Below are 144179 nucleotides of genomic sequence, written 5' to 3'. Positions count from 1 at the left end.
GACAGATATCTAGTGTGGGTTTATAGATCAATTCACTGCTGTGGTCTACACAACTCTCAGTCCTGGGCAGATATCTCATCCGGGTTTATATGTCAATGCACTGCTGTGGTCTACACAGCTCCCTTTCCTGGACAGATGTCTAGTCTGGGTTTATAGATCAATGCAATGCTGTGGTGTGCACAGCTCCCTGTCCTGGACAGATATCTTGTCCGGGTTTAAACATCAATGCATTGCTGTGGTGTGCACAGCTCCCCGTCCTGGACAGCTATCTCGTCTGTGTTTATCGGTCAATGCACTGCTTTGGTCTGCACAGCTGCCCGTGCTGGACAGATATCTAGTCTGGATTTATAGATCAATGCACTGCTGTGGTCTACACAGTTCCCAGTGTGGGACAGATATCTAGTCCTGGTTTATAGATCAATGCACTGCTGTGGTGTGCACTGCTCTCGGTGCTGGACAGATATCTAGTCCGGGTTTTTAGAGCAATGCACTGCTGTGGTCTGCACAGCCTCCTGTTCTGGACAGATATCTAGTCTGAGTTTATAGATCAATGCACTGCTGTGGTCTGCACAGCTCCCCGTGCTGGACCGATATCTATTCCGGGGTTATATATTAATGCCCTGATCTGATCTGCGCAGTGTTCCACTCTGGACAGATTGCTGTGTTGTAATGAGCATTCCACTGTCCTGGTCTGTACATTGTTTCATGGTGAACAGATATCTCCTCTGGGTGTATGGTGTCTGGGCTGGTTCTGTGAAGTGGATTGAGAATGTGGTATATCTAACCATTTCAGCTGATCTGGCAATGCCTTTAGTTCCCATTCCTGTGATTGGACCCTCCGTCTCTCACCCCATTAATGTTACAGTGTGTCCAGGCACAGTACATCATGTTGGTGGGGTGGGGAGGGGGGAAAGGTGATGGACAGGTCAAGGGGCTCCCCGGAACCTTCTGTCCCCGACATTCTATAACTGCCATTCCCCGGAACGTTCTGTCCCTGACATTCTATAACTGACATTCCCTGGAACGTTCTGTCCCTGACATTGTTTGTGAATGGCCGGACGTCAGTGAATTGAACAAACGATAAGATTCCGAGGGAAGAGATCCCGTTCCAGGGAGAAGGAAACACTGTTCCGAAGGCCCCTCAGGCAGTTAAAGGAGTGAATACGTTTTCCCTGCGTTTACATTTCTTCACGACACAGGATCGACCACAATTAGGAACTGGGAAGGAGTGAGCTGTGCCTGCTCTCGAGTGATTGGGTGTGTGGGAATGTTCTAGAAACCATCTGTCCTTATGGATGTGTCTCTGTGTGTTTGGGGAGCAAGGTTTCTTGTGGTTTATGTCACATTTTTGTCAGTAATTCCGACCTTCCCATTTGTTCTTCCAGCTCCAATTATTTTAATAAATCCCTGAATACAGGGACACATTTGAAAATCTCACTGGGTCCCCGATCAAACGGGTCCTTTTGCCTCCAGGCTGATGGATAATGGGTTTGTTTTCCTTCCTCACAGTTAACGTAGTGACCATCTACGTCCTGCTTTATAAAGATTGTGGATTGTCTCCATGTGTCAGACGTTACCTGGGGGCTATGGCAGCGGCGGATCTCCTGGTCATTATCCTCGACCTGATACTGAGACACATTCCCATTGTTTATCCGGAACAGTTTTATTTCCTGGGGTCTGTCCCCGTGTGTAATATCCACGCCGTCCTGCTTTATGCAGCCACTGACTGCTCTGTCTGGTTCACCGTCACTTTCACCTTTGATCGGTTTGTGGCCATTTGTTGCCAGAAGCTGAAAAGTAAATATTGCAGTGAGAAAACGGCGGCTGTGGTTCTGGGAGCAGTGACTGTGCTGAGCTGTTTAAAGAACATTTCCTGGTATTTTATGTTCACGGCTCAGTATTGGATGGTGAACCTCCCCTGGTTTTGTTATGTAACACTCGCTGTTCGTGACTCCATTGTCTGGGTCACAATCGAGCTCCTCCACCACATTCTAACCCCGTGTGTCCCATTTCTCCTGATTCTGCTGTTCAATGTTCTCACCGTTAGACACATTTTATTGACCAGCAGAGCCCGCAGGAGACTCCGCGCTCACACCAATGGGGACGCTCAGTCTGACACTGAAATGAGAAACCGAAAAAAATCCATCATTTTACTGTTTGTGATCTCGGCCAATTTCATCCTGTTATGGTCAACGTTCATGCTGTATTCTATGTGGGCTTGGATGTGGTTTTTTGGGTATCAGTCTGTGTATCTCGATCCCTTTGTGCGGGAATTGGGCTTCATGCTGCAGCTCCTCAGTTGCTGCACAAACACCGCGATTTATGCCGTGACCCAGACTAAGTTCAGGCAGCAGCTGAAGAATGTGCTGAAATATCCCTTCACCCAAATCCATCCATCCATCAAATTCCCTCATTAATCAATCCATCCTGGATTTTCTCTTTTCAGTTCAGTTTTTCAGTGATGTAGTACCCTGTCACTATGGTAACAGACTGAGGGTAGAGCTGGTTTGTCCATCCTTATCCCATAGGGGGCTTACAGGGAAACATTCTCATCCCAGTGAGAAAAGGCACCATCCCACTGACTGTATCCATCACTTCCATTTGTAAACAATAAAAATGTTGATTAAAGCGTGCTGAGCAGCAGAGTGACTGATGTTGTTGTGTGTCTTTGTGTTGGAGAATCTGAGCTGGAGAGAGACACACTCAGCCCCAAGTCCTGGTTCACAGGGAAGGGGAGGGCACAGCGCCCTGAGCTTAGGACCTGGGTTTAACCCTCCCTGCCCACCTCACACTCTAACCTGCCTCCCCATTTCCTCTCCCCTACTCTTTCTCATCACTTCTCTCCCTCTCTCTCTCTTTCTGCACAGTCTCTTTCTCACCTCCTCTCCTTTTCATTCTCTTGTCCCCTCTCAGACACCCCTCAACCCCGATTAATCCACCTGCCTTCACTATTGTTTCTACCTCCCCTCCCCCTCCCTCTCACACCCCCAACACGAGATTCTCCACCTGCCTCCACTCTTCCCTCTCCCCCTCACCCTTACTCTCTCTCTCCTGCCGTCTCTGTCTCCCTCCTGCAATTCCGTCTCTACGCTATTTTCCCCTCTTCCCATTTCCCACATCTCTCTATCATCTCACCCCACCCCCCACACGCAGACTCACGACCAACCCCCAGTCTCTGGGTTAGAGGGAGAGGGAAGGGCCAGGGAGACAGTGTGTCAGAGATAGAGGGAGGGACAGAATGAAGAGAGATTCAGTCAGAGAGAAACGGAGGGAGGTGGGGAGAGAGAGAGACACCGAGGGAGGGGGATCGAGAGTGAGAGAACGGGGAGAGAGAGTGAAAGAGCATAGAGAGAGAGCAGGGGGCAAGAGAGAGATAGGGTGAAGTAGGGAGACAGAGAGACAGGGGAGAAGATAATGAGAGGCTGAGGCGAGAGAGAGAGAGCGACAGAGAGGTGCGAGGGAGGGAACGAGAGAGAAAGGGGGCAAGTCTTAGAGAGAGAGGGAAAAGGAGAGAGAAAGTCGATGAGAGAGATGGGGAGGCGAGAGAGAGAGAAGAGGAGAGAGGGGAGAGAGAGAGAGAATGAGGGCTGAGAGAATGAGAGAGAGAGGCAGGGGTGAGAGATTGAGGGAGGGCCAAAAATGCGGGAGGTCGAGAGAGATAGAGGCGGCAAGAGAGAGGGTCGAGAAAGAGGGGGTCTAGAGAGAGAGAGAGAGGAGGGGATCGAGAGAGAGGGGCAAGGAAGCAGGCGGGAGAGTGAGTGAGAGGGCGAGTGAGAGAGAGTTTGTGAGGGCGAGAGAGACTGGGCAAGAGAGAGTTAGAGTGGGTGAGAGAATGATGAGGTGAGTGAGAGAGAGAAAAAAGGGATGGGAAAGACATAGAGCTGAGAGAGAGGGAGTGAGAGAGGGGAGGGCAAGACAGAGAGAAGGAGGGGAAGGAGCGAGTGGGTGAGAGAAAGAAGAAGCGAGAGAGGGAGGCATTAAGAGATCAAGAAAGAGAGATGGGTAAGAGAGATTGAGGGGCAAGAGAGGGAGAGGGAGCAAGAGAGACCGAAGGAGCAAGAGAGAGAGAAACGGGGTTTGAGAGAGATGGAGGCAAAAGAGAGATAGAGGGTGTAAGACAGAGGGTGCGAGGGAGAGAGAAAGGGGTCAAGAGAGAGAGCACGAGGGCAAGAAAGAGAGTGAGGGCAAGAAAGAGAGTGAGGGCGAGAGAGAGAGAGAGGACAAGAGAGAGAGTGTTTTGTTGGGTGAGAGAAGGGCGAGAGAGACGAGAGAGAGAGGAAGGTCAAGAAGGAGAGAGCGCTCCGTGAGAGGGGGTTTGACAGAGAGGCGGGTGGGAGAGAGAAAGGGTGACAGCGATAGCGCAGGGGCAAGACAGGGCGAGACAGAAAGAGAGAGAGAGAGACAGAGTGAGAGAGAGGGAGACAAGAAACGGGAGAGAGAGAATAAGGGGACCGAAGAGAGTCAGCGATAGCAAGGTAAAGAGAGAGAGAGAGAGAGTTAGGGGAGAGATAAAGAGACAGGGCGAGTGAGAGAACGATGGAGCGATGGTGAGAGAGAGGAAAGAGAGAGGATGGGTGAGAAGGAGAGAAGTCTGCGAGAGGGATTTCGAGAGTGAGAGAGAAGGGACGAAGGGGGCAGCGGAAGAGAGAGGGTGAGAGTGAGGGACCGAACGAGTGGGGCAAGAGAGGAGCTGAGAGGGAGATAGTCAGAGAGAGACATGCGAGGAGAGAGAGAGAAGGACAAACAGAGAGCGAGCAGTAGAGAGAGAGAGAGGGTGAGACAGAGAATGAGAGAGAGAGATTGAGAGAGAGAGGCTGAGCGAGAGAAAGAGAGGAGCTGAGCAATACGGGGGGGGGCAAGAGAGGGAGGGGATGGTGGCAAGTGAAAGCGAGACAGGGGGCGATAACGAGAGAGAGAGAAGGGGAGAGAGAGAGAGAGAGATGAGGCGATAGTGACTTGAGAGAGAGAGAGATAGAGTGAGCAAGGTGGGGGGGGGAGATGGGTCTAGAGAGAGAGAGAGAAAGTGAGAGAGAAATAGAGAGAGAGAGTGACCGAGAGAGAAAGAGATAGAGAGAGACAGACAGAGGGACGAGATTGTGGGTAGAGAGCGACAGAGTGAGAGTTGGCGAGAGAGAGAGAATGTGCAGGGAGAATGAATGAACAGGGAGAGATAGAGTGAGGGGGAGAGAGAGGGGAGCAAGAGAGAGTGGGCAAGAGAGAAGGGGATGATAGAGAGAGTGGGCGAGAGAGAGGGGGCGAGAGAGAGGGGGGGGCGAGAGAGAGCGGGGGCAAGGAATGATGAAAGAGACGGGGAAAAAAGAGAGGGGGCAAAAGAGGGGATGGGAAAAGAGAGGGGCTCGAAAGAGGGGGGCGAAAGAGAGGGGGAGTGAAAGAGAGAGTGTGCGAAAGGAGGGGCAAAAAGGGTGTGGCGAAAGAGAGGGGGCGAAAGGAGGGGCAAAAGAGTGGTTCAAAAGAGGGGGGGCAAATGGGGGGCGAAAGTGGGGGGCGAGTGAGAGAGATAGTGAGGGCGAGAGAGAGAGGGAGTTGAGAGAGAGGGTGAGAGGGGGTGGAGAAAGAGAGGGGGTTGAGAGAGAGAGGGGAGCGAGGGGGGTCGAGAGAGAGAGGGCAAGAGCGAGTGGGGTGAGAGAGGTGTGTGAGAGAGAGGGTGGCGAGTGAGTGAGGGGGAGAGAGAGGGGAAGAGAGAGAGAGAAGAGCGAGAGGGGGAGAGAGGGGGTAGAGAGAGGGGAGAGGGAGTGTGAGAGATGGGGTTGAGGCAGGGGGCGATGTTGGATGGGGTTGGGGAGGGGGCGGTGTTGGGCGGATTTGGGGAGGACGTGGTGTTGGATTGGGTTGGGGAGGGTGTGGTGTTGGACGGGGTTATGGGAAGGGGGCAATGTTGGGTTGGGGAAGGGGACGGTGTTGGACGGGTTTGGGGAGGGGGAATGTTTGATGGGATTGGGGAAGGGGCGGTGTTGAACGGGTTGGGGGAGTGGGTGGTGTTGGACGGGGTTGGGGGATGGGGCGGTGTTGGACAGGGTTGTGGGATGGGGAGGTGTTGGACGGGGTTGCGGGAGGGGGCAGTGTTGGAAGGGGTAGTGGAGGTGGTGGTGGTGTTGGACGGGGTTAGGGAGTGGATTCGTGGCAGGGTGCAGTGGTGGATGGGAGCAGCGGGCATGATTTTGGGTGTGGGGTGTGGTGCTGAGTGCGGGAGGCGGGACTCATGTTGGACGGCGGTGAGGGTCAGGCTGTGGTATGTGTGGACGGCGGTGAAAGTCAGGCTGGGGCAGTGTGTGGATGGCGGTGAGGGTCAGGCTGGGGTGGTATGTGGACTGCAGTGAGGTTCAGGCTGGGGGTTGTGTGTGGACGGCAGTGAGGGTCAAGCTGGGGGTGCTGTGTGCATGGCGATGAGCATCAGATTGGAGGCGGCGTTGTGCGGTGGTGAGGGTCAGCATGGAGGCGGTGAGTGTGCATTGGTGAGAGAGTCAGGCTGAGAGCGGTGTGTGGACGACAGTGAGGGTTAGGGTTGGGGCGGTGTTGGACAGCAGTGAGGGTCAGGCGGGGTGCTGCGTGTGGTCGGCGGTGAGGGTCAGACTGGGGGCGGTGTGTGGACAGCGGTGAGCTTCAGGCTGGGGGCGCTGTTGGACTGTGGTGAGGGTAAGGCTGAGGGCGCTGTGTGTTCAGAGGGGACGGTCAGGCTGGAGTCGGCGTGTGAATGACAGTGGGGGTCAGGCTGGGGGCGGTCTGTGGATAGCAGTGAGGGTCAGGCAGGGGGCATTATTGGATGGCTGTGATGGTCACTTTTGTAGCAGTGTTGGATGGTAGTGGGTGTCAGGCAGGGCGCGGTTGGTGGACGGTGGTGGGGGGTCAGGCTGGGGGCAGTGTGTTTGATGTCGATGATGGTCAGGCTGGGGTTGTGTGTGGACAGTGGAGATGGTCAGGCTTGGATCATTGGTGGACAGCGGTGAGGGTCAGGCTGGGTGGTATTGGGCAGCAGTGAGGGTCAGGCTTGTGACAGTGTAAGAACGCAGTGGGCTTCAGGCTGGGGCATTTGGTGGATGGTGGTGGGGTTGAGGCTGGCGGCGGTTTGTGGAGAGCGGTGAGGGTCAGGCTGTGGGCAGTGTGTTTGATGTCGATGACGGTCAGGCTGAGGTGATGTGTGTGGATGGTGGAGATGGTCAGGGTGGCGTCATTGGTGGACGGCGGTGAGCGTCAGACTCGGGGCAGTGTGTTTTACATCAATGAGTGTCAGTCTGGGGACGGTGTGTCAGTGACGTTGAGGGTCAGGCTGGGGTCAGTGTGTGGGCAGTGATGTAAATCAGGCTGAGGGCAGTGTTTTGGCGATGGTGATGGTCAGGCTGGGGGTGGTGTGAGGGCAGTGATGTGGGTCAGGCTGGGGCGGTGTGTGAATGGTGGTAAGTGTCAGGCTGGTGACGGTGTGTTTGACGTCGGTGACGGCCAGGCTGGGCTCATTTTTAGATGGCGGTGAAGGTCAGGCTGGGGCGGCGTGTTCGACATTAATAAGGGTCAGTCTGGGGTGGTGTGTGGGTGATGGTGAGGATCAGGCCAACGGCGGTGTGTAGATGGCGGTGAGGGTCAGGCCAGGTGCGGTGCTGGACGGCGGTGAGAGTCAGTCTGGTGGCAGAGTGTGGACGGCGGAGGGGACAGGATGGGGGCGGTGCGCTGACGGCAGTGAGGGTTAGGTGGGGTGCTGTGTTTGACGGATTTGAGGATCAGGATGTGGGCAGCGTGTGGATGGTGGTGAGCGTCAGGCTGGGTGCGGTACATGAGCGGAGAGGATGGTCAGGCTGGGGGCGGTGTGTGGATGGCAGTGAGGTTCAGTCTGGGTGCGGTGTGTGGATGGCAGTGAGGGTAAGTTTGGGTGCGGTGTGTGGATGGCAGTGAGGGTCAATCTGGGTGTGATGTGTGGATGGCAGTGAGGGTCAGTCTGGGTAAGATGTGTGGATGGCAGTGAGGGTCAGACTGGGTGCGGTCCATGGCTGGCAGTGAGGGTCAGACTGGGTGCGGTGTGTGGATGGCAGTGAGGGTCAGATTGGGTGTGATGTGCGGATGGCAGTGAGGCTCAGGCTGGGTGCGGTTTGTGGATTGCAGTGAGGGTCAGTCTGGGTGCGGTGTCTGGATGGCAGTGAGGGTCAGTCTGGGTGCGATGTGTGGATGGCAGTGAGGGTCAGACTGGGTGCGGTCCATGGCTGGCAGTGAGGGTCAGACTGGGTGCGGTGTGTGGATGGCAGTGAGGGTCAGATTGGGTGTGATGTGCGGATGGCAGTGAGGCTCAGGCTGGGTGCGGTTTGTGGATTGCAGTGAGGGTCAGTCTGGGTGCGGTGTCTGGATGGCAGTGAGGGTCAGTCTGGGTGCGATGTGTGGATGGCAGTGAGGGACAGTCTGGGTGAGGTCCATGGATGGCAGTGAGGGTCAGTCTGGGTGCAGTGTGTGGACGGCAGTGAGGGTCATTCTGGGTGCGGTGCATGAATGGCAGTGACGGTCAGTCTGGGTAAGGTGTGTGGACAGCAGTGAGGGTCAGTCTGGGTGCGGTGCATGGATGGCAGTGAGGGTCAGTCTGGGTAAGGTGTGTGGACAGCAGTGAGGGTCAGTCTGGGTGCGTTGTGTGGACGGCAGTGTGGGTCAGTCTGGGTGCGATGTGTGAATGGCAGTGAGGGTCAGTCTGGGTGCGGTCCATGGATGGTAGTGAGGGTCAGTCTGGGTACGGTGTGTGGACGGCAGTGTGGGTCAATCTGGGTGCGGTGTGTGGAAGGTAGTGAGGGTCAGTCTGGGTGCGGTGTGTGGAAGGTAGTGAGGGTCAGTCTGGGTGCGGTGTGTGGTCGGCAGTGAGTGTCAAACTGGGTGTGGTGTGTGGACAGCAGTGAGGGTCAGTCTGGGTGGGGTGTGTGGGTGGCAGTGATGGTCAGTCTGGGGGCAGTATGAGGCTAGCAGTGAGGGTCAGTCTGGGTGCGGTGGATGGACGGCAGTGAGGGTCTGTCTGGGGGCGGTGTGTGGAGGGCAGTGATGGTCAGTTTGGGTGCGGTGTGTGGATGGCGGTGAGGGTCAGTCTCGGCGCGGTGTGTGGTCGGCAGTGAGGGTCCGGCGGGGGGCAGTGTGTGGACGGCAGTGAGTGTCAGTCTGGGTGCGGTGTGTGGACGGCAGTGAGGGTCAGTCTGGGTGCAGTGCATAGATGGCAGTGAGGGTCAGTCTGGGTACGGTGTGTGGACGGCAGTGAGGGTCAGTCTGGGTGCGATGTGTGGATGGCAGTGAGGGTCAGTCTGGGTGCGCTGTGTGGACGGCAGTGAGGGTCAGTCTGGGTGCAGTGCACAGATGGCAGTGAGGGTCAGTCTGGGTGCGATGTGTGGATGGCAGTGAGTGTCAGTCTCGGTGCGGTGCATGGATGGCTGTGAGGGTCAGTCTGGGTACGCTGTGTGGACGGCAATGTGGGTCACTCTGGGTGCGGTGTATGGACGGCAGTGTGGGTCAGTCTGGGTGCAGCGTGAGGACGGAAGTGAGGGTCAGTCTGGGTGCGGTGTGTGGATGGCAGTGAGGGTCAGTCTGGGTGCAGTGTGCGGACGGCAGTGAGGGTCAGTCTGGGTGCGATGCATGGATGGCAGTGAGGGTCAGTCTGTGTGCAGTGTGTGGACGGCAGTGAGGGTCAGTCTGGGTGCGGTGTGTGGATGGCAGTGAGGGTCAGTCTGGGTGGTGTGTGTGGGCGGCTGTGAGGATAAGTCTGGGTGCGGTGTGTGGACGGCAGTGAGGGTTAGGCTGGGGCTGTGTGTGGATGGCAGTGCGGATCAGTCTGGGGGCAGTGTGAGGCTCGCAGTGAATGTCAGTCTGGGTGTGGTGTGTGGATGGCAGTGATGGTCAGTCTGGGTGCGGTGTGTGGATGGCAGTGAGGGTCAGTCTCGGTGCGGTGTGTGGACGGCAGTGAGGGTCAGGCTGGGGGCAGTGTGTGGACGGCAGTGAGGGTCAGTCTGGGTGCGGTGTGTGGACAGCAGTGAGGGTCAGTCTGGGTGCGGTGTGTGGATGGCAGTGAGGGTCAGTCTGGGTGCGGTGTGCCGATGGCAGTGAGGTTCAGTCTGGGTGCGGTGTGCGGATGGCAGTGAGGGTCAGTCTCGGTGCGGTGTGTGGACGGCAGTTAGGGTCAGGTTGGGGGTGTTGTATGGACGGCAGTGAGGGTCAGTCTGGGTGGTGTGTGTGGGCGGCAGTCAGGATAAGTCTGGGTGCGATGTGTGGACGGCAGTGTGGGTCATTCTGGGTGCGGTATGAGGACGGCAGTGAGGGTCAGTCTGGGTGCGGTGCATAGATGGTAGTGAGGTTCAGTCTGGGTACGTTGTGTGGACGGCAGTGAGGGTCAGTCTGGGTGCGATGTGTGGATGGCAGTGAGGGTCACTTTGGGTGCGGTGTGTGGATGGCAGTGAGGGTCAGTCTGTGTGCGGTGTGTGGATAGCAGTGAGGGTCAGTCTGTGTGCGGTATGAGGACGGCAGTGAGGGTCAGTCTGGGTGCGGTGCATAGATGGTAGTGAGGTTCAGTCTGGGTACGGTGTGTGGACGGCAGTGAGGGTCAGTCTGGGTGCGATGTGTGGATGGCAGTGAGGGTCACTTTGGGTGCGGTGTGTGGATGGCAGTGAGGGTCAGTCTGTGTGCGGTGTGTGGATAGCAGTGAGGGTCAGTCTGTGTGCGGTAGATGGATCTCAGTGAGGGTCTGTCTGGGTGCGGTGTGTGGACGGCAGTGAGGGTCAGTTTGGGTGCAGTGTGTGGATGGCAGTGAGGGTCAGTCTCGGTGCGGTGAGTGGACGGCAGTCAGGGTCAGGCTGGGGGCAGTGTGTGGACGGCAGTGAGGATCAGTCTGGGTGCGGTGTGTGGACAACATTGAGGGTCAGTCTGGGTGCGGTGTGTGGATGGCAGTGAGGGTCAGTCTCGGTGCGGTGGGTGCACTCCAGTGAGGGTTAGTCTGGGGGCGGTGTGTGGATGGCAGTGAGTGTCAGGCTGGGTGCAGTGTGTGGACGGCAGTGAGAGTCAGTCTGGGTGCGGTGTGTGGACGGCCATGTGGGTCAGTCTGGGTGCGATGTGTGGATGGCAGTGAGAATCAGTCTGGGTGAGGTGCATGGATGGCAGTGAGGGTCAGTCTGGGTACGGTGTGTGGACGGCAGTGTGGGTCAGTCTGAGTGCGGTGTGTGGGCGGCAGTGTGGGTCAGTCTGGGAGCAGTGTGTGGATGCCATTGAGGGTCAGTCTGGGTGCAGTGTTTGGATGGCAGTGAGGGTCAGTCTGGGTACAGTGTATGGACAGCAGTGTGTGTCAGTCTGGGTGCGGTGTGTGGACGGCAGTGACGGTCAGTCTGGGTGCAGTGTGTGGATGGCGGTGAGGGTCAGTCTGTGTGCGGTGTGTCGATGGCAGTGAGGGTCAGTCTGGGTTCAGTGTGTAGATGGCAGTGTGGGTCAGTCTGGGTGCGGTGAATGGATGGCAGTGAGGTTCAGTCTGTGTGCGGTGTGTGGATGGCAGTGAGGGTCAGTCTGTGTACGGAGTGTGGATGGCAGTGAGGGTCAGTCTGGGTGCGATGTGTTGACGGCAGTGAGGATCAGTCTGTGTGCGGTGTGCGGACGGCAGTGAGGGTCAGTCTGGGGGCAGTGTGAGGCTAGCAGTGAGGGTCAGTCTGGGTGCGGTGTGTGGATGGCAGTGAGGGTCAGTCTGTGTGCGGTAGATGGATCTAAGTGAGGGTCTGTCCGGGTGCGGTGTGTGGACGGCAGTGAGGGTCAGTCTCGGTGCGGTGTGTGGACGGCAGTGAGGGTCAGGCTGGGAGCAGTGTGTGCACGGCAGTGAGGGTCAGTCTCGGTGTGGTGTGTGGACGGCAGTGAGGGTCAGTTTGGGTGCGGTGTGTGGATGGCAGTGATGGTCAGTGTGTGTGCGGTAGATGGATCTCAGTGAGGGTCTGTCTGGGTGCAGCGTGTGGATGGCAGTGAGGGTCAGTCTCGGTGCGGTGTGTGGACGGCAGTGAGGGTCAGGTTGGGGGTGTTGTATGTACGGCAGTGAGGGTCAGTCTGGGTGGTGTGTGTGGGCGGCAGTCAGGATAAGTCTGGGTGCGATGTGTGGACGGCAGTGTTGGTCATTCTGGGTGCGGTATGAGGACGGCAGTGAGGGTCAGTCTGGGTGCGGTGCATAGCTGGTAGTGAGGTTCAGTCTGGGTACGTTGTGTGGACGGCAGTGAGGGTCAGTCTGGGTGCGATGTGTGGATAGCAGTGAGGGTCAGTCTGTGTGCGGTATGAGGACGGCAGTGAGGGTCAGTCTGGGTGCGGTGCATAGATGGTAGTGAGGTTCAGTCTGGGTACGTTGTGTGGACGGCAGTGAGGGTCAGTCTGGGTGCGGTGTGTGGATGGCAGTGAGGGTCAGTCTGTGTGCGGTGTGTGGATAGCAGTGAGGGTCAGTCTGTGTGCGGTATGAGGACGGCAGTGAGGGTCAGTCTGGGTGCGGTGCATAGATGGTAGTGAGGTTCAGTCTGGGTACGGTGTGTGGACGGCAGTGAGGGTCAGTCTGGGTGCGATGTGTGGATGGCAGTTAGGGTCACTTTGGGTGCGGTGTGTGGATGGCAGTGAGGGTCAGTCTGTGTGCGGTGTGTGCATAGCAGTGAGGGTCAGTCTGTGTGCGGTAGATGGATCTCAGTGAGGGTCTGTCTGGGTGCGGTGTGTGGACGGCAGTGAGGGTCAGTTTGGGTGCAGTGTGTGGATGGCAGTGAGGGTCAGTCTCGGTGCGGTGTGTGGACGGCAGTCAGGGTCAGGCTGGGGGCAGTGTGTGGACGGCAGTGAGGATCAGTCTGGGTGCGGTGTGTGGACAACATTGAGGGTCAGTCTGGGTGCGGTGTGTGGATGGCAGTGAGGGTCAGTCTCGGTGCGGTGGGTGCACTCCAGTGAGGGTTAGTCTGGGGGCGGTGTGTGGATGGCAGTGAGTGTCAGGCTGGGTGCAGTGTGTGGACGGCAGTGAGAGTCAGTCTGGGTGCGGTGTGTGGACGGCCGTGTGGGTCAGTCTGGGTGCGATGTGTGGATGGCAGTGAGAATCAGTCTGGGTGAGGTGCATGGATGGCAGTGAGGGTCAGTCTGGGTACGGTGTGTGGACGGCAGTGTGGGTCAGTCTGAGTGCGGTGTGTGGGCGGCAGTGTGGGTCAGTCTGGGAGCAGTGTGTGGATGCCATTGAGGGTCAGTCTGGGTGCGATGTGTGGATGGCAGTGAGGGTCAGTCTGGGTGCGGTGCATGGATGGCAGTGAGGGTCAGTCTGGGTGCAGTGTTTGGATGGCAGTGAGGGTCAGTCTGGGTACAGTGTATGGACAGCAGTGTGTGTCAGTCTGGGTGCGGTGTGTGGACGGCAGTGACGGTCAGTCTGGGTGCAGTGTGTGGATGGCGGTGAGGGTCAGTCTGTGTGCGGTGTGTCGATGGCAGTGAGGGTCAGTCTGGGTTCAGTGTGTAGATGGCAGTGTGGGTCAGTCTGGGTGCGGTGAATGGATGGCAGTGAGGTTCAGTGTGTGCGGTGTGTGGATGGCAGTGAGGGTCAGTCTGTGTACGGAGTGTGGATGGCAGTGAGGGTCAGTCTGGGTGCGATGTGTTGACGGCAGTGAGGATCAGTCTGTGTGCGGTGTGCGGACGGCAGTGAGGGTCAGTCTGGGGGCAGTGTGAGGCTAGCAGTGAGGGTCAGTCTGGGTGCGATGTGTGGATGGCAGTGAGAATCAGTCTGGGTGAGGTGCATGGATGGCAGTGAGTGTCAGTCTGGGTACGGTGTGTGGACGGCAGTGTGGGTCAGTCTGAGTGCGGTGTGTGGGCGGCAGTGTGGGTCAGTCTGGGAGCAGTGTGTGGATGCCATTGAGGGTCAGTCTGGGTGCGATGTGTGGATGGCAGTGAGGGTCAGTCTGGGTGCGGTGCATGGATGGCAGTGAGGGTCAGTCTGGGTGCAGTGTTTGGATGGCAGTGAGGGTCAGTCTGGGTACAGTGTATGGACAGCAGTGTGTGTCAGTCTGGGTGCGGTGTGTGGACGGCAGTGACGGTCAGTCTGGGTGCAGTGTGTGGATGGCGGTGAGGGTCAGTCTGTGTGCGGTGTGTCGATGGCAGTGAGGGTCAGTCTGGGTTCAGTGTGTAGATGGCAGTGTGGGTCAGTCTGGGTGCGGTGAATGGATGGCAGTGAGGTTCAGTCTGTGTGCGGTGTGTGGATGGCAGTGAGGGTCAGTCTGTGTACGGAGTGTGGATGGCAGTGAGGGTCAGTCTGGGTGCGATGTGTTGACGGCAGTGAGGATCAGTCTGTGTGCGGTGTGCGGACGGCAGTGAGGGTCAGTCTGGGGGCAGTGTGAGGCTAGCAGTGAGGGTCAGTCTGGGTGCGGTGTGTGGATGGCAGTGAGGGTCAGTCTGTGTGCGGTAGATGGATCTAAGTGAGGGTCTGTCCGGGTGCGGTGTGTGGACGGCAGTGAGGGTCAGTCTCGGTGCGGTGTGTGGACGGCAGTGAGGGTCAGGCTGGGAGCAGTGTGTGCACGGCAGTGAGGGTCAGTCTCGGTGTGGTGTGTGGACGGCAGTGAGGGTCAGTTTGGGTGCGGTGTGTGGATGGCAGTGATGGTCAGTGTGTGTGCGGTAGATGGATCTCAGTGAGGGTCTGTCTGGGTGCAGCGTGTGGATGGCAGTGAGGGTCAGTCTCGGTGCGGTGTGTGGACGGCAGTCAGGGTCAGGCTGGGGGCAGTGTGTGGACGGCAGTGAGGAACAGTCTGGGTGCGGTGTGTGGACAGCAGTGAGGGTCAGTCTGGGTGCGGTGTGTGGATGGCAGTGAGGGTCAGTCTCGGTGCGGTGTGTGCACTCCAGTGAGGGTCAGTCTGGGGGCGGTGTGTGGATGGCATTGAGTGTCAGGCTGGGTGCAGTGTGTGGACGGCAGTGAGAGTCAGTCTGGGTGCGGTGCATGGATGGCAGTGAGGGTCAGTCTGGGTGCAGTGTTTGGATGGCAGTGAGGGTCAGTCTGGGTGCGATGTGTGGATGGCAGTGAGGGTCAGTCTGGGTGAGGTGCATGGACGGCAGTGAGGGTCAGTCTGTGTGCGATGTGTGGATGGCAGTGAGGGTCAGTCTCGGTGCGGTGCATGGATGGCTGTGACGGTCAGTCTGGGTACGCTGTGTGGACGACAGTGTGGGACAGCCTGGGAGCGGTGTGTGCACGGCACTGTGGGTCAGTCTGGGTGCAGTGTGTGGATGGCAGTGAGGGTCAGTCCGGGTGCAGTGTGTGGATGGTATTGAGGGTCATTCTATGTGCGTTGCATGGATGGTAGTGAGGGTCTGTCTGGGTGCGGTGTATGGATGGCTGTGAGGGTCAGTCTGGGTGCGTTGTGTGGATGGCAGTGAGGGTCAGTCTGGGTGCGGTGCATGGATGGCAGTGAGGGTCAGTCTGGGTAGTTTGTGGACGGCCTTGTTGATCAGTCTGGGTGAGAAGGGTGGACGGCAGTGAGGGTCAGTCTGGGGGCAGTGTGTAGATGGCAGTGAAGGTCAGTTTCGGTGCGGTGTGTGGACGGCAGTGAGGGTGAGTCTGTGTGCGGTGTTTCGATGGCAGTGAGGGCAGTCTGGGTGCGGTGTGCGGATGGCACTGAGGGTCAGTCTGGGTTCAGTGTGCGGATGGTAGTGTGTGTCAGTCTGGGTGCAGTGTGTGGATGGCAGTGAGGGCCAGTCTCGGTGTGGTGTGTGAACAGCAGTGAGGGTCTGTCTGGGTGCAGCGTGTGGATGGCAGTGAGGGTCAGTCTCGGTGCGGTGTGTGGACGGCAGTCAGGGTCAGGCTGGGGGCAGTGTGTGGACGGCAGTGAGGAACAGTCTGGGTGCGGTGTGTGGACAGCAGTGAGGGTCAGTCTGGGTGCGGTGTGTGGATGGCAGTGAGGGTCAGTCTCGGTGCGGTGTGTGCACTCCAGTGAGGGTCAGTCTGGGGGCGGTGTGTGGATGGCATTGAGTGTCAGGCTGGGTGCAGTGTGTGGACGGCAGTGAGAGTCAGTCTGGGTGCGTTGCATGGATGGCAGTGAGGGTCAGTCTGGGTGCAGTGTTTGGATGGCAGTGAGGGTCAGTCTGGGTGCGATGTGTGGATGGCAGTGAGGGTCAGTCTGGGTGAGGTGCATGGACGGCAGTGAGGGTCAGTCTGTGTGCGATGTGTGGATGGCAGTGAGGGTCAGTCTCGGTGCGGTGCATGGATGGCTGTGACGGTCAGTCTGGGTACGCTGTGTGGACGACAGTGTGGGACAGCCTGGGAGCGGTGTGTGCACGGCACTGTGGGTCAGTCAGGGTGCAGTGTGTGGATGGCAGTGAGGGTCAGTCCGGGTGCAGTGTGTGGATGGTATTGAGGGTCATTCTATGTGCGTTGCATGGATGGTAGTGAGGGTCTGTCTGGGTGCGGTGTGTGGACAGCAGTGAGGGTCAGTCTGGGTGCGGTGTGTGGATGGCAGTGAGGGTCAGTCTCGGTGCGGTGTGTGCACTCCAGTGAGGGTCAGTCTGGGGGCGGTGTGTGGATGGCATTGAGTGTCAGGCTGGGTGCAGTGTGTGGACGGCAGTGAGAGTCAGTCTGGGTGCGGTGCATGGATGGCAGTGAGGGTCAGTCTGGGTGCAGTGTTTGGATGGCAGTGAGGGTCAGTCTGGGTGCGATGTGTGGATGGCAGTGAGGGTCAGTCTGGGTGAGGTGCATGGACGGCAGTGAGGGTCAGTCTGTGTGCGATGTGTGGATGGCAGTGAGGGTCAGTCTCGGTGCGGTGCATGGATGGCTGTGACGGTCAGTCTGGGTACGCTGTGTGGACGACAGTGTGGGACAGCCTGGGAGCGGTGTGTGCACGGCACTGTGGGTCAGTCTGGGTGCAGTGTGTGGATGGCAGTGAGGGTCAGTCCGGGTGCAGTGTGTGGATGGTATTGAGGGTCATTCTATGTGCGTTGCATGGATGGTAGTGAGGGTCTGTCTGGGTGCGGTGTATGGATGGCTGTGAGGGTCAGTCTGGGTGCGGTGTGTGGATGGCAGTGAGGGTCAGTCTGGGTGCGGTGCATGGATGGCAGTGAGGGTCAGTCTGGGTAGTTTGTGGACGGCCTTGTTGATCAGTCTGGGTGAGAAGGGTGGACGGCAGTGAGGGTCAGTCTGGGGGCAGTGTGTAGATGGCAGTGAAGGTCAGTTTCGGTGCGGTGTGTGGACGGCAGTGAGGGTGAGTCTGTGTGCGGTGTTTCGATGGCAGTGAGGGCAGTCTGGGTGCGGTGTGCGGATGGCACTGAGGGTCAGTCTGGGTTCAGTGTGCGGATGGCAGTGTGTGTCAGTCTGGGTGCAGTGTGTGGATGGCAGTGAGGGCCAGTCTCGGTGTGGTGTGTGAACAGCAGTGAGGGTCAGTCTGGGTGCGGTGTGCGGATGGCAGTGAGGGTCTGTCTGTGTGCGGTGTGTCGATGGCAGTGAGGGTCATTCTGGGTGCGGTGTGCGGATGGCACTGAGGGTCAGTCTGGGTTCAGTGTGCCGATGGCAGTGTGGGTCAGTCTGGGTGCGGTGAATGGATGGCAGTGAGGTTCAGTCTGTGTGCGGTGTGTGGATGGCAGTGATGGTCAGTCTCGGTGCGGTGTGTGGACGGCAGTGAGTGTCAGTCTGTGTACGGTGTGTGGATGGCAGTGAGGGTCAGTCTGGGTGCGGTGTGTGGACGGCAGTGAGGATCAGTCTGTGTGCGGTGCGTGGACGGCAGTGAGGGTCAGTCTGTGGGCAGTGTGAGGCTAGCAGTGAGGGTCAGTCTGAGTGCGGTGTGTGGACGGCAGTGAGAGTCAGTCTGTGTGCGGTAGATGGATCTCAGTAAAGGTCTGTCTGGGTGTGGTGTGTGGACGGCAGTGAGGGTCAGGCTGGGGGCAGTGTGTGGACGGCAGTGAGGATCAGTCAGTGTGCGGTGTGTGGACAGCAGTGAGGGTCAGCCTGGGTGCGGTGTGTGGATGGCAGTGAGGGTCAGTCTCGGTGCAGTGTGTGGACGGCAGTGTGGGTCAGTCTGAGTGCGGTGTTTGGGGGGCAGTGTGGGTCAGTCTGGGAGCAGTTTGTGGATGGCATTGAGGGTCAGTCTGGGTGCGGTGCATGGATGGCAGTGAGGGTCAGTCTGGGTGCAGTGTTTGGATGGCAGTGAGGGTCAGTCTGGGTACAGTGTATGGACAGCAGTGTGTGTCAGTCTGGGTGCGGTGTGTGGACGGCAGTGAGGGTCAGTCTGGGTGCAGTGTGTGCATGGCAGTGAGGGTCAGTCTGTGTGCGGTGTGTCGATGGCAGTGAGGGTCAGTCTGGGTTCAGTGTGTAGATGGCAGTGTGGGTCAGTCTGGGTGCGGTGAATGGATGGCAGTGAGGTTCAGTCTGGGTGCGGTGTGTGGATGGCAGTGAGGGTCAGTCTGTGTACGGAGTGTGGATGGCAGTGAGGGTCAGTCTGGGTGCGGTGTGTGGACGGCAGTGAGGATCAGTCTGTGTGCGGTGTGTGGACGGCAGTGAGGGTCAGTCTGGGGGCAGTGTGAGGCTAGCAGTGAGGGTCAGTCTGGGTGCGGTGTGTGGATGGCAGTGAGGGTCAGTCTGTGTGCGGTAGATGGATCTCAGTGAGGGTCTGTCTGGGTGCGGTGTGTGGACGGCAGTGAGGGTCAGTCTCGGTGCGGTGTGTGGACGGCAGTGAGGTTCAGGCTGGGAGCAGTGTGTGGACGGCAGTGAGGGTCAGTCTCGGTGCGGTGTGTGGACGGCAGTGAGGGTCAGTTTGGGTGCGGTGTGTGGATGGCAGTGAGGGTCAGTGTGTGTGTGGTAGATGGATCTCAGTGAGGGTCTGTCTGGGTGCAGCGTGTGGATGGCAGTGAGGGTCATTCTCGGTGCGGTGTGTGGACGGCAGTGAGGGTCAGGCTGGGGGCAGTGTGTGGACGGCAGTGAGGATCAGTCTGGGTGCGGTGTGTGGACAGCAGTGAGGGTCAGTCTGGGTGCGGTGTGTGGATGGCAGTGAGGGTCAGTCTCGGTGCGGTGTGTGCACTCCAGTGAGGGTCAGTCTGGGGGCGGTGTGTGCATGGCATTGAGTGTCAGGCTGGGTGCAGTGTGTGGACGGCAGTGAGAGTCAGTCTGGGTGCGGTGCATGGATGGCAGTGAGGGTCAGTCTGGGTGCGATGTGTGGATGGCAGTGAGGGTCAGTCTGGGTGAGGTGCATTGATGGCAGTGAGGGTCAGTCTGGGTACGGTGTGGACGGCAGTGTGGGTCAGTCTGAGTGCGGTGTGTGGGCGGCAGTGTGGGTCAGTTTGGGGCAGTGTGTGGATGGCCGTGAGGGTCAATCTGGGTGCGGTGTGTGGATGGCATTGAGGGTCTGTCTGGGTGCGATGTGTGGATGGCAGTGAGGGTCAGTCTGGGTGCGGTGCATGGATGGCAGTGAGGGTCAGTCTGGGTGCAGTGTTTGGATGGCAGTGAGGGTCAGTCTGGGTCCGGTGTATGGATGGCAGTGAGGGTCAGTCTGGGTGCGATGTGTGGATGGCAGTGAGGGTCAGTCTGGGTGCGGTGCATGAATGGCAGTGAGGGTCAGTCTGGGTGCAGTGTGCGGATTGCAGTGTTGGTCAGTCTGGGTCCAGTGTGTGGACAGCAGTGAGGGTCAGTCTGGGTGCGGTGTGTGGGTGGTAGTGAGGATCAGTCTGGGTGCGGTGTTGGGTGGTGGTGGGTGTCAGGCTGGGACGGTGTTCGGTGGCGGTGTGTGTCAGGCAGGTGTTGGTGTGTATTCGGAGGGGAGCATCAGGCTGGGTCGGTGCGGGACGGCGGTGAGAGTCAGGCTGTGGAGCGTTTGTGGATTGCAGTGAGTGACAGGCTGGGGGTGGCGTGTGGACGGTGGTGACGCACAGGTGGGGGGGCGGTATGTGGCCAGCGGTGTGGGACAATGTTGGACGGCGTTAAGTGTCAAGTTGGTGGCGGAGTGTGCACGGTGATGAGGGTCACGCTGGGGCATAGCTGCACGGCGGTGAGAGTCAGGCTGGGCATTGTGTGTGTGGATGGCATGAGAGACAGTTTGGGGCTGTATGTGGACTGCGATGAGGTTCATGCTGGGGGTGGTGCGTGATCGGCTGTTAGGATAAGGCTTGGGTCAGTGTGTGGATGGCAGTGAGGGTCAGGCTTGTGGCAGTGTTGAACAGTGGTGGGGGTCAGGCTGGGGATGGTGTGTGGACCGTGGTGGTGGTCAGGCTGGGGTCATTGTTGGACGGCAGTGAGGGTAAGGATGGAGACGGTGTGGGGACGGTGGTGAGGGTCAGGCTCGGGGTGGTGTGTGGACGGTGGTGAGGGTCAGCATGGTGGCAGTGTGTTGACGGTGGTGAGGGTCAGACTCGGGGTGGTGTGTGGATGGTAGAGAGTGTCAGGCTGGTGCGATGTGTCAACAGCGGTGAGCATCAGGCTGGGTGTGGTGTGTCGACGGCGGTGGGGTTCAGGCTAGGGGCAGTGTACAGGTGGCAATGAGTGTCAGGCTGGAGACGGTGTGTGGGTGGCAGTGAGGGTCAGGCTGGGGGCAGTGTGTAGGTGGTGGTGAGGTTCAGGCGATGGGCGGTGTGTGGGCAGTGGTGAGGGTAAGACTTGGGGTGGTGCGTGGACAGCAGTGAGGGTCAGGCTGGTGGCGGTGTGTGAACGGTGGTGAGGGTAGGTTCGGGGCGGTGTGTGGGTGGTGGGTGAGGGTCAGGCTGTGGCAGTGTTGGACAGCAGTGGGGGTCAGGCTGGGGGAAGTTGGTGTACAGCAATGGATCTGGCTGGGGGTGCTTGGTGGACGGTGGTGTGGGTCAGGCTGGGGCGGTGTGGGACAGCGGTGAGGGTCAGGCTGGTGGTGGTGTGTGGACAGTGGTGAGGGTCAGGCTAGTTGCGGTGTGAGGGTGGCAGTGAGAGTCAGACTGTGGCAATGTTGGACGGTGGTGGGGGACAGGCTGGGGGCGGTTGGTGTACAGTGGTGAGGTCAGGCTGGGGATGGTTGTTGGATGGCGGTGAGGGTCAGGCTGGTGGCGGTGTGTGGAAGGCAGTGAGTGTCAGGCTGGGGCGATGCGGGATGGCGGTGGGAGTCAGCTTGGGGACGGTTTGTGGATGGCAATGAGGGTCAGGATGGGGGAGGTGTGCGGATGGCAGTGAGGGACCCACTGGTGGCGGCGTGTGGACGGCACTGAAGGTTAGACTGGGGTTCGCGTGTGGCTGGTGGTGATGGACGGGCTTGTTATGGTGTTGGACGGCGGTGAGGCTCAGGCTGGGTTGATGTGTGGATGGCAGTGAGGGACAGGCTGGAGGTGGTGTGTGGACGGTGGTGAGGGTCAGGTTGGGGGTGGAGTGTGAATGGCTGGGTGGATTAGGCTAGTGCCAGTGTGTGGGCAGCAGTGAGGCTCAGGCTGGGGCGATATTGGATGGCAGTGAGGGTCAGGCTGGGGGTGGTGTCCAGACGGTGGAGAGTATCAGGCTTTGGGGTGGTGTGTAGACAGCGGTGAGGGTCAGGCTGGATGTGGTGTGTGGACGGCAGTGGGGTTCAGGCTGGGGGCGGTGTGTGGGTGGCAGTGAGGGTCAGGCTGGAGACGATGTGTGGGTGGTGGTGAGGGTCAGGCTGTGGGCAGTGTGTGGGCAGTGGTGAGGGTCAGAATTGGGGTGGTGTTTGGACGCGGTGCAGGTCAGGCTGGTGGTGGTGTGTGGACAGTGTTGAGGGTCAGGCTAGGGGAGGTGTATGGGCGGGGCTGAGTGTCAGGCTGCGGTAGTGTTGGACGGCGATGGAGTTCAGGCAGGGGGTGGTTGGTGGACAGCAGTGGGGTCAGGCTGTGGGTGGTTGATGGACGGTGGTGTGGGTCAGGCTGTGGCAGTGCAGGACGGGGGTGAGGGACAGGCTGGTGGCGGTGTTTGGATGGTGGTGAGGGTCAGGCTGGGGCTGTGCCAGACGGTTTGTGGATGGCAGTGAGGAACAGACTGGTGGTGGCGTGTGGACGGTGGTGAGTGTCAGGTTGGGTACGGTGTGTGGATGGCAGTGAGGGTCAGGCTGGGGGCGGCGGGTGACCGGTGGTGAGGGACAGGCTTGGGATGGTGTTGGACAGCGGTAAGGGTTAGGCTGGGTCGGTGTGTGGATGGCAGTTAGGGACAGGCTGGGGACTGTGTGTGGATGGAGGTGAGGGTCAGGCTGGGGGTGGAGTTTGAACGGCTATGAGGATAAGGCTAGGGTTGGTGTGTGGGCGGCAATGAGGGTCAGGCTGGGGCGTTATTGGACAGCAGTGAGGGTCAGGCTGTGGCGTTATTGGACAGCAGTGAGGATCAGGAGGTGAGTGGTTGGTTGACGGCGGTGAGGGTCAGTCTGGGGCGGTTGGTTGACGGTGGAGAGGGTCAGGCTGGAGATGGTGTGTGGATGGTGGTGAGGGTCAGGTTGGAGACAGTGTGTGGGCAGTGCTGAGGGTCAGTCTTGGGGTGGTGTGTGGACGGTACTGAGGGTCATTGTGGGGGCTGTGTGCGGGTGGGGGTGCGGGTCAGGCTGGGGTAGTGTGTGGACGGTGGAGAGTGTCAGTCTTGGAGCGGTGTGTAGACAGCAGTGAGGGTAAGTCTGGGTGCAGTGTGTGGACGGCGGTGGGGTTCAGGCGGAGGGCGGTGTGTTGGTGACGGTGAGGGACAGGCTGGTGACAGTATGTGGGTGGCGGTGAGGGTCAGACTGGGGGTGGTGTGTGGATGGTGCTGAGGGTCAGGCTGTGGGTGGTGTGTGGATGGTGCTGAGCGAGAGGCTGCTGACGGTGTTGGACTGTGGTGAGGGACAGGCTGGTGGCAGTATGTTGACGGCAGTGAGGGTCAGGCTGTGCAGCATGTGGACGGCAGTGAGGGTCAGGCTGGGTGCAGTGTGTGGACGGCAGTGAGGGTCAGGCTGGGTGCAGTGTGTGGACGGCAGTGAGGGTCAGGCTGGGTGCAGTGTGTGGAGGGCAGTGAGGGTCAGGTTGGGGGCGGTGTGTGGACGGCGGTGATGGAAAGGCTGGAGATGTCGTGTGGACAGCGATGAGGGTCAGGCTGGGTGCGGTATGTGGACAGTGGTGAGGGTCAGGTTTGGGTCAGTATTCTACGACCGTGAGCGTCAGGCTCGGGGCGGAGCGTGGGTGGTGGTGAGGGTCTGGCTCAGGGTGTTGTGTGTTCTTGGTGAGGGTCATGTTGTGTGTGGTGTGTGGACGGCAGTGAGGATAAAGCTAGCGGTGGTGTGTGGGCGGCCGTGAGGGTCAGGCTTGTGGCACTGTTGGACGGCGGTGGTGTCAGGCTGGGTGTGATTGGTGGACAGCGGTGAGGGGCAGGCTGGGGTCGGCATATACTCGGTAATGAAGTGTCAGGCTGGGGGCGGTGTCTAGACGGTGGTGAGGGTCATTCTGGGGGCAGTATGTGGGCGACGGTGAGGGTCAGTCTGGGGGCGGTAGGTAGACAGCAGTGAGCTTCAGGCTGGGGGGGTTGTGTGGACTGTGGTGAGGATCAGGCTGGGGATGGTGTGTGGGTGTCTGTGATGATCAGGCTGGGGGTGGTGTTGGGTGGCGGTGGGTGTCAGGCTGGGTGCGGTGTGTGGACAGCGGTGGGGTTCAGGCTGGGGGTGGTGTGTGGGCAGCAGTGAGTTTCAGGCTGGGGGTGGTGTTGGGTGGCATTGGGTGCCAGCCAGGGGGTGGTGTGTGTTTGAAGGGGACGGTCAGGCTGTGGTCAATGCGTGAATGACAGTGTGAGGGTCAGTCTGTGGCCGTGTGTGGATGGCGGTGAGGGAAAGGCTGGTGACCGTGTTGGACTGTGGTGAGGGACAGGCTGGTGGTGTTGTGTTCACAGCAGTGAGGGTCAGGCTGGAGCGGTGCTGGATGGCGGTGAGAGTCAGCCTGGGGACGGTGTGTGGACAGCAGTGTGGGTCAGGCTGGGGCGGTGTGCGGATGGCAGTGAGGGGCAGGCTCGGGGTGGTGTTTGGATGGTGGTGAGGGAAAGGCTGGAGGCGGCGTGTGGACGACGGTGAGGGTCAGGCTTGGGTCAGTGTTGGACGGCGGTGAGCGTCATGCTGGGGGCAGCGTGGTGAGATTCTGGCTCGGGGCATTGTGTGTTCTCCGTGAGGGTCATGCTGTGGGTGGTGTGTGGGGCCACAGCATGAGGATAATGCTAGGGGCGGTGTGTGGGCGGCCATGTTCATCAGACATGTGGCAGTGTTGGACGATGGTGGTGTCAGGCTGGGGGCGGTTGGTGGACAACGGTGAGGGTCAGGCTGGTGTTGGCGTGTACACGGCAGTGACGTTTAGGCTGGGGGTGGTGTGTAGATAGCGTTGAGGGTCAAGCTGTGGGTGGTGTGTAAACGGCGTTGAGTGTCAGGCTGGGAACAGTGTCTGGATGGTGGTGAGGATCATTCTGGGGCGGTGTGTGGGCGGCGGTGAGGGTCATGCTGAGGGCGGTGTGTAGATGGCAGTGAGCGTCAGGCTGGGGGCGTTGTGTGGACTGCAGTGAGGGTCAGGCTGGGGGTGATGTGTGGGTGGCTGTGAGGTTCAGGCTAGGGGCAGTGTTGGGTGGCAGTCGTTGTCAGGCCGGGGCCGCTGTTGTGTGACAGCAGGTGTTGCTGTGTGTTCGGACGGGAGAATCAGGCTGGTGTCGGCGTGTGAACGATGGTGGGGGTCAGGCTGCGGGCGGTGAATGGATGGTTGTGAGGGTCAGGCTGGGGGCGGTGTGTGTACGATGGTGTGGGTCAGGCTGGGGGCGGCGTGTGGGCGGTAGTCAGGTTCAGGCTGGGGACGGTGTGTGAATGGCAGTGAGGGTCAGGCTGCGGGCGGTGTGTGCAGGATGGTGCGGGTCAGGCTGGGGGCGGCGTGTGGATTGTGGTGAAATTCAGGCTGGGGGCAGTGTGTGGACGGCGGTGAGGGTCAGGCTGGGGTGGTGCGTTGATGGCGTTGAGGGTTAGGCTAGGCGTGGTGTGAGGACAGCGGGGAGGGTCTGGTTGGTTGCGGTGCGTGGACAGTGGTGGGGATCAGGTTTGGCGCAGAGAGTGGACAGCGGCAGTAGTCAGGCTGGGGGTGGTGTCTGGATGGTGGTGAGGTTCAGGCTGGGGCGCTGTTGCATGGCGGTGAGGGTCAATTCGGGGTGGGTGTGTGGGAGGTGGTGAGGGTCAGGCGTCAATGTGGGTCAGCCTGGGGATGGTGTGTGCGCGATGTTGAGGGTCCGGCTGGGGTCAGTGTGTGGGCGGTGATGAGGGTCAGGCTGGTGGCGGTGTGTGGACGGTGGTGAGGGCCAGACTAGGAGCGGTGTATGGGCGGCAGTGTGGGTCAGGCTGTGGCAGTGTTGTACGGCGGTGGGGGTCAGGCTGGATGCGGTTGGTGGACAGCGGTGGAGTCAGGCTGGGGGGGGTTGGTGGACGGTGATGTGGGTCAGGCTGGAGCTGTGAGGGATGGCGGTGAGGGACAAGCTGGTGGCTGTGTGTGGATGGTGGTGAGGGTCAGGCTGGTGTGGTTCGGGACGGCAGTGAGCGTCAGGTTGAGGACAGTTTGTGGATCACTGTGAGTGTCAGGCTGGGAGCGGTGTGCAGATGGCAGTGAGGGTCAGGCTGGGTGCAGTGTGTCGATGTCAGTGAGTGTCAGGCTGTGTCTGGAGTGTGGACGGCAGTGAGGGTCAGGCAGGCGCCGGTGTGTGGCCGGCGATGACACACTGTGACACTCTCTGAATGATTGTGACACACTCTGTCTCTCTCTGACACTCTGAGACACACTGTGACAACCTGTGACTCGCTCTGAGACTCTGAGACACACTGTGACATTCGCAGACCCTCACTGACACTCTCTGAGACACACTGTGACACTCTCTGACTCTCTCTAACACTCCCCGAAACACAATATGACATTCCCTGACAGACTGTGACAGACCGTGGCACTCCCTGACACACTATAACACTCTCTGACCAACTGTGACACACTCTGACACATGGTGAAATTCTCTGTGACACTGTGACACTCTTTAAGACACACGGTCACACTCTCTGACGATCTCTGAGTCACCCTATAATTCTCTCTAACAGACTATGATACACTGTGACACTCTCTGACAGACTGTGACACACAATGACACACTCCGACCTTCTCTGATACACAATGTGAGACTCTCTGTGACACACTGTGACACTGTCTGACTCTCTGACACTCTCTGAGACACACTGTGACACTCTCTGACAGACTGTGACACTCTCTGACACATGGTGACATATTCTGAGATACTATGATGCTCTTTGTGACACTGTGACACGTTCCATCTCTCTCTGATTCCCTGAGGCACACTTTGACACTCTCTTACACATTGTGACACTGACTGACTGTGACACTCCCTGACACACGATGACATTCTCTGAGACATTGTGACACTCTCTGAAACACACTGTGACACTCTCTGACAGACTGTGACACAGTCTGACACATGGTGAAATTCTCTGTGACACTGTGACACTCTCTAAGACACACTGTGACACTCTCTGAGAGACACTGAGACACTTTCTTTCTCTCTCTGACTCTCTGAGCCACACTGTAATACGCTCTGAGACACACTGACCCTCTTTGTCTCTCTCTGTGACAATTTTTGACTGTCTCTCACACTCTCTGAGACACACTGTGACACTCTCTGACAGACTGTGACAGACTGTGACAATTTATGAGACACACGATGACACTCCCTGACCTACTGTGACACACTATGACACACGGTGACATTTTCTGCGACACTGCGACACTCTCTGAGTCACACTGTAACACTTTCCGTCTCTCACTAACTTCCTGAGACACACTGTGACACTCTCTGAGATAGACTGTGACACTCTCTGACTCTCTCTGAGACACACTGTGACACTCACCGACTCTCTCTAAGGCACAGTATGACATACTGTGACACTCTCTGTCTTACGCTAACGCTCTTGAGACACACTGTGACACTCTTGACACTCGCTGAGACACACTGTGGTACAGTCTGACTCTCTATGACAATCTCTGAGGCACAGTATGACGTACTGTGACACTCTATGACTTACGCTGACGCTCTCTGAGACACACTGTGACACTCTCTGACAGACTGTGACACACTATGACACTCTCTTAGACACACTGTCACACTCTCTGACTCTCTCTGAAACACACTGTGACACTCTCTGAGAGAATGTGATACACTGTGACACTCTCTGACACTCTCTTAGACACACGGTGATACTCTCTGACTCTCTCTGACTCTGTCTGATACTTTGAGATGCACTGTGACATTCTCTGATCCTATCTGGCACTCTCTGAGATACACTGGGACACTCTCGATGACAGATTGTGACACATTCTGATTCTCTCTGAATTTCTGAGGCACACTGTGACCCTCTCTGACACACGCTGAGACACACTGTGACACTCTCTGGCAGTCTCTCAAACACACAGTGACACTCTCTGTGATGCACTATGAAATTCTCTGAATTTCACACTCTAAAATACAACGTAATATTATCTGACACACTGTCACAATGTGACACTCTCTGAGACAAACTGTGACACTTTCTGACTCTCTCGGACTCTCTGAAACACACTGTCATCCTCTCTTAGATGCACTGTGACACTCTCTGAGGCAAACTGTGACACTCTCTGACAGACTGTGTCACACTGAGACACTCTCAAGACAGATTGTGACCCTTTCTGTCTCTCTCTCTCTCTGACTCTCTGAGACACACTGTGACACTCACTGAGACACAATCCGACACCCTCTGACTCTTCCAAAACTCTCAGACACACTGTGACACTCTCTGAGTCTCTCTGACACTCTCAGACACACCGTGACACTCTCTGCCTTTCTCTGACACTTGGAGACGCAATTTGACACTCTCTGATCCTATCTGTCACTCTCTGAGACACATTGTGACACTCTCTGACTCTCTCTGAAACACAATGTGACACTCGCTGACAGACTGTGACACTTTCTGACTCTCCTTGAATCTCTGAGAAACACTGTGACACTATCTGACTCTGAAAATCTCTGTGGCACTGTCTGACAGACTGTGTCACACTGAGACACTCTCAAGACAGATTGTGACCCTTTCTTTATCTCTCTCTCTCTGACTCTCTGAGACACAATGTGACACTCACTGAGACAAAATCTGACACTCTCTGACTCTCTCCAAAACTCTCAGACATACCTTAACACTCTCTGACTCTCTCCAAAACTCTCAGACACACCGTGACACTATCTGACTCTCTCTGAAACACACCGTGACACTCGCTGACAGACTGTGACACTTTCTGACACTCCCTGAATCACTGAGACACACTGTGACAATCTCTGACTCTCTCTGAAACTCACTGTGGCACTCTCTGACACACGCTGAGCCAAACTGTGTCACTCTCTGAATCTCTCTGAAACTCTCTGTGACACACTCTGACATACGCTGAGACACACTGTGACACTCTGGCACTTTCTCAAACACACTGTGACAAACTGATGCTATCTGACACTCTGAGTCAAACCGTGACACTTTCTGACTCTCTCTGACTCTCTGAAACAAACTGTCATCCTCTCTTAGACGCACTGTGACACTCTCTGAGGCACACTGTGACACTCTCTGACAGACTGTGTCACACTGAGACACTCTCAAGACGGATTGTGACACTTTCTGACACTTTCTCTGACTCTCTGAGACACACGGTGATACTCTCTGACTCTCTCTGAGGGGCACTGTGACACTCTCTGACAGACTGTGATACACTGAAACACACTGTGACACTCTGTGACTCTCTAAGGCGCACTGTGACACTCTCTGACAGACTATGGTACACTGAAACACTCTCTGAGAGACTGTGGCTCTCTGTGAGACACACTGTGACACTCTCTGACATTCTCTGAAACACACTGTGACACTCCCTGACTCTCTCTGAGACGCACTGAGACACTCACTGACTCTGACACTCTCTGACTCACTCTGACACTCTCTGAGACACACTGTGAAACAGTCTGACTTTCGACGACACTCTCCGACACAGTATGACACACTGTGACACTTACTGTCTCTCTCTCTCTGACACACTCTGAATTACAATGTAACATTCTCTGACAGACTGTGTCCCTCTGAGCCAAATGCTGACACTCTGACACTCTCTGAGACACAGTATGACACACTGAGACACATTCTGACTCTCTCTGACACACTCTGAAATACTATATAACATTCTCTAACAGACTGTCAAAATGCGACACTCTCTGAGACAAACTGTGACACTTTCTGACACTCTCTGACTCTCTGAGACACACTGTGATACTCACAGAGACACACTGTGACACTCTATCACAGACTGTGACAAACTGTGACACCCTCTGAGAGAGACTGTGACACTTTCTGTCTCTCTCGGACTCTCTCTGAGACACACTGTGACACTCTCATACCCGTTCTGACCCGTTCTGACACTCTCTGAGACAGACTGTGAGACTCACTGACATTCTCTAACTCTCTCTGTTACACACTGTGACAATCTCTGACACAATCTGAAACACGCTGTGAGACAGTTTGACTCTCTCTGGCACACTCTGAGGTACAGTATGTCATACTGTGACACTCTCTGACACACGCTGAGACACACTGTGACACTTTCTGGCAATCTCTCATACACACTATGACACTCTCTGAGACACATTGTGACACTCTCCGACACTTTCTGAGACAAGCTGTGACACGTTCTTACTCTCTCTGACTCTCCGAGATACACTGCCATCCTCTCTCAGACACACTGAACACTCTCTGACTCTGTCTGATTCTTTGAGATGCACTGGGACATTCTCTGATCCTATCTGGCACTCTCTGAGACACACTGGGACGCTTTCTGACTCTGTCTGAAACACACTGTGGCACTCACTGACAGATTGTGAGACTCTCTGATCCTATCTGACACTCTCTGAGACACACTGTGACACTCTCCGACTCTCTCTGAAACACATTGTGACACTCGCTGACAGACCGTGACACTTTCTGACACTCCCTGAATCACTGAGATACACTGTGACACTCTCTGACTCTCTCTGAAACTCTGTGGCACTCTCTGACACACGCTGAGACACACTGTGTCACTCTCTGAATCTCTCTGAAACTCTCTGTGACACGCTCTGACATACGCTGACGAACACTGTGACACCCTGGCACTTTCTCAAACACACTGTGACACTCTGATCCTATCTGACACTCAGAGACAAACTGTGACACTTTCTGACACTCTCTGGCTCTCTGAAACACACTGTCATCCTATCTTAGCCGCACTGTGACACTCTCTGAGGCACACTGTGACACTCTCTGACAGACTGTTTCATACTGAGACACTCTCAAGACCGATTGTGACCCTTACTGACACTTTCTCTGCCTCTCTGAGACACACGGTGACTCTCTCTGACTCTCTCTGAGGGGCACTGTGACACTCTCTGACAGACTGTGATACGCTGAAACACACTGTGACACTCTGTGACTCTCTAAGGCGCACTGTGATACTCTCTGACAGACTATGATACACTGAAACACTCTCTGAGAGACTGTGACTCTCTGTGGCACACACTGTGACACTCTCTGACATTCTCTGAAACACATTGTGACTCTCTCTGAGACACATTGTGACACTCTCTGAGGGACTGTGACACACTGTGACACTCTCTGACTCTCTCTGAAACACACTGTGTCACTCTTTGACAGACTGTGACAGACTTTGACACCCTCAAAGACATACTGTGTCGCTTTCTAACTCTGTGAGACTCTCTGTGAGACTCACAGAGACACACTGTGACACTCTATGACAGACTGTGACAAACTGTGACACTCTCTGAGAAACACTGTGACACTTTCTGTCTCTCTCTGAGACACACTGTGACACTCTCCGACCCGTTCTGACACTCTCTGAGACAGATTGTGAGACTCACTGACATTCTCTAACTCTTTCGGTTACACACTGTGACAATCTCTGACACTCTGACTCTCTATAAGACACACTGTGACACTCTCTGTCATTCTTTGAAGCACACTGTGACAATCTCTGACAGAGTGTGACACACTCTGACACTCTCTGCGACACAGCGGAAACCTCTCTGACTCTTTGACACGCACTGGGACACTCTCTGATCCTATCCAATACACTCTGAGACAGAACTTGACACTCTCTGACTCTCGCTGACACTTTGAGACGCACTATGACACTCTGATCCTATATGACACCCTCTGAGACACACGGTGACACACTCTGACACTCTATAAAACACATAGTGACACCCTCTGACATTATGTGAAACATACTGTGACAATCTCTGACAGACTGTGACAAACTCTGACACACTCTGCGACACAGCGGGACGCTCTCCGACTATTTGACACACACTGTGACACTTTCTGATCCTATCCAACACACACTGAGACACACTCTCTGAAAAGAACTGTGACTCTCTCCGACACTCTCTTAGATACACTGTGACACTCTCTGAGACACACTGGGACCCTATCTGACAATTTGAGGCGCTCTGTGACACTTTCTGACAGACTGCGGCACACTGCCACACACTCTGACACACACTGTGATACTCGCTGACAATCTTTGAAACACACTGTGACAATCTCTGACAAACTGTGACACACTCTGACACACTGTGTAACACAGCGGGACGCTCTCTCACAATTTGACACGCACTGTGAAACTCTCTGATCCTATCCAACACACGCTGACAAGCAGTGACACGCTCGGAGACTCTCTGAGACACACTGGGACACTCTTTGAGATTTGGAGATGGACTATGACACTCTCTGACAGAAAGTGACACACTGTGACACACTCTGACTCTCTATAAGACACACTGTGACACTCTCTGACATTCTTTGAAACACACTGTGACAATCTCTGACAGACTGTGTCACACTCTGACACACTCTGCGACACAGTGGAACCCTCTCTGACTCTTTGACACGCACTGGGACACTCTCTGATCCTATCCAATACACTCTGAGACAGACCTTGACACTCTCTGACTCTCGCTGACACTTTGGGATGCACTAATACACTCTGATCCTATATGACACTCTCTGAGACACACGGTGACACACTCTGACACTCTATAAAACACATAGTGACACCCTCTGACATTATTTGAAACATACTGTGACAATCTCTGACAGACTGTGACAAACTCTGACACACTCTGCGACACAGCGGAACGCTCTCCGACTATTTGACACACACTGTGACACTTTCTGATCCTATCCAACACACACTGAGACACACTCTCTGAAAAGCACTGTGACACTCTCCGACACTCTCTTAGATACACTGTGACACGCTCTGACTCTCTCTGAAAAGCACTGACACTCTCTTTGACAGACTGCGACCCTCTCTGACAACTTGAGATGCACTTTCTGACAGACTGTGACGCACTCTGACACACACTGTGACATTCGCTGACATTCTTTGATACACACTGTGACATTCTCTGACAAACTTTGACACACTCTGACACTCTATAAGACACTCTCTAAGACACACTTTGAGACGCACTGTAACACTCTCTGATCCTATCCGACACTCTCTGAGACACACTGTGACGCTCTCAAAAACTCTCCGAAAAGCACTGTGACACTCTCTGAAACTTTGAGACACACTGTGACACTCTCTGATCCTGTCTGACACTCTCGAAGACTCACTGGCATACGGTCTGACTCTATCTGATACTCTCTGAGGCGCAGAATGACGTACTGTGAACTCTCTGACTCACTCTGACATCTATGCGACACACTGTGACACTCTCTCGCAGACTGTGACCATCCCTAACCCAAATTCTGACACTCTCTGAGACACAGTATGACGAACTGTGACATTCTCTGACTCTCTCTGAGGCACACTAGACACTCTCTGACAGACTGTGACACACTGAAACACGCTCCGACTCTCTCTGAAACTCTCTTAGACACACTGTGACACTCTCTGACTCTCTCTGACACTTTGAGACTCACTATGACACTTTCTGATCCTTTCTGACACTCTCTGAGACACACTGTGACACTCTCTCACAGGCTGAGAACATCTCTGAGCCAAATGGGGACACTCTATAACACTCTCTGACACACAGTATGACACACTGTGACACTCTCTGACTCTCTCTGAGTCGCACTGTGACACTCCCTGACAGACTGCGACACACTGAAACACACTCTGACTCTCTCTGACACTCTCTTATACACACTGTGGCACTCTCTGACTCTCGCTGACGCTTTGAGACGGACTATGACACTCTGATCCTATCTGGCACTCTCTGAGATACACTGGGACACTCTTTGACTCTATCTGAAACACACTGTGGCACTCGCTGACAGATTGTGACACATTCTGACTCTCTCTGAATTTCTGAGACACACTGTGACTCTCTCTGACACACGCTGAGACACACTGTGACAGTCTCTGACACTCTCTCAAACAAACCGTGACACTCTCTGAGACACACTATGACACTCTCTGACTCTCTCTGAGACACAATGTGACACTCTCTGACACTCTCTCAAACGCAGTGTGACACTCTCCGACTCTCTGAGATACACTATGACACTCTTTGACACTCTCTCAAACACACTGCGACACTCTCTGAGACATATTGTGACACTCTCTGAGGGACTGTTACACACTGTGACACTCTCTGACAGTCGCTGAGACACACTGGGATACTCTCTGACTCTCTGTGACTATTTGAGACGCACTGTGACACTCTCCAATCCCTCTGAAACACACTGTGACACTCTGACAGACTGTGACAGACCGTGACACCCTCAAAGACAGACTGTGTTACTTTCTGACTCTCTGAGACATACTGTGATACACACAGAGACACACTGTGACACTCTCTGACAGACTGTGACAAACTATGACACTCTCTGAGAGACACTGTGACACTCTCTGTCCCGTTCTGACACTCTGTGAGACAGACTGTGAGACTCACTGACATTCTCTAACTCTCTCTGTTACGCACTGTGACAATCTCTGACACTCTCTGAGACACACTGTGATACAGTCTGACTATCTCTGGCACTCTCTGAGGTACGGTATGACATACTGTGACACTCTCTGACTCACTGTGACACTCTCTGAGACACACTGTGACCCTCTCTGACATTCTCTGAGACACGCTGAGACACACTGTGACACTGTCTGGCACTCTCTCATACACACTGTGACACTCTCTGGCACTCTCTCATACACACTGTGACACTCACTGAGACACATTGTGACACTCTCTGACATTCTTTGAGACAAGCTGTTACACGTTCTGACTCTCTCTGACCCTCCGAGACACACTGTCATCCTCTCCCAGACACACTGAACACTCTCTGACTCTGTCTGATACTTTGAGATGCACTGTGACATTCTCTGATCCTATCTGGCACTCTCTGAGACACACTGGGACACTCTCTCACAGACTATGACCATCTCTGAGACAAATGGGGACACTCTATAACACTCTCTGAGACACAGCATTACACACTGTGACACGTTCTGACACACTCTGAAATACAACGTAACATTCTCTCACAGACTGTCACAATGTGACACTCTCTGAGACAAACTGTGACACACTCTTACTCTCTCTGACACACTCTGAAATACAATGTAACATCCTCTGACAGACTGTCACAATGTGACACTCTCTGATACAAACTGTGACACTCTCTGACAGACTGTGAAACACTGAGACACACTCTGAGACCCACTGTGACGCACAATGATCTTATCTGACTCTCTCGGAGACACACTGTGACACTCTCTGACAGACTGTGACATTCTCTGACACTCTCCGACACTTTCAGATGCACTGTGACGCTCTCTGATCCGATCTGACACTCTCGGAGCCACACTGGTATAAAGTCTGACTCTATCTGAAATACACTGTGACACTCTCTGAGAAACTTGACAAACTGTGACCCTCTCTGAGACACACTGGGACACTCTCTGACAGACTGTGACACACTGTGACATTCTCAGACACTCTCTTGACACTTTCATTTGCACTGTGACGCTCTCTGATCCTATCTGACATTCTCGTAGTCACGCTGGGATACAGTCTCCCTCTATTTGAAACACACTGTGATACTCTCTGAGAAACTTGACAAACTGAGACACTCTCTGAGACTCTCTGAGACACACTGGGACACTCTTTGACATTCTTTGAAACACACCGTGACAATCTCTGACAGACTGTGACGCACTCTGACACACTCTGCGACACAGCGGGACACTCTCTGACAATTTGACACGTACTGTGACACTCTCTGATCCTATCCAACACACTCTGAGACACACTTTGACAATCTCTGAAACTCTCTGAAAAGCACTGTGACACTCTGACACTCTTAGACATACTGTGACACTCGCTGACACTCGCTTACACTTTGAGACGCACTATGACACTCTCTCATCCTATCTGACACTCTCTGAGACACACTGTGACACTCTCCGAGTCTCGCTGACACTTTGAAACGCACTGTAACACTCTGTGTCAGACTGTTACACACTCTGACACACTCTGACACACACTGTGACACTCGCTGAATTTCTTTGAAACACACTGTGACACTCTCTGACAAACTGTGACACACTCTGACACTCTCTGAGACGCACTGTAACACTCTCTGATCTTATCTGACACTCTCTGAGACACACTGTGACACTCTCTGACAGACTGTGAGACACTGCGACATTCTCTGACACTCTATTTACACTTTTAGACACACTGTGAAGCTCTCTGATCCTATAAAACACTCTCTGAGATAGACTGGGATACAGTCTGACTCTATCTGAAATACACTGTGACACTCTCTGAGAAATTGTGACAAACTGTGACACTCTCTGAGACACACTGGGAACTTCTCTGAGATTTTGAGATGCACTGTGACACAATCTGACACTCTATAAGACACACTGTGACACTATCTGACATTCTTTGAAACACACCATGACAATCTCCGACAGACTGTGACACACTCTGCCACTTCCTGCGACACACCGGGACACTCTCTGACAATTTGAGAGGCACTGTGACACTCTCTGATCCTATCTGACACTCTCTGAAACACACTGTGACACAGTCTGAAACTCTCGGAAAATCACTGTGACACTCTCTGACAGACTGTGACACACTGTGACACTCTCTGGGACACACTGTGACACTCTCTGAGTCTCGCTGACACTTTGAGACGCACTGCAACACTCTGTGACAGACTAGTACACACTCTGACACACTCTGACACACACTGTGACACTCGCTGAAATTCTTTGAAACACACTGTGACACTCTCTGACCAACTGTGACACACTCTGACACTCAATGACCGATAGTGACACATTCAGACTCTCTCTGAATCTCTGACATACACTGTGATACTCTCTGACACTCTCTGAGACACAATGCGATACACTCTGACAGACTGGCACACTGAGAGACTCTCCGAGACGCACTGTGACACTCTCTGATCTTATCTGACACTCTCTGAGACACACTCTTATACTCTCTGACGGACTGTGACACACTGGGAGATTCTCTGACACTCTCCGACAATTTGAGACACACTGTGACACTCTCTAATCCTGTCTGACACTCTCGAAGACTAACTGGCAGACAGTCTGACTCTATCAGACACACTCTAAGGCACAGTATGACGTTATGGGAACTCTCTGACTCACTCTGACATCTCTGCGACACACTGTGACACTCTCTCACATACGGTGACCATCTCTGACACAAATGCTGACACTCTCTGAGACACAGTATGACAAACTGTGACATTCTCTGACTCTCCCTGAGGCACACTAGACACTCTCTGACAGACTGTGACACACTGAAACACGCTCCGACTCTCTCTGAAACTCTCTTAGACACACTGTGACACCCTCCGACTCTCTCTGACACCTTGAGACGCACTATAACACTCTCTGATCCTGTCTGACACTCTCGAAGACTCACTGGCATACAGTCTGACTCTATCTGACACACTCTGAGGCACAGTATGACGTAACGTGAACTCTCTGACTCACTCTGACATCTCTGTGACACACTGTGACACTCTCTCACATACGGTGACCATCTCTGACCCAAATGCTGACACACTCTGCGACACAGCGGAACCCTCTCTGACTCTTTGACATGCACTGGGACACTCTCTGATCCTATCCAATACACTCAGAGACAGAACTTGACACTCTCTGACTCTCGATGACACTTTGAGACACACTATGACACTCTGATCCTATATGGCTCTCTCTGAGACACACGGTGACACACTCTGACACTCTATAAAACACATAGTGACACCCTCTGACATTATTTGAAACATACTGTGACAATCTCTGACAGACTGTGACAAACTCTGACATACTCTGCGACACAGCGGAACGCTCTCCGACTATTTGACACACACTGTGACACTTTCTGATCCTATCCAACACACACTGAGGCACACTCTCTGAAAAGCACTGTGACACTCTCCGACACTCTCTTAGATACACTGTGACACTCTCTGACTCTCTCTGAAACGCACTGAGACTCTCTGAGACAGATTGGGACCCTCTCTGACAACTTGAGATGCACTTTCTGACAGACTGTGACGCACTCTGACACACACTGTGACATTCGCTGACATTCTTTGATACACACTGTGACATTCTCTGACAAACTGTGACACACTCTGACACTTTCTAAGACACACTTTGAGACGCACTGTAACACTCTCTGATCCTATCCGACACTCTCTGAGACACACTGTGACGCTCTCTAAAACTCTCTGAAAAGCACTGTGACACTCTCTGACACTTTGAGACACACTGTGACACTCTCTGATCCTGTCTGACACTCTCGAAGACTCACTGGCATACGGTCTGAATCTAACCGATACTCTCTGAGGCGCAGAGTGACGTACTGTGAACTCTCTGACTCACTCTGACATCTCTGCGACACACTGTGACACTCTCTCACAGACTGTGACCATATCTGACCCAAATGCTGACACTCTCTGAGACACAGTATGACGAACTGTGACATTCTCTGACTCTCCCTGAGGAACACTGTGACACTCTCTGACAGACTGTGACACACTGAAACACGCTCCGACTCTCTCTGAAACTCTCTTAGACACACTGTGACACTCTCTGACTCTCTCTGACACTTTGAGACGCACTATGACACGTTCTGATCCTTTCTGACACTCTCTGAGAAACACTGTGACACTCTCTCACAGGCTGCGAACATCTCTGAGCCAAATGGGGACACTCTATAACACTCTCTGACACACAATATGACACACTGTGACACTCTCTGACTCTCTCTGAGTCGCACTGTGACACTCCCTGACAGACTGCGACACACTGAAACACACTCTGACTCTCTCTGACACACTCTTATACACACTGTGACACTCTCTGAATCTCGCTGACACTTTTAGACGGACTATGACACTCTCTGATCCTATCTGACACTCTCTGAGACACATTGTGACACTCTTTGACTCTCTCTGAAACACACTGCGACACTCTCTGAGAGACTGTGATACACTGTGACACTCTCTGAGACACACTGGGACCCTATATGACAATTTGAGGCGATCTGTGACACTTTCTGACAGACTGCGGCACACTGCCACACACTCTGACACACACTGTGATACTCGCTGACAATCTTTGAAACACACTGTGACAATCTCTGACAAACTGTGACACACTCTGACACACTGTGTAACACAGTGGGACGCTCTCTCACAATTTGACACGCACTGTGACACTCTCTGATCCTATCCAACACACGCTGACAAACAGTGACATTCTCGGAGACTCTCTGAGACACACTGGGACGCTCTTTGAGATTTTGAGATGGGCTATGACACTCTCTGACAGAAAGTAACACACTGTGACACACTCTGACTCTCTACAAGACACACTGTGACACTCTCTGTCATTCTTCGAAACACACTGTGACAATCTCTGACAGGCTGTGACACACTCTGACACACTCGGCGACACATTGGGGACCCTCTCCGACTATTTGACACGCACTGAGACACTTTCTGATCCTATTCAACACACTCTGAGACACACTTTGACATTCTCTGACACTCTCTGACACTTTGCGACACACTGTGTCACTCTCTGGTCCTTATCTGACACTCTCGAAGACTCAATGGCATATAGTCTGACTCTATCTGACACTCTCTGAGGCACAGTATGACGTAATGTGAACTCTCTGACTCACTCTGACATCTCTGAGACACACTGTGACACTCTCTCACTGACGGTGACCATCTCTGACCCACATGCTGACACTCTCTGAGACACAGTATGACAAACGGTGACATTCTCTGACTCTCCCTGAGGCACACTAGACACTCTCTGACAGACTGTGACACACTGAAACACGCTTTAACTCTCTCTGACACTCTCTTAGACACACTGTGACACTCTCTGACACTTTGAGACGGACTATGACACTTCCTGATCCTATTTGACAGTCTCTGAGACACACTGTGACACTCTCTCACAGATTGTGACCATCTCTGTGACCAAATGGGGACTCTCTATAACACTCTCTGAGACACAGTATGACACACTGTGACACTCTCTGATTCTCTCTGAGTCACACTGTGACACTCCCTGACAGACTGTGACACACTGAAACACACTCTGACTCTCTCTGACACACTCTTAGACACACTGTGCCACTCTCTGATTCTCGCTGACACTTTGAGATGCACTATGACATTCTCTAATCCTATCTGACCCTCTCTGATTCTCTCTGAGTCCAACTGTGACACTCCCTGACAGACTGTGACACACTGAAACACACTCTGACTCTCTCTGACACACTCTTCGACACACTGTGACACACTGACTCTCTCTGAAACACACTGCGACACTCTCTGAGAGACTGTGATACACTGTGACACTCTCTGAGACACACTGGGACCCTATATGACAATTTGAGGCGATCTGTGACACTTTCTGACAGACTGCGGCACACTGCCACACACTCTGACACACACTGTGATACTCGCTGACAATCTTTGAAACACACTGTGACAATCTCTGACAAACTGTGACACACTCTGACACACTGTGTAACACAGCGGGACGCTCTCTCACAATTTGACATGCACTGTGACACTCTCTGATCCTATCCAACACACGCTGTTACACACTGTGACACTCTCTGAGCCACACTGGGACACTCTTTGAGATTTTGAGATGGACTATGACACTCTCTGACAGAAAGTGACACACTCTGACTCTCTATAAGACACACTGTGACACTCCCTGACATTCTTTGAAACACACTGTGACACTCTCTGACAGACTGTGACACACTCTGACACACTCTGCGACACAGCGGGACCCTCTCCAACTATTTGACACGCACTGGGGCAATCTCTGATCCTATCCAACACACTCTGAGACACACTTTGACACTCTCTGACTCTCGCTGAAACTTTGAGACGCAGTATGACATGCTCTGATCCTATCTGACACTCTCTGAGACACACTGTGACATTCTTTGAAACACACTGTGACAATCTCTGCCAGACTGTGACACACTCTGACACACTCTGTCACAAAGCGGGACCCTCTCCGACTATTTGACACGCACTGGGACACTCTCTGATCCTATCCAACACACTCTGAGACACACTTTGACACTCTCTGACTCTCGCTGACACTTTGAGATGCACTATGACACGCTCTGATCCTATCTGACACTCTCTGAGACACACTCTGACACTCTATAAAACACACAGTGACACCCTCTGACATTCTTTGAAACATACTGTGAAATCTCTGACAGACTGTGACAAACTCTGACACACTCTGCGCCACAGCGGGACGCTCTCTGACAATTTGTCACGTACTGTGGCACTCTCTCATCCTATCCAACACACTCTGAGACACACTTTGACAATCTCTGACACTCTCTGAAAAGCACTGTGACACTCTCCGACATTCTTAGACACACTGTGACACTCGCTGACACTCGCTGACACTTTGAGACGCACTATGACACACTCTGACGCACTCTGACATCTCTGATCCACACTGTGACACTCTCAGACAGTAGCTATCTCTGAGCCAAATGCTGACATTCTCTGCCACGCTCCGAGACACAGTGTGACAAACTGTGACACTCTCAGACTCTCCCTGAGGCACACTAGACACTCTCTGACTGACTGTGACACACTGAAACACGCTCCGACTCTCTCTGAAAATGTCTTAGACACACTGTGAAACTCTCTAACTCTCGCTGACACTTTGGGATGCACTATGACGCTCTCTAATCCTATCTGACACTCTCTGAGACACACTGTGACACTCTCTGACTCTCTCTGACACTCTCTGAGATGCACTGTGACACTCTCTGACAGAAAGTGACACACTGTGACACACTGTGACACTCCCAGACTCTCTCTGGCTCTCTCTGAAACACACTGTGACACTTTCTGACAGACTGTGACACTTTCTGACTCTCTCTGATTCTCTCGCAGACACACTGTAACACGCTCGCACAGACTGCGACCGTCTCTGAGGCAAATGCTGACACTCTCTGAGACACAGTATGACACACTGTGACACTTTTCTCTCTGAGACACTCTGCAATGCACTGTAAGATTCTCTGACAGATTGTGTCTCACAGTGACACTCTCAGAGAAAAACTGTGACACTTTCTGACTCTCTCTAACACTCTGAGACACACTGTGAAACTCTTTTAGACTCACTGTGACCCTCTGTGACACTCTCTGAAAGACTGTGACACACTGAGACACTCTCAAAGACAGACTGTGACACTTTCTGACTCTCTCTGACACTCACTGAGACACACTGTGACACTCTTTGACAGACTGTGACACTTTCTGACTCTCTCTGAAACACACTGTGACACTCTCTAAGACTATCTGAGACACACCGGGACCCTCTCTGACAATTTGAGACGCATTGTTACACTCTCTGACAGACTGTGACACACTCTGACATTGTCCACAACACACTGGGACCCTCTCTGACAATTTGAGACACACTGTGACACTCTCTGACACTCTCTAAAAAGCTCTGTGACACTCTCTGACAGACTGTGACACACTGTGACACTCTCTAAGACGGACTGTGACACTCTCTGATCTTGTCTGACACTCTCGCAGACATAATGGAATACAGTTTGACCTTCTATGACACTCTCTGAGGCACAATATGACGTACTGTGACACTCTCTGACTCACTCTGACATTTCTGAGACAAACTGTGACACTCTCTCACAAACTGTGACCATCTCTGAGCCAAATGCTGACACTCTGACACTCTCTGAGACACATTATGACACACTGTGACACTCTCTGACACTCTCCGAGACACAATGTGACACTCTCTCACAGACTGTGACTGTCTCTGAGCCAAATGCTGACACTCTCTCAGACACCGTATCACACACTGTGACCTTTCTGACTCTCTCTGAGACACTCTGCAATACACTGTAAGATTCTCTGACAGATTGTGTCACACTGTGACAATCTCTGAGCAAAGCTGTGACACTTTCCGACTCTCTCTGGCACTCTGAGACACACTGTGAAACTCTCTTCGACTCGATGTGACCCTCTGTGACACTCTCTGACAGACTTTGACACACTGTGACACCCTCTGACGCTCTCTGAAACACATTGTGACACTCTCTGAGAGTCTCGGAGACACACTGGGACCCTCTCTGACAATTTGAGACGCACTGTGACACTCTCTGACAGACTGTGACACACTCTGACACTCTCTGACTCTCTCGGAGACACACTGTAACACGCTCGCACAGACTGCGACCGTCTCTGAGGCAAATGCTGACACTCTCTGAGACACAGTATGACACACTGTGACACTTTCTGACTCTCTCTGAGACACTCTGCAATGCACTGTAAGATTCTCTGACAGATTGTGTCTCACAGTGACACTCTCAGAGAAAAACTGTGACACTTTCTGACTCTCTCTGAGACACTCTGCAATACACTGTAAGATTCTCTGACAGATTGTGTCACACTGTGACAATCTCTGAGAAAAACTGTGACACTTTCTGACTCTCTCTGGCACTCTGAGACACACTGTGAAACTCTCTTCGACTCAATGTGACCCTCTGTGACACTCTCTGACAGACTGTGACACACTGAGACACTCTCAAAGACAGACTGTGACATTTTCTGATTCTCTCTGACTCTCACTGAGGCACACTGTGACACACTCGGCCAGACTGTGACACAGTGAGGCACTCTCAAAGACAGACTGTGACACTTTCTGACTCTCTCTGACTCACTCTGAAATATACTGTAGCCTTCTCTGACAGACTGTGACACACTGTGACACTTTCTGACACTCTCTAACAGACTGTGACACACTGAAACACGCTCTGATCCTACCCGTCACACTCTGAGACACAATGTGACACTCTCTGACTCTCTCTGAAACACACTGCGACACTCTCTGACAGACTGTGATACACTGTGACATTCTCTGAGACACAATGTGACACTCTCTGACAGACTGACACTGACTCTCTCTGAGACTCTCTTAGACACACTGAGACACTCTCTGAGACACACTGTCACATTCTCTGACAGACTGTGACACACTGTGACACTTTAGGACGCACTGTGAAACTCTCTGTTCCAATCTGACACTCTCTGAGACACACTGTCACAGTGTCTGACTCTCTCTGACACTTTGGGATGCACTGAGACACTTTGTGATCCTATCTGACAATCTCTGAGACACACTGTGACACTCTCTGACTCTCTCTGAAACACACTGCGACACTCTCTGACAGACTGTGATACACTGTGACATTCTCTGAGACACAATGTGACACTCTCTGACAGACTGACACTGACTCTCTCTGAGACTCTCTTAGACACACTGAGACACTCTCTGAGACACACTGTCACATTCTCTGACAGACTGTGACACACTGTGACACTTTATGACGCACTGTGAAACTCTCTGTTCCAATCTGACACTCTCTGAGACACACTGTCACAGTGTCTGACTCTCTCTGACACTTTGGGATGCACTGAGACACTTTGTGATCCTATCTGACAATCTCTGAGACACACTGTGACACTCTCTGACTCTCTCTAAAATACACTGTGACCCTCTCTGAGACAGACTGTGACACTCTCTGACTCTCTCTGAAACACGCTGTGACACGCTCTAGCAGACTGTGACACTCTGTGACAAACTCTGACACTCGCTGAGACACATTGGGACACTCTCTGACTCCCTCTGACAATTTGAGACACACGGTGACACTCTCTGATCCTATCTGACACTCTCGGCAACACACTGTGACACTCTCAAAGACAGACTTTGACACTTTCTGACTCCCTCTGAATCTCGGAGACACACAGTGACACGCTCTTACAGTCGGTGACACACTGTGACACTTTCTGATATTCTCTGAGACACTCTATGACACTCTCTGACACACTGTGACACACTCTGAGACAGACTGTGACACTTTCTGACTCTCTCTGAATCTCTGAGAGACACTGTGACACTGCCTGACACTCTCTGAGATGCACTGTCACATTCGCTGACAGACTGTGACATTCTGTGACACTCTCGTACTCTCTCTGAAACACACTGTGACACTCTCTGACAGACTGTGACACATTGTGACACTCTCAGAGACAGACTGTGAGATTTTCTGACTCTGACTCTGACACACGCTGTGAAAATCTCTGATCCTATCGGACACTCTCTGAGGCACACTGTGACACTCTGTGGCAGACTGTGACACTCACTGACACTTCCTTAGACACACTGTGACACGCACTGTTCCTATCTAACGCTCTCTGAGACGCACAATGCGCCATTTTCTGATCCTACCTGCCTCTCTCTGAGACACACTTTCACTGTCTCTGACAGACTGTGACAAACTGTGACACTCTCAAAGACAGACTGCGACACTTTCTGTCTCCCTCTGAATCTCTGAGACACACTGTGACACGCTCTTACAGTCGGTGACACACTGTGTAACTTTCTGATTCTCTCTGAGACACACTATGACACTCTCTGACACACTGTGACACTCTCTGAGACAGTCTGTGACATTTTCCGACTCTCTGAGACACTCTGCAATACACTGTAAGTTTCTCTGACAGATTGTATCTCACAGTGACATCTGTGAGAAATACTGTGACACTTTCTGACTCTCTCTGACTCTCTGAGACACACTGTGACACTCTATTAGATACACTGTGACCCTCTCTGACACTCTCTTAAACACATATTGACATTCTCTGACTCTCTCTGACACTCTCTAAGGCACACTATGACACTCACTGAAAGACTGTGACATACTGAGGCACTCTCAAAGACAGACTGTGACATTTTCTGACTCTCTCTGACACTCTTTGAGGCACACTGCGACACTCTCTGACAGACTATGACGCACTGTGACACCCTCTGAGACAGACTATGACACGTTCTAACTTTCTCTGACTCTCTGAGACACACTGTGACACTCTCTGAGACACACTGTGACACTCTCTGACACACTGCGACACTCTCTGAGACAGACTGTGACACTCTCAGACTCTCTCTGATACCCTCTGAGGCACAGCACGACACACTGTGACAATCTCTGACAGGTTGTAACAAACTGTGACATTCTCTGACACTCTCTTAGACACACTGTGATACTCTCTGACTCACTCTGTCACTCTCTGAGACACACTGTGACACTCTCTGAGACACACTGTGACACTCTCTGACACACTGTGTCACTCTCTGAGACACACTGTGTCATGCGCTGACATACGGTGACATTTTCTGACACACTGTGACTCTCTAGGAGACATACTGTGTCACGTTCTGTCTCTCTCTGATTCCCTGAGACACACTGCGACACTCTCTGACCTGCTCTGACACTCTCTGACACATACTGTGACACTTTCTGACTTTCTTTGAGACACACTGTGATACCGTATGCTCTATCATCCACTCTCTGAGGCACATTATGACATACTGTGACACTCTCTGACACACTGTGTCACTCTCTGATACACACTGTGTCACGCGCTGACACACGGTGACATTTTCTGAGACAGTGTGACTCTCTATGAGACATACTGTGTCACGTTCTGTCTCTCTCTGATTCCCGGAGACACACTGCGACACTCTCTGACCTGCTCTGACACTCTCTGACACATACTGTGACACTTTCTGACTTTCTCTGAGACACACTGTGATACCGTCTGCTCTATCATCCACTCTCTGAGGCACAGTATGACATACTGTGACACTCTCTGACTCTGTCTGACATCTCTGAGACACACTGTGACACTCTCTTACAGACTGTGACACTCTCTGAGCCAAATGCTGACATTCTCTGACACTCTCTGAGACACACTGTAACACTCTCTCACAGACTGTGACCATCTCTGAAACAAATGCTGACACACTCTGAGACACTGAATGACACACTGTGACACTTACTGGCTCTCTCTGAGACACTCGGCAATACACTGTAAGATTCTCTAACAGATTGTGTCTCAGAGTGACACTCTCGGAGAAAAGCTGTGACATTTTCTGACTATCTCTGACTCTCTGAGACACACTGTGACACTCTATTAGATACACTGTGATCCTCTCTGACACTCTCTTAAACACATATTGACATTTTCTGACTCTCTCGGACACTCTCCAAGGCACACTATGACACTTCTGAATGACTGTGACACACTGAGGCACTCTCAAAAACAGACTGTGACATTTTCTGACTCTGTCTGACACTCTTTGAGGCACACTGTGACACTCTCTGACAGCCTGTGACACACTGTGACACCCTCTGAGACAGACTGTGACACGTTCTAACTCTCTCTGACTCTCTGAGACACACTGTGACACTCTCTGAGACACACTGTGACACTCTCTGACACACTGTGTCACTCTCTGAGACACACTGTGTCACGTGCTGACATACGGTGACATTTTCTGAGACACTGTGACTCTCTCTGAGACATACTGTGTCATTTTCTGTCTCTCTCTGATTCCCTGAGACGCACTGTGAAACTGTCTGACCTGCTCTGACACTCTCTGCTACAGACTGTGACACTCTCTGACCTGCTCTGACACACACTGTGACACTTTCTGACTTTCTCTGAGACACGCTGTGATACAGTCTGCACTATCATCCACTCTCTGAGGCACAGTATGACATACTGTGACACTCTCTGAGATGGACTGTGACACTCTCTGACAGACTGTGACACACTGTGACACTCTCTGGCACTTTGAGACGCACTGTGACGCTCTCTGATCCTATCTGACAATCACGGAGATGCACTGTGACAGTCTCTGACTCTCTCTGAAACTTTGAGACGCACTGGGACATTCTCTGACCTGCTCTGACACTCTCTGAGACTCACTGCGACACTCTCTCACAAACTATGACACTCCCTGAGCCAAATGCTGACACTTTCTGATTCTCTCTGACCCTCTAAGACAAACTGTGACACACTCTGACATTCTTTGAAACACACTGACACTCTCTGACAGAATGTGACACTCTCTGACACTCTCTGAAAAGCACTATGACACTCTCTGACAGACTGTGACACACTGTGACACTCTCTGGCACTTTGAGACGCACTGTGACACTCTCTGATCCTATCTGACAATCACGGAGACGCACTGTAACAGTCTCTGACTCTCTCTGAAACTTTGAGACGCACTGGGACATTCTCTGACCTGCTCTGACACTCTCTGAGACTCACTGCGACACTCTCTCACAAACTATGACACTCCCTGAGCCAAATGCTGACACTTTCTGATTCTCTCTGACCCTCTAAGACAAACTGTGACCCACTCTGACATTCTTTGAAACACACTGACACTCTCTGACAGAATGTGACACTCTCTGACACTCTCTGAAAAGCACTATGACACTCTCTGACAGACTGTGACACACTGTGACACTCTCTGGCACTTTGAGACGCACTGTGACACGCTCTGATCCTATCTGACAATCACGGAGACGCACTGTAACAGTCTCTGACTCTCTCTGAAACTTTGAGACGCACTGGGACACTCTCTGAGCCTATCTGACACTCTCCAAGACACACTGTGGCACTCTCGTAGACCCACTGTTACCCTCTGTGACAATCTCTGAAAGACTGTGACACACTGAGACACTCTCAAAGACAGACTGTGACACTTTCTGACTCTCTCTGATTCTCTAAGACAAACTGTGACACACTCTGACATTCTTTGAAACACATTGTGACACTCTCTGACAGATTCTGACACACTCTGACACTGTCTGCGACACACTGGGACCCTCTCTGACAATTTGAGACACACTGTGACACTCTCTGACACTCTCTGAAAAGCACTGTGACACTCTCTGGCATTTTAAGACTCAGTGTGACACTCTCTGATCCTATCTGACAATCACGGAGAAGCACGGTGACAGTCTCTGACTCTCTCTGACACTTTAAGACACACTGTGAGACTCTCTGACAGAGTATGACACACTGTGACACTCGCAAAGACAGATAGTGACACTTTCTCACTCCCTCTGAATCTCTGAGACACACTGTGACGCGTTCTTACAGTCGGTGACACACTGTGACACTTTCTGATACTCTCTGAGACACACTATGACACTCTCTGACACACTGTGACACTCCCTGAGAAAGACTGTGACACCTTCTGACTCTCTCTGAGACACTCTGCAATACACTTTAAGATTCTCTGACAGATTGTATCTCACAGCAACACTCTGTGAGAAATACTGTGACACTTTCTGACTCTCTCTGACTCTCTGAGACACACTGTGACACTCTATTAGATACACTGTGATCCTCTCTGACACTCTCTTAAACACATATTGACATTTTCTGACTCTCTCGGACACTCTCCAAGGCACACTATGACACTCACTGAAAGACTGTGACACACTGAAACACTCTCAAAAAGAGACTGTGACATTTTCTGACTCTCTCTGACACGCTTTGGGGCACACTGTGACACTCTCTGACAGACTGTGACACACTGTGACACCCTCTGAGACAGACTGTGACACGTTCTAACTCTCTCTGACTCTCTGAGACACACTGTGACACTCTCTGAGACACACTGTGACACTCTCTGACACACTGTGTCACTCTCTGAGACACACTGTGTCACGTGCTGACATACGGTGACATTTTCTGAGACACTGTGACTCTCTCTGAGACATACTGTGTCATTTTCTGTCTCTCTCTGATTCCCTGAGACGCACTGTGAAACTGTCTGACCTGCTCTGACACACACTGTGACACTTTCTGACTTTCTCTGAGACACGCTGTGATACGGTCTGCTCTATCATCCACTCTCTGAGGCACAGTATGACATACTGTGACACTCTCTGAGATGGACTGTGACACTCTCTGACAGACTGTGACACACTGTGACACTCTCTGGCACTTTGAGACGCACTGTGACGCTCTCTGATCCTATCTGACAATCACGGAGACGCACTGTGACAGTCTCTGACTCTCTCTGAAACTTTGAGACGCACTGGGACATTCTCTGACCTGCTCTGACACTCTCTGAGACTCACTGTGACACTCTCTCACAGACTATGACACTCTCTGAGCCAAATGCTGACACTTTCTGATTCTCTCTGACCCTCTAAGACAAACTGTGACACACTCTGACATTCTTTGAAACACACTGACATTCTCTGACAGAATGTGACACTCTCTGACACTCTCTGAAAAGCACTGTGACACTCTCTGACAGACTGTGACACACTGTGACACTCTCTGGCACTTTGAGACGCACTGTGACACGCTCTGATCCTATCTGACAATCACGGAGACGCACTTTAACAGTCTCTGACTCCCTCTGAAACTTTGAGACGCACTGGGACACTCTCTGAGCCTATCTGACACTCTCCAAGACACACTGTGGCACTCTCGTAGACCCACTGTTACCCTCTGTGCCAATCTCTGAAAGACTGTGACACACTGAGACACTCTCAAAGACAGACTGTGACACTTTCTGACTCTCTCTGATTCTCTAAGACAAACTGTGACACACTCTGACGTTCTTTGAAACACACTGTGACACTCTCTGACAGATTGTGACACACTCTGACACTGTCTGCGACACACTGGGACCCTCTCTGACAATTTGAGACACACTGTGACACTCTCTGACACTCTCTGAAAAGCACTGTGACACTCTCTGACACTCTCTGAAAAGCACTGTGACACTCTCTGGCATTTTAAGACTCAGTGTGACACTCTCTGATCCTATCTGACAATCACGGAGAAGCACGGTGACAGTCTCTGACTCTCTCTGACACTTTAAGACACACTGTGAGACTCTCTGACAGAATATGACACACTGTGACACTCGCAAAGACAGACAGTGACACTTTCTCACTCCCTCTGAATCTCTGAGACACACTGTGACGCGTTCTTACAGTCGGTGACACACTGTGACACTTTCTGATACTCTCTGAGACACACTATGACACTCTCTGACACACTGTGACACTCCCTGAGAAAGACTGTGACACCTTCTGACTCTCTCTGAGACACTCTGCAATACACTTTAAGATTCTCTGACAGATTGTATCTCACAGCAACACTCTGTGAGAAATACTGTGACACTTTCTGACTCTCTCTGACTCTCTGAGACACACTGTGACACTCTATTAGATACACTGTGATCCTCTCTGACACTCTCTTAAACACATATTGACATTTTCTGACTCTCTCGGACACTCTCCAAGGCACACTATGACACTCACTGAAAGACTGTGACACACTGAAACACTCTCAAAAAGAGACTGTGACACTTTCTGACTCTCTCTGACTCTCTGAGACACACTGTGACACTCTATTGGATACACTGTGACCCTCTTTGACACTCTATTAAACACATATTGACATTCTCTGACTCTCTCTGACATTCTCTAAGGCACACTATGACACTCTCTGAACGACTGTGACACACTGAGGCAGTCTCAAAAACAGACTGTGACATTTTCTGACTCTCTCTGACACTCTAAGACAAACTGCGACACTCTCTGACATTCTTTGAAACACACTGTGATACTCTCTGACAGACTGTGACACACTCTGACACCGTCTACGACACAAAGGGACACTCTCTGACAATTTGAGACACACTGTGACACTCTCTGACACTCTCCGAAAAGCACTGTGACACTCTCTGACAGACTGTGACAACTGTGACACTCTCTGAGACGGACTGTGAGATTCTCTGGTCTTATCGGACACTCTCTGAGACACACTGTGACACTCTGACAGACTGTGACACACTGTGACACTCTCTGGCACTTTGAGATGCACTGTGATACTCTCTGATCCTATCTGACAATCACGGAGATGCACTGTGACAGTCTCTGACTCTCTCTGACACTTTGAGACACACTGCGGGACTCTCTGACAGAGTGTGACACACTGTGACACTCTCAAAGACAGACAGTGACACTTTCTGACTCCCTCTGAATCTCTGAGACACACTGTGACACGCTCTTACAGTCGGTGACACACTGTGTAACTTTCTGATTCTCTCTGAGACACACTGTGACACTCTCTGAGACAGACTGTGACATGTTCTAACTCTCTCTGACTCTCTGAGACACATTGTGACACTCTCTGAGACACACTGTGACACTCTCTGACACACTGTGTCACTCTCTGAGACACACTGTGTCACGCGCTGACATACAGTGACATTTTCTGAGACACTGTGACTCTCTCTGAGACATACTGTGTCATTTTCTGTCTCTCTCTGATTCCCTTAGACGCACTGTGACACTCTCTGACCTGCTCTGACACTCTCTGAGAAAGACTGTGACACTCTCTGACCTGCTCTGACACACACTGTGACACTTTCTGACTTTCTCTGAGACACACTGTGATACCGTCTGCTCTATCATCCTCTCTCTGAGGCACAGTATGACATACTGTGACACTCTGTGACTCACTCTGACATCTCTGAGACACACTGTGACACTCTCTCATAGACTGTGGCATTCTCTGAGCCAAATGCTGACACTCTCTGACACTCTCTGAGAAACACTGTAGCACTCTCTCACAGACTATGACACTCTCTGAGCCAAATGCTGACAATTTCTGACTCTCTCTGACTCTCTAAGGCAAACTGTGACACTCTCTGACATTCTTTGAAACGCACCGACACTCTCTGAATGACTGTGACACACTCTGACACTGTCCCGACACACTGGGACCCTCTGACAATTTGAGACACACTGTGACACTCTCTGACACACTCTGAAAAGCACTATGACACTCTCTGACAGACTGTGACACACTGTGACACTCTCTGAGCCGGACTGTGACACTCTCTGATCTTATCTGACACTCTCTGAGACACACTGTGACACACTCTGACAGACTGTGACATACTGTGACACTCTCTGGCACTTTGAGACGCACTGTGACACTCTCTGATCCTATCTGACAATCACGGAGTCGCACTGTGACAGTCTCTGACTCTCTCTGAAACTTTAAGACGCTCTGCGACACTCTCTGAGCCTATCTGACACTCTCCGAGACACACTGTGACACTCTCTGACTCTCTATGGAACAAACTGTAACACGCTCTGACAACCTGTGACACACTGTGACACTCTGCAATACACTATAAGATTCTCTGACAGATTGTATCTCACAGTGACATCTGTGAGAAATACTGTGACACGTTCTGATTCTGTCTGACTCTCTGAGACACACTGTGACACTCACTGAGACACACTTTGACACTCTCTGACAGACTGTGACACTCTCTGACTCTCTCTGACACTCTCATAGACACACTGTGACACTTTCTGATTCTATCTGACACTCTCTGAGAAACACTGTGTCACGCTCTGACAGACTGTGAGAATTTCTGCGACACACTGTGACACTCTGACACTCTCTGAGGCATACTTTGACACTCTCTGAACGACTGTGACACACTGAGACACTCTCAAAGACAGATTGTGACACTTTCTGACTCTCTCTGACTCACTCAGAAATATACTGTAGCCTTCTCTGACAGACTGTGACACACTGTGGGCGGCACGGTGGCACAGTGGTTAGCACTGCTGCCTCACAGCGCCTAAGACCCGGGTTCAATTCCCGCCTCAGGCGACTGACTGTGTGGAGTTTGCACGTTCTCCCCGTGTCTGCGTGGGTTTCCTTCGGGTGCTCCGGTTTCCTCCCACAGTCCAAAGATGTGCAGGGCAGGTGAATTGCCCATGCTAAATTGCCCGTAGGGTTAGGTAAGGGGTAAATGTAGGGGAATGGGTGGGTTGCGCTTCGGTGGGTCGGTATGGACTTGTTGGGCCAAAGGGCCTGTTTCCACATTTTAATGTAATCTAATCTGTAATGTAATCTAAACACTGTGACACTCTCTGAGACAGACTGTGACACGTTCTAACTCCCTCTGACTCTCTGAGAAGCACTGTGACAGTCTCTGAGACCGAATGTGACACTTTCTGATTCTCACTGAGACACACTGTGACACTCTCTGACACTGTCTGAGACACGCTGTGACTCCCTCTGATCCTAACTGACACTCTCTGAGACACACTCAGACTCTCTCTGAAACACACTGTGACGCTCTCTGACTCTCTCTGAGACGCGCTGTGACACCCTAGGAGACACATTGTGACACTCTCTGGCACACTGTGACACTCTCTGAGACAGACTGTGACACTTTTTGAATCTCTCTGAGACACACTGCGACACTCTCTGACACACTGTGAACTCTCTGAGACAGACTGTGACACTTTCTGACTCTCTCTGGCACTTTGAGACGTACTGTGACACTTTCTGAAACACACTGTAACAGACTGTGACACACTGTGACACGCTCTGACATTCGCTGAGACATACTGGGACATTTTCTGACTCCTTCTGACAATTTGAGACACACTGCGACACTCTCTGATCCTATCTGACACTCTCTGAGACACACTGTAACACTCTCTGACAGACTGTGACACACTGTGTCACTCTCAAAAACAGACTGTGACACTTTCTGACTCTCTCTGACTCACTCTGAAATATACTGTAAACTTCTCTGACAGACTGTGACCCACTATGACACTCCCTGAGACAGACTGTGACACAGTCTGAGACGCACTGTGATGCAGTCTGACTCTCTCTGACACTCTCTGAGGCACAGTATGACACAGTAAGACACTCTCTGACTCACTCTGACACTCTCTAAGACACACTGTGACACTCTCTGAGAGACTGTGACACACTCCGACTCTCTCTGACAATTACTTAGACAAACTGTGACACGCTCTGACTCTCTCTGAAACACTCTGCGACACACTCTGACAGACTGTGACTCACTGTGACACGCTCTGACACTCTCTTAGACAAACCGTGACACTTTCTGACTCACTGAGACATACTGTGACACGTTTTGACACTCTCTGAGAGACACTGTGACACTCTCTGACTCTCTGAGACAGACTGTGACACTCTGTGACTCTCTCTGATACTCTGTAAAACACTGTAACACTCTCTATCCCTCTCTGAGACGCTCTGAGACACACTGTGACATTTATGACTCTCTCTCTCACACTCTCTGAGACACACTGTGACACTCTCTGACTATCTCTGAGACAAACTGTGACTCTCTCTGACACTCTGAGATACACTGCGATGCTCTCTCACACTCTCTGAGAAATACTGTAACACTTTCTGATAGACTGTGACACACTGTGACACGTTTTGACTCTCTATGACACTCTCTGACTATCTCTGACACTCTCTGAAACGTACTGTGACACTCTCTGACAGACCCTGACACACTGTGACACGTTTTGACTCTCTCTGACTCTCTCTGAAACACACTGTGACGCTCTCTTACACTCTCTGAGACACACTGTGACACTTTCTGACTCTCTCTGACACTCTGATACAGACTGAGACACTCTCTGGCTCTCTCGGACACTCTCTGACATATACTATGACACACTGTGACACTCTCAGACTCTCTCTAACACACTCTGAAAGACACTGTGACACACTGCAATACTCTCTGACACACGGTGAGATTCTCAGAGACACTGTGTCACTCTCTGACCCTCTCTGACGCTCTTAGACAAATGCTGATCCTCTCTGACACTCTCTGACACACACTGTAACACTCTCTGACAGACTGTGACATTCTCTGAGACAAACACTGACACTCTCTGAGACACAGAATGACACACTGTGTCACTCTCTGACCCTCTCTGACCCTTTCTTAGACAAATGCTGACCCTCTCTGACACTCTCTGAGACACAGTATGACACATTTTGACACTTTCTGACTCTCTCTGATACACTCTGAAATACACTGCAACTTTCTCTGACAGATTATGATATACTGTGACACTCTCTGAGACACACTGCGACACTTTCTGACTCTCTCTGACGCTCTGAGACAAACTGTGACATTTTCTAACAGACTGTGACACACTGTGATACTGTTTGACTCTGCATGCAGCACTCTCTGACTCTCTCTGAGACACACTATGACACTCGCTGACACACTGTGACACTCTCTGACTCTCTCTCTCTGACACACTGTGACAATCCCTGACACACTGTGACACCCACTGAGACGCTGTGACACTTTCAGACTCACTCTTCCACTATGAGGCATACTCTGACGCTCTCAGAGACACATTGTGAAACGCACTGCCCTCTCTGACTTTGTCTGAGACACACTATGAAACTCACTGACTCTCTCTGACACTCTGAGACACACTGTGTCACTCTGTGAATCTCTGACACTCTAAGACACACTATGACACTGTTTGACTCGCTTCGACACTCTCTGAGACACACTGTGACAATCTCTGTCAATCTCTGAGACACACTGTAACACTCTCAGACACACTGTGACATTCTCTGAGACAAACACTGACACTCTCTGACACTCTCTGAGACACAGTATGACACACTGTAACACTCTCTGACACACTCTGAAATACACTGTAACCATCTCAGAAAGACATTGACACACTGTGAAACACTCTGAGACACACTATGACACTCTCTGAGGCACTCCGTGACACTCTCTGCCTCTCTCTGAGACACTCGGTCACTCTCTCACACACACTGTGACACACTATGACATCTTATGATTCTCTCTCACACTGTCTGATACACATTGTGACACTCTCAGACAATCTCTGAGACACACTGTGACATTCTCTGACAGATTATGTCAAATGATCACACTCTCTGACTCTCTCTGACACTCTCTTAGACAAACTGTGACACGCTCTGTCTCTCTCTAACATTCTCTGAAACACAGTGTGACAGTCTATGACTCTCTCTGACTCTCGCTGACACCCTATGAGACACACTGTGACACTTTCTGAATCTTTCTGTCACTCCCTGAGACACACTGTAACACTCTCTGACAGACTGCGACCCTCTCTGGGACAAACACTGACCCTCTCTGACAGTCTCTGAGACACAGCACGACTCAATTTGACACTCACTGACTTTCTCTGACACACTTTGAAATACACTGTAACCTTCTCTGACAGACTGTGACACTCCCTGAGACACACTGTGACACTTTCTGACTCACTCTGCCGCTATGAGGCACACTCCGACGCTCTCAGAGACACATTGTGAAACGCACTGCCCTCTCTGACTCTGTCTGAGACACACTATGGCACTCACTGACACTCTCTGACACTCTGAGACACACTGTGTCACTCTGTGACTCTCTGACACTCTGAGACACACTATGACACTGTTTGACTCGCTTCAAAACTCTCTGAGACACACTGTGACACTCTCTGAGACACAATATGACACTCTCTGACACACGGTGACGTTCTCCGGGACACTGTGACACTCTCTGTCAATCTCTGAGGCACACTGTAACACTCCCTGACAGACTGTGACATTTTCTGAGACAAACACTGACACTCCCTGTCACACTCTGAGAGACATAGTATGACACACGGTGACACTCTCTGACTCTCTCTGACACACTCTGAAATACACTGTAACCTTTTCTGAAAGACTGTGACATACTGTGAAACTCTAAGAGACTCATTGTGCCACTCTCTGACTCTTTCTGACACACTCTGAGACAATCTATGACACTCTTTGACAGGTTGTGACACACTGTGACACTCTCTGGCCCTCTTTAAGATAGGCTATGACACTCTCTGACGCACTCTGTAACACACTGTGACACTCACTGACAGACTGTGACAAACTGTGAACCTCTCTGGCTTTCTCTGACACTCTCTGAGGCAGACTGGGACACTCTTTGACAGGCTGTGACAAACTGTGGCACACTCTGACCCTCTCTGAGACCGACTGTGACACTCTCTGACACTCTCTGAAACACACTGTGACACTCTCTGACAGACTGTGACACGCTGTGACACTCTCTGAAACACACTGTGCCACTCTCCGATTCTCTCTGTCACTCTCTGAGAAACACTGTGACATTCTCTAACAGACTGTGACACACTGTGATACTGTTTGACTCTGCATGCAGCACTCTCTGACTCTCTCTGAGACACACTATGACACTCGCTGACACACTGTGACACTCTCTGACTCTCTCTCTCTGACACACTGTGACAATCCCTGACACACTGTGACACCCACTGAGACGCTGTGACACTTTCCAACATTGTGTGAGACACACAGTGACACTCTCTGACTCTCTCTGACACACTCTGATATGCACTGTAACATTCTCTGAAAGACTGTGACACACTGTGAAACACTCTGAGACACACTGTGACACTTTCTGGCGTTCTCTGATTCTCTGAAATACACTGTGGCACTCTCTGAGACATACTATGACACTCTTTGACAGGTTGTGACACACTGTGTTACACTCTGACCCTCTCTGAGACCGATTGTGACACTCTCTGACACCCTCTGAAACACACTGTGACACTTGCTGACAGACTGGGATACAATGTGACACTCTCTGAGACACACGGTGACACTTTCCGACTCTATCTGAAACTCTCTGAGAGAACCTGACTCTCTCTGACAGACTGTGACACACTGAGACACTGTCTGAAAATCTCCGAGACACACTGTGACACTCTCTGGCAGACTGTGACACTATCTGACTCTCACTGAAACTGTCTGAGACACACTGTGACTCTCTCTGACAGTCTCTGACTGACTGTGAGACACTGTGACAATCTCTGATATACTGTGACACTCTCTGAGACACACTGTGACACTCTGCAACACACTGTGGCTCTCCCTGACACTCTCTGAAACGTACTGTGACACTCATGACAGACTGTGACACACTGTGACACTCTCTGAGACACACTGTGACACTCTCTGATAAACACTGTGCTACACTCTGACTCTCTCTGTCACTCTCTGAGAAACACTGTGACATTCTCTAACAGACTGTGACACACTGTGATACTGTTTGACTCTGCATGCAGCACTCTCTGACTCTCTCTGAGACACACTATGACACTCGCTGACACACTGTGACACTCTCTGACTCTCTCTCTGACACACTGTTCAATCCCTGACACACTCTGACACCCACTGAGACGCTGTGACACTTTCTGACACTCTGTGAGACTCACTGTGACACTCTCAGACACACTGTGACACTCTCCGATTCGATCTGACACACTATAACAATCTCTGACACACTGTGACACTCTCTAAGACACTGTGACACTTTCTGACACTCTCAGAGACATACTGTATCCCTCTCTAAGACACTGTGATAATCTCTGACGCTCTCTGAGACATACTGTGACACTCTCTAACAGACAGTGACACACTGTGACATTCCCTGACTCTCTATGAAACTCCCTGAGACACACTGTGACACTCTCTGGGACACACTGTTACACTGTCTGACGTTCTTTGGCTCTCTCTGTAACACACTGTGACGTTCTCTGAAACACGGTTACGTTCTCTGAGATGTTGTCACACTCACTGAGACGCACTGTGACACATTCTGTCTCTCTCTCTCTGACCCTCAGAAACACACTGTGACACTCTCTGAGACACACTGTGACACTCGCTGCCTCTCTCTCTCTGAGACACTCGGTCACTCTCTGAGACAGAGTGTGACACACTATGATATCTTCTGACTCTCTCACACACTCTCTGAGACACACTGTGACTCTCTCTGACAGATTATGACACACTGTGATACTTTCTGAAACACTGCGACATTCTTTGAGACACTGTGAATCTCTCTGAGACACACTGTGACACTTTCTGATTCTCTCTGACACTCTGACAGACTGGGACACTCTCTGACACACTATGACACTCTCTGCCCGACTGCGATGCTAGCTCGCACACGGAGACATTCTCTGAGACACTGTGACACTCTCTGAGACAGACTGTGACACTCTGACACTGAAGCACAATGTGACACTCTCTGACATTTTCTGTCAATCTCTGAGACACACTGTAACACTCTCTCATGGACTCTGACCCTCTCTGAGACAAATGCTGACCCTCTTTGACACTCTCTGAGACACTGTATGACACACTTTGACACTTTCTGACTCTCTCTGATACACTCTGAAATACACTGCAACCTTGTCTGACATACTGTGACATACTGTGACACTCTCTGAGACACACTGCGACACTTTCTGACTCTCTCTGATGCTCTGAGACACACTGCGACACTTTCTGACAGTCGATAACACACTGTGATATTCGCTGACTTTCTCTGACACTCTCTGAGGCACACTGTGACAATCCCTGACAGACTGTGACACACTGTGACAGTCTCTGACTCTCTGAGACACACTGTTAAACTCTCTGACCCTCTCTGAGACACACTGTAACACTCTATGACACTCTCTGACAAACTGTGAAACACTGTGACACACTCTGACCATCTCTGAGACACACGGTGATACTCACTGACTCTCTCTGACTCTCACTTAGACACACTATGACATTCACTGACTCTCTCTGACACTCACTGAGACACACTGGGAGACTCTCTGACAGACTATGGCAGTGTCTGTGACACTTTCTGTCTCTCTTTGACTCTGAGACACATTGTGACACTCTCTGCCTCTCTCTGAGACACTCGGTCACTCTCTGAGACACAATTTGACACTCTGTCACATTTTCTGACTCTCTCTCACACTCTCTGAGACACACTGTAAACTCTCTCTTACAGATTGTGACACACTATGACTCTCTTTGACACATTTTGACACTCTTTGAAACTTTCTGACACATTGTGACATTCTCTGAGACACTGTGACACTCTTTGAGACACACTGTGACACTTTCTGATTCTCCCTGACATTCTGAGACACTCTCTGACTCTCTCTGACACTCTCTAAGATATAGTATGACACATTATGACATTCTCAGTCTCTCTCTGACACACTCTGAAAAACATGTGACACACTACGACACTCTCTGACCCACGGTGACATTTTCAGAGACACTGCTTCACTCTCTGACTCTCTCTGAGACATACTATGACACTCTTTCACAGGTTGTGACACACTCTGACCAGCTTTCAGATATACTGTGACACTCTCTGACACACTCTGTAACACACTGTGACACTCTCTAACAGACTGACAAATTGTGACACTCTCTATCTTTCTCTGACACTCTCTGAGACATACTATGACACTCTTTGACAGGCTGTGACCCACTGTGACACACTCTGACCCTCTCTGAGACCGACTGTGAAACTCTCTGACACTCTCTGACACTCTCTGTAGCACACTGTGACGCTCTCTGACAGATTGTGACACACTGTGACACTCTCAGAGACACACTGTGACACTTTCTGACTCTCTTTGACTCTCTGAGACACACCGAATCTCTCTGACAGACTGTGACACACTGAGACACTCTGAAAATCTCCGAGACCCACTGTGATACTCTCTGGCAGCCTGTGAGACTATCCGATTCTCACTGACACTGTCTGAGACACACTGTGTCTCTCTCTGACACTCTGAGACACACTGCGTCACTCTCTGACACCCTCGAACACTCCGAGCCACACTGTGACACTCTTTGACTCGCTTTGACACTCTCTAAGACACACTGCGACACTCTCTGACTCTCTCTGACACTCTCTGAACCACACTGTGACACTCCCTGAGACACAGTGACACTCTCTGACCGACTGTGAGACTCTCTGACACACGGTGACGTTGTCTGAGACACTGTGACACATTCTGTCTCTCTCTCTCAGACCCTCTGAGACAGAGTGTAACACTCTCTGAGACACACTGTGACAATCCCTGCCTCTCTCTCTGAGACACTCGGTCACTCTCTGAGACAGAGTGTGACACACTGTGACATCTTCTGACTCTATCACACACTCTCTGAGATACACTTTGACACTCTGACAGATTGTGACACACTGTGACGCTCTCTGACGCACTCTGAGACACACTATGACACTTTCTGACACACTGTGACATTCTCTGAGACACTGTGACACTCTCTGAGACACACTGTGACACTTTCTGATTCTGACACAGGCTGAGGCACTCTCTGGCTCTCTCTGACACTCACTGAGATATAGTATGTCACACTGTGACACTCTCAGACTCTCTCTAACACACTCTGAAACACACTGTGACACACTATGACACTTTCTGACACACTGTGACATTCTCTGAGAGTCTGTGACACCCTCTGAGACACACTGTGACACTTCCTGACTCAGACACAGACTGAGACACTCTCTGACTCTCTCTGACACACTCTGTGGTATAGTATGTCACACTGTGTCACTCTCCGACCCTCTCTGACACTCCCTGAGTCACGCTATGACCCTCTCTGAGACAAAGGCTGATCCTCTCTGACACTCTCTGAGACACACTGTAACACTCTCTGACAGACTGTGACATTCTCTGAGACAAACACTGACACTCTCTGAGACACTCTGTAACACACTGTGACACTGTCTGACAGACGGTGATGTTCTCTGAGATGCTGTGACACTCTCTGAGACGCACTGTGACACATTTTGTCTCTCTCGCTCTGATCCTCAGAACCAAACTGTGACACTCTCTGAGAAACACTGTGACTCTCCCTGCCTCTCTCTCTCTGAGACACTCGGTCACTCTCTGAGACAGAGTGTGACTCACTGTGACATCTTCTGACTCTCTCTCACACTCTCTGAGAAACACTGTAACTCTCTCTGACATATTGTGACACACTGTGACACTTTCTGACACACTGTGACATTCTCTGAGACACTGTGAAACTCTCTGAGACACATTGTGACACTTTTCGAATCTCTCTGACACTCTGATATAGCCTGAGACACTCTCTGGCTGTCTTGGACACTCTCTGAGATATAGTATGACACACAGTGACTCTCTCAGACTCTCTCTAACACACTCTGAAACACACTTTGCCACACTGCGACACTGTCTGACACACGGTGACATTCTCAGAGATAGTGTGTCACTCTCTGACCCTCTCTGACACTATCTTAGACAAATGCCGACCCTCGCTGACACTATCTGAGACACGCAGTAACACTCTCTGACAGACTGTGACATTCTCTGAGACAAACACTGACACTCTCTGACATTCTCTGAGACACAGTACGACACACTGTGACGCTCTCTGACTCTCTCTCTGACACACTCTGATATACACTGTAACCTTCTCTGAAAGGCTGTGACACACAGTGAAACTCTCTGAGACACACTGTGACACTCTTTGACAGATTGTGACACACTGTGTCACACTCTGACCCTCTCTGTGACCGACTGTGACACTATCTAACACTCTCTGAAACACACTGTGACACTTGCTGACAGACTGTGACACAATGTGATACACTCTGACACACACGGTGACACTTTCCGACTCTATCTGACACTTTCTGATACACTGTGACACTCTCTGAAACACACTGTGGCTCTCTCTGACACTCTCTGAACCGTACTGTGACACTCACTGACAGACTGTGACACACTGTCACACGTGTTTGACTGTCTCTGACTCTCTGACATTCTCTGAAACACACTGGCACTCTCTGACAGGCTGTAACACACTTTGACACGTTTTGACAGTCTCTGACACTCTCTGACTCTCTCTGACACTCTCTGAAACGTACTGTGACACTCTCTGACAGACTGTGACACACTTTGACACATTTTGACTCTCTCTGACAGTCTCTGACACTCTCTGAAACACTCTGTGCCACTCTCCAACTCTCTCTGTCACTTTCTGAGAAACACTGTGACATTCTCTTACAGACTGTGATACACTGTGATACTCTTTGACTCTGCATGCAGCACTCTCTGACTCTCTCTAAGACACACTATGACACTCGCTGACACACTGTGACACTCTCTGACTCTCTCTCTCTGACACACTGTGACAATCCCTGACATACTGTGACGCCCACTGAGACGCTGTGACACTTTCTGACACTCTGTGTGACAAACTGTAGCACTCTCTGACGCACTGTGACACTCTCTGAAACTATCTGACACACTATGACCATCACTGACACACTGTGACACTCTCTAATACACTGTGACACTTTCTGACACTCTCAGAGACATACTGTATCCCTTTCTAAGACAATGTCATAATCTCTGACACTCTAACACTGTGCCACTCCCTGACTCTCTCTGATACTCCCTGAGACACACTGTGACTCTCTCTGGGACACACTGTTACACTGTCTGACTCTCTTTGGCACTCTCTGTAACACACTGTGACACTCTCTGACACGGTGACGTTTTCTGAGATGCTGTGACACTCTCTGAGACGCACTATGATACATTCTGTCTCTCTCTGACCCTCAGAAACACACTGTGACACTCTCTGAGACACACTGTGACACTCACTGCCTCTCTCTCTGAGACATTCGGTCACTTTATGAGAAAGAGTGTGACACACTGTGACATCTTCTGACTCTCTCTCACACTCTCTGAGACGCACTGTGACTCTCTCTGACAGATTGTGAAACACTGACATTTTCTGACACACTGTGACCTTCTCTGAGACACTGTGAAACTCTCTGAGACATACTGTGACACTTTCTCACTCTCTCTGACACTCTGACAGTCTGTGACACTCTCTGATACACTATTACACTCTCTGCCCGACTGCGATGCTAACTGACACACGGTGACATTCTCTGAGACAATGTGACCCTCACTGACATTTTCTGTCAATCTCTGAGACAGACTGTAACACTCTCTCACGGACTGTGACCCTCTCTGAGACAAATGCTGACCTTCTCTGCCACCCTCTGAGACACAGTATGACACACTTTGACACTTTCTGACTCTCTCCGATACACTCTGAAATACACTGCAACCTTCTCTGAGAGACTGTGACATACTGTGACACTCACTGAGACACACTGCGACACTTTCTGACTCTCTCTGACGCTCTGAGACAAACTGTGACATTTTCTGACAGTCTATGACACACTGTGATGTTCGCTGACTTTCTCTGACACTCTCTGATGCACACTGTGACAATCCCTGACAGAGTGATAAACTCTGACAGTCTGTGACTCTCTGAGACACATTGTAAAGCTCTCTGACCCTCACTGAGACACACTGTAACACTCTATGACACCCTCTGACAGACTGTGAAACACTGTGACACATTCTGACCATCTCTTAGACACACGGTGACACTCTGTGACTCTCTCTGACACTCTCTGAGACACACTGTGATACACACTGACTCTCTCTGACTCTCGCTGAGACACACTGTGACACTCTCTGACAGACTATGACAATCTCTGTGACACATTCTGTCTCTCTTTGAGTCTGAGACACACTGTGACACTCTCTGCCTCTCTCTGAGACACTTGGTCACTCTCTCAGACACACTGTGACACACTATGACATCTTTTGACTCTCTCTCACACTGTCTGAGACACATTGTAACACTCTCAGACAATCTCTGAGACACACTGTGACATTCTCTGACAGATTATGTCAAATGATCACACTCTCTGACTCTCTCTGACACTCTCTTAGACAAACTGTGACACGCTCTGTCTCTCTCTAACATTCTCTGAAACTCAGTGTGACAGTCTATGACTCTCTCTGACTCTCCCTGACCCTCCATGAGACACACTGTGACACTTTCTGACTCTTTCTGTCACTCCCTGAGACACACTGTAACACTCTCTGACAGATTGCGACCCTCTCTGGGACAAACACTGACCCTCTCTGACAGTCTCTGAGACACAATATGACTCAATATGACACTCACTGACTTTCTCTGACACACTTTGAAATACACTGTAACCTTCTATGACAGACTATGACACTCCCTGAGACACTGTGTTACTTTCTGACTCACTCTGACACTATGAGGCACACTCTGACGCTCTCAAGTCACACTGTGAAACTCATTGCCCTTTCTGACTCTGTCTGAGGGACACTGTGTCACGCTGTGACTCTCCCTGACACTCCGAGACACACTATGACACTGTTTGACTCGCTTCGACACTCTCTGAGACACACTGTGACGCTCTCTGAGACACACTGTGACACATTTTTCTCTCTGACCCTCAGAGACACACTGTGACACTCCCTGCCTCTCTCTGAGACACTCGGCCACTCTCTGAGACACAGTGTGACACACTGTCACATTTTCTGACTCTCTCTCACACTCTCTGAGACACATTGTAACTCTCTCTGACAGATTGTGACACACTGTGACTCTCTCTGACTCACTCTGAGACACACTGTGATACTTTCTGACACATTGTGACATTCTCTGAGACACTGTGACACACTTTGAGACACACTGTGACACTTTCTTACTCTCCCTGACATTCTGAGACACTCTCTGACTCTCTCTGACACTCTCTAAGATATAGTATGACACACTATGACATTCTCAGAATCTCTCTGACACACTCTGAAAAACATTGTGACACACTACGACACTCTCTGAGCCACGGTGACATTTTCCGATACACTGTGTCACTCTCTGTCCCTCTCTGACACTCTCTGAGTCACACTATGAAACTCTCTGAATCTCTCTGTCACTCTCTGAGACAAACTGTAACACTCTCTGACTCTATCTGACTCTCTCTGAGTCATACTATGACACTCTTTGACAGGTTGTGACACACTGTGACACACTCTCACCCGCTTTGGGATCGACTGTGACAATCTCAGACACTCTCTGACACACTCTGTAACACACTGTGACACACTCTAATAGACTGACAAACTGTGACACTCTGTCTTTCTCTGACACGCTCTGAGGCAGACTGTGACACTCTTTGACAGGCTGTGACACACTGTGACACACTCTGACCCTCTCTGAGACCGACTGTGACACTCTCTGACAGACTCTTATACACTGTGACACTCTCAGAGACACACTGTGACACTTTCTGACTCCCTCTGACTCTCTGAGACACACTGGTTCTCTCTAACAGACTGTGGCACACTGAGACACTCTGAGAATCTCCGAGACACACTGTGATACTCTCAGGCAGACTGTGATACACTGAGACACTCTCTGAATATTCCTTGAAACAGACTGTGATACTCTCTGGCAGCCTGTGACACTATCTGATTCTCACTGACACTGTCTGGGACACACGGTGACACTCTCTGACACGCTGAGACACACTGTGTCACTCTGACACTCTCCAACACTCTGAGACACACTGTGACACTCTCTGACTCTCTCTGACACTCTCTGAAACACACTGTGACACTCTCTGAGACACAGTGACACTCTCTGACCGACTATGACACTCTCTGACACACGGGGATGTTCTCTGAAAGACTGTGACACATTCTGTCTCTCTCTCTGACTTTCAGAGATACAGTGTGACACTCTATGAGACACACTGTGACAATCCCTGACTCTCTCTCTGAGACAATCGGTCACTCTCTGAGACAGAGTGTGACACATTGTGACATCTTCTGACTCTATCACACACTGTCTGAGAAACACTGTGACTCTCTGACAGATTGTGACACACTGTGACATTCTATGACGCACTCTGAGACACGCTGTGACACTTTCTGACACACTGCAACATTCTCTGAGAAACTGTGACACTCTCTGAGACACACTTTGACACTTTCTAACTCTGACCCGGGTTGAGACACTCTTTGGCTCTCTCTGACACTCTCTGAGAGACAGTATATCACACTGTGACACTCTCAGACTCTCTCTAGCACACTCTGAAACACACTGTAACACTCTCTGACATTCTCAGACACACGGTGACATTCTCAGGGACACTGCGTCACTCTCTGACCCTCTCTGACACACTCTGAGTCACGCTATGACCCTCTCTGAGACAAAGGCTGATCCTCTCTGACACTCTCTGAGACAAAAACTGACACTCTCTGTGCCACACTGTAACACTCTCTGACAGACTGTGACATTCTCTTGCGACAAACACTGACACTCTCTGAGACACACTGTAACACTCTTTGACAGGTTGAGACACACTGTGTCACACTGTGACCCTCTCTGTGACCGACTGTGACACTATCTGACACTCTCAAAAACACACTGTGACACTTGCTGACAGACTGTGACACACTGTGACACGCTCTGACACTCTCTGAGACATACTATGACACTCTTTGACAGGTTGTGACACACTGTGACACTCTCTGACTCTCTCTGACACTCTCTGAGACATACTATAACACTCTTTGACAGGTTGTGACCCACTGTGACACACTCTGACCCGCTTTGGGATAGACTGTGACAATCTCAGACACTCTCTGACACACTCTGTAACACACTGTGACACTCTCTAATAGACTGACAAACTGTGACACTCTGTCTTTCTCTGACACTCTCTGAGGCAGACTGTGACACTCCAGGACAGGCTGTGACACACTGTGACACACTCTGACCCTCTCTGAGACCGACTGTGACACTCTCTGACAGACTCTTATACACTGTGACACTCTCAGAGACACACTGTGACACTTTCTGAATCTCTCTGACTCTCTGAGACACACTGGTTCTCACTGACAGACTGTGACACACTGAGACACTCTCTGAGAATCTCCGAGACACACTGTGATACTCTCAGGCAGATGTGACACACTGAGACACTCTCTGAATATTCCTTGAAACAGACTGTGATACTCTCTGGCAGCCTGTGACACTATCTGATTCTCACTGACACTGTCTGAGACACACTGTGACACTCTCTGACACGCTGACACACACTGTGTCACTCTGACACTCTTCAACACTCTGAGACACACTGTGACACTCTCTGAGACACAGTGACACTCTCTGACCGACTATGACACTCTCTGACACACGGGGATGTTCTCTGAAAGACTGTGACACATTCTGTCCCTCTCTCTGAACTTCAGAGATACAGTGTGACACTCTATGAGACACACTGTGACACTCCCTGACTCTCTCTCTGAGACACTCGGTCACTCTCTGAGACAGAGTGTGACACATTGTGACATCTTCTGACTCTATCACACACTGTCTGAGAAACACTGTGACTCTCTGACAGATTGAGACACACTGTGACATTCTATGACGCACTCTGTGACACGCTGTGACACTTTCTGACACATTGTAACATTCTCTGAGAAACTGTAACACTCTCTGAGACACACTTTGACACTTTCTAACTCTGACCCGGGTTGAGACACTCTTTGGCTCTCTCTGACACTCTCTGAGAGATAGTATATCACACTGTGACACTGTCAGACTCTCTCTAGCACACTCTGAAACACACTGTAACACTCTCTGACACTCTCAGACACACGGTGACTTTTTCAGGGACACTTTGTCACTCTCTGACCCTCTCCGACACACTCTGAGTCACGCTATGACCCTCTCTGAGACAAAGGCTGATCCTCGCTGACACTCTCTGAGACAAACACTGACACTCTCTGAGCCACACTGTAACACTCTCTGACAGACTGTGACATTCTCTTGCGACAAACACTGACACTTTCTGAGACACACTTTAACACTCTTTGACAGGTTGAGACACACTGTGTCACACTGTGACCCTCTCTGTGACCGACTGTGACACTATCTAACACTCTCTGAAACACACTGTGACACTTGCCGACAGACTGTGACACACTGTGACACGCTCTGACACTCTCTGAGACATACTATGACACTCTTTGACAGGTTATGACACACTGTGACACACTCTCACCCGCTTTGGGATCGACTGTGACAATCTCAGACACTCTCTGACACACTCTGTAACACACTGTGACACTCTCTAATAGACTGACAAACTGTGACACTCTGTCTTTCTCTGACAATCTCTGAGGCAGACTGTGACACTCTTTGACAGTCTGTAACACACTGTGACACACTCTGACCCTCTCTGAGACCGAGTGGGACACTCTCTGACAGACTCTTATACACTGTGACACTCTCAGAGACACACTGTGACACTTTCTGACTCTCTCCGACTCTCTGAGACACACTGGTTCTCTCTGACAGACTGTGACACACTGAGACACTCTCTGAAAATCTCCGAGACACACTGTGATACTCTCAGGCAGACTGTGACACACTGAGACACTCTCTGAATATTCCTTGAAACAGACTGTGATACTCTCTGGCAGCCTGTGACACTATCTGATTCTCACTGACACTGTCCGAGACACACGGTGACACTCTCTGACACGCTGAGACACACTGTGTCACTCTGACACTCTCCAACACTCTGAGACACACTGTGACACTCTGACTCGCTTCGACACTCTCTGAGACAGACTGTGACACTCTCTGACTCTCTCTGACACTCTCTGAAACACACTGTGACACTCTCTGAGACACAGTGACACTCTCTGACCGACTATGACACTCTCTGACACACGGGGATGTTCTTTGAAAGACTGTGACACATTCTGTCTCTCTCTCTGACTTTCAGAGATACAGTGTGACACTCTATGAGACTCACTGTGACACTCCCTGACTCTCTCTCTGAGACACTCGGTCACTCTCTGAGACAGAGTGTGACACATTGTGACATCTTCTGACTCTATCACACACTGTCTGAGAAACACTGTGACTCTCTGACAGATTGTGACACACTGTGACATTCTATGACGCACTCTGAGACACGCTGTGACACTTTCTGACACACTGTAACATTCTCTGAGAAACTGTGACACTCTCTGAGACACACTTTGACACTTTCTAACTCTGACCCGGGTTGAGACACTCTTTGGCTCTCTCTGGCACTCTCTGAGAGATAGTATATCACACACACTGTGACACTCTCAGACTCTCTCTAGCACACTCTGAAACACACTGTAACACTCTCTGACACGCTCAGACACACGGTGACATTCTCAGGGACACTGTGTCACTCTCTGACCCTCTCTGACACACTCTGAGTCACGCTATGACCCTCTCTGAGACAAAGGCTGATCCTCTCTGACACTCTCTGAGACAATCACTGACACGCTCTGAGCCACACTGTAACACTCTCTGACAGACTGTGACATTCTCTGCGACAAACACTGACACTCTCTGAGACACACTGTAACACTCTTTGACAGGTTGAGACACACTGTGTCACACTGTGACCCTCTCTGTGACCGACTGTGACACTATCTGACACTCTCTGAAACACACTGTGACACTTGCTGAAAGACTGTGACACACTGTGACACGCTCTGACACTCTCTGAGACATAATATGACACTCTTTGACAGGTTGTGACACACTGTGACACTCTCTGACTCTCTCTGACACTCTCTGAGACATACTATAACACTCTTTGACAGGTTGTGACACACTCTGCCCGCTTTGGGATAGACTGTGACAATCTCAGACACTCTCTGACACACTCTGTAACACACTGTGACACTCTCTAATAGACTGACAAACTGTGACACTCTGTCTTTCTCTGACACTCTCTGAGGCAGACTGTGACACTCTTTGACAGGCTGTGACACACTGTGACACACTCTGACCCTCTCTGAGACCGATTGTGACACTCTCTGACAGACTCTTATACACTGTGACACTCTCAGAGACACACTGTGACACTTTCTGACTCTCTCTGACTCTCAGAGACACACTGGTTCTCTCTGACAGACTGTGACACACTGAGACACTCTCTGAATATTCCTTGAAACAGACTGTGATACTCTCTGGCAGCCTGTGACACTATCTGATTCTCAACGACACTGTCTGAGACACACGGTGACACTCTCTGACACGCTGAGACACACTGTGTCACTCTGACACTCTCCAACACTCTGAGACACACCGTGACACTCTGACTCGCTTCGACACTCTCTGAGACAGACTGTGACACTCTCTGACTCTCTCTGAAACTCTCTGAAACACACTGTGACACTCTCTGAGACACAGTGACACTCTCTGACCGACTATGACACTCTCTGACACACGGGGAAGTTCTCTGAAAGACTGTGACACATTCTGTCTCTCTCTCTGACCTTCAGAGATACAGTGTGACACTCTATGAGACACACTGTGACACTCCCTGACTCTCTCTCTGAGACACTCGGTCACTCTCTGAGACAGAGTGTGACACATTGTGACATCTTCTGACTCTATCACACACTGTCTGAGAAACACTGTGACTCTCTGACAGATTGTGACACACTGTGACATTCTATGACGCACTCTGTGACACGCTGTGACACTTTCTGACACACTGTAACATTCTTTGAGAAACTGTGACAATCTCTGAGACACACTTTGACACTTTCTAACTCTGACCCGGGTTGAGACACTCTTAGGCTCTCTCTGACACTCTCTGAGAGATAGTATATCACACTGTGACACTCTCAGACTCTCTCTAGCACACTCTGAAACACACTGTAACACTCTCTGGCACTCTCAGACACACGGTGACATTTTCAGGGACACTGTGTCACTCTCTGACCCTCTCTGACACACTCTGAGTCACGCTATGACCCTCCCTGAGACAAAGGCTGATCCTCTCTGACACTCTCTGAGACAAACACTGACACTCTCTGAGACAAACACTGTAACACTCTCTGACAGACTGTGACATTCTCTGCGACAAACACTGACACTCTCTGAGACACACTGTAACACTCTTTGGCAGGTTGAGACACACTGTGTCACACTGTGACCCTCTCTGTGACCGACTGTGACACTATCTGACACTCTCTGAAACACACTGTGACACTTGCTGAAAGACTGTGACACACTGTGACACGCTCTGACACTCTCTGAGACATAATATGACACTCTTTGACAGGTTGTGACACACTGTGACACTCTCTGACTCTCTCTGACACTCTCTGAGACATACTATAACACTCTTTGACAGGTTGTGACACACTCTGCCCGCTTTGGGATAGACTGTGACAATCTCAGACACTCTCTGACACACTCTGTAACACACTGTGACACTCTCTAATAGACTGACAAACTGTGACACTCTGTCTTTCTCTGACACTCTCTGAGGCAGACTGTGACACTCTTTGACAGGCTGTGACACACTGTGACACACTCTGACCCTCTCTGAGACCGATTGTGACACTCTCTGACAGACTCTTATACACTGTGACACTCTCAGAGACACACTGTGACACTTTCTGACTCTCTCTGACTCTCAGAGACACACTGGTTCTCTCTGACAGACTGTGACACACTGAGACACTCTCTGAATATTCCTTGAAACAGACTGTGATACTCTCTGGCAGCCTGTGACACTATCTGATTCTCAACGACACTGTCTGAGACACACGGTGACACTCTCTGACACGCTGAGACACACTGTGTCACTCTGACACTCTCCAACACTCTGAGACACACCGTGACACTCTGACTCGCTTCGACACTCTCTGAGACAGACTGTGACACTCTCTGACTCTCTCTGACACTCTCTGAAACACACTGTGACACACTCTGAGACAGAGTGTGACACATTGTGACATCTTCTGACTCTATCACACACTGTCTGAGAAACACTGTGACTCTCTGACAGATTGTGACACACTGTGACATTCTATGACGCACTCTGAGACACGCTGTGACACTTTCTGACACACTGTAACATTCTCTGAGAAACTGTGACACTCTCTGAGACACACTTTGACACTTTCTAACTCTGACCCGGGTTGAGACACTCTTTGGCTCTCTCTGGCACTCTCTGAGAGATAGTATATCACACACACTGTGACACTCTCAGACTCTCTCTAGCACACTCTGAAACACACTGTAACACTCTCTGACACGCTCAGACACACGGTGACATTCTCAGGGACACTGTGTCACTCTCTGACCCTCTCTGACACACTCTGAGTCACGCTATGACCCTCTCTGAGACAAAGGCTGATCCTCTCTGACACTCTCTGAGACAATCACTGACACGCTCTGAGCCACACTGTAACACTCTCTGACAGACTGTGACATTCTCTGCGACAAACACTGACACTCTCTGAGACACACTGTAACACTCTTTGACAGGTTGAGACACACTGTGTCACACTGTGACCCTCTCTGTGACCGACTGTGACACTATCTGACACTCTCTGAAACACACTGTGACACTTGCTGAAAGACTGTGACACACTGTGACACACTCTGACACTCTCTGAGACATAATATGACACTCTTTGACAGGTTGTGACACACTGTGACACTCTCTGACTCTCTCTGACACTCTCTGAGACATACTATAACACTCTTTGACAGGTTGTGACACACTCTGCCCGCTTTGGGATAGACTGTGACAATCTCAGACACTCTCTGACACACTCTGTAACACACTGTGACACTCTCTAATAGACTGACAAACTGTGACACTCTGTCTTTCTCTGACACTCTCTGAGGCAGACTGTGACACTCTTTGACAGGCTGTGACACACTGTGACACACTCTGACCCTCTCTGAGACCGATTGTGACACTCTCTGACAGACTCTTATACACTGTGACACTCTCAGAGACACACTGTGACACTTTCTGACTCTCTCTGACTCTCAGAGACACACTGGTTCTCTCTGACAGACTGTGACACACTGAGACACTCTCTGAATATTCCTTGAAACAGACTGTGATACTCTCTGGCAGCCTGTGACACTATCTGATTCTCAACGACACTGTCTGAGACACACGGTGACACTCTCTGACACGCTGAGACACACTGTGTCATTCTGACACTCTCCAACACTCTGAGACACACCGTGACACTCTGACTCGCTTCGACACTCTCTGAGACAGACTGTGACACTCTCTGACTCTCTCTGAAACTCTCTGAAACACACTGTGACACTCTCTGAGACACAGTGACACTCTCTGACCGACTATGACACTCTCTGACACACGGGGAAGTTCTCTTAAAGACTGTGACACATTCTGTCTCTCTCTCTGACCTTCAGAGATACAGTGTGACACTCTATGAGACACACTGTGACACTCCCTGACTCTCTCTCTGAGACACTCGGTCACTCTCTGAGACAGAGTGTGACACATTGTGACATCTTCTGACTCTATCACACACTGTCTGAGAAACACTGTGACTCTCTGACAGATTGTGACACACTGTGACATTCTATGACGCACTCTGTGACACGCTGTGACACTTTCTGACACACTGTAACATTCTCTGAGAAACTGTGACAATCTCTGAGACACACTTTGACACTTTCTAACTCTGACCCGGGTTGAGACACTCTTAGGCTCTCTCTGACACTCTCTGAGAGATAGTATATCACACTGTGACACTCTCAGACTCTCTCTAGCACACTCTGAAACACACTGTAACACTCTCTGACACTCTCAGACACACGGTGATATTTTCAGGGACACTGTGTCACTCTCTGACCCTCTCTGACACACTCTGAGTCACGCTATGACCCTCCCTAAGACAAAGGCTGATCCTCTCTGACACTCTCTGAGACAAACACTGACACTCTCTGAGACAAACACTGTAACACTCTCTGACAGACTGTGACATTCTCTGCGACAAACACTGACACTCTCTGAGACACACTGTAACACTCTTTGACAGGTTGAGACACACTGTGTCACACTGTGACCCTCTCTGTGACCGACTGTGACACTATCTGACACTCTCTGAAACACACTGTGACACTTGCGGACAGACTGTGACACACTGTGACACGCTCTGACACTCTCTGAGACATACTATAACACTCTTTCACAGGTTGTGACACACTGTGACACTCTCTGACGCTCTTTGAGACCGGCTGTGACACTCTCCGACGCACTCTGCAACACACTGTGACACTCTCTGACAGACTGCGACAAACTGTGACACTCTCTATCTTTCTCTGACCGTCTCTGAGATCGACTGTGACACACTCTGACACTCTGTGAAACACACTGTGACACATTCTGACAGACTGTGACATACTGTGACAAAATCTGAGACACAACGTGACACATTCCGACTCGATCGGACACTCTCTAAGACAAACTGACTCTCTCTGACAGACTGTGACACACTGAGACACTCTGAAAATGTCCGAGACACACTTTCACACTCTTTGGCAGATTGTGACACTATCTGACTCTCTCTGACTCTCTCTGAGACACACTATGACACTCTCTGACACACTGTGACACTCTCTAAGACACTGTGACACTTTCTGACACTCTCAGAGACATACTGTATCCCTCTCTAAGACACTGTGATAATCTCTGACGCTCTCTGAGACATACTGTGACACTCTCTAACAGACTGAGACACACTGTGACACTCCCTGACTCTCTCTGATACTCCCTGAGACACACTGTGACACTCTCTGGGACACACTGTTACACTGTCTGACCCTCTTTGGCACTCTCTGTAACAGACTGTGACACTCTCTGACACACTGTGACACTCTCTGACTCTCTCTCTCTGACACACTGTGACAATTACTGACACACTGTGAGACACACACAGACGCTGTGACTATCTCTGACACTCTGTGAACAAACTGTGGCACACTCTGACACACGGTGACACTCTCTGAATCTATCTGACACCCTATAACAATCTCTGACACACTGTGACACTCTCTAAGACACTGTGACACTATCTGACACTGTCAGAGACAAACTGTGTCCCTCTCTAAGACACTGTGATAATCTCGGGCGCTCTCTAAGACATACTGTGGCACTCTCTAACAGACTGAGACACACTGTGACACTCCCTGACTCTCTCTGATACTGCCTGAGACACACTGTGACACTCTCTGGGACACACTGTTACACTGTCTGACCCTCTTTGACACTCTCTGTAACACACTGTGACACTCTCTAACACACGGTGACGTTCTCTGAGATGCTGTGACACTCTCTATGACTCACTGTGACAAATTCTGTCTCTCTCTCTGACCCTCAGAACCACACTGTGACACTCACTGAGACACACTTTGACACTCCCTGCCTCTCTCTATGAGACACTCGGTCACTCTCTGAGACAGAGTGTGACACACTGTGACAAATTCTGACTCTCTCTCACAGTCTCTGAGACACACTGTGACTCTCTCTGACAGATTGTGACACACTGTCACACTTTCTGACACTCTCTGACACTCTGATACAGACTGAGACATTCTCTGGCTCTCTCGGACACTCTCTGAGATATAGTATGACACCGTGACTCTCTCAGACTCTCTCTAACACACTCTGAACACACTCATCCACACTGCGACACTCTCTGACACACGGTGACATTCTCAGAGACACTGTGTCACTCTCTGACCCTCTCTGCCATTCTCTGACCCTCTCTTAGACAAATGCTGACCCTCTCTGACACTCTCTGACACACACTGTAACACTCTCTGACAGACTGTGACATTCTCTGAGACAAACACTGACACTCTCTGAGACACAGTATGACACACTGTGACACTCTCTGACTCTCTCTGACACACTCTGAAATACACTGTAACCTTTTCTGAGAGACTGTGACACACTGTGAAACTCTCTGAGACACACTGTGACACTTTCTGACTTTCTCTGATTCTCTGAAATACACTGTGACACTCTCTGAGACACACTGTAACTGTCTCTGACTCTCTCCGACACACTCTGAGACTTACTGTGACACTCCTTAACAGGTTGTGACACACTGTGTCAAACTCTGACCCTCTCTGATACCGACTGTGACACTCTCTGACACTCTCTGAAACACACTGTGACACTTTCTGACAGACTGTGACACAATTTGACACACTCTGAGACACACGGTGACACTTTCCATCTCTATCTGACACACTCTGAGACAAACTGACTCTCTCTGACAGACTGTGACACACTGAGATACTCTCTGAAAAATCTCCGAGACACACTGTGACACTCTCTGGCAGATTGTGACACTATCTGACTCTCACAGACACTCTCTGAGACACACTGTGAAACTCTCTGACTCTCTCTGACACTCTCTGACAGACTGTGACACACTCTGACACGTATCTGATTGCATCTGGCTCCCTCTGACGTTCTTTGAAACACATTGGCACTCTCTGACAGGCTGTGACACACAGTGACACGTTTTGACTCTCTCTGACACTCTCTGACTATCTCTGACTTTCTCTGAAACGTACTGTGACACTCTCTGACAGATTTGACACACTGACACGTTTTGACTCTCTCTGACACTCTCTGAAAAACACTGTGCCACTCTCCGACTCTCTCTGTCACTCTCTGAGAAACACTGTGACATTCTCTAACAGACTGTGACACACTGTGATACTCTTTGACTCTGCATGCAGCACTCTCTGACTCTCTCTGAGACACACTATGACACTCGCTGATACACTGTGACACTCTCTGACTCTTTCTCTCTGACACACTGTGACAATCCCTGACACACTGTGAAACCCACTGAGACGCCATGACACTTTCTGACACTCTATGAGACAAACTGTGTCCCTCTCTTTGACACGGTGTGACACTCTCTTAATCTGTCTGAAACACTATGACAATCTCTGACACACTGCGACACTCTCTAAGAAACTGTGACACTTTTTGACAATCTCAGAGACATACTGTATCCCTCTCTAAGACACTGTGACAATCCCTGACTCTCTCTGATACTCCCTGAGATACACTGTTACACTGTGTGACCCTCATTGGCAATCTCTGGAACACACTGTCACACTCTCTGACACACGGTGACGTTCTCTGAGATGCTGTGACACTCTCTGAGACGCACTGTGACACATTCTGGCTCTCTCTCTGACCGTCAGAAACACACTGTGACACTCTCTGATACACACTGTGACACTCCCTGTCTCTCTCTCTGAGACACTCGGTCACTCTCTGAGACAGAGTGTGACACACTGTGACAGCTTCTTACCCTCTCTCACACTCTGCGATACACACTGTGACTCTCTCTGACAGATTGTGACACACGGTGACACTTTCTGACACACTGTGACATTCTCTGAGACACTGTGAAACTCTCTGAGACATACTGTGACACTTTCTGACTCTCTCTGACACTCTGACAGTCTGTGACACTCTCTGTGACACTCTCTGGCACACTGTGACACTCTCGGCCCGTCTGCGATGCTATCTGACACACGGTGACATTCTCTGAGACACTGTGAAACTCTCTGAGACACACTTTGACACTTACTGACTCTCTCTGACACTCTGATACAAACGGAGACACTCTCTGGCTCTCTCGGACACTCTCTGAGATATAGTATGACTCACTGTGATACTCTCAGACTCTCTCTAACACACTCTGAAACACACTGTGACACACTGCGACACTCTGACACACGGTGACATTCTCAGAGGCACTGTGTCACTCTCTGACCCTCTCTGACACTCTCTGAGACACACTGTAACACTCTCTGACAGACTGTGACATTCTGTGAGACAAACACTGACACTCTCTGTCACTCTCTGAGACCCAGTATGACACACTGTGACACTCTCTGACTCTCTCTGACACACTCTGAAATACACTGTAACCTTCTCTGAAAGATTGTGACACACTGTGAAACTCTCTGAGACACACTATGACATTTTCTGACTTTCTCTGATTCTCTGAAATACACTGTGACACTCTCTGAGACACACAGTAACAGTCTCTGACCCTCTCCGACACACTCTGAGACATACTATGACACTCTTTGACAGGTTGTGACGCACTGTGTCACACTCTGACCCTCTCTTCGACCGACTGTGACACTCTCTGAACTCTCTGAAACACACTGTGACACTTTCTGACAGATTGTGACACAATGTGACACACTCTGAGACACACAGTGATAATTTCCGACTCTATCTGACACTCTCTGAGACAAACTGTTCTCTCTGACAGACTGTGACACACTGAGATACTCTCTGAAAATCTCGGAGACAGACTGTGACACTCTCTGGCAGAATGTGACACTATCTGACTCTCACTGACACTGTCTGGGTCACACTGTGACACTCTCTGACTCTCTCTCTGGCACTCTCTGACTGACTGTGAGACACTGTGACAATCTCTGATACACTGTGACACTCTCTGAGACACACTGTGACACTCTCTTGAACACACTGTGACACTCTCTGACACACGGTGACACATTCTGTCTCTCTCTCTGACCCTCAGAAACAAACTGTGACACTCTATGAGACACACTGCGACACTCCCTGCCTCTCTCTCTGAGACACTCGGTGACTGTGACACAATGTGACACACTCTGAGACACACGGTGACACTTCCCGACTCTATCTGACACTCTCTGAGACAAACTGACTCTCTCTGACAGACTGTGTCACACTGAGACACTCTCTGACAATCTCCAAGACACACTGTGACACTCTCTGGCAGACTGTGACACTATCTGACTCTCACTGACACTGTCTGAGAAACACTGTGACACTCTCTGACTCTCTCTGACACTCTCTGAGACATACTATAACACTCTTTGACAGGTTGTGACACACTGTGACACACTCTGACCCGCTTTGAGATAGTCTGTGTCACTCTCTGACTCACTCTGTAACACACTGTGACATCTCTCTGACAGACTGTGACAAACTGTGACACTCTCTGTCTTTCTTTGACACTCTCTGAGTCAGACCGTAACACTCTCTAACACTCTCTGAAACACACTGTGACACTCTCTGACAGACTGTGACACTGTGACACTCTCTGAGACACACTGTAACACTCACTGACTCTCTCTGACTCTCTCTGAGACATACTATGACACTCTGACAGGTTTGTGACACACTGTATCACATTGTGACCCGCTTTGAGATAGAGTGTGACACTCTCTGACACTCTCTGACGCACTCTGTAACACACTGTTACACTCTCTGACAGACTGTGACAAAATGTGACACTCTCTGTCTTTCTCTGACACTCTTTGAGTCAGACTGTGACACTCTTTGACACTCTCTAAGACAAAGTATGACAATCTCTGACAGACTGAGACACTGTGACACTCTTTGAGACACACGGTGACACTTTTTGACTCTATCTGACTCTCTGCGACACTCTGTGACTCTCTCTGAGACACATTGTGACACTCTCGGACCCTCTGTGAGACAGACTGTGACACTCTCTGACTCTCTCTGACCCTCTCTGAGGCACAACAGAACACACTGTGACACTCTGTGACAAATTGTGACAAACTGTGACACTTTCTGATACTCTCTGAGGCACGCTGTAACACTCTCTGACAGACGTTTACACACTGTGACACTCTCTGACTCGTTCTGACACTCTCAGAGACATACTGTGACACTCTCTAACTCTATCTGACACTCTCTGAGACGCACAGACTCTCTCTGACAAACTGTGAGACACTCTCTGAAAATCTTCGAGACACACTGTGACACTTTCTGGCAGACTGTGACACTATTTGACTCTCACTGACACTCTCTGAGACACACTGTGACACTCTCTGACTCTCTCTGATAGTCTCTGAGACACACTGACTCTCTCTGACAGACTGTGACACACTGAGACACTCTCTGAAAATCTCCGAGACACACTGTGACACTCTCTGGCAGACTGTGACACTATCTGACTCTCACTGACACTGTCTGAGACACAGTGTGACACTCCCTGACTCTCTCTGACACTCTCTGACCGACTGTGAGACACTGTGAGAAAATCTGATTAACTGTGACACTCTCTGAGACACACTGTGGCAAAGTCTGAAACACATTGCGGCTCACTCTGACAATCTCTGAAACATACTGTGACAATCTCTGACACGTTTTGACTGTCTCTGATTCTCTGACACTCTCTGAAACGTACTGTGACACTCTCTGACAGGCTGTGACAGACTGTGACACGTTTTGACTCTCTCTGACACTCTCTGACTCTCTCTGAAATTTTCTGAAACGTACTGTGACACTCTCTGACAGACTGTGACACACTGTGACAGGTTTTGACTCTCTCTCTGACATTCTCTGACACTCTCTGAAACACACTGTGCCACTCTCCTACTCTCTCTGTCACTCTCTGAGAAACACTGTGACATTCTCTGACAGACTGTGACACACTGTGATACTGTTTGACTCTGTATGAAGCACTCTCTGAGACACACTATGACACTCTCTGACACACTGTGACACTCTCTGACTCTCTCTCTTACACACTGTGACGATCCCTGACACACTGTGACACCCACTGAGACGCTGTGACACTTTCTGACAATCTGTGAGACACACTGTGACACTCTCTGACACACTGTGACACTCTCTGAATCTATCTGACACACTATGACAATCTCTGACACACTGCAACACTCTCTAAGACACTGTGGCACATTCTGACACTCTCAGAGACATGCTGTATCCCTCTCTAAGACATTGTGATAATCTCTGACGCTCTCTGAGACATACTGCATTACTCTGTAACAGACTGTGACACACTGTGACACTCCCTGACTCTCTCTGACACTCCCTGAGACACACTGTGACACACTCTGAGACACACTGTTACACTGTCTGAACCTCTTTGACACTCTCTGTATCACACTGTGACACTCTCTGACTCTCTCTGACACTCTCTGAGTCCCACTGTGACACTCTCTGGCATTGTCTGGGACTTACTGTGCCACTCTCTGATACACTTTGACACGGTCTGACTGTCTTTGAGACACACTGTGATATTCCCTAACACACTGCGACACTCTCTGACACACTATGACATTCCCTGCCTCTCTCTGATACACTGTGACACTCTCTGAGACATAATGGGACACACTGAGACCCACTCAAAGACACACCCTGAGACACACTATGCCACTCTGACTCACTGTGGCTCTCTCTGAGACACATTGTGACACCCTCTGACTCTCTGAACACACTGTGACAGTAATAGAAAACTATCCATTTACTGTGAAATTAATTATCCATTTACTGTAAAGTTTAAAGAGAATGCTTTGTTTAAATCAATGCTGTGCTGAGCTTTGTAAACGATGCTTTGATGAGGGGTTGCAGTTAGTTTATCTCTGTTGGATTTCTGGAAGCATTCAACTCGACCTTGCGATAGTCGAACTCAGCGAAAGCTGAATAACTGTTATGTCTAGTACCGGGGGATGAGAGGATAACAACTTGAGTTTCCCCAATCTCTGCCCTATAAAGTGTGTGATAAGGAACGCTATAAGGCAGGTGTCTGTGTAAATGTTTGAGTACTTATTGCATTGAGGCATCTGACTTAGTGTAATGGGTCAATCTTGTAAAATTTTTAATAAAGACCTTTGCTTTGCTCTTGCTAATTATTGAGTCAAGTCAATTTAATTTCAATGACAGTACACTTGGGGGGTCGTCCCGGGACCCCACGAATGAATGAGATTCTGAAGATTCCCAGGAAGCGCAGGTGCCAGCGCCTTGAAGGTCTTTCACTTCATCTCGAGCGCTGAATTGGCCCTTTTGTGTGAGAGGACTGGAAATCTGTAGATTGCCCTAGCGCCGGGGTTTCAAATCAATTAAGGTTAGGTAATAGTTGTGGTTTACGTAATCCTACTTACAGAGTCGTTCTTAGAGAATAAATACAGCAGGAAAAGGGTTCAGTGAACTCCTGCGTGGTATTAGAGTAAAACCACAAGGGAAGGGGATTGCTGTCTGAAGAGTGTTTAGGAGACAGCAAGGTTAAGGCTGGTTTTAGACTTGGAACCACCACTGGCTGAGTTGGACTCGCCGAAGACGTACCAGGTATGTGGTTTATTGGTTTACGAAAACCAAGGCCTCGAGGCGGATGCGCCCAATGTGAGAGGGGACCTCCGGAGGTAAAAGCAAGTCAAAAGGGAAAAGATAATTGTACCATGAGAGCGAGAGACAGACAGAGAGAGAGAGAGAGCTGAACACATTTCCAGTTACACTAAAAATGGGTTCTGGCAAGAGCAAACAAAGGGAGAGTCCACACAAAATTTGGAATGGCCAACCAAAAATACAATACATGCGAAATAAGTACCACCCAGAATGTGTAAAGCAGTTAGAATTGTGGATTAAGGAATGTTGTTTTCCGGAGGGAGGAAGTTTTACTAAAAGACAGCTGGAAATATTAAGGTTGAGGTAGGAGGAGAGAGAGAAGGAGAAAAGGGATGGAAAGATCGAACCTATGAATTGGAGTGCTTCTTGTGTGTGGAAGGCTGAGGCTGATATCAGAGAAAGGAATTCTCAAGTAAAGGATAGATCAAATACACGTACAACCACCAGTGCCCATGTGGGAAACAACCTAACGAAGCTGCACAGTGTCTTAAATCTGTTTCAGACCCTGACCTTAATGACTTCCCTCCGAGACCTACTGCCCACCCCCCCCCCCCCCCCACCCCCCCCCCCCCTCCTCTACGAGATCCACCTGGTGAAAGTTCCATTTCAGTGACCACCGCCTCAGGGCCTGCTAGATCACTGATAGCACACCATACCCGCAACAGACCAAAGCAAGAAGGCCAAAAGAAGGACGACCACTCCAAGATGGAAAGGCATCCAAGGCCTGTCCGTGATCACGCCCCGACGGATGATGAGTCACACGGTGAGGGTACTGGTGTACGATCATCTAACCAGGTCGTTCTGCAAGCCCCAATGGTTGAAGTTGCAGGTTCAGAAGGGAGCCCAGTGTTGGCCCACCAGCCATGGACCATGACGGATCTGGAAAGTGCCTGTGGGCACACGAGGTTGGAGCTAATAAGAAGTGACAAAGTTCTGTACTGAGTTCCGTCCCACGTCACAAGAGATGAGACGTCTCCTGGGATGAAAACTAGGTGCCAATGTCACCAAACACAAGTATACCTGGCCAGCTGCAAACGTCCATGCCAGAGCAGCCAACCCGCAAGTGGAAGAGAAGGGAGACTTTAATGCTTTTGTTGCAGCGCTGGCAACCGCCTGTAGGGAGGCATTCCCAGTGCGAATGGACATGACCAAAACAGCAATGTCAAAACAATTGGAATGTGAGAGAGTGTCGCAGTACCTTACGCACCTCACTGAAGTCCATAACACCCATAGTGCACTGAGACGACATGAGGACATAACGACTGCAGAAATCACACTGTATGAGGCACACCTGAGGAACAGCTTCATCAATGGAAAGAAGGAAGAAATAGTGAAAAAGGTAAAAGACCTGAGACACGGGAAAGCTGAATGTGATGGAACAATATGCAATACGTGCTGAAATATTGCTTACCCAAGAGTAGGATAAGCGAAAATTAAGATGGAATAGCAAACACATAAAGCTCAGCTTACTCTGATGCAAATGGTCACCCAGCTGTTGGAGGGAGGTGCTGCAGGAAGAGAGAGAGGCAGAGGGGGAGGTCGCGGAAGAGGAAGAGGTCACAAAAGACGCACTGATAGAGGGAGATCTGGTGTGTGCTTTGTTTGCAGAGCAATGGACCACTGGGTGAGACGGTGCCCCACACAGACAGCCTCAATCGGCCCTAGAGGTGGGACAGCAAGGTGACTGACAGAGGAAGGCTGAGGTGGAGGTGGGCAGCGCACAAGGTACAGGTAAGCCTCTTTCCTTTATGCTTGGCAACGAAGACTCGCTTATGCTAATCTCTTCTACTAACCTTTCGCGCACTGAGACATATCACACCTCAATGTTCAGCACTGTGATTGCAAAGTGTGGATGGTATGTCCAATATCACAATGATGTGTATAAGTCGATGCCCACCACTATGTTTTATGTGAAAGTACATCAGTTACCTGTTTGGTAGATACAGGGGCAACACACTTAGTCCTTACATTAAGCCAGTTGAGACAATCGACACAAATGAAGATGAGTGAAAGGTTCCTGAAAACAATGGGTGCATCAGGAGTCATGATGCGGGAGAGATTTTCTGCACCTCTACTAAGCAAAACGAGGATAAGGGAAACATTCCAATTCTCCTTCTTGTTATCAGAATTTTGTCCTTTAAATTTGATGGGCCAGGATCTCATACGGAGACTGAGATTGGATTTGGTCAGTTCTCCACCGAGCTTGCAGATAATTCAAAGAAACGATTTACCAGTGCAGGCTGTAAAGTATGACCTACGACCCCTGATGTATGTCTATGAGTGGCTATTAATCCAGAGATCGAGAAGTTCAGTGAGCAATTCACTCGTCCTTAAAGCAAGTAACTATGTTAATCCTATTAACACCGATTTACTTGCTGGAGACATGCTGCACTGCACAGCACACATACACCGTGATGGTCCTGACGAACCAACTGAGAAGGATTGGTTCAGGAGATTGTTTAAACCAGATCAGTTGTTATTGTGTGAATTTTATTGGAGTGATCACAGATGTGCAGTCAGTGTGAACCTATCTAAAGTATCTGTGATAGCAAGTAGACCCTATTTTGTTGATGTGGAAGGTTCCGCTCTCACGTGTCACTGGCGAAGGCGTCTCATGACAGGTGGTAGGATTTAGGAGCATGGGTGCTAAAGGCACAAAGAATGAAAGGTTGGGTCTTCAGGGACGATGTGGGTATCTGGTTAAATGCAGATATGCGGACATATAAGACGAAATTAAATTGGCTAACTCAGGCAGATAGGGCAGTCCAGGTAATGCCCGCTAGCCCTGAGAAGCCAATGGGGAATATCCTGGCGTTTCCCGAAGATATAAGTCTCAAACCCAAGATTAAAAAAGGTCCCTACTGAGTTGTGGACAAAGGGCAAACATGATATGGGGCTCATATGGGGCTGTGAGCCCATAAGGATAACCCCGAAGTCTGAGTATCGTCCTTGCAGAGGACAATACCTGTTAAAACCCGAAGCCATAGAAGGAATTACTGCAGTATTTGAATCCCTCCTAAAGGCCGGAGTGATAATCTCCTGTGAAAACTCACAGGTGAGAACCCCCATTTATCTGTTCAAAAAGACAGACATTCCCGATGAACCGGAGGAATGGAGATTTGTTCAAGACCTGCAGGCTGTCAATGACGCTGTTGTTCCTCGTGCCCCAAATGTTCCCAATCCCTATACTATATTGGCTCAAATTCCACCGGACAGCAAATGGTTCCCTGTTGTGGATTTAGCAAATGCCTTCTTTAGTGTACTGGTACACCCAGATAGTCAATTCTGGTTCGTTTTTTCATTCAAAAGGAAATCACATACCTTCACGTGATGTTACTGTGTGTCCCCCACCATATATAATGTGGCTCTACGCAGGAGTCTGGAGACTCTTGTTCAAACCCCGGGGCCAGTGCTGCTGCAGGATGAAGATGATTGCTTGATAGTGGCACCAACAAAGGAACAATGTGGAAGGAGACCCTTCCGTTGCTCTGCCATCTAGTGCGGGAAGGGCACAAAGCCAGTCTCACAAAGCTACAATTTGTGCAACAACATGTGACGTTCTTATGTCACCTAATATTTGAATAAGGGAAGGCTATTGGTCAAGACAGAATTCAAGCAATCCAGCAAATTCCAAAGCCTCATACGAAGAGACAATTGAGATCCTTTTTGGGCATGTGCTCCTACTGGAGGATGTTTATCACACATTGCGCAACCCTTGAGGCTCCATAAGTGACATAGCCCATGGAAAAGGGTTGCAGACCCAGAGTCCATTACAGTGGACCACAGAGGCCGAGAGTGCCTTTGTTGATTTAAAAACGGGCTCTCCAAACTACACCTACACTGGGGATTGTGAACCTAAACCAGCCTTTTGTACAAACCATAGATGATGAGCGTGGCTGCATGACATCTGTGCTGTTCCAGGATCATTGGGGAAGATTGAGGCCGGTAGCATATGTTTCAGCTAAACTTGACCCTGTAGCAGCAGGATTGTCTCAATGCCTGTGAGCTGTGGCCGCAGCTGAAAAGGCTGTTGTAGCATCCAGGGATATAGTCGGCTGTGGTGAATTAACCCTTCTGGTCCCAAATGCAGGATCCTGACTGCTTTCCGAGCAAACGACCGCACACATGTCAGCAGCACGTTAGCTCCGATACAATACTGTGTTATTGGAGACGCCTAACATTATAATAAAGCGATGTAACGCCCTTAACTCTGCGAGACTTCTCCCCACAGAAGGAGACAGAGACCCACACGATTATGTTGCTGTAACTAATGAAATTTGCAGTCCCAGACCAGATTTGCATGATTCACCGTGTCAGAATCCAGACATGGAGTTTTTTTGTGGATGGGTCAGCATTCAGGAGCAAGGGGATAGGCTAGAATTGTGTTGGGTATGATGCAGTGACTATCTACGAGGTAGTCAAAGTGGGATCACTCCCTTCTCATCTGTCAGGGCGAACAGCGGAGCTGATTGCCTTGACTGAGGCCTGTAAGTTGGCTGAGGGAAGGACAGTGAATATTTACACCGATAGCAGATATGCCTTTGGGGTTGTACATGATTTTGGAAACCTTTGGAAACACAGGGGCTTCTTGGCCTCCATCGGAAAGCGCATCACACACCGCAACCTTATTTCCGACCTCCTGGATGCAGTCTTGTTGCCTAAATCAATCGCTGTGTGTAAGTGTGAAGCTCACACACAAAATAATGATCTTATTTCCCAAGGTAATGCAAGGGCAAACTCAGGAGCAAGAACGGAAGCCCAGCAGCTGCCAACTGAGTAGTTTGACAAGTGTATGGCGAAGAGGTGGCTTGGACCGTTTCAAGTGCTCCTCACAACACAGACAGCAGGTAAGATCGCAGAAAGCCAAGTGGATACACACCAGCCATTAGAAGCGTGTAGCTGAGCCTGAGGAGATAACGGACAGCACCAGAACCAGTTAAGTGCAAGTAGTGATTAGAAGCCTCATACGGTTATGGAGCTGCCGCAGCTCACACATGGGCTATGTACAGGGCACACCAGAGCAAGTGAAGAAACCACCAAAAAGCTGTGTTTCGGGTCGGCGGTATCTGAGGAAAGACCTGGTGTTTCCTAAACTTTTTTTGACGTATAGCGATTACAGCTCTGTATTTCTTTGTAGTTGTTGCTGTAGTTGGGCTTGATGTCATAAAATGACAAAAAGGGGGAAAATGAAATGGGAAATTATCCATTTACTGTGAAATTAATTATCCATTTGCTGCGAAATTTAAAGAGAATGCTTTTCTTTAATTCAATGCTGTACTGATCTTTATAAACAATGCTTTGATGAAGGGTTGCCGCCAGCTTAACTCTGTGTGAATTCTGTATACATTCTACTTGACCTTGCGATTGTCGAACTCAGCGAAGGCTGAAGAACCATTATGTCTGAAAGACCAGGGAATTGCCATTGAGAGTGTGATAAGGAACACTATATGGCAAGCATCTGTACAATGTTTCAGTGCTCTTTGCATTAAGGCATCTGCTGTAGCGTAGTGAGTCAATCCTGCACGATTCAAAATAAAGACCTTTCTTTGCTCCTGCTAATAGCTGAGTAGATTTAATTTCCACGACAATGACCCTTGATTATATTTCAGTTGAGAAAATCTACAGGACCATCTTCATTGATCTGCTCTGATACTAGCTTAATAAACTGACCTTTCTTGTCGATACATGTGTTTTCCACTTGCGTCGCTATTCTATTTGATTCTTGTAAATCCAATGTATCTGAGGAACAAATTATTCTCCCCAAATGGTGGACTCTAGAAGTCTCCTCAATATTTTAATTATATTACATTGGCTATTCTTTATTACAGGGTTTGTCTCTTTTTTTATGAAAAGAGATGTGAATTGAAAACTCTTCAGTCCTCTGACTACACTTTCATATTTATGGAGAATTAAATAGTTAAGATCAATCACTTTGCTGTTGTGTCCATTCCTCAGAAACACTCAGACGTCGCATCCAGACTGAGCAAATGTATTAATTTACCAAGGTATAGAACAAATTGGTTTGAATGGGGTTAAGTGAACCTGCTCGTTCAGTGATTGTAGTTAACGTCAGTCTCCATGCATCAAATTATTTCACTAAAAGGTTTACTTCCTATTAATAAGGGGGTCTTACAATATTATCACATAGTATCAGTAGGAACTTCACTTGTAGCACTAAGCTGGATCAACAGTTCAAGAGTGAGGGAGAGAAGAGATCAAAGTCTGAGAACAATGAACGAGAGTGTTCCAACAATGGACCAGAATATGACAACAATAGACTGGAATGTTCCAATACTGACCAGGGGTTTACATTTGGGTCTTCACAATCTTCCTCAAGATTGGGTGGACCTTAAAAGTGCTTTGGCTGATTCAAGCTGATTTCTATCCTCTCCTCACTATTATTCCTGGTAAGTCTTTCTATCTGACTATGAATTCCATAATCTTTGTTGAACTAACTTACTGTCCTCATAATTTAAATACTGAAATGAAGAAGCCGTTTCCATAACTTCTGTTCACAAACTCCATTCCTAACCAAGCAATTTTAATGCCAATATCTGAAGTGGAATCAAACTGCGTATAACTCCAACATGTACTTCGGCTCTAAGTTGATATCTATTTCCATATTCTCTCCAGCACCAATCCTGTTCACTATCAACTCAGCAATATCTCAGGTCTAACATTTTGTCTCAGTCGAGCTGCTGAATAAACCATCATCTGCACCTTTGTTATATCCAGATTCAACTGTTCCTATTCTCTTCCTGTCACAAATAATTTGACCAAAAATGGTTCTGTTCGCTGAGCTGGGAATTTGTGTTGCAGACGTTTCCTCCCCTGTCTAGGTGACATCCTCAGTGCTTGGGAGCCTCCTGTGAAACACTTCTGTAATGTTTCCTCCGGCATTTATAGTGGTTTGTCTCTGCCGCTTCCCGTTGTCCGTTCCAGCTGTCCGTTGCAGTGGCCGGTATATTGGGTCCAGGTCGATGTGCTCATTGATTGAATCTGTGGATGAGTGCCATGCCTCTAGGAATTCCCTGGCTGTTCACTGTTTGGCTTGTCCTATCATAGTAGTTATACTGACAACCGGAAGCGGCAGATTCAAACCAGTATAAATGCCGGAGGAAACATCACAGAAGCACTTTACAGGAGGCTGCCAAGCACTGAGGATGTCACCTGGACAGGGGATGAAACGTCTGTAACACAAATTCCCAGCTCGGCGAACAGAACCACAACAACAAGCACCCGAGCTACAAACTTTGACCAGAAATGTTGAGTGTTCTCCCTGAAAGGTGCTGACTTCAGGAGAGTCAGTGGGATTGTGATAATATCACTACACTTGCAATCAGAGCCCCAGGCTATTACTGTGGATAGTCAGAGCCTTTTTCCCAGGATATTAATCTCAATTACAAGGGGACATAGTTTTAAGGTCGAAAGGAAAGTTTAAAGGAGATGTGAGACAGCTTTTTTACACCTATGGTGATTAGTACCTGAAATGTGCTTCTGAAGGGTAACGATGGAGGTGGATACAATAGCAATTTTTTGAATAGGTAGGGAATCAAGGGATATGGACCATGAAAAAATAAAAGGTTTTTCATTTGGAAGGGCATCAAGTGTGAGCACAGTCTTAGGGGGCCGAAGGGCCTGTTCCTGTGCTGTACTGTTCTTTATTCATTACTCTCTGTTTCCTCTATAGTTTAGATTAGATTAGATTACTTACAGTGTGGAAACAGGCCCTTCGGCCCAACAAGTCCACACCGACCCATTCCCCTACATTTACCCCTTCACCTGTTTGAGGTTTGGTAATTCTTTAAAGACGAGCAACAACTGTCAATTTCCGAGCACCGCCCTACAACTCATCTGCTTGATCCTCAATTACAATGTTTTCACCTTTGACAACAGGTTCTTCATCCAGACACCCGGTTCAACCACGAGGACCAAATTTGCACCCCAATATGCCAAGATCTTTAGGCACAAGTCTGAACAAAATTTCTTCTCTACGCAGGACCTCCAACCAACACTATACACTAGGTACATCAATGACATTTTCTTCCGCTGGACCCACGGCGAGGAGTCACTGGTAAAACTACACAGCGATATCAACAAGTTTTATCCCACCATCAAACTCAAAATGGACTACTCTCTACTGTCTCATTTTGGACACATGTATCTCCATCAAGGTTTGGCACCTCACTTTACCGCAAACCCACAGATAACCTCACAATGCTACACTTCTCCAGTTTCCACCCAAAACATATTAAAACAGCCAGCCCCTATGGACAAGCCCTATGCATACACAGAATCTGTTCAGATGAGGAGGAGTTGTTTAAAAGAGTTAAATCATCTCCTTGGTACACTGTGCAGTAAGCTGTAAGTGCTGAATACAAGGTCCTATGTAACTCTTTAGAGGGGCTGAATGGTATATTCCTGTGCTTCAGTAATAGCATTGAGAAATTCTGTCAGAGACGTGTTGTGTGACATTACACGGGAGGTATGAGCTCCAGTTGGCCATTCAAGTCTCTGTTATACCATTCAGCCAGATCAGAGCTGATCTCACTGTAGCTGAACCCCCTGTCCATCTCTGATCCCAATAACCACGGGCTCCCTTGACTATCAAGGAGCTACTGAGCTCAGCCTTGAATATCTTCACTGCTCCCTGCAGATGAGAGTGCCACAGCTAGCACATCCCTCAGGACAAAGGAACATCCTCATCTCAATCTGAAATGGGAGCACCTTTACGTTTAAAGTGATTGTCCTTGCACCAAATCACCACCTATTTGTGACATAATGCACAACAAATAAGAACAGACATAGACCATTCAACCCCCTCAAACCTGACCCACATAAGCACTGGCTGTTTAGCTGATCAAATATCTATCAAATTCAGCCTTCACTGCTCACTGGGCAACACATTATCAGATACATCCTTATCGCAGTCTGAAATGGAAGAGGCCACATTTTCAAACGTTTCCAGTTCCCCTAGTTCGACACACCCACACGTGGGGATCCATCCTCTCAGCATCCACCCTGTCTATTCCCCTCAGGGTCAGTTATGTCTCAATATGAACATGCCTATTTCTGCTGAACTTCAAAGGGTATACATCCAAACTGCGCAACATTTCCACGTGGGATGAATGGTCATCCCAGGAATCAACTGAGTAAGCTGTGTCCATACACCTTCTCGTGTAATTAAATTCTTTCTGAGGTAAAGAGATTTAAAAAATCACAGTCCTCCAGCTGTGATCTCAGTAAAACTGGGAACAGCTCCAGCAACGCTGCCTTCATGGGTGACTCCTTGCAAGAAACATTAAACTTGAGACAAGAGCTGGAGGATACTTGATTTTTTACGTCTTAAATAAGGCAACTTTGATTGGTTACAGAGATGAAGAGATTTTTCTCCTTTTCTCGCAGTGCTGTGAGGCATAGAATTACAGAATAGAATCCTTACAGTGCACAAGATGCCATGTTGCCCCTCACGTCTGCACTGACCTCAGGCCCAACAGCCCCACCCGATCCCTGTATTTCCCAGAGCTAATTCAAATAACTTGCACAATCCTGGTCACTATTGGGCAAATGTACCATGGTCAATCATCGAACCTGCACATTTTTGGGCTGGACTACAGAGTAGAAACCCATGCAGACACAGGGAGAATGTGCATACTCCACACAGAATGTTGACCCAGACTGGAATCAAGCCCGTGCTCCTGGCGCTGTGAGGCAGCAGTACTAACCATTAAGATACTGTAACTTTACCTCCAAATTAATGTATAATTTGTTTGCTTGCCTTCCTCACAGTTAATGTAGTGATGATCTTCATGCTGCTTGATAAAGAATGTGGATTGTCTCGATGTGATACCCATTACTTTGTGGCCATGGTAGTGGCAGGTCGACTGGTCGTTATCCTCAACCTGATCCTGAGACACATTCTGATTGTTTATTGAAACCACCACAGTTTCCTCTAGGGAGTCCCCATGTGTAGTATCTATGCTGTAATGCTTTATATCGGGGCAGACGGTCCTGTCTGGTTTGCCATCACTTTCACCTTCGATTGATTTGTGGCCATTTGTTGCCAGAAGCTGAATTTAAATATTGCGGTTAGAAAACTGTTCTGGGAACAGGGACTGTGCTGAGCTGTTTAAAGAACATCTTCTGGTATTTTATGCTCCCAGCTCGGTGTTGCCTGGATAACAATCTTGGCTTTGTGATGTAACAATCGGTGTTTATTACTCCTGAGCCTGGATCATAATTGAATTCTTCCACAACATTCTAACCCGACTTTCCAATTTCCCCTGATTCTGCTGCTCAATGTTTTCATCATCAGACACATGTTAATGACCAGCATAGCCAACAGGAGACCAGTGGAGAGTCTTACAGGGACACCGAAATGCAAACCTGAAGTAAATCCATCTTGTTACTATTAGTGTTACCAATGTATTCAATATGGAGCCAAATGTTTGTGATAGGCTATTGGTCTACGTATCAACATGAATTGTGCTGGAATTGGGATTCATGATGCATTTTCTCAGTTGCTGCATGGTATTTTTGCCTTTACCCTGACAAAGTTCGGGCAGCAACTGAAGAAGGTGCTGAAATATCCCTTCACTCTAATCAATGAGTGAATCAATCAAATTAATTTGGTGTACACATATTGGGCTGAACGGCCTGTTTCCGCACTGTAGGGATTGTATGAGGACATACATGTGTCAGTGTTGGACTGGCCAAAGTTAAAATCACACAACACCTGGTTTATTTGGAAGTATACTCGCTTTCGAGAGCTTCATTGGGTAGTTAGTGGGGCAAGATCATGGAACACAGAATTTATTATAAATCCGGTGTCCTGTGATCCTGCCCCACTAGCTACCTGATGGAGGAGCAGCGTCCACTCAGTTCAGGTTTTTCTCATTTTAATTCAAATTCACAGCAATGAAGCAGCCTATCACAATGGTAACAGACTGAGGACGCGTTACTGAGGTGTCGGTGGGGGAACACTTTGGAGCCAGTAACCAAAGTTCGATTAATTTGAAAGTAACAATGCTTTTGTGTGTGGGAAATCATGTCATACGAACTCGACTGATTTTTTTGAAGAAGTAACAAAGAGAATTGATGAGGGCAGAGCGGTGAACGGGATCTGAATGGACTTCTGTAAGGTGTTTGACAAGGTTTCCCATGGGATCCTGGTTAGCAAGGTTAGATTATATTGAATACAGGGAGAATTAGCCATTTGAATTGGCTCGAAGACAGGAGGTGGTGGTGTAAGGTTGCTTTTCAGACTGGACGCTTGTGCACACTGATGTGCTACAAGGATCGGTGTTGAGACCATTGCTTTGCATCATTTATATAAATGATTTGGATGCAAGCGTAGGAGGTATAGTTAGTAAGTTTGCAGGTGGCAGCAAAATTGGAGATGCAGTGGACAGTGAAGTAGGTTACCTCAGAGTATAATGGGATCTTGATCAAATGGGCCAATGGGCCGAGCAGTGGCTGTTGGAGTTTAATTTAGATAAATACGAGGTGCTGCATTTTGAAAAAGCAAATCAGAGCATGTCATATCTACTTAATGGTAAGGATGTGTTGCTGAACAAAGAGACCTTGGAGTGCAAGTTCATAGTTCTTTGTAAGTAGAGTTGCAGGCAGATAGGATAGTGAAGAAGACATTTGGCATGCTTTCCTTTATTGGTCAGATGATTGAATATTGGAATTAGGAGGTCATGTTGTGGCTGTACAGGACATTGGTTAGGCCACGTGCATTCTGGTCTCCTTACAAATGAAGAATGTTGTGAATCTTGAACGGGTTCAGAAAATACTTACAAAGATATTGCCAGGGTGGAGGATTTGAGCTATAGTGAGAGGCTGAAATAGGCCGGGGCTGTTTTCCCTGGAGCGTCGGAGGCTTCTCAAGTTTCATAAAATCACAAGGGGCATGGATCGGACGAAGTCTTTTCCCTGGGGTGAGAGAGTCCCAAATTGGAGGGCATAGGCTTAGAGTAAGAGGGAAAGATATAAAATGGACCGAAGGAGACAACTTTTTCACATAGAGAATGGTGTGTGTATGGAATGAGCTACCAGAGGAAGTGGTGGAGATTGGTACAATTACAGCATTTAAAAGGCATCTGGACGGGTATATGAATAGTAAAGTTTAGAGGGAGACAGGCCAGGTGCTGGCAAAAGAGACTAGATTAGGTTAGGATATCTAGTTGGCATGAATGAGGTGGACCGAAGGGTTTGTATCCATGCTGTACATTTCTATGACTAAGTGCAGTATAATAGAGCAGTCAGGGCTCCCTTAGTGACAACAAGGGAGTGTTTGCAATGTGGTGATATTTGCACTCTAAATCTACACATCTGTACATGACAAACACCTCAACGTACAGAGACCAGGAGGGCAATCTGTCAAGGCTTGAATTGTCTAACCAGAGACTGTGAGGACGAGAACATTTCTGGGGGGCATGGTAGATGGATGTAGCTTCACAAATCAAAACACGTGTATCCTTCAGTTCCTTTGTTAAAAAAAACTACCTTATTTAAACTGACTAACAGTTCCAGTATCCAGTGTCGTTTGTGGAATAGAGTTCCAAACCTCTTCCATCCTTTGTGTGTAGATGTGCATCCTAACATTTCTCCTGAACGCTCTGGCTCTCATTCTCAGACTGTGCCCCCTCGTTCGAGAATTGCCAGCCAATTGAAATCATTTATCTTTTTCTCTTAATATCTTGGAGGACTTCACTCAGATTCACCTTAACCTTCAAGGTTCTTGTGAACACAGGCTTCATTTGTATATAAAAAACAAAAATTGTTCAGCAGGTCTGGCAAGCATCTGTGAGAGAGAAAGTAGAGTAAATGTTTCAAGTTCGGAGACCCTTCTTCAGAACTAAGTTGAATGAAGAACTAAGTTCATAACTTCAGAACATATAAAACCAGAACAGATGGCAGAATACTAAAGTCAGGACATTCTGCAGCAACAGTGACTTGGGGAGTCTCTGTCAATGGAAAATTGTACCATGAATGCTGCTCACTGGATTGTTATCACTGTTCTGGGGTCTGGATATGGCTGACCAGTCAATGAGATGGCGACGTTGTTGTTCAAAAGGTAAAACCAGAGAGCAGATCAGCAGCAGATTAAAGTATGTCCAAATGTCTTTATGCCACACCAGGTACACCAATAAAAACAAGGATGGTGTCGAACACCTTCTTCACCTGCTGAGTTGGTGGATGCATGTTTCCATGTGAGGTGGTCTGTCCCTTCAGGCAGCTGACAAGCTCCTTGTTTGAATCTCTGGGCTGATGCATTCCCAGAGATGCTGCCTTATACTGTCTGAAAGCTCCTTTGGGAGACTGACACGACAGCATTGCTCAGCTTTGTGTCAAAACTCTGACAATGAACAAACTCATTACAATAACAAGTTTAATCCCAATGATGAAAGAGTGTTGCTGTTTAGTATATCATAATTAAATAACAAAAAACAGAACCTGGGATCTCTCAGCATTAATGCTGCCCACACAAATACCATGAGCCCCATTGCGAGACCACAAATAATTTCAACCAATGTTACATCGAGCCAGTTTATTCCATGTGTGAAAATATATCTCAGAGCTGGTCTTCTGTTCTCTAGAGTAGGAGCTGCCCTCTTTAAACAAGAGCATTTCACTCACTGATGGAAATGTGATTCTTCTTACACACTGAATGTGTGCCTTACTGCCGAGGTCAGCATTTATTCCTCATCCCTAATGGCCCAGGTTCCAGGGGTGCATGAAGGTCTTTCCTGGAGGAAGGGGATTGAGTGAACAAGATGGGCTTCCAACAATGGAGGTATCACTGATGTCACTCTTATTTTCATTCTTCATCCTTCCCAAAGGACAACTAGAGACGAGTAATAAACGCTGGCCCAGCCAGTGATGCCCACATCCCATCAATGGATAAGAATAAAGTGATAACCCTGGAGGTTCCATCTACCTTATAGCCCCTGGTCTGTATTCATCAGGATCATACCCATGTGTGGGGATAGGTGTCTTTTCCAAACTGCAATCATAACCATCGGTATCCCGAGATATATCATGGTGAGTGCAATTAGGACCACAGCTTGATGTGAGAGGAGCCGAATTCATGGACGACAGGCTATGGGCATGTGATCCTATGGCCTGTTCCTTCACATTTACTTAAGAGTGGTACTTGTCAATGTCCCCTCTATCTCCACATTATGTGGGAGGAAGATATGATAAGCCATCTAAATAATTTTTTTATATAATTCCATTAATTTGGACATCATCCTAACTTCATGACTTGGGATAATTGGAATCCCTAGCACTGAGAGTACCCTTGCAGTTGCCATTAAACCAGACCTTAGTGAGCTGCTGTAATTGGGGTGGATGGTGGCTCAGTGGTCAGCATTGCTGCCTCACAGCACCAGGGACACTGGTTCATTTCCAGCCTTGGGCGACTGTCTGTGTGGAATTTGCACATTCTCCCCGTGTCGACATGGGTTTCCACCCACACGCCAAAGATGTGCAGGTTAGGTGAATTGGCCATGCTAAATTGCCCACAGTGATAGGTGCTTTGTCAGGGGTAAATATAGGTTAGAGAAATGGGTCTGAGTTGTTTCCTTTTCAGAGGGCCAGTGTGGACTTGTTGGGCTGAAGAGCCTGTTTCCATATTATAGGGAATGTAATTTAAACTGACAGTGAGACATATTGGGTGGGTCTTCTCCTGGAACAAATGTTTACACTGTTTGTCACAAATTTGCTATGGGGCTTTCCCTTGGCTGGCCTGTCTGAACTCCTCCCTCATCCTGTTCCTGCAGCTACTGCACAGGGTGTCCCAGCAATAATGACGGTGGGCAACAAAACTGCATTCTATGCAGTATCTACAGCACAGAAACACAGAGATGGAGAGCAGGAGGAAGTCTGTGATTTTGCTCCTCACCATGTCTTGGAGCTTCATCCTCCTGTTTTTCATCTATGCTTAAAGATTCTTACATTATGTTAGTCATGGAGTCCATCCTGAAGATTACTCGCTTTTCCTGCATAACTTCACAAAACTTGGTAATATGCTGCAGACCCTAAGTTGGTGCACAAACAGGTTTATTTATGTGGCAACATTAGCTCGGTTCAGAGTGAAGATCACTAACACAGCAAAGTAACGACTGACACAAATTCCTTGCATAATGAATAAATAAAACTTCTTAGCGAAGCCACAGGAGGGTCCTGTTGTTCCAGACATGAAACAATTTTTCAAATTCATTCATGGGATGTTGGCATCACTGCCCAGGCACAGCATTTATTACCCTTCCCTAGTTGCCCCTTGAGAAGTTGGTGGTGAACTGCCTTCTTGAACTGCTATTGTCCATGTAGGTCAACCGATAACGTTGTTAGTGAAGGAATTCGCAGGAATTTGACACAGAGATATATTTCCTCTTCAAGATGGTGAGAAACTTGGAAGGCAATTTGCATAAGGTGGTGTTCCCATGTATTTGTTGCCATTTTCCTAAATGGAAGTGGCTGTGGGTTTGTAAGGTGCTGTCTGAGGATCTTTGGTGAATATCTGCACTGCATTTGTAGGTGGTACACATTATGCTGCTACTGAGCATCTTTTGTGGAGGGAGTGGATATTTGTGGTTGGGGTGCCAATCAAGCAGGTTGCGTTATCCTGGATGATTTCAAATTTCGTGAGTGTGTATTGGAGCTGCATTCATACAGGCAAGTGGAGCATATTCCATCACATCCTACAGAGAATCTTTATCCCAGTGTAGAGGCACGTTTGAGCTGGGAACCAGCAGATTCCCCATCTTAGCATAATCCAAAAGAATTGTCCAGGAAGGTGGAATTTCTTACTGGGTAATTCCTTTCAGTTTGGAACCCTCTAAGTGTCCATCAAAAATCAAATTCTTCAGCGGGTACTGATACAGTTAAACAGACTAGTTAATCTGTAAATATTCCATGGCAACCAACCCTACACTAATGTCCCAAATAGCGATCTATGAGCTGTTTTTAAGTGAGAAATCGTGGCAGGTGATTACATGATATTATCAGAACCCACTCACCAAAGAAATGGCTGGCCTCTATTTTTCAGCATCAAGCTTCCAGTTTCTTTGGGCTGCTTATCCATTGCAGTCTCATCAGAAATTTCCTGCCATTGATTACGATGCAGAGGTCGAACCTCTCTGTTAATTAAACCAAACACCCAGAGAATCTTGGTTCACTCAGTAATCTGTTAAAGTAAAAGGGACAGAGAACTCTAAAATTCCAATACATTAAGAAAATTATAATTATTTTCTTAGCTCTAATAGTGAACACTAAACATCAACTGTTCACAAATCCAAGTCCCCTTCTTTTACCTACTTAGTATCTGACTCCAACTCCACAAAAGTACACTGTTCCAATTATTAAACTGGACACTTATTAAGCATTGCGTTAACTTAATCTCAAGACCAAAGAGGTTCCTCTGAATTCAATCCTCTGGCTGCTGATCTCGTTGGGCCGTCTTGTTTCTTTTTTTCACTGTGAGAAGGTTGTACATGAAAAGGTACTTTGGTTAAAATTGTCTTCTAATTTCTTTGAGAGGAAGATGTGAGATGGCCATTTACTCTCGGGCTCGACAGCAGTTGCTCGCTATTCGATGGCAGTTGCTCTCCCTCATACTTTCAAAATACTGGGTTTATATAACACCCACGACTCAATAAACTCTTATAATCAGTTTCAAGGTGTCAAAACAATCAAACCAAATACCATTGGTTGCTGGTGTCCTGGGCACAATTTAAACTAATTGGGTAAATTGGAATTGTGGTCAAAACAGCAGCCAAACCTCAAGTAATTGGAACATGTATCTATTTTGGAACAGCTCCTCTCTCAGATGGCAGATGTTGCTGTGCTTAAATTCAAAAAGCACTTTCGATCTTGCAGCCAACATACACTCTATTGGCTTTGGCACAATGTGGATTCGTTGGTTACAGTTCTCTACTGTCACCAAAAAACCAGATTCACCGACACTGCAGTCACCCCCTCCCTGACTGAACTCTACCCAACACTGCACTCACCCCCTCCCTGACTGATCCCTACCCAACACTGCAATCACCCGCTCCCTGACTGATCCCTACCCAAAACTGCAATCTCCCCCTCCCTGACTGATCCCTCCACAACACTGCAATGACCCCCTCCCCGACTGATCCCTACCCAAAACTGCAATCTCCCCCTCCCTGACTGATCACTACCCAACACTGCAATCTCCACCTCCCTGACTGATCCCGACACAACACTGCACTCACCCCTCCCTCACTGATCCCTAACTAACACTGCAATCTCCCCCTCCCAAGGAAAAAAGAATAACAAGAGAGAAAATAGGACCCGTCAAGGACCAAAGTGGACATGTGTGCGCAGAATCGCAGGATGTATTTCTCCTCTGTGTTGACCTTGGAGAAGGCCATGAAGGCTTGGGAACTTGGGAAAGTTAGTGATGACGTCTTGGGGTCAGACCATATCACAGGAGAGGATCTGTTGAATGCATTAGAATGTATGAATGTGGATAAATCTCCTGTACCTGACCAAACATATCCAACAGCACCTCAATAGGTGAGGGAAGTACCTGTGGGGTTCCTGCTGATCTTTTTGCCTCACTGTTAGCCACAGGTGAGTTCCCGGAAGATTGGAGCATATGTTGTGCCCTTATTCAAGAATGGCTGCAAAGATAAACCTGGGAAGTATAGATCAGTAAACTTAATATCGGTGGTAAGTAAGTTCCTTGAGAAGATGCTGAGAGATTAGATAGACATGCATTTGGAAATACAACATTTGATTGGGCTTAGTCAGCAAAGCCTTGTGCATGGGAGACCATGCCTCACAAATTTGTCAGCGTTCTTTATTGAAGTGATCAGGAAGTTTGACGAGAGCAGGCCAGTAAATGTAGACTTTACAGATTTCAGGAAGGCCTTTGATAAGGTTCCACATGATAACTTGCTCTGGAAGGTTAGATCGCATGGAATCCAGGGAGCGTTGGCAAGCTGTGTACACAATTGGCTTGATGGTAGGTAGCAGAGGGTAACAGTCAGACTGGAGGCCTGTGACTCGTGGTGTGCCTCAGCGATCTTAGAATCATAGAATCCCTCCTCTGTGGAAACAGGCCCTTCGGGGCCCAACAAGTCTACTGGCCCTCTGAAGATTATTTCACTCAAACCCATTCCCCAACTTTATCACTCTGCATTTACCCCTGACTAATGCAACTTACTTACACATCCATGAACATTCTCGGCAATTGAGTATTGCCAATTTACTTGACCTGCACATCTTTGGACTGTGGGAGGAAACCGGAGCACCCAGAGGAAACCCACGCAGACATGGGGAGAACGTACCAACTCAGTTGGTGTGGCATGGTGGCTCAGTCGTTGGCACTGCTGTCTCACAGCGCCAGGTACCCAGGTTCGACCCCAGCCTCGGGTGACTGTGAGGAGTTTGCACATTCTCCCTGTGTTTGCGTGGGTTTCCTTTGGGTGGTCCGGTTTCCACTCCATTCCAAAAATGTGCAGGCCAGATGAATTGGCCGGGCTAAATTGCCCATAGTGCTCGGTGCTTTTGTTAAGGATAAACATTTGTAGGGAGAATGGCTCTGGGTGGGTTACTCTTCAGCAGGTCGGTGTGGCTTGTTGGGCCAAATGGCCGGTTTCCATACTGTAGGAAACCTAACCCTAACAGGATCTAACCCACACAGAGCACCCTGTGAGGTTGGATTTGAACCCAGATCGACAGTGCTGTGAGGCAGCAGTGATAACCACTGAGCCATTTTGCCACTGAGCTGGTCAGTGCTAGGCCCATTGCTGTTTGTTATCTATATCAATGATTTGGATGAGGATGTTTAAGGCATGATTAGTAAGTTTTTAGATTACATTAAAATAAGTGAGGAAGGTTCTCAGCAATTGCAACAGGGCCTTGATCAGCTGGGGAATTGGGCTGAGAAACGGCAAATGGAATTTAATACAGACAAGTGCGAGATCTTGCATTTTGGAAAGTCAAATCAAGAATGGGGTTTCATGGTGAATGCTAGGGCCTGAAGGAGTGTAGTGGAACAGAGGCACCTTGGATTCCAGGAGCACGGCTTTCTGAACTCAGGGAGACAGGGCAGTGAAGAAGGCTTTTGGCACACTGGGCCCTTCACCAGTCAGGGCATGGAATATCGACGCTGGGAAGTTCTGTTGTAGTTGTGCAGGATGTTAGTGAGACCGCACTTGGAATATTGTGTTCAGTTTTCACCACCTTGCTATAGGAATGATGTTATTAAACTGGAAAGAGTACAGAAGAAATTTACAAGGATGTTGCCACAACTCAACTGGACGGTTATAGAGAGAGGTTGGACAAGCAAGGACATTTTCTTTCGTGTGTAGGAGACAGAGGGGTATCCTTATAGAGGTGTATAAGATCATGGGAGGCATGGATAGGGTGAATGCACTCAGTCTTTATCCAAGGCTTGGGGAATCAAGGATGAAAGGGCATCAGTTTAAGGTGAAAGGGGAAGATTAAAAGGGAACCTGAGGGACAATGCTTTTACCCAGAGGGTGGTACATATACGGAATGAACTACCAGTGCAAGTGGTCGAGGAGGATACATTTAATAACATTTAAAATGCACTTGGACAAATACATGGAGAGGAAAGTATTGGAAGGATATGGGTCAAGTGCAGGGAAACGGGGTTAGTGTGGATGGACCAGTTTGGGTCAAAGAGCCTGTCTCCATGCTGTAGAACTCTATGACTCTATGAATATGCCCAGGTATCCCATAATACAGAAGCAGCCAAAACCATAGGAACACGAGCCGGTACAAATGTGTAACAGTCCTGCAGAATTTGGCAGGAAGCCAGCCTGGCCTTGCAGTGAAGGATTCCTGGTACAGGAGCTGTGGTGAGATGCCCATAGAAATCTGGGGAAGGAAGCCGGAAAGCTCACTCCACTGCTGACAGCCTGGAGGACCCCCGGTTGGAATAAGGCAGCTGGGATCCGCTCACCCCAGGGAAACCTACAGGCTGTGACCGAGCTAGGTCTCCGACACAATGAGCAGGACAGAACATTAGAGGAAAATCTCACCCACATGGGACTACTCCAGTTACAATTGGGAAGAGCCCAAACCAGTGAAAGGGGGGTCTCTGGGGATGGGGAGGCAGCCTCAGGTTACATTGACAATCTTGAAGGACAGTGTATGAGCTCCAAGCAGCTGCATGGGTCCTGTACACCTACAACACGGAGCAACACACATCAGGCCCTAGTAGGAGGTGCCCGGAGCAAATATAATCTCTAGGGAACAAGGACCCCTCCCAGAATGGGATAATGTGTGCCTTTGGGGTTCTACCTCCCCACGGAGATAATGACAGGCCCCACACTGACACATCCACACCCGCTCACAGATGGGGACTCCCACTGCCTGTCTCCCTGGTACCTGCAACTTTTGCCCCCAGCCCTGAGTCACAGCCGAACTCAGATTCCATGAATCATGTGAATACCCAGTGTAAAGCAGCTTATGGTCTCATTCCGTACACAACAGCCATTCCAGGCCCCCAGCTGGTGGGCAGTACCAAAAAGATCTCGTCTCTGGCCCAGATACATGTTTGGATGAGATTGTCTGACAGTCTGCCATACACAGTGTGGACGCTGAGGAGCAAACCAAATGAATCGCCATGTGCCTTAGTCCAGCAGGCCATTCAGCCCTCCCTGAGGGCCAACAGCTAGGGAGGGGCATCCATGATGAGACGAAGGCAGCAATTCTCACTGCTCAAGGGCAGGATAAGGCAAATCCTGAAGAGGCGCTACATAACTGCAGAACAACAACCAGGGGAATGCCCCTCCCCTCCCCCCGTCAGCTTCACCTGGAGACTCTGTGTCCAATTTGTCTGGATTTTTGGGGATATGACCTGCACATGTCTTAGCGATCAAAAACTGGGCCCGATCCTTTGTCTCCCATGTCTCAGAAAGGAGGAGGGATACCTGGGATTCGACCCCTCAATCGCGCCCGTAATGAGGCTTGGGCTCTCTGCTAATTAATTGCTGAATACGAAATAGACTTTAGGGATTTCCACATTGTGTCACAAGAACTCAGGGATCAGAAAAGATTGGTAGGGTTTCCCCGAGAATGGGTGCATGGTAGTAAGATATCAAGCACACAGCCTGGACTAGTGGTCATTTTCGGACAGCGATTTCCCAGGAAGCCTACCAGGGAAAATTCCTCAGAAACAAAATTAAAAATGGGCTGTGAACAGGAGGGAAGGCTCCTCCCACAGCTTGTCCCACACATACCAGGCTCTCACAATGGACTAGTCACTAAACTCACAGGGAATTCCTTGTTCACGAACATTTATCACAAACTGATAATAATCATAATGAATGTATCAGGGATACAGTAATCAGAGTGGTGTCCTTCCCCATTAAAATAATCATGTTCCCAACTTACCCACAGGATAATGGGACAAGGGACAGGGAAATCTGAGGGAAAACACAGAACCCAGAAAAGTAATTAAGAGACAAAAGAAAAGGGAACTCCTTAATGATTTAGCCACAGTATACGAGTGTATTCCCAGGGCCTGAGTGTTACCGGTCAGTACGCTGACTTGGCTAATTTGGAGAATAAACTCAGGATCCTGACCCAACAACTCTCTAATGAGCCTGAGAAAGATTGAACACAGAAAACCCAGAGGAGACCATGGGATAACTCGTGGAATATCAGGCTAACCATCACTTAGTGACCAGTCTGGAGGGTCATGCTAAAACGATTAACCAGATCATCCACGGCCCAATCAGAGATTATGGTGAGCAGTAAAACCACATCCTGTGCAGTAACGGGATGATGAAACAGCTGAGGGAGGAGCTCAGGCAGGCCAGCCAAGAGAAAGTCCCATCCCGGGTTAGTGACAAACAGCATCAATATTTGTGCCAGGAGAACACCCACACCAACGTCTCTCACTGTCAGTGACAGCAGCTCACCAAGGGCTGGGTTAACAACAGCTGGAAGGACACTCTCGGTGGGACACCTGGGCTTGGTATGAGGGATTCCACTTAACCCAAGTGACCAAAGTTAGGATGAAGTCCAAATTATCGGAGTTGTATAAAAAAGGTATTTGGATGGGCTACCATGATTACCTCCCACTTACTGTGGAGATAGAGGGAACATTGACAGGGACCATACTTACATAAATGGGAAGGACCAGGTCATACCATGATATTCCCATAGCCTGTTATCCAAGAATTCGGCTCCTCTCACATCGGCTGTGGTCCGAACTGCACTCACCTTGATATATCTCGGGATACCGGTGGTTAGGATTGCAGGCTGTAACAGATGGGTACGATCATGGTGAATCATGCCTGGGCACACCCCCAGGGTCTGGAAGGGAGATGGAACTCCCTGGGTGATCACCTTAGTTTCATTCATTTGCAGTGTTTGAGTGTTCCTGGCCGGGCCAGTATTGATTTCCTGCCTATAGTTGCCAATACGACAGATTGGCCATATTAAATTACCCATTGTGTCAAGGGATATTCGGGCTAGCTGGAATAGCCATAGGAAATGCAGGGTTTAGGGATATCATTGGGGGAGTGGGTCTGAGTTGGATTCTCTTCAGAGGGTCATTGTGGACTCAATGGGCTGAACGGTCTGATTCTGTTCTGTCATGACTTTATGATATCACTTATCAGCTCTCAGACTTAGGGTGTAGGTGTGCTCGCTGATAGGTTTGATATCTAGACGTTTCGTTACCTGGCTGGGTAGCATCATCAGTAGCGACCTCCAAGTGAAGCTATTAGACCATCGGTTTGGAAAATGTACACAATGGCTTTTGCACAGACAGCTGGCTACTCTGACAACAACCATAACCAGCTTTTAAAATTAGGTTTGTAATTTATTGCATAAGCTTCTTTCCTTTCCATTCAAGTGGATGATTTGGGGGAGATGTCACAACCTCCTGGCTAAAACACAGATAGACAGCCAAGGTTTATTGGCCAAGGAAATCTCCCAAATCACAAAACCCGCACACCAGGCACAGCGCAAACACAACATAATGTAAAAGACAACAGTTATTCTGGACAGACGTATCCACCAAACAAATGTGGGCACAGACAGGAAGGCACCGGGTCATGCTACACAAAGAAACTAACAGCAACAAGCCATCCAAATGATTGGCAATGCTTCAAACTGTTAACGGATTCTCCTAATTGGCCAGAACGATAGAAAGTTCATGAAAACCATCCAGAATGAACAAAAACAGGGTTTATCTGCAGACTGATTGCCTGAATCTGTGGAGGCCTTCTGAGGAGACCAGCATGGCAAGAGACAGAGACCATCTGACCATCCAGAGGGAGAGAGGGTGAGAGAAAACAGTTTTGCAGACCCAGAGGCTGAACCAGAGAGAGAGGGAGAGACAGGCTGAAGCAAAACCCAGGGGCATAGAAGAGAGGGAATGTGAAAATCCATTGAGTGAGAGAGTTGGAACCAACTGGAATAACAAGTGTCACCCCTTCAGTCTGTCCGTGTTTTAACTCCTCAGTCTTAGTCTGACTTCCCCATCTCTACGTCTCTCTGCCCCCTCTCTCTCTGTCCTTCTGTCTGTCTCTCTCTCACACACACTCTTTCTCTCACTCTCTCCCTCTCCCTATCTCCCTCTGCCGATCTTTCTTCCATCCCCCTTCTCCATCCCCACTCTCTCCATTTCTGTCTCTTTTTCTCACCCTCCCTTTCTGTTTTTCGCTATTTCAGACCTGAAAGATCTCACCCAATTTTGTACCCCCTCAAAAATACTGTGCCCTTCATTTTCACTGTCCTCCCAAATTTATCCCCTTTCCCAAATATCTTCACTCACAAATAATTACCTCACCAAATTTGCCCCCCTCCTCAAATATTTTGCTGCCCCCAACATTGCTGTGAGCCCCACTCCCTGGGGCAGAGGGAGTTGAGTGGAAAAGTGTGGAGCTGGAAAAGCCCAGCAGGTCAGGCCTGAACCATCGACTCTCCTGGCTGATCCGCTGTGCTTCCCCAGCTCCACACTTTGTAACTGTGACTTTCCAGCATCTGCAGTCCTCACTTTCTCACACAGATAATTGAGTCTGGGTTGACTGACTGGCCTGTGGCTGTTTTAATGCACAGCAAGATCCCAGTCCCAGAATTATAAAAGGCTTGTATCACAGATGGAGTCTTTTCTGCCCATTCGCCCCCTCCCCCATTAAATGATCTTGGTCCTGTTCAGGATCCTCAGGATTGTCCCCTGAATGGCCTCACTGACTATTCTTTCTGTGGACACCTCTGCTCCGTGTTGTGGTTCTGTTCGCCGAGCTGAGAATTTGTGTTGCAGACGTTTCGTCCCCTGTCTGGGTGACATCCTCAGTGCTTGGGAGTCTCCGTGAAGCGCTTCTGTGATGTTTCCTCCGACATTTATAGTGGTTTGTATCTGCTGCTTCCGGTTGTCAGTTCCAGCTGTCCGCTGTAGTGGCCGGTATATTGGGTCCAGGTCGATATATTTGTGAAACACATCAACCTGGACCCAATATACCGGCCATTGCAGCGGACTGCTGAAACTGACAACTGTAAGCGGTAGAGACAAACCACTAAAAATGCCGGGGGAGCCAACACAAAAGGGCTACACAGGAGTGTCCCAAGCACTGAGGATGTCACCTAGACAGGGGACAAAACGTCTGCAACACATATTCCCAGCTCGGCGAACAGAACCAAAACAACAACGACCCGAGCTGCAAATCTTCTCACAAACTTTGAACACCTCTTCTCCATCCTGTCTCAGACTTTGCGTCTCATGCTGTCCCTCCCTCAATCTCTCTCTCTCTCTCTCTCACAGCAGCCCCTCCTTTCTCCACCTAGCCTAAAACCCCATCAAACAGTCCCCCGTCTCTGGCTGTCCCACTCCCCCCTTGTCTCCCAATCTCCCCCTTCCCATGTAGATCCACAGCTCCTAGGCTGGAGGACATGGTGCAGAGACTAACACATCTTTTGACTGACTGATGTCATGCACAGAAAGATCTCACTCTGCAACCATTCCCCAGCCACACACACTGTCCTTCTCCCTCCATATGTGACCTTCTTCCTCTCCCTGTTTCTCACTGCCCAACTCTCTCTCTCTCTCTCTCCTCAATTTCTCCATCCCCACTCTCTCCATGTCTCTCTTTCTCTTTTTGTCATGCTCCCCTTCTCTTTTGCTTGATTTCGGACTCAATGAGAAAAGTACTTTTATGTCCCTTACACTAACCCCCTCCCCACAGTCGGGCTAACATTCGGGAGAGACCAGGAAAAGGTTAATCCCCCGCATTAACTGTACAGCATCCAGCGACAGAGACAAACTCTTCCCATGTCCCTTCCCCAGTCACTGGGACAGGGGTCTAGGTAGACAGAGTGAGAGAAACTACAAGAGAGAAAGAGAGATGGGTAGACAGACAGTGAGAGTAGGGAAGATTATAATAGAAAGTCGGGCAGGCAGAGGGTGGGAGAGAAAGTGAGAAGAACTGAAAAAGAGCAGGAGAGAGGCAGAGAGAGAAATGGAGAGAGAGAGAGTAAAACCCCAGGAAGAGAAATACAATGACGGACAGATACAAGGTGAAAAAGGGAAGGCAAAGACAGGGAATGAAGGTCAATTAGACAGCAAGAGAGAAAACCCAGGGAGAGATATAGGACAGAGAGAGAGAGAGAGAGAGAGAGAGAGAGAGAGAGAGAGAGAGAGAGAGAGAGAGAGGAGGAGTTGCAGCAGCAGAATAGAGCTGAGAGAGTGGAGTTGGTGGGAGGGGGGGCAGCTGCAATGTAATGAGAATGATTTACAGACAAGAAAGGCAAGATCCCCCAGAGCTGAGAGAAAGATGCAGAGAGAGAGATGAGCAAGGTGTTGGTTTGGTGGAAGATTGAATGATTAAACATTCCTGAAAAACATGATGGGGTGTGAAAGGGGCAGAGTGTTGTAGGAAGGGAATCTGCAGGGAAATGTCAACAGGGCAGAGATATGAAGAATGTTGTGAGATAGGGATTGAATGAAAAATGTGGGAGAGACAGCTGGGAACACAGAAATATACATAAGAGCTCTCATGGGAGTGGGAAGCAGTGAGATCGGTAGGATTAGACTGTGCAGCTGCCATCTGTAGCATTTTGGGCCTTTGTCTCTCCTCAGCGTAGAGCTCGCATCTTGTGGTAAAATTCCACAGACAGCCTGAATGCCACAATGTGTGTGTGTGTTCACTGTCTCTGCTTCCATCTCCTGTCTGATGATTCCTTATAGCAGAATAATCTGATTATCTGTCTCTGTACTGTCCGGGTTTCAGCTCCCAAATCAAATGTTAAATCATTCACGATCCTAGTGAATAGTAGAGCAGTCACGTGGGACTGAATGTTCTCCTCCTGTTCCTATTTCGGATGGTCTTATGTTCTTAACGCTAACTCCCAGCTCTTGGCCCACACACTGGAGGTTATGACTCCACAAGGGCCTAATCTGAAGTGTGCTGCAATCTTCCGTGAGTCTCGGAGGGAACCAGCCTTATTTGGATTGGAGTAGAGCCTCTCAGTGTGATGTGAAATCTTCTCGAGATTCCCCTCAGTCTCTGACTGTATGGTGGAGCAGGCCAATCTCGGGGAAGCAAACAACAGGCCAGATGTGCTCTGTCCTCCAGCTCCATTTCAGAAGACCATATGGGAGGGGCTTGTTTCCTTCATCAGCTTCCCGTGCTCTCCCTTCTGGGTTAGAGTGGGGGCCGAATGGCCTTGCTCCTGGCCCTTATTGAGGTACAGGCTGGCTATGATTGGGTTATACAGGGCATGCCCCTGGAGTGAAGTCAGTTAGCTCAGTTGGCTGGACAGTTGGTTTATAATGCAGAGTAAAACCAATAGCGTGTGTTCAATTCCCACAGCAGCTGGGATGACCCTGAAGGACTCTCCTTCCCAACGTCTCCCCTCAGCTGGGGCATAGTGACCCTCTGATTAAATCCTCACCAGACACTGGTCTCTAATGAGGAGCTGTACCATTCTCTGGTAAGACTACAGTGACATTACATTGGTTTGTACCTGGAGCTCTGTGTGCAGGACTAGTCACTGCATTGCCAGAGGGATGTTAGTGTGTGGGGAAGGTTTACTGGATGAATCCCCACTGGAGTGAACAGCACTCTCTTTCGCCCAGTCAATTCACTCTTACAGCTTTTGTGTCTTTGGAGACACGAGGACCATTTCACCTGAAACAGCAGCTGGATTTTATATTCATGAGCACCCAATAGGATTGGCTAGTTTACATACACACACACACACACACACACACACACACACACACACACACACACACATCCCCTCAAACACAAACGCAGACACACTCTCACACATACATACACACAGGCACAACTCTCTCACACACACACCCTCAAACTCACACAGACACACTCTCACACACACATACACAAAGGACCCCGCCACACACAGGCTCTCTCACACACAGACACACGCTCTCTCAAACACAAACACAGACACACTCACACACACATACACACAGGCACAACTCTCTCACACACATACACACACAAGCACACACTATATCTTTCACACACATACACGCACAGACACACGCTCCCTCAAATACACACACGGACACACTCTCTCACACATACACGCAGACACACTCTCTCTCACACACACATACACACACTCCCTCTCATTTACACACACACTCTCTCACACACACACTCTTATTCTCTCACACACCCACTCACTCTCACGCACACACACACTCTCTGTCTCTCACACACTCACACTCTCTCACGCACACACACTCTCTGTCTCTCGCCCATACAGACATTCTCTCTCACACACATACACACAGACAGACACACAGACACACTATCCCTCAAACACACACAGACACACTCTCTCACACACACACATAAACACACAGTTACTCTCTCTCACACACATACACACCCAGACACACGTTCCCTAAAACACACATGGACACACTCTCTCAGACACACATGGACACACACTCTCTCTCTCACGCACACACTGAAACACACTCTCTCACACACACAGACGCTCTCTCTCACACACACATAAACACACAGTTACTCTCTCTCTCACACACATACACACGCAGACACATGCTCCCTCAAATATGCATAGACACACTCTCTCTCACATACACACGGACACCCACACTCTCTCTCACACACACACTGACGCACACACTCTCTCTCACACACAGACACACTCTCTCTCACACACACATACACACTATTTCTCACATAGGACACACTGTCATACACACACAGACACATACACACATAGACACACAAGCACACACACACATAGACACACAGACACATTCTCTCACACACACAGGCAAACTCTCCCAAACACATACACACAGACACACTCTCTCTCACACACATGCACACTCTCTCACACACACCCTCACTCACACATATGCACACAGAGACACACCCACTCTCAAACACACACACAGCCACACACTCTCACATGAACATGCACTTTCTCTGTCACGCACATATACAGACACAAAGAGATACACATGCATCCACTCTTTCACACACACAAACACGGGCAGTCTCTCTCTCTCTCTCTCTCTCTCTCTGTGTGTGTGTGTCTGTCTCTGTCTCTCTCTCACACACACACAGCTGTAAAGGCATGGTTGAGCTATTGCTGGAGAAATGATTTCTCCGAGGACTGAACCCTGATCTCGCATGATGACTGCTCCAGGGGGACAGACAGCAGCTACAGATTACTTGTTGGATCTTCCTGTGCACCACCGCTTGCATCGACAGAATTAGTCTGTTTGGGTGCCTGCTTTTCCAAAGCGTCTCCAAGCAACAAGTGACAATAGATTGATGAACGTTTTCCCCCAAACCATGTTTCAGACACATCCTGATGTTATTTTTCACGGATTGTTTAAAATGATCTGAATCTTCTGAAATGGGGAGTGGCTTCAATTTCAAATTACGACACCAGAGTGCCTTGGGGACCCTGAGGAAATGATCAGGAAATTACATCTGTTCCTTTCTATCCTCTGCACTCTGTACCACCAGATAGTTCTCCCTCAGTACCTCAGATAGTTCTCCCTGACTACCCCAGATAGTTCTCCCTGAATACCTCAGATAGTTCTCCCTCAGTACCTCAGATAGTTCTCCATGAATATCCCAGATAGTTCTCCCTGAATACCCCAGGCAGTTCTCCCTCAATACCTCAGATAGTTCTCCCTCAGTACCTCAGATAGTGCTCCCTCAATACCTCAGATCGTTCTCCCTCAATATCTCAGAGAGTTCTCCCTGAATACCCCAGATATTTCTCCCTCAATACCACAGATAGTTCTCCGTCAATACCTCAGTTAATTCTCCCTGAATACCCCAGATAGTGCTCCCTCAATACCTCATATAGTTCTCCCTCAGTACCTCAGATAGTTCTCCATGAATATCCCAGATAGTTCTCCCTGAATACCCCAGATAGTTCTCCCTCAATACCTCAGATAGTTCTCCCTCAGTACCTCAGACCGTGCTCCCTCAATACCTCAGATAGTGCTCCCACAATATCTCAGATAGTGCTCCCTCAATACCTCAGATAGTTCTCCCTCAATACCTCAGAAATTGCTCCCTCAGTACCTCAAAAAGTGCTCCCTCAACATCTAAGAAAGTGCGACCTCAGTACCTCATATAGTGTTTCCTCAGTACCTCAGAAAGTGATCCCTCAGTACCTCAGACAGTGCAACCCTCAATACCTTAGAAAGTGCTCCCTCAGTACCTCAGATAATGCTCCCTCAATTCCTCAGATAGTGCTCCCTCAATACCTCAGAAAGTGCTTCCTCAATACCTCAGAAAGTGCTCCCTCAATACCTCAGATAGTTCTCCTTCAGTATCTCAGATAGTTCTCCCTCAATACCTCAGATAGTGCTCCCTCAATACCGAGGAAAGCATCACTTTGTTGTCTTTAACCCCCAAAGCCCCTTAAACAGTAGCTCCACAAAACATTGACATCCTCAACACTTCAGATCTCAGCCCAGCTCCCCCCTCAGATTGTGTTCAATCCCCTTCAGACTGTAAGGACCCACATCCACCCCTGTCCAAGATTGGAGCCCAGGTCCCCAGAACATTACTTGTCTCTCTGGATTAATTTTAGAATTCCTACAGTGTAGAAGCAAGCCAGCCGTCCATTGGCTCCACACTGACTGTCTGAACAGCATCACACCCAGACTCACATCCTCTATTCTCCCTGTAATGCTGCATTTCCCATGGCATCTTTGGGCGGTGGGAGGAAACTGGATCACCTGGAGGGAACCCGCACAGATACAGAGAGAATGTGTCAACTCCATAACAGACAGTCACCGGGAGTTCGAATCAAACCACTGAGGAACCGTGCTGTCCTCTCTCCCTGGATGCCATTTCATCTAAACTTTTACTAAGCAGTGTCCCATGTGAAACCTTCTCATCCGTCTCCTTGGTCATCCCTTCAAATGCTCTATCAAGTTGGACACATCATTTCCACAAACAAAGCCAAGCTGACCATGCCTAATGAATTCTTGCTTTTCCAAATGCATGTAAATTGTCTCTCAGAATGCCCTCCAACAGTTTACCCACCACTGACCTCAGGCTCACAGCTCCATAGTTCAATGGCTGTTCCTTGCAGCCTTACTTCAATAATGGCACATCATTAATCACCCTCCAGTCTTCAGGCACTTCACCCGTTGCCACTGATCGGTCCATCTGACAAGGCCATCTACATTCTTCTGTAAACTCAGTATTTATCACCCAACCAATCTTCATATCATTCATGAACCCAATGATTAACCCTCCACCATTCAAATCTAAATCTTTTCTATCAACCACATCAGCAAGACACAGACAGTGAAACATGAGCAGAAAGAGATTTCTAATTGGGCCATCACTGTCTGCTTCCTGCCACTCAGCATTCTGCGCCAAATTCCTTGGATCTTGAGTGTTTATGTTCACTATCAGTTTCCAATATGGATCCTGATAAAAGCCTTACTGACCTCCAAGCAGACGACAGGAAAGCATTGCCCTTATTTACACACATGGTAACCTCCTTAAAAAGCGCAATCCCATTGGTCAGACCTGACCTCCCCTAAACAGAACCATTCTGACAGTTCTTCATGAAATCCAGTCTCTTTAAATGCTGATTAATTATATCTCCCAAAATTGCTTCCAACAGACGTCCCACCCACGATATTAGCCTGACTGGCCTGTAGCTGCCTGATATATCTCATGCTCCTTCTTGAATATCAGTACCACATGGTCAGTCCGACGACACATCTCCTGTGGCCAGAGGGGATTTGAAAATGTTTGCAACTGTACCTGCTACTTCCTCCATCACCTAATTCGGTAAACTAAGATACATTTCCACCATCTTTGGAGATTTATTGGGTTGTAAGAAGGTCAGACCACTCAGAACCATCCCTCTCTCTCTATATATGCTCATTCATTTCATTGTATCACAGAGCATCTTCACGATTTCATATCAACCCTGTGCCAATGAGCATTGACAAAATGCATCCATTCACTGTAGCCTCTGGGTCCATGCACAAATTCTCACTGTGTTCCACAACCTACTCTTTCTTTCGTTATCAATTCACCCTGAGGTAAGGTACTTTCAGATTTTTATTTCCTCTCTGAGCATTCCTCTCTCCCAGGCAATTAGCCTGCGATACGATTTGCAGGAGTGTGGGATGTCATTCTGGATGTGGCGTAGCATTGGGAAGCTCAGAAATAAGGAACACACGATAGTGTCGAGTGTGGGGAAGTGGGATTCATTTGGGATGAGCACACGGAAGCTGTGGAATAAACCTCAGCCCTGCAGCATGAAAATATCACTTTGACCTGGCAGGTCAGTCGCACGAAACGAAAACTTGATCCCTGGGAAAAGAGGGTGGTAACCAAATGAAGACGGTCTGTTTGAACACAGTCTATGGAATCTGGACGTGGGAATCATTGCTGAGCATGGTATGTCGGAAGCAGAGGCAGAAATATACTGAACAATTTCAGATATTCCTCGAAGACAACAAGACATGGGAGCAGAAATTAGGCCATTCAGCCCATCTGATAGTGTGGCACTCACTCAGTACTGACTCTCGTACAATGCAGGTATCCCCCAGACTGATGCGCTGGCAGTGCAGCACTCCCTGAGTCATGATCCTCTGACAGTGTGGCACTCCCTCAGTAATGACTCCCTGACAGTGCAGTGCTCCCTCGGTACTGATCTTCTCACAGTGCAGCACTGCCCCCAGATTGACCCTCCGACATTGCGGAAATCCCCCATTACTGACCCCCTGATAGCGCAGCACTCCCTCAGTAGTATCCTCTGACAGTGCAGCAATTCCTCCGTAACGACCTTCTGACAGTGCAGCATTTCCACAGTACTGACCCTCCGACAGTACGGCACACCCACAGTGCTGACTCTCTGACAGTGCAGACCTCCCTCAAACTGACCGTCTGACAGTCCAGCACTCCCTCAGTACTGAACCTCTGACAGTGCGGCGCTCCCTCAGTACTGTCCCTCTGACAGTGCAGTGCTCCCTCAATACTGACGCTCTGACAGTGCAGCACACCCTCAGTACTGACCCTCCGACAGTGCAGTGCTCCCTCAATACTGACCCTCTGACAGTGCAGCACTCCCTCACTACTGACCCTCTGAGTGCTGCACTCCCTCAGTGCTGATCCTCCGACCATGCACTTCTCCCACAGTAAAGTCCGTCGGACAATGCAGCTCTCAATAGTACAAACCCTCTGACAGTGCTGCACTCAACAGTACAAACCCTCTGACAGTGCTGCACTTCCTCAGTACTGACCTTCTGGCAGTGCAGCACTCCCTCAGTACTGACCCTCTGACGTTGAAGCACTCTCCCCGTACAGACCTTCTGACAGTGCAGCGCTCCCTCAGTACTGACCCTCTGACAGCGCAGTGCTCCCTCAGTACTGACCCTCTGACAGTGCAGCACTCCCTTGGTACTGGCCCTCTGACAGTGCAACTCTCCCTCAGTACGGTTCCTATGACACTGCAGCACTCCATCAGTACTGACCGTCTGACAGTGAGGCATTGCACGTATACTGACCCTCCCACAGTTTGGCGCACCTTCACACGGACTTTCAGACAATGCGGCACATTCTCTGATCATTCCGTTCTCCCTCCGAACTGAACCACTGACACTACACAGCCCCTTTGCCCTGCGCCCCGACGGTGCTGCAATCTGTCAGTAGTGACCCTCTGACAGTGCAGCACTCCCTCAGTACTGACCCTCCGACAGTGCAGCTCTCCCTCAGCACTGCTCCTTTGACACTGCAGCACAGCCTCAGAAATGACGCACTGACACAACAGCATTCCCTCAGTACTGATACTCTGATTTTGTAGCACTCTATTTGTGCTGACATTTCTACAGTGCAGCACTCCCTCGGTACTGACCCTCCGATAACGTTGCATTTTCTCAGTACTGACCCTCCGACAGAGCAGAACACCCTCAGTACTGACAGCCAGACAGTGCCGCACTGCCTCATTCCTGCACTTCCAATAGTCCAGCAATGCCTCAGTACTGACCCTTTGGCAGTGCAGCACTCCCTCATACAGACCGTCTGAAACAACACTCTCTCAGGACTGACACACTGACCGTGTAGCGTTCGCTCAGTAATGACCCTTTGAGTGTGCATCACTATCTCAGTACTGACCCTCTGGCAATGCAGCAATCACTCAGTACTGACTGTCCGACACATAGTGTGGTGGTCCCTCAGTACTGACCCCCTCACAGCGCGGTGATCCCTCAGTACTAATCCCCTCAGAGTGTGGTGCTCCCTCTGTTTTAACGCTTTCACAGTGCAGCGCTGCCTCAGTAGTAAACCTCTCACAGTGCGACACTCTGACGGCATGGTCATCAATTAGTACTGACCGTCAGAGAGTGCGCACTTCATCATTACTGACCCTGTCAGTGCACAGCAATCCCTCAGTACTGATCCTCTGACAATGCTGCACCCCCTACATACTGACCCTCTGACAATGCTGCACACCCTCCACACTGATCCTCTGAAAATGCTGCATCCCCTCCGCACTGACCCTCTGACAGTACTGCACACCCTCCACACTGACCCTCTAACAATGCTGCACTCCCTCCATACTGATCATCTGACAATGCTGCACTCATTCCAAACTGACCCTCTGACAATGCTGCACTCCACCCACAATGACCCTCTGAAAATGCTGCACACCCTCCAGAGTGACCCTCTGACAATACTGCACTCCCTCCTCACTGATCCGCTGACAATGCTGCACACTTTCCATACTGACCCTCGGACAATGCTACACTCCCTCCATACTGATCCTCTGACAATGCTGCACTCCCTCCATACTGATCCTCTGCCAATGCTGCACTCATTCCAAACTGACCCTCTGACAATTCTGCACTCCCTCCATACTGATCCTCTAACAATGCTGCACTCTCTCCATACTGATCCTCTGACAAAGCTGCAATCCCTCCACACTGTCCCTCTAACAATTCTGCACTCTCCCCATACTGATCCTCTGACAATGCTGCACTCCCTCCACACTGATGCTCTGAAAATACTGCACGCCCTCGACACTGATTCTCTGACAATGCTGCACTCCCTCCACACTGATCCTCTGACAATGCTGCACTGCCTGCACACTGATCCTGTGACAATGCTGCACTCCTTCCACACCGATCCTCTGACAATGCTGCACTCCCTCAGAACTGACCTTCTGACCGTGCGACACTCCCCCAGTACTGAACCTCTGACAGTGCAGCAATCCCTCAGTACTGACCCTCTGACAGTGCGGCGCTCCCTCCGTACTGACCCTCTGACAGTGCAGTGCTCTCTCAATATTGACCCTCTGACAGTGCAGCACTGCCCCATACAGAGCCTCTGTCCATGCAACTCTCCCTCCGTACTGACCCTCTGACAGTGCAACTCTCCCTCAGTACTGTTACTATGACACTGCAGCACTCCATAAGTACTGACGCTCTGACAGTGAGGCATTGCACGTATACTGACCCTCCCACAGTGTGGCGCAACTTCATACTGACTTTCAGACAGAGTGGCACATTCTCTGATGATTCAGTACTCCCTCAGAACTGACCCTCTGACACTACAACAGCCCCTTGTCCCTGCGCCCCTGACGGTGCTGCAATCCCTCAGTACTGACCCTCCGACAGTGCAGCTCTCCCTCAGCACTGCTCCTTTGACACTGCAGCACACCCTCAGAAATGACGCTCTGACATAACAGCATTCCCTCAGTACTGACCCTCTGATTTTGCAGCACTCTCTTTGTACTGACATTTCTACAGTGTGGCATTCCCTCGTTACTGGCACTCATACAGTGTGGTATTCCCTCAATACTGACCCTCCGACAATGTAGCACTCCCTCAATACAGATGCTCTTAAGGTGCAGCACTCCCTCGGTACTGACCCTCCGATAACGTTGCATTTTCTCAGGACTGACCCTCCTACAGAGCAGAACTCCCTCAGTACTGACACTCAGACAGTGCGGCACTGCCTCATTCCTGCACTTCCAATAGTCCAGCAATGCCTCAGTACTGACCCTTTGGCAGTGCAACACTCCCTCAGTACAGACCCTCTGAAACAACACCTCCTCAGGACTTACACACAGACCGTGCAGCGTTCGCTCAGTAATGAACCTTTGAGTGTGCATCACTATCTCAGTACTGACCCTCTGGCAATGCAGCAATCACTCAGAACTGACTGTGCGACACATAGTGTGGTGGTCCCTCGGTACTGACCCCCTCACAGCGCGGTGCTCCCTCAGTACTAATCCCCTCAGAGTGTGATGCTCCCTCTGTTCTAACGCTTTCACAGTGCAGCGCTTTCTCAGTAGTAAACCTCTCACAGTGCGACACTCTGACGGCATGGTCATCCATTAATACTGACCGTCAGAGAGTGCGCACTTCATCATTACTGACCCTCTCAGTGCACAGCAATCCCTCCATCCTGACACTCTGACAATGCTGCACTCCCTCCACACTGATCCTCTGAAAATGCTGCACTACCTCCACACTGACCCTCTCACAATGCTGCACTCCCTCCACACTGTCCCTCTGACAATGCTGCACTCCCTCCACACTGTCCCGCTGACAATGCTGCACTCCCTCCTTACTGATCCTCTGACAATGCTGCACGCATTTCAAACTGTCTCTCTGACAATGAAGCACACTCCCCCAATGACCCTCTGACAACACTGCACACCCTCCACACTGACCCTCTAACAATGCTGCACTCCCTCCATACTGACCCTCGGACAATGCTACACTCCCACCACACTGATCCTCTGACAATGCTGCACTCCCTCCATACTGACCCTCTGACAATGCTGCACTCCCTCCATACTGACCCTCTGACAGTGCTGCACTCCCTCCATACTGATCCTCTGACAATGCTGCAATCCCTCCACAACGATCCTCTAACAATTCTGCACTCCCTCCATACTGATCCTCTGACAATGCTGCACTCCATACATACTGACGCTCTGACAACGCTCCACTCCCACCATAATGATCCTCTGACAATGCTGCACTGCCTCCACACTGATGCTCTGAAAATGCTGCACTCCCTCCACACCGATCCTCTGACAATGCTGCATTCCCTCCACACTGATCCTCTGACAATGCTGCACGCCCTCGACACTGATCCTCTGACAATGCTGCACTGCCTCCACACTGATCCTCTGACAATGCTGCACTCCCGACACACTAATCCTCTGACAATGCTGCACTGCCTGCACACTGATCCACTGACAATGCTGCACTCCTTCCACACTAATCCTCTGACATTGCAACACTCACTCAATAATGAACCTCTGACAGTGCAGCAATCCCACAGTACTGACCCTCTGACAGTGCGGCGATCACTCAGTACTGAACCTCTGACACTGAAGTGCTCCCTCAATACTGACCCTCTGACAGTGCAGCACTCCCCCATATCGACCCTCTGTCTGTGCAACTCTCCCTCCGTACTGACCCTCTGACAGTGCAGCACTCCCTTGTTACTGGCCCTCTGACAGTGCAACTCTTCCTCAGTCCTGTTCCTATGACACTGCAGCACTCCATCAGTACTGACCCTTTGACAGTGAGGCATTGCACGTATACTGACCTTCCCACAGTGTGGCACACCTTCATACTAACGTTCAGACAATGCGGCACATTCTCTGATCATTCCGTTCTCCCTCAGAACTGACCCTCTGACACGACAACAGCCCCTTGGCCCTGCGCCCCTGGCGGTGATGCAATTGTCAGTAGTGACCCTCTGACAGTGCAGCACTCCCTCAGAAATGACCCTCCGACAGTGCAGCTCTCCCTCAGCACCGCTCCTTTGATACTGCAGCACACCCTCAGAAATGACGCTCTGACACAACAGCATTCCCTCAGTACTGACCCCCTGATTCTGCAGCATTCTCTTTGTACAGACATTTCTACAGTGCAGCATTCCCTCGGTACTGGCACTCATACAGTGTGGCATTCTCTCAGTACTGACCCTCCGACAATGTAGCACTCCTTCAATACAGATGCTCTTATAGTGCAGCACTCCCTCGGTACTGATCCTCCGATAACGTTGCATTTTCTCATTACTGACCCTCCGACAGAGCAGAACTCCCTCAGTACTGACACTCAGATAGTGCGGCACTACCTCATTCCTGCGCTTCTGATAGTCCAGCAATGCCTCAGTACTGATCCTTTGGCAGTGCAGCGTTCCCTCAGTACTGACCCTCTGAAAGAAGACTCCCTCAAAACCTACACACTGACCGTGTAGCGCTCCCTCAGTAATGACCCTTTGAGTGTGCATCACTATCTCAGTACTGACCCTCTGGCAATGCAGCAATCACTAGGTACTGACTGCCGACACATAGTGTTTTGCTCCCTCAGTACTGACCACCTCACAGCGCGGTGCTCCCTCAGTACTAATCCCCTCAGAGTGTCGTGCTCCCTCAGTTCTAACCCTTTCACAGTGCAGCGCTCCCTCAATTGTCAACCTCTCACAGTGTGACACTCTGACAGCATGGCCATCCATTAGTACTGACCATCAGAGATTGCACACTTCATCATTTCTGACCCTCTCAGTGCACAGCAATTCCTCCGTCCTGACACTCTGACAATGCTGCACCCTCTACATACTGATCCTCTGAAAATGCTGCACCCCCTCCACACTGACCCTCTGACAATGCTGCACTCCCCCCACAATGACCCTCTGAAAATGCTGCACTACCTCTACGCTGACCCTCTGACAATGCTGCACTACCTCCACACTGACACTCTGAGGATGCTTCACTCCCTCCACACTGACCCTCTGACAATGCTGCACTGCCTCCATACTGACTCTCTGACAATGCTGCACTATCTCCGTACTGATCCTCTGAAAATGCTGCTCTCCCTCCATACTGATCCTCTGATAGTGATGCACTCCCTCCACACTGATCATCTGAAAATGCTGCACTGCCTGCACACTGAACCTCTGACAATGCTGCACTCTCCCCACACTGACCCTCTGAAACTGCTACACACCCTCCAAACTAACCCTCTGACAATACTGCACTCCCTCCACAATGACCCTCTGACAATGCTGCACTCCCTCCATATTGATCCTCTGACAATGCTGCACTCCCTCCACAGTGACCCTCTGACAATGCTGCACGCCCTCCACACTGACCCGCTGACAATGCTGCACTCCCTCTCCGCTGACCCTCTGACAATGCTGCACTCCCTCCACACTGACTCTCTGACAATGCTGCATGCCTCCTCACTGATCCTCTGAAAATGTTGCACTCCCTGCATATAGATCCTCTGACAATGCTGCATTCCCTCCACACTGACCCTCAGACAATGCTGCACTCCCTCTACGCTGACCCTCTGACAATGCTGCACTCCCTCCACACTGACTCTCTGACAATGCTGCATGCCTCCTCACTGATCCTCTGAAAATGTTGCACTCCCTGCATATCGATCCTCTGACAATGCTGCATTCCCTCCACTCTGACCCTCAGACAATGCTGCACTCCCTCCACACTGACCCTCTGACAATGCTGCACTGCCTGCACACTGATCCTCTGAATATGCTGCACTCCCTCCACACTGATCCTCTGAATATGCTGCACTCCCTCCACACTGACCCTCTGACAATGCTGCACTCCCTCCACACTGACCCTCTGACAATGCTGCACTCCCTCCACACTGAACCTATGACAATGCTGCAATCCCTCCGTACTGATCATCTGACAATGCTACACTCCCTCCACACTGATCCTCTGACAATGCTACACTCCCTCCACACTGATCCTCTGACAATGCTGCACGCCCTCGACACTGCTCCTCTGACAATGCTGCACTGCCTCCATACTGACTTTCTGACAATGCTGCACTACCTCCACACTGATCCTCTGACAATGCTGCTCTCTCTCCATACTGATCCTCTGATAGTGATGCACTCCCTCCACACTGATCATCCGACAATGCTGCACTGCGTCCACACTGATCTTCTGACAATGCTGCACTTCCTCCACACTGATCCTCTGACAATGCTGCACTCCCTCCACACCGAAACTATGACAATGCTGCAATCCCTCCGTACTGATCCTCTGACAATGCTGCACTCCCTCCACACCGACTCTCTGAAAATGCTGCACTCCCTCCATACTGATCCTCTGATAGTGTTGCACTTCCTCAGCCCTGACTCTCTGACAGTGTGGAAGTGGCCCTGTACTGACCCTCCGACAGTGTGGCCAAATCTCAGGTCAAAACCTCTGACAGTGCAGCACTCCATCATTACTGACACTCTGACAGTACGGCACTGCCTCAGTACTGACTCATTGACAGTGTAGCACTCCCTCAGTACTAACCCACTGTCTCGGTCCTGCATCTTTGATAGTCCAGCAGTGCCTCAGTACTGTCTGTCTGACAGTGCAGCACTCTCTCTGCACTAACCCTCCGCCAGTGCCGCACTCCCTCAGTACTGACCCTCTGGCAATGAGGCACTCCCTCAGTACTGACCATCTGACAGTGCAGCCCTCCCTCAGTACTGACCCTCTGATGGTGCAGTGCTCTCTCAGTGCAGATCCTCTCATAGTGAGGCTTGCCGTCTGGACTGAAACTATGACAGTGTGGTGCTCCCTCCGTACTGACTCTCGGACAGTGCAGCACTCCCTCAGCACTGACCCACTGACAATGCAGCACCCGCTCAGTACTGACCCACTGACAGTGCAGCACTCTCTCGGTACTGACACTTTGAATTAGCACTCACTCAGAACTGACACTCTCACTTTGTAGCGTTCCTCAGTACTGACCTTTTGATAGTGCATGCTCCGTCAGTTCAGACCCGCTGACAGTGTCGTGCTCGTTCAGTACTGACCCTCCGATGGTGCAGTGCTCTCTGAGTACAGAGGCTCAGACAGTGCGGCATTCCCTCTGGACTGAACCTCTGACAGTATGGTGCTCCCTCAGTACTAACCATTTGACAGTGTAATAATCCTCAGAAGTGGCCCTCTTGTAATGCAGCAGTCCCTCACTACTGACCCTCCGACAGTGCAGCACTCCCTCAGTACTGACCCCTCTGACAGTGCAGCATTCCCTCAGTACTGACCCTCCGACAGTGCAGCACTCCCTCAGTCCTGACCATCTTACAGTGCAACACTTCCACAGTTCTAACCGTCTGACAGTACAGCACCCCCTCAGTACTGACCCTCTGGCAGTGCAGCATTCCCTCAGGGCTTCATGGTAATTTCAGACATGATAGAGATTGAACCAACAATGTTGGCATCACGAACCTGTTAGCTGGGCTAACTGAACCCCCTTTGTAGCAGAGGGATTCAATCCCTCTGACTGTGCAGCACTCCCTCAGTGTTGACCTTCCAACAGTGCAGCACTCCCTCAGTACTGACCCTCTGACAGTGCTGCACTCAGTCAGTACTGACCCTCTGACAGTGCATCACTCCCTCAGTGTTGAAACTCCGACAGTGCAGCACTCCCTCAGTAGTGTCCCTCTGACAGTGTGGCACTCCCTTATTACTGTCCCTCTGACAGTGCTGCACTCCCTCAGTACTGTCCCTCTGACAGTGCTGCAATCCCTCAGTACTGACCCTCTGACAGTGCAGCACTTCATCAGTACTGACCCTCTGACAGTGCAGCACTCCCTCAGCACTGACCCTCTTCTTTTCTATTTCACAGAGACTTGTGGAAATTTCGAGGCATAGGGTTTTCAGATTCTGAGGAAGCATGAGAGAGACACACAAACCATACCCTGTCTGAAACTCTCTGCAATAGACCATTCAGAGGCACAGAGTCACAGAGATGCACAGCTTGGAAATGGACCCTCCTATCCAACTCGTCCATACCAACCAGATATTCTCATCTCATTTCATTCCATTTGCTAGCACTTGGCTGATATCCCTCTCAACCCTACCTATTCACATGCTCATCCTGATGCCTTTTAAATGTCGCAATTATACCAGCCCCCATCGCTTCCTCTGGCAGTTACCTGCATGCCCTTGAATAAGTGCTCAAACATTCATACTGTTTATACAAACTCTAATGAACACCAACCTACGAAAGGCTATCATTGTCATTTTCAACCGACCCTTAGCTTCTTCATTACGCTGATTTCAACAGAGGTAAAGAAACAGAGTTAGTGACCATCCACCGTGACCCTGTTATAAAACTTATTTTCAAATATGGCTTGTATGTGATTAACATACCCTCTAATAATTTCCTGCAAGGTGAGGGTGGGGTGTACTCTCCTGCTGCAGTCCTTGGGTGTCCCACAGTGATGTTAGGGAGGGAGCTCCGGGATTTTGACCTGAACCATGTAAAGAGCTCTCTTACTGGAGTGCATTTTTAAAGTTGGGAAGTTATTATAGACCAGGAGGACCCGAGAGCTGCTCTCTTGTCAGAGAGAGAGGCCTGGTGGGTCACACACCTCAGGTCAGGGGCGAGGTTGAAAACCTGGGGGCTTCATGGTAATTTCAGACATGATAGAGATCGAACCAACAATGTTGGCATCACGAACCCGTTAGCTGTGGTAACTGACCCCCCTTTGTAGCAGAGGGATTCAATCCCTTGAACAGAGCAAGCTTGAGAATTCAACACTAAAATCAATCTGTACGGACACGGTAGGGACCTGAAACATCAATACAGAGATTGCTGAAGGAGCAAAACATGTCCGGCAGCATCTCTAAAGGGAGAGTGAGAAAGAGACAGAGAGAAAGTTCACCTTTCAATCCAGTGATTTCTGCGGGAAAGTTCCTTCAGAACAGACCGTTTTGCGGAACGGTCACTTGAAATGTGAATTGTTCCTCTCTCTCTTCACCATTGCTACTGAATTTCCCCGGCCATCTGTTTGCTTGAGAATTTGACCTGCTCCAAGTGTCACTGAGTAATTCAGTCTGTGTTCAATGCCCTGAGGCTGCTTCTGCTGAAAGTTGACAAACGGGTTTAAGGCTGTGTAAGGTATTGTATTCGGAGGACGGGGTACATGGGAGAACAGATACAGAACACAGGCACTTCACAAAGATCCTTCTCAATTTAACTTTGTGATGTTAATTCAGAAGGAACAGCTCAGAACTAACATTTCAGTTACTCAACCAAGGGGAGGATATATATGTCATGAAAAAGACTTGTTGTAAAGACTGTACAGAACCGAACTTTAGTGACTATGTTTGTTCGTAAAGTTTTTTTGTGAATAAAGTCTCTTTTTGATATTGATATAAATATTTTTTCTAGGGAGATCAACCATCTTGAGCTTGTGGAGGCATTGCCCTTTTCCCTAATCTCTCAAAAATAAACACTAGTCAAGTTAGATACTCCCTGGGTATAGACATCAAACGGTCATCAACGGGGAGGAGATGGTGGGATTGTCACGGGGGCTCAGTGTTGCCTCACCTCATTCGGGTTCGATTCCAGCCTCAAGCGACTGTCTGTGTGGAGTTGACACATTCTCCCAGTGTCAGCCTCCTGGTGCTCCAATTCCCTTCCACTGTCCATAAATGTGCAGGCCAGGTGGGTTAGCCAGAGGAAATGAAGGGATCCAGGGATAGCGTGGGGGGATGGCCTGCTCTGCTGAGGGTCAGTGTGAACCTGATAGGCCGAATGGCCTGCTTAAACATCTTCGGGACTCTATGATCAATCCAGAGACTCAAGTAATGTTCTGGGCCCTGGGCTCCAATCTTGTGGATGGCAGTGGGTCATCACAGTGAGAACAGGTTTGGGATTGAACACGGTCCAGGGGGGCAACAGGTTTGCTTTCTGAGGTGTTGAGGGCATGAATGTTCTGTCGTGGTGCTTTGGGGATAAACATACTGAGGGGATAGTTTCTAAGGTATTGAGGGAGCACTATCTGTCAGTACAGTGGGCAGATGGTCGCAAGGTACAGATACACTTCACAGAACATTGAACATAGGACATGGAGCAGAACAGCACAGAACAGGCCCTTCAGCCCATGATGTTGTGCCGAACATTGATCCTCATGTAAGGTAAACCTAATGTAAGAACCCTCAAATGTCTGTGACCATATGCACGTCAAGCAGTCTCTTAAATATCCCCAATCAACTCGCTTCCACAACTGCTGCTGGCAAGGCATTCCAGGCTCTCGCAATTCTCTGCGTAATGAACCCGCCTCTGATATCCCCACTATACTTTCCAACAAACAGCTTAAAACTATGACCCCTCATGTTAACAATTTCTGCGCTGGGAAAAAAGTCTCTGGCTATCAACTCTATCTATGCATCTCATTATCTCGTACACCTCAATTAGGTCGCCTCTCTTCCTTCTTTTTTCCACTGAAAGAAGTCCGAGCTCAGTCAATCTCTCTTTGTTAGATGAGCCCTCCATTCCAGGCAGCATCCTGGTAAACCTCCTCTGAACCCTCTCCAAATCATCCACATCTTTCCTATAATAGGGCGACCAGAAATGGACACAGTATTCCAAGTGCGTTCTAACCAAAGTTTTATAGAGCTGCATAAAGATCTCATGACTCCAAAACACAATCCTCCTGTTAATGAAAGCCAAAACAACATATGCTTTCTTAACAACCCTGTCCACTTGGGTAGCCATTTTAAGGGATCAATGTACATGCACACCATGATCCGTCTGTTCCTCCACACTGTTAAGAATCCTGTCTTTAATCCTGTACTCAGCTTTCAAATTTGACCTTCCAAAATGCATCACCTCGCATTTATCCAGGTTGACCTCCACCTGCCACCTCTCAGCCCATCTCTGCATCCTGTCAATGTCCCGCTGCAGCCAACAACAGCCCTCTATACTGTCAACGACACCTCCAACCTTTGTGTCTTCTGCAAACTTGCTGACCCATCTTTCAATGCCCTCATCAAAGTCATTCATAAAAATTACAAACAGTAGAGGCCCAAGGTCAGAGCCCTGTAGAATACCACTCACCACTGACTTCCAGGCAGAATATTTTTCTTCTACTGCCACTCGCTGTCCTCTGTTGGCCAACCAATTCTGTATCCAGTCAGCTATGTTTCCCTGTATCCCATTCCTCCTGACCTTCTGAACGAGCCTACCATGGGGAACCTTATCAAATGCCTTACTGAAATCCACATACACAACATCCACAGCTCGACCCTCATCAACTTGCCTCGAAACATCCTCAAGGAACTCGATAAGGTTTGTGAGGCATGACCTGCCCCTCACAAAGCCATGTTGATTACATTTAATCAAGCCATGCTCTTCCAGATGGTCATAAATCCTGTCCCTCCGAATCATTTCTAACTCCTTACAGACGACAGACGTGAGAGTGTCTGGTCTGTAATTGCCGGGGATTTCCCTATTTCCTTTCCTGAAGAGAGGAATTACATTTGCCTCACTCCAGTCCTCAGTTACGACTCCAATGGAGAGCGAGGATGTAAGGATCTTCGCAAGCAGAGAAGCAATCACATTTCGCACTTCCCAAAGCAGCCGAGGAAAAATCTGGTCTGGCCCTGGTCAATCTTAATATTTGTCAACATGTTCAGCACATCAGCTTCCTCAATCTCTATCCGTTCCAGCATGCTTACCTGCTCCTCAATGATTTCATTCACTACAAGGTCCTTTTCTTTAGTAAAGACAGAAGCAAAAAACTCATTTAGGGCTTCCCCGACCTACTCAGACTTTCCACACATGTTCCCTATGCTATCCCTGATCGGCCCTACTCTTTCTTTGTTCATTGTCTTACTCCTCACAAACGTGTATAACGTCTTTGGATTCTCCCTAATCCTTCATGACAAGCCTTTTTCATGCCCCCTCCTGGCTCTCCTCAGGCCATTTCTGAGCTCCTTCCTCGCCTGCCTGTAATCATCGAGAGCTGAGCAAGACCCCTACTTCCTCCACCTTATGTAAGCTGCCTTCTTTCTTTTGAAAAGAAGCTCCTCCGCTCTCTTCATCCAAGATTCCTTTATCTTACCCTTTCTTGCCTGTCTCAGAGGAACACATTTCTCCATCACTCTCAGCAACTGTCCCTTAAACCGTCTCCACATGTCTATAGTGGCCTTTCCATGGAGCAATTGCTCCCAGTCCATGGTTCTCAACTCACGTCTGATAGTATCATTGTTTCCTTTTCCCCAATTAAATATCCTCCCAATGTGCCTGCTTCTCTCCTTCTCCATGGCTATATAGAATGTGAGGCAGTTGTGGTCACTATCACCAAAATGTTCTCCCACCGCAAGATCTGACACCTGCCCCAGCTCATTGCCGAGCACCAAAATCAAAATGGCCTCTCCCCTCGTCGGCCACTTCAATGTGCTGAGTTAGGAAACCCTCATGAACACACCGTACAAAAATAGCTCCTTCCAAACCATCTGCTCGAAGGAGGTTCCCATCAATATTGGGAAAGTTAAAGTCACCCATTACAACAACCATTACATTCACACTTTACCAAACTCTGCCGACCTATGCTTTCTTCAATCTCCCTGCTGCTATTGGGGGCGTAGTAAACTCCCAATGAGGTAACTGCTCTCTTACTGTTCCTAAGTTCCACCCATACTGACTCAGTAGACCCTCCTCGACAATGGTAACTTCTGTAGCTGTGATACCCTCTCTGATTTCCTTTCTGAATTCCTTGTATGTGGAGTCCCTCAATGTTGGCCAGCATGGTGACTCAGTGGTGAGCACTGCTGCCTCACAGCACCAGGGACCCAGGTTCAATTCCAGACTCGGGCGACTGTCTGTGTGAAGTTTGCACATTCTCCCAGTGTCAACGTGGGTTTCCTTCGGGTGCTCAGCCCAAAGATGTGCAGGTTAGGTGAAATATCCATGCTAAATTGTCCATAGTGTTCGGTGTATTAATCAGTGGCGAACGTAGGGGAATGGGTCTGGATTGGTTCTTCTTCGGAGGGTCGGTGTGGACTTGTTGGGCCGAAGGGACCGTTTTCACACTGTAGGGAATCTAAGGATCTATCCTTGGCCCCTCCTTTTTCTCACCTACATACTGCCAGGATGTGACATTGTCCAAAAGCACCATGTTAGGTTTCACATGTACACTGAGACTGCCCAACTCTCCCTCCCCATCATCCCACTTCATTTGTCCACTGTTACTCAGTTATTAAACTGCTTACCACGCTCCAACTACTCGATTAGCTGCAATTTTCTCCAATGAAACATTGTAATGCTTAAAACCATTGCCTTCAATTGCTATTACAAATTACTTTCCCTTACTGCTGAGCCCCTCCCTCCCACTGGGAAATATCTGAGGTAGAACTACATTCTTTACAATATTGCTGTTATATCTGACCGCAAGTTGACCTTCTGATCAGACATCTACACAATCACAAACACCAGGAATTCCATTCTCTAAAATGTTGCTTGTCTCCATCTCACCCCAGCTCCATTGCTACTGAAACCCCTTATCCGTGTCGGTGTTACCTTAAACTTGATGAATCTGAAGCAGAACCCTTGATTCCGTGACTGACCCAGAATCTGCTTGCTTTTTGTGTTTCCTGCACAATTACCCCCGGTCCCTTTGTGGTGCAGCTTTCTACAGTTTCCACCATTTAAATAGCTCTCTTCTTTTATTATCTCCTCCAAAATGACCGACTTCCCATTTTCCCAAATTATACTCCATCTGCCAACTTGTTGCCCCCTTCTCCTGTGCATCTCTCTCTCTTCACAATCCTCTTAGAACTTTACAGTTATGCCTTTTCTGACAGATTCCCACCCCCCCACCCCCCGCCACACCCCAATTCTTCTAAACGTGTACTGGGAATCCTGGGCAGTGGGAAGCGTGCACTGTTGCTCTGTTTTTCGTGAGACTCTATGGGATGACTGGGAGGAGCTTGCTGGCCATTGATCAGAATGGAGACAACTTGCCCATCGAGTTTCATAGGCCTTTCACTCCCCATGTCTTATTGATGAGGCACAGCGGCAGCAAGAAAGGAAAGAGAAGGAAGCAAATCCTGCTCTCCACATCTCATTGACACTTGGATCATTCTGTCCCATCTATGAAAGATCTGCCCTGTTCAGTCACATGAAATCCCAATGTGGAAACTCATAGAAACCCACATAGATTTCCCCCTGAACTAACTGCTGACCTCCACAAGGGGCAATGTGTGCAGTCATCCTGGCCCAGGAGGAGGGGATGGTGTGAGCTTCTAACCTGAACTGACAGTGACAGATTTTATAACTTGTATTAGAGGATACTACAGGTGGACATTCAGATGGTCATCTCAGTAACTGTAATGCCAAACTCTGACAGCATTACTCAATTAATCAGGACCTGGGTATTCACATTGTGCGTCAGTATTGTGTTCCAGCTCAGTCCCATTTACTGCATAAAAGTTCTCCTTTAAGTCATCCCATTCTCTCAATAGTTCTCCCCACACCTTCAATGTGTCCTGTAATCCTTGTATAATGAGCTGATGGGTATAAGGTTTATTATTTAAACGTGTAACTTCTGTAAACCCCTCTGTCACAGCTCCTCTCAACTGCCTTTGCTACAAGGAGAACACCTCAGTTTCCCCAAACCCCTGATTCCCAAATGTCTGTTTGTTCTCTCAAGGTACACATCAGGATTGTGTTGGAACAGTGTCCACTTGCCTGCATCAGGACAGCTCCCAGCAATGTTAAAGAACGTGAACATCCTCCAGGACAAAGCACTGTTCTTGAGTGGTGTCCCAACCACCACCCTCAGCATTCCCACTCTCCATCCCAGAGGTACAGTGACATCAATGTGTAAGAGGCAAAGTCAGTGTATCAGCAAAGTCAGTTTATCACCAAATGTATCAGCAACAACTTTATCATACCAATGAATAATGTAAAAGAATATCCAAAAAAATGCTACTACAATCCCCCATTCCTTGAACCATCCTGGTAAATCTCCTGTGCCCCCTCTCAGGGACCCTGCCACCCTTCCCAAAGTGTCGGTGATCTCTGGTTTGCACAGACCCAGCTGCTCTGTGTTCCGGTGGGTGATGTCATCATTGAGCAACAGTTGCACTAACCTCACTGTCTGGAAGGGTGGGAGACACAGAATTCCCAACAGCATTTAAGACATATTTAGGTGCACACTTGTGATACCAAGACACATAGTGCGAATGACTGTGTATGAGAAAATGGGTCCTTTTTCTGTGCTGTAAGCCTCAAGACACTTAATATAGGAAAATGACAGGCCACCTTTGAAACCAGGTCAGAAAAAATGATAGTGGAATAGGTGACACATGATTGGTCAATGTGTTTGGGAGGAAAGTGAGATGGAGAGTTTTAGGAGGAAATTCTGGAGCTCGATGCAGGAATCTGAAAAGGCCGGCATCAAGTGAGAAATAGAAATGGGGTATCCTCAAGGCCGGAATCAAAGAAAGGCACATATAGCACAGCTTTGAGAGACTGGAGGGGATTAGAGTGAGGGAGGGGTCTGAGGCTGGAGAGGAATTATTAGAGATAAGGAAGATGTTCGCCGAGTTGGGAATTTGTGCTGCTGACGTTTCGTCCATGTCTAGGTGACATCCTCAGTGCTTGGGAGCCTCCTGTGAAACGCTTCTGTGATGTTTCCTCCGGTATTTATCGTGGGTTGTATCTGCTGCTTCTGGTTGTCAGTTCCAGCTGTCCGCTGCAGCTGGTACTGACAACTGGAAGCGGTAGAGGCAAACCACTATAAATGCCGGAGGAAACATCACAGAAGCGCTTCATAGGAAGCTCCCAAGCACTGAGGATGTCACCAAGACAGGGGACGAAACGTCGGCAACACAGATTCCCAGCTCGCCGAACAGAACCACAACAACGAGCACCCGAGCTACAAATCGTCTCTCAAACTTTGAAGATAAGGAAGAGTTGTGAGGCTGGGTGAGGTGACAGAGATAGGGAGAGATGCGAAGAGGGAGGAATGCAGAGATAGCAAGAATTAGAGTCATAATGTTATGTAGCATGGAAACAGACCCTGTGATCCAATCAATCCATGTCAAACAGAATTCCAAACTGAGTTAATCTCACCTGCCTCCCCTTGGTCCACATGTATCCAAACATTTCCTTTTAGGAAAATGTCCAAATGAGTTTCTCGTAGAATCACTGTGGAAACTGGCCATTTAGAGTCAGAGTCATTGAGATGTACAACATGGAAATGAACCCTTCCGTCCAACCCATCCATGCTGACCAGGTATGCCAACCCAATCTAGTCCCACCTGCCAGCACCTGGCCCATATCCCTCCAAACCCTTCCTCTTCATGTTCCCACCGACAGGGGAACCTCGATTATATGAACGAATTGGATGGGCACTAATTCATTCGGATAATCAATGATTCGTAGAATCAATTAAATGCCTTTCCTCTGGGGGTCGGAGTTTTCAAGGTCTGCTCCCCATTCAGGAGATTGCAGCAGCACACAGCATGATCGCCCGCGCACACACAGCCCCCAGCCTGACCCTCACTGCCGTCCACACACCGTCTCCAGCCTGACCTTCACTGCCATCCACACACCGACCCCAGCCTGACACTCACCACTGTCCACACACTGCCCTCAGCCTGACCCTCACCAATGTTCACACACTGCCCCCAGCCTGACCCTCACTTCCACCCACACACCACCCCAGCCTGACCCTCAGCGCCATCCACACACCGCCAACAGCCTGACCCTCACCACTGTCCACACACTGCCCCCAGTCTGACCCTCACTGCCGTCCACACACCGTCCCCAGCCTGACCCACACCACTGTCCACAAACTGCCCCCTGCCTGACCCTCACTGCCACCCACACACCGCCCCCAGACAAACCCCGCACCGCCATTCACACACAGACCCCAGCCTGACCCTCACCGCTGCCCATACACCGTGCCCAGATTGACCCTTACCGCCATTAGCACTGCTGCCTCACAGCGCCTGAGGCCCGGGTTCAATTCCCGCCTCAGGTTACTGACTGTGTGGAGTTTGCATGTTCGCCCCGTGTCTTTGTGTGTTTCTTCCGGGTGCTCCGGTTTCCTCCCACAATCCAAAGATGTGCACGCTAGGTTAATTGGCCATGCTAAATTGCCTGTAGTGTTAGGTAAGTGGTAAATATAGGGGCATGGGTGGGTTGTGCTTCAGCTGGGCGGTGTGGCCTTGTTGGGCCGAAGGGCCTGTTTCCACACTGTAATCTAATGTAATCTAATCTAATCTAAAAAAATCTAATCATTTACACACCGCCCCCGCCTGTCCCTCACTGCCGCCCACACACCGCCCCCGAGCTAACCCTCACTATCATTCACACACCGCCCCCAGCCTGTCCCTCACCGCCGCTCACACACCGCCCCCAAACTAACACTCACCATCATCCACACACCGCCCTTAGCCTGACCCTCACCAACGTCCAACACCGACCCCAGCCAGACCCTCACTGCCGTCCACACACCACCCCCAGCCTGACCCTCACCGATCCCACACACACCGCCCCCAAGCCTGACTCTCACTGCCGCCCCCAGCCTGACCCTCACCGCCGTCCAACACTGCCCCAGCCTGACCCTCACTGCCACCCACACATGACACCCAGCCTGACCTTCACCGTCTTCCAACACCGCTCCCAACCTGACCCTGAATGTCACCCACACATTGCCCCATAGCCTGACACTCACCACCGTCCAGTCACCGCCCCCAGCCTGACCGTCACCACCGTCCACACACTGCCCCGAGCCTGGCCCTCACTGAAACCCACACACCGCCCCCATCCTGACCCTCACTGCCTTCCAACACTGCCCCCAGCTTGACACTCACTGCCGCCCATACACCACCTCCAGACTGACCCTCAATGTCATTCACACACCGCCCCAGCCTGACCCTCATTGCTGCCCAGACACCGTCCTCAATTTGATCCACACAGCATCCCCAGACTGGAACTCACTGCCGCCCATACACCGTCCCCAAACTAACCCTCACCATCATCCACACACCTCCCCCAGCCAGACCCTCACTGCTCCACCACACACCACCCCCCAGCCTGACCCTCACCGCCCCGGACGCACTGCCTCCAGCAGGACCCTCACCGCTGTCCAACATCTGATCCTCACCACCACGCAAACACCATCTCCAGTCTGATCCTTTCCGCCATCCATACATCATCCCCAGCCTGTCCCTCACCGCCATCTACACTCCACGCCCAGCCTGACCCTCACCGCTGTCCAAACAGTGCCCCCAGCCTGATCCTCACTGCTGCCCACACGCCACCCCCAGCCTGACCCTCACCTCTGTCCACACACCGCCCCCAGCCTGATCCTCACCGGCATCCACACAACGCACCCAGCCTGACCCTCCACTCGGTCCACACACCACCCACAGCCTGACCCTCACCGATGTCCAACACCGCCCCCTGCCTGACCCCCACTGCTGTCCACATACCGCCCGAGACTGGCCCTCAGTGCCATCCACACATTGACCCAAGCCTGACCCTCACGGCTGCCGAAACACTAACCCAGCCTGACTCTCAAAGCCCTGATACACCACCCCCAACCTAACCCTCAACCCCGCCCACACACCGTTCCCAGTCTGACACTCACTGCCATCCAACGTGGCTCCCAGCATGACCCTCATGTCTGCCCACACACCGCCCCCAGCCTGACCTTCACTGCCGTCCAACGTGGGTCCCAGCATGAACCTCATCGCTACCCACACACTGCCCCCAGCCTGACCCTCACTGCCGTCCGCACACCGCCCCCAGCCTGCCCCTCACCACACCGACAGACCACCCCCAGCCTGACCGTCTCTGCTCTCCACACACCGCCCCCAGCCTGACCCTCACTGCCGTCCACACACCGCCCCCAGCCTGACCCTCACCACACCGACACAGCGCCCCCAGCCTGACTCTCCCGGCCATCCACACACTGCCACCTGCCTGACCCTCACCGCACCGACACACCGCCCCCAACCTGACACTCAGCCTGCCCACACACCAATCCCCAGCCTGACTCTCCCAGCCGCCCACACACCGACCCAGCCTGACCCCCACCATTGTGAACACCCCGACCCCTGCCTGACCCTCACCGCTGTCCACACACTGCCACCTGCCTGACCCTCATTGCAGTTAACACACCGTTCCCAGCTTGACCCTCAATGCTGTCCACACCCACCCCACCTGAACCTCACCTGCCATCCACACACTGTTTCTAGCCAGACCCTCACAACTGTCCAGACACCATCATCAGCCTGACCCTCATCACCATTCGTACACTGCCCACAGCCTGAAACTCACCGCTGTCCACACACCACTCCCAGCTTGATCCTCAACGGCATCCACACAACGCACCCAGCCTGACTCTCCACTCGCTCCACACTATGTCCCCAGCCTGACCCTCACCGACGTCCACACACCACCCCCAGACTGACCCTCAAAGCCCTGATACACCGCCCCCAACCTAACCCTCAACCCCGCCCACACACCGTTCCCAGTCTGACACTCACTGCCATCCAACGTGGCTCCCAGCATGACCCTCATGTCTGCCCACACACCGCCCCCAGCCTGACCTTCACTGCCGTCCAACGTGGGTCCCAGCATGACACTCATGGCTACTCACACACCGCCCCCAGCCTGACCCTCTCCGCCACCCACACACCGCAACCAGCCTGACCCTCACTGCCTTCCAACATGGTTCCCAGCATGAACCTCATGGCTACCCACACACCGCCCCCAGCCTGACCCTCACTTTCATCCACACACTTCCCCCTGCCTGACCCTCACATCCATCCACACACCGCCCCCAGCCTGACCCTCACCGTCCCGACACACCGCCCCCAGCCTGACACTCACTGCCCCCGACACACTACCCACAGTCTGACACTCACCACTCCCAAAAAATACCCATCAGCCTGACCCTCCACCACCCTCCAAAATCGTCCCCAGCCCGACCCACAATGCCATCTACACACCGCACATAGCCTCACCTTCACCACCCCAACACACCACCCCAGGCCTAGCCCTCACAACCGCCCACACACCACCCCCAGCCTGACCATCACCGCCGTCCACACACCAACGCCTGCCTGAATCTCACCGCCGTACACACACCGCCAACAGCCTGACCTTCACAGTCACACACACACCGCACCCTAGCCTGATCCTCATGTCCGTTTAACACCATCCCCAGCTCACCATTACCACTGTCCACAGACTGCGCCCACTGACCCTGACCGCCCTGACATATTGCCCCCAGCTTGAACCTCTCTGCCCGAAGCCTGACCCTGACCTCTTTTTAACACCTTCCCCAGCTCACCCTCACCACTGTCCACACATTGCCCCCAGACAGACCCTCACCGCACTGACCCTCACCACCTCCAGCCTGACACTCTCCCCAGCCTGACCCTCACCGCCGTCCACACACCGCCTCCAGCCTAACCCCCACCACCCCCAGCCTGATACTTACCACCCCAGCCTAACCCTCATTGCCGTCCACAATCAGACCCCAGCTGGGCCCTCACATCCGTCCATGCACCACCCAATTCCTGACCCTCACTGCCGACCACACAGCGGCCCCAGCCTGACATTCACCGCCGCCCCCTCCCCAAACTGTCCAATAACGCCCCTATATCCAACCCATCCAACACCGCCCACACACACTTGCCCCATCCATCACCCACCCCTCCCCAATACCGTCAAACACCGCCCCTCCCCAACCCCGTCCAACACCGCCCCATCCCCCTACCCTGTCAAACAGCGCTCCCTCCCCAAACCCGTCGAACGCCGCCCCCTCACCCCAGCCCCATCTAACACTGCCCGCTCCCTCAAACCCATCCAACACCGCCCCCTCCCCCAGCCCCGTCCATAACCGGCCCCTCCCCAAACCCGTCCAACACCGCCCCCTTCCCCCAACCCTGTCCAACATCGCCCACTCCCCAAACCCATCCAACAACACTCCTGCCCCAAACACGTCCAACACCGCCCACTCCCCACCCCCATCCAACACCGCCCCCTTCCCAACCCCGTGAAACACCGCCCCCTCCCCAAACCTGTCCAACACTGCCCCTTCCCCAACCCCGTCACATACCGCCCTCTCTCCAAACATGTCCAACACCGACCCTCCCCAACACCGTCCATCACCGCCCCCTCCCTAAATCCGTCCAATTCCGCACCCTCTCCCAGCCCCGTCCAACTCCGCCCCTCCCCCAACCCCATACATCACTTCTGGCTTCCCCAAACACCGTCCAATAGCGCCATTCCCCCAATCCCGTCCATCACTTCCCCCTCCCCCAACACCGTTCAACACTGCCCCCTCCCCAACACCGTCCATCATTGCCCCCTTCCCCCCAACTTCGTCCAACACCGCCCCCTCACCCCAACCCTCCGTCACTGCCACCTCCTCCAAACACCGTCCAAAACCGCCCCTACCCCTACCCCGTCCATCATTACCTCCTCCCCAACCCTGTCCATCATTGCCCCATCCTCCACACCCCATCCAACACCGCCTCCTCACCCCAACACCGTCCATCACTGCCCCCTCCCAACCCCGTCCATCATTGCCCCATCCTCCAAACCCCATCCAACTCCGCTCCCTCACCCCTACCTCGTCGATCACTGCCCCCTCCCCCAATCCCATCCAACATTACCCCCTCCCCATCTCCGTCCAAAACCGCCCCCTCACCACAATCCCATCCATCACTGCCCCCTCCACCAACCCCGTCCAACACCGCCCACTCTCCCAGCTCTGTCCAACTCCGCCCCTTGCCCAACACCATCCAACACCGCCCCCTCCCCAACGCGGTCCAACTCCGCCCCCTCAACCAAACCAGTCCTACACTGCGCCCTCTACCAACCCCATCTAACACTGCCCACTCCTCCAGCCCCGTCCAACACCACCCCCCAACCCCGTCCAACACCCCCCAAACCCCCAGCCCCGTGCAACACCGTCTCCTCCCCAACCCGTCAAACACCGCCCCCTCTACTAACACTGTCCAACCCTGCCCCCTCCCCAATCCCGTGCAACATTGCCCCACCCCCAAACCAGTCAAACACCGCCCCCACCTGTCCCACATCACCCCCTCCCCAACACCATCCAACACCGCCGCCTCCCCAACCCCATCCAAGACCGCTCCCACCCCAACCCCATCCAACACTGTCCCCTCACCCCAACACCGTCCATCACTGCCCCCTCCCCCAACCCCGTCAAACACCGCCCCAATCCCTAACACCATCCAACACCGCCCCCTCGCCAACTCCGTCCATCACCACCCCCTCCACAAACCTGTCCAACCCCGCCCATCCACCAACAGCATCCAACGCCGCCCACTCCCCCAGCCCCATCCAAATCCGCCCACTCCCCCAGCCCCATCCAAATCCGCCCCCTCCCAAACACCTTCAAACACCGCCCTCTCCCCAACCCCGTCCAACACTGCCCCCACCCCAAACCCCTTGAAACACTGCCCCCTCCCGAACCCATCCCATACCACCCCCTCCCAAACATATTCCAACACCACTGCTTTGCGAACCCCGTCCTGTCCAACACAGACCCCTCCCCAACCCCGTCCATCACTGACCCTCCCCAAACACCATCAAACACTGGCCCCATCCCCAACACCGTCCAACACCGCCGCTCCCCAAACCCGTCCAACACCGCCCTGTCTCCAAACCTGTCCAACACCGCCCCCACCACCAACACCATCCAACACCGCCCACTCCCCCATCCCTGTCCAAAACCGACCCCGCCCTAACGCCATCCAACACCGCCCCCTCCACAAACCCGTCCAGCACTGCTCTTTCACCAATCCTGTCAAACACTGCTCCCTGCCCACAAACGTGTGCAACACCGCCCACTCACCCCAACACTGTCCAACACTGCCCCCTCCTCAACCGCGTCCAACACCCCCCCAACCCCGACCAACACTGCCCCTCCCCCACCCAGTCAAACACCGACCCCACCCTAACCCTTCAAACACCGATCCATACCCAACCCCATCCAACACCGCACCCTCGCCCAACCCCATTCAACACCGCCCATCCCCCAACCCCGTCCGACACTGCCCCCACCCCAATCCTGTCTGATACCGCCCCCTCCCCAATCCCCCAAAGCTGTCCTAAACCGCCCGCTCCCCCAACCTTGTCCAACACCGCCCCCTCCTCCAACACGGTCCAACACCGCCCCCTCCCAAAACCCGTCCGACACCGCCCTCTCCCCAATCCCGTCCAACACCACCACCTCCCCAAACCCGTCCAAAACTTCCCCCTCCCCCAACCACGTCCAACATCGCCCCCTCCTCCAACCCCGTCCAACACCGTCCACTCCCCCAGCCACGTTCTAAACCACCCACACCCCAGCCCCGTTCAAAACCGCCCCCTCCCCAACACCGTCAAACACCGCCCCCACCACAACCCTGTCAAACACTACTCCCTGCCCCCAACCCTGTCCAAGACTGCCCCCTCACCCCAACCCCGTCCATCACTGCGCCATACCCCAACACCACCCAACACTGCCCACTCCCCCAGCCCCATTCAAAACAGAACCCCTCCCCAACCCTGTCCAATACCGGCCCCTTCCCCAAACCGTCCAACACTGCCCCCTCCTCAACACCGTCAAACACCGTCCCCACCACAACCCTGTCAAACACTACTCCCTGCCCCCAACCCTGTCCAAGACTGCCCCCTCACCCCAACCCCGTCCATCACTGCGCCGTACCCCAACACCACCCAACACTGCCCACTCCCCCAGCCCCGTTCAAAACAGAACCCCTCCCCAACCCTGTCCAATACCGGCCCCTTCCCCAAACCGTCCAACACTGCCCCCTCCTCAACACCGTCAAACACCGCCCCCACCACAACCCTGTCAAACACTACTCCCTGCCCCCAACCCTGTCCAAGACTGCCCCCTCACCCCAACCCCGTCCATCACTGCGCCGTACCCCAACACCACCCAACACTGCCCACTCCCCCAGCCCCGTTCAAATCAGAACCCCTCCCCAACCCTGTCCAATACCGGCCCCCTCCCCAAACCGTCCAACACTGCCCCCTCCCCAACAGCATACAACTCCGCCCCCTCCCTAACCCCGTCAAACACCGACCCATACCTAACACTGTACAACCCCGCCCCTTCCTCAACCCAGTCCAACACTGTCCCCTCCCGAACCCCGTCCATCACTGCCCCCTCCCCCAACCCCATCAAACATCACCCCCTCCCCCAACCCTGTCCAACACTGCCCCCTTCCCAACACCGTCCAATACCGCCGCCTACCCAACCCCGTTCCCTCCCCAATCCCGTCCAACACCGCCCTCTCCTCCAACCGGATGGAACACCGCCCCCTCCCCCAACTAAGTCCAATACCGCGCACTCCCCAACACCATCCAACACCGCCCCTCTCCCAACCCCGTCCTACACGGCCCCCTCCACCAATTCCGTCCAACACCGCCCCCTCCACCAACAGCATCCAACACTGCCCTCTCCCCAGCACCGTTGAAAACCAACCCCTCCCCAACCACGTCCAACACCGTCCCCTCCAAAACCCGGTCTAACACTGCCCCCTCACACCAACCCAGTCCAACACCGCCCCCTCCCCCAATCACGTCAAACACTGCCCCCATATCCAACACCATCCAACACCGCCCCCTCCTGAACCCTGTCCAACACCGCTCCGCTCCCCCACCCCCGTCCAACACTGCCCCCTACCCCAACCCCGTCCAACACCTCCCCCTCCCCAATCCTGTCCAACACCGCCCCCTACAAAAACCCGTTCAACTTTGCCCCCTCAAGGAACCACGTGAAACACTGCACCCAATCCCAACACCATCCAACAACGCCCCGTCCCCATCCCCGCAGAAACACCGCCCCCTCTCCCAACCCCGTCCAACACTGCCCCTCCACCAATTCCGTCCAACACCGCCCCCTCCACCAACAGCATCCAACACTGCCCTCTTCCCAGCACCGTTGAAAACCAACCCCTCCCCAACCACGTCCAACACCGTCCCCTCCCCAACCCCATCCAACACCAACCCCTCCCCCAAACCCATCCAACACTGCCCCATCCCAAACCCCGTCTAACACTGCCCCCTCCACCCAACCCGGTCCAACACTGCCCCCTCCCCCAACCCCATCAAACGCCGCAGCCAACCCCAAAACCGCCCCCTCCCCAACCCCATCCAACACCGCCCCTCCCCAACCCCTTCCAACACCGCCCACTCCCCCAGCCCCTTTCAAATCTGCCCCCTCCCCAAGACGGTCCAACAACGCCCACAACCCAACCCTGTCAAACACTGCTCCCTCATCCCAACCCTGTCCAACACCGCCCCCACCCCAATACCGTCCAACACTGCACCCTCCCCCAACTCCGTCTACCACCGCCCCCTCCACCATCCCCATCTAACACCGCGCACTCCCCCAGCCCCGTTCAAAACCGAAACCTCCCCAACCCCGTCCAACACCGCCCCCTCCCCAACCCCGTCCTACACTGCCCCCTCCCCAGACCCATCCAAAACCACCCCCTCCCCAACCCCATCCAACACTGCCCCCTTCCAAACCCCATCTAACAATGCCCTTTCCCCCACCCCCTCCATCACTGCTTCCTCCCGCCAACCCCATCAAACACCAACCCCCTACCCAAAACCGTCCAACACCGCCGCCTCCCCAACCCCTTCCGAGCCGCCCATTCCCCAATCACGTCCAACACCGCTCCCTCCCCCAAGGCTATCCAAAACCGCTCCCTCCCACATCCCTGTCCAACACTGCCCCCTCCCCCAACACGGTCCAACACTGCCCCCTCCCCAACCCCGTCCAACACCGCCCCCTCCTCAACCCCCTCCATCATCGCCCCCTTGGGAGGGGAGGTGGGCGGTGTCATACAGGTTTGGGAGGGGGTGCTGTTGGGTGGTGTTGGGGGAGGGGGTGGAATGGGACGGGTTTGGGGGAGGGCGTGTTGTAGGACAGGGATGGGTGGGGGCGGTGTCGGACGGGGTTGGGGAGGCGGCGGTGTTGGACGGTTTTGGGGGAGGGGAGGAGTGGGATGGGTTTGGGGGAGGGGGTGCTGTGGGACGGGGTTGGTGGAAGGGGCGGTGTAGGACAGAGTTGGGGGCGGATGCGGTGTTAAACGGGTTTGGGGATTGGGTAGTTTTGGACAGGGTGGGGCAGTGGGTGGTGTACGGGGTTGGGGGCTGGGGGCGATGTTGGACGGGGCTGGGGAGGGGCGAGTGTTGGACTGGGTTTGGGGAGGGGGAGGTGTTGGACGGGGCTGGGGGAGTGGGCGGTGTTGGATGTTGTTGTTGGAGGGGGCGGTGTTGGACGGATTTGGGGGAGGGGTAGGTGTTGGATGGGTTTGGGGGAGGGGGCGGTGTTGGACGGGGTTGGGGGGCGGGGGCAGTGTTAGACCAGGTTTGGGAGGGGCCGGTGTTTGAAGGGGTTCACGGGAGGGGGCAATGTTAGACGGGGTTGGGGAGGGGGCAGTGCTGGATGGGGATAGGGAGGGGGCAGTGTTTCACGGGTTGGGGAGAGGGCGGTGTTGTAAGGGGTTGTGGGATGGTGTGGTGTTGGACGGGGTTGAGGAGGGGGTGGTGTTGGACATGGTTCGGGGAGGGGGCGATGTGGGACGGCATTGTGGAAGGGGGCGGTATCGGACGGGATTGTGGAGTGGGCGGTGGTGGACAGTGTTGGGGTAGGTAGATGTGGGACAGGTTTGGGGAGGGGTTGGTGTGGGGTGGAGTTGGGGGAGGGGCGATGTTGGACGGGATTGGGGAGGATGTGCTGTTGGACGGGTATGGGGAGGGGGTGGTTTTGGACGGGGTTGGGAGGTGGGGCGGTGTTGGACAGTGTTGGGGTGCGGGAGGTGTTCGACGGGGTTGGGAAGGGGGCAGTGATGGATGGGGTTGAGGGGAGTGGGCTGTGATGGAGGATTTGGGAGGGGGCGGTGCTGGTCGGATTTTGGAGGGAGGGGGCGGTGTTGGATGGGGTTGGGGGAGTGGGCCGTCTTGGACGGGTTTGGGGAGCCAGCGGTGTTGGACGGGGTTGGGGAGGGGGCAGTGTTGGACGAGATTGGGAAGGGGAAGGTGTTGGATGGGGCTGGGCGAGGGTGTAATGTTGGATGGGGTTGGGGAGGGGTCGGTGTTGGACGGGTTTGGGCGGAGGGGACGGTGTTGGACGGGGTTGGAGGAAGGGGCGGTGTTGAATGGTGTTGGGGAAGTGGTTGGTGTGGGACGGATTTGGGGTAGGGGCTGGAGTGGGACGGGTTTGGGGGAGGGGGCAGTGTCGGATGTGGTTGAGGAGGTGGCAGTGTTGGTCATTGTTGGGGAGGGGCGGTGTTGGACGGGTTTTGGGGTGGGGGCGGTGTTGGACCGGATTGGGGAGGGGGCGATGTGGGACGGGTTTGGGGGAGGGGCAGTGTGGGACGGGTTTTGGGGTGGGGGCGGTGTCGGACCGGATTGCGGAGGCAGCCGTGTTGGGCGTTGTTGCGGGAGGGGTTGGTGTGGGACAGGTTTTGGGGAGGGGTTGGTGTGGGACGGCTTTTGGGGAGGCGGTGTTGTGGGACAGGGTTGGGGAGGAGGCAATGTTGTACGGGATTGTGGGGTGGGACGGTGTTGGACAGTGTTGGGGTGGGGGTGGTGTTGGACGTGGTTGGGGAGGGGGAGGTGTTGGACGGGCTTGGCGGGGTGGGGGAGGTGTTGTACGGGGTTG

This window comes from Chiloscyllium punctatum, chromosome 18 (assembly GCF_047496795.1).
Source record: "Chiloscyllium punctatum isolate Juve2018m chromosome 18, sChiPun1.3, whole genome shotgun sequence".
Lineage (NCBI taxonomy): Eukaryota > Metazoa > Chordata > Chondrichthyes > Orectolobiformes > Hemiscylliidae > Chiloscyllium > Chiloscyllium punctatum.
The sequence above is the reverse complement of the archived record's forward strand: the minus strand, read 5'-3'. Positions refer to the sequence as shown.